The sequence below is a fragment of the Ursus arctos genome, unplaced genomic scaffold, assembly GCF_023065955.2.
Source record: "Ursus arctos isolate Adak ecotype North America unplaced genomic scaffold, UrsArc2.0 scaffold_23, whole genome shotgun sequence".
Classification (NCBI taxonomy): Eukaryota; Metazoa; Chordata; class Mammalia; order Carnivora; family Ursidae; genus Ursus; species Ursus arctos.
Genome location: NW_026622908.1, coordinates 48,339,758 through 48,447,452, shown reverse-complemented (window position 1 = coordinate 48,447,452; position 107,695 = coordinate 48,339,758). Strand labels below are relative to the sequence as shown.

Sequence of the window (107,695 nt, the reverse complement as noted above, 5' to 3'; positions counted from 1 at the left end):
ACAAAAAGCGCTTTGAGATGAGTGAAAACAAAACCCAAATGTATGAACACTTTGGAAGGCAGGGTAAACGGCTCTTGGAGGGAACTCCTCCAGGCAGAGAGTCCTACACAAAGAGGAGAAAGATGTCAAATCGATACACGGCCTTTCACCTCAAGAAACAAGAAAAAACAAGGAGCAAACGAAAATGGAAGCAGAAAGAAGGAAATGATCGAGTTTAGAGCAGGCGTAAAGAACACAGATAAAACCAAAAGTGGATTCTTTGACAAGACCGACAAAATCGACAAACCTTCAGCTAGATGGACTAAGAAGAAAAAAGACTCTGATTTCTAAAATCAGACACGGAAGTGGGGACGTTACAACCAATTTTCAGAAATAACAGAATTATGGGAATACTGTGGACAGTTGTACACCAAGTCACATAATCCCTATGAAACAGACAAAGTCTGACAGACACACAATCCACAAACTGGCTCAAGGGGACACAGAGGGTACAACTACAGGAAAAAGACAAGTGACCTGGTTCAGAGGGGCCAAGGGCTGGAATAGACGCTTCTCCAGGGAAGATGTGCAAGTGTCAGAAAGCACACGAGGAGGTGCTGACCCTCCCCAGTAGGTGGTAACACAAGTAAGCATCGCAGTGAGGTGCCACGTTTCACCGCGATGAGTGCTTGTCTTTGACTTTCGACAGCTTGACTATGATGTGTCTACGTGCACGTCTCTTTGGGGCCATTCTTGGACCTTGTGGAGTTTCTTGGACATGCGGATTAGTGGGGATTTTTTTTCATCAAATTTGGTAAACTTTTGGCCATTCTTTCTTCAAATATTCGTTCTGTGCTTTCTCTCGTCTCTGCCTTGGGGCCCCTCTCACCCATGTTGTGCCGTTGATGGCATCCCACAAGCCCCTGCGGACCGATTCCTCTGTCTTCTTCAGGCAGGATAATCCCAATTACTGACCTTCATGCTTGCTCACTGACTCTTTCTTCTGGTGGGTCAGATATGTTCTCAACCCCACGGCTAACTTCTCATTTCATTAGTGCCCTTTCCAACTTCAGAATCCCTATTTAGTTCTTTCAAAAATGTTTTCTCTCTTTCTTCATAGTCTCCATTTAGTAAAACACTATTCTCGTATTTCCTTTTCACTTGTTAGGCGTGATTCTCTGGGGTTTCTTGATCAGATTTTAAATCTTCATCTAGTGTGTCTGGCCCCTCAAAGACCACTGCTGCTGAATGCATCCCTCCGAGTGTGGGCCGTGTATTCGTGACTCTTTGTCTGAAAATGTTAGTTTGGAAACTGGACGTTTTCAATTACATGAGCTGGCGGCACTGGCAGTCAGGCCCCGCCCGCCAGGCTTTGTCGCCCGCTCTCGCTGTTGCTGTTTGTTTCCTGATGCTCCTGCACTAGGTTCTGTGAGGCATGTGTGCTGGGCGTAGACACTGGGTTTCCGTTCAGTTACGTTTATGGTGAGTTCGTGTGTGCACAGAGATTAAAATGCCTGGGACCAATAAATCACCCAGTCTTTGCCAGCGGGTTTTGGGGGTGGGGAGACACACCTTCAAGTTTCCAGTAATTTGCGTGCCTGCCCTGGTTTTCACTTCCTGCTCATGCAGGGCTTCAAGGTCACCCTGAGGGGAGAGATTGGTAAAATACGTATCTAGTGAGAAATATCTTGTTAATATATTTACACACATTAAAAATATATAATCCTCGTCTTGGCTCTATCAGAGAACGCAGGCACCGTGAGAACAGCAGCCCCCAGACTGGAGGAACAGGAGAGAAGAGGGGCTTGCTTACCAGGAACCCCTGCGGTACTGACTCCCTGGGGGAGCCTTCGGCAGGACCAAGTCCAGGGATAAAGCCCCTGCAGCTCAAGGGGGCCCCACCGCGTTCTCAGAATAAAGAACAGAGAAAACCCCCTATGCTTCTGGCAGGGTTTGAAATATGCCCAGAGCATTCTGTCCTCCTTAGCAAAGACATGGCCTCAGGAAGAGCCTTGCCAGTGTGCGGAAGGGAGATACCCAGTCCAGCCCCATGGGCCTTCCTGTCCACCCTGAGCGGGGAGAGAAGGGTCGCAGGCGGGGGCGGTCTCCTGAAAGACTGAGACCTAACCACAGGGTGACAGAACGCACCCCCTCCCCGGCAGGCACAGGTGGAACCAGGACACTGGAGCTGAGCCCACATCAGAACCCCGGTGCCTGCAGCTGTGACCCACGCAGCCCGCAGGGAAAACACCAGGGCAGTTCTTCAGATAATGAAACACAGAATCCACTACCAGGTACTGAATGGGTGACATACACAACATTACTAATAGTGGCCAAGTAGTGGAAACAGTTTAAATGTCCAGCAAGTTACCACTGGATGAAAAATGTCCTATATCCATATGACAGAGTATTATTTGGCCAGAAAAAGGAAAGAAGTATGAATAGACGCTAAGACAAAATTAAGCTTCGAGACATTATTCGAAGTGAAAGAAACCCCTCACAGAGGGCCGCGTATTCCAAAATTCCATTCCCATGAAACTCCGGATGATACGAATCCAGAGAGGTGCCACCAGGTAAAGTGAATGCCAGGCCTGGGGGGCCCGGAAATTGAGAATGAGTGAGTGATCGTTTTCTGTGTTATAAAAATGATCTGCAGTTAAATGCTAGTTACGGTCGTTGCACGTCAAGAATTTACAAAAAGCACTAAATGATTTTACGGCGGCAAAATGGATAAAACAGCAGGTGTTGTTATGCATGTTACATGGATTAAAAAACAAAGTTCTAGGAAATACGAGGTACATAAATTATAGTAAAAGAAAGTACAGATTAGGGAGACAGCCCTTCGTCCCACCCTGCTCTAGCGGAACCTGACACTCAGTGGTTGACCCACCTAGTGCCAGACAATTCACCCAACCACAAAACACCAGGAAACAGAAACTTCTGAGAAGCCAACCTACCCTAGAGGGGGAGGGCCCCTGAGCACTGTCCTGGCCTCCAGACCACACCTGCTCAGCCTCTGTATCAGGAAGCCACTTCCCAACCCGTCTTCCTCCGGAACACACCTGCTCCTTCCAAAGATGGAGATGGTCAAGGAGAACAAGGTGGACATCCTGGAGCCCCCCCAGAGCTCGGCTCCCGTGGCAACCACCGTGGTCACCATCCAGACTGAGACGGCCGTGCCCGACCACATCGTCTGGTCCCTGTTCAACACCATCTTCATGAACTGGTGCTGCCTGGGCTTCGTGGCCTTTGCCTACTCCGTGAAGGTGGGTGCGTGTGGGGAGGGACTCTCCCAGAAGGTGCAGTGAGCCTGCGGAGGTCCGCCTGCCCAGAGGGCACGTGGGGTGTGGGGAGCCTGCATGTGTGTCTGTGTGGTTGCAGTGAGGCTGCAGGAGGGGGCCTGGGGAGGGCCATGAGCAGCCTTTGTCCCCAGGATTCCAAGGACTTCCCCTACTGACCAATGCTAGAAATTACACCCTCAGATGCACTTGTGGCTCCAAGGTTCTCCCAGAAAGAACAGGAACTCACAGGACACTGACTCCCGGTGGGGTGGGAGGCCAGTGAAGGGGCCAAAGCAGAGGGACGACAAGCCCTGGGGTCTCCAGGAGAGGCTGAGAGTCTGAGGAAGGACACGGAGGCCCCAGGAGAGAGGGGCCCACGGGGCACCGTCCCGCTCAGGCTCCAGGGAATGGGGAGGGTGGGTCCCCAATCTGGGTGAAGGGCAGGTGGAGCCTTCTCTGGGCAGGGACCAGCCGGGGCTGGGCGGGGGGGCCCTGAGTCCCTGGCTCTTACCAGGACCTGGTCCTGATCCCACGCTCTATCTCTTCTCCCCAGTCTAGGGACCGGAAGATGGTGGGTGACATGACTGGGGCCCGGACTTATGCCTCCACCGCCAAGTGCCTGAACGTCTGGGCCCTGGTCCTGGGCCTCGTTCTGACCATTGTATCCATTGTTCTTCTGGTGAATGCCTATGTTGCAGCCTACAGTAGAGTTTTAAAACTTAGTCAGGAAAGCAGTGGCTACCACTAGGTGGTCATGGCAGGAGACCCAAGTCCTCCACCACACACTGCTGGCCCTGCGTCCGTGACTGCTGGCCGTGTCCCTTAGCACCCAGCCCTTTACCTGTCTACAACTGAATTCAATAAAGTACACTTGTGTGTGACGGTGCTGTGATGTCCCCTGGGGGTGGGGGCACTGCTGAAGTGCCTAGCCTGCCCCTGACACTGAGCCCACCTCCCCTCCCTGCCCAGCTGTGCGGCTCTGAGGGGCCAGGGCCTAGCCTCAGGTTGTGCTGGTTTCTGGCCTCTGCTGGGAGCAAGAGCTGGACCAGGGTCCTAGGATGGGGGTCCCCAACCCAAGGACGTCCCGTGTCCAGAACACCCTTGGTCCCGAGGGTAAGGCTCCCTGACTCTCGGGTGTGTGGAGGCAGTGGTGCTGGGGTGAATGGGCAGCTCAGGTCCTCTGGGGAGGCCTTGGGGTTTTTGTATCTGTGAGTGCAGCTGCTGGAGACCCGGACCTCCCAGCCCCTCTGGGCCGATCCAGACATTGCTGTACCCTGCTGCTGCCCCCTCCAGCTCACCAGCTCTGTCCTTCTCCTCTGGGAGTGGGGGTAGGGACAGCCCGTGAGTGGCCCGGAGGAAGGACAGAGTTCTCAACTGTGGACCGACTGCAAAAGCCAATCATCAGACCCGTGGCTAAGCCCCAGTGGACAGAAAGCCTGAGCGGAAGGACTCCCTCCCTCCACCCAAACCGAACTGGCCCTCAGGGTGGAGCAGCCGCCCAGTGCCCCGGGAAGGGTCTGGGTCTCCCAGCCCCTGGGGCCCTTGGGCATTGGGTGTGAGCTTTCGCCAGAGCCTGGGCTGCCCGCGGGCAGTGGGGGCCATCCTCAGCCCCGTGCACGAGGAGCTTGCCCCAGGCCCGTGCTCCTGTCTGGGGCCCCCGGAGGGGGTGGGTGGGGGACACGGTCTACACGGTCACCCTGGAGAGGCTGGAGAAGTCCAGGGGCCCCAGGTGGATGTCAAGGTGGGCACTCTTATCCAGGTGCACCTTGCCTGTGGGGCGTCCAGGCTTGCCTGGGTTCCAGCAGTGGGGCCAGGTCAGTCCCAAGGCTCCCCTTGAAGTCAGCCACTATCACACTGGGTTCCATGTTCAGTCCAGGCACCCTCGAGGGATAGACCGTGCCACATCCACATCCCTCGGGTCAACGCCTGCAGTGTCAGGCCCTTGGGCTGACCGCTGCCTGGGGATCCCCTGGGTGGGCTGTGAAGTGCAGGGGGTGCCCCGGCACCCTGGGTCCCAGGAGTGTGAGCAGCAGCGGGACCGCCCCAGGGAAGGGGGGTGTTAGAGGAGGGGACGCTGGAAGGACTTGCTCCTAGCCACTGAGGGGCCAGTTGGGGTCAGGGGAGGGACGCTGCCGCAGGCCCCAGCCCCCTGCTTGGGGTGGCTCCTATCTTCCTGGACCCACAGTGCTTAGGGAGGGCCGCTGGGATCTGGAGAACTCTCCCACAGCACATTCGCATCCTGGGCCTCGCAGTCAGTCTCCACCACCAGCTCGCAGTTTCAGGTTTCTACCCCACCTAATGGGGTCTCACACCCCGAGTTCCTGGAGCCTCTCCAGAGTGATTGCCCCGTCTCCACTGTCCTGCCAAGGGTCCATCCTGACCTCCAGGATAGAGCGCGGAGAGCTGGAAAACACACCACACAGCTCCGCCAGGCAGGATGGAGGGTGAGGGCCACCCATGTGACTCAGTATGGAGCAGGGTGACCTCCTCTGTCCCAGGACAGGTGGTGGGACAGGCCCGTTGGGAGACAGAGCACTGCTAACGGGGTGTGAAGGTCAGGTGGACTGCTGTAGTCGGAAGAGCTGTGCCACCTGACAGCAGAATTCTAGAGACATTTATAGCCTGTGTTCCAAGAAGCCAAACAGAAGCACGGGCAAATGATGTTCTCAGCTCTTCCCAGCCCAGGAAGCAAGGATGCCGAACCAGAACCCTGAGACAGGATCTCCACGGAAACATGACCCTGAGCTCCACTGTGAACTGGTCTCAGACAAGCTCCAATGACTGAATGAACCCACAGGTGGAAGGAGGCTGCCACCCGAGAGGTTTGTGCAAAATCACATCCCTCCCAATGTCCCCACAGCAGCACATGGCAGGTCCTTTTCCCTAGGCCCTGGAGGACGTGGGAATTATACATCTTAGAATGTGTTGGACTCGGGGCCCAGGTAAATATCTTAACAGGCAAAGCATCATCCTGGACCCTCTTTCAGTTGGGGAACAATGGGTCCAAGGAATCATGGGTCTCCAAGCCCAAGTCAAACCCTCAGTGGAACCCCTTGCCCTCCCAGGAGGCTTTTTCCATTCCTCAGATCAGTAATGGCACCAGAAATAAATGGTGGTTGGCTGGTGGGGCTGGCCAGGTGGAGGTGTCTGCAATTGCTCCCCACCATCCACCCCCAGCTGGGAAAGAAATAAAGAACAATGTCTCATCCTGAGAAGAGTAGCAGAAATCAGAGGCACCCTCAAACCTAATGGGTCAGGGGCACGGGTCCCCACCAAACCTCCATTTCCTTCACCAGTCTGACCCCAGACCCAGACGGACCCTGGCAGACACAGTGGACGGTGCAGACTAACCCGGCGGGAGCCCTGCGTGCGACAGCTGTGCCAGATGTAGACCAAGCTGTCCTCGGGGCTGGGCTGTGTGGACAGTGATCTGTCAAAGTCTTTTCTATCCTATCTCTAAAGACGGACATGGGCCCCCAGGCAACCGTGGGGAAGACCTGCCCACTATGAGCAGGGTTGTACCAGACCCCCAAGTCAGAGCTTCGAGTGGGCCCAGCGCCAATGCACTAGAGGATGGAGGTGGAACATTCCAGATCAAACAGGCAGTTTGCTTTACCCGTGTCATCCATCACTTCTGTCCCACACCGGTCCCTCTGCTCCTGCCTGGGCTGCGGGGACAATGCCTTGGAACCAGACGGTGGAAAAGGAAGCATTCCCAGCCTGGTTCTCCATGGGTCAGCTCAGTGTGAGGCAGAAAGCTGGACAGACATGCGACATCAACCCAGGCCCACTCAAGGGTGCCCCAAAGATCCACGTGAAGGGAACGGTCCCTGTGGGCAGAGCTGCAAGCAGGCACTGGCCGTCCTCTTAGTGTGGGGAGAGGTCGGTGCTCACAGATGGGCATGGAGAAGGCATCCCAGCGCTGCAGGGGCGGCAGGACACGGACAGCGGGAGGGGGGATCCCAGGCTGGACGGAGGCCTGAGGGTGCAGCCATACAACCCCGCACCCAGACGGAGATGGCAGGTCACCTCCAGGACTTTGTGATCCACTCTGAGCGCGGCCAGGATTAAAACGGAGCCCCGTAAACCATGGATCACATCAAGTCCATAGGTCAGAAGTCACCATGTCTCAGAACACATCCCTTGGCGAGGACTGCGGCACACGGTACCGTCACCCGCGCACCCAAGGGGATGCCTCCGTCATCAGCCACGTGGGGGAACGCTGCTCAAGGGCGAGCTCCTGCCCCTCGCTCTCCCCGGCACAAGCGGGGACAGCGCGTCGGTGGTCAAGATGACCCACGGTGGGAGTGGCCCCCCACAGACACTGCCGAGCGCAGCCCATCAGGACTTTGGGGGCAGCGTGGGGCCTGCAGGTGGCCATCCCCGCCCCTCACTGACCTCACCCCACACCGGGCACCAGGGCCAGCTTCTCACCCACGTGTGCACGTCGGCTGGGTCCATCGGGACAGCCTTCTGGGTCACTGCGTCCACAGGACAACAGAACCACACAGGTGCTTCCACGGCAGGATTTAACAGAAGACTGGGGTGACAGGGGACACGTGATTGGGGGGAACCTAGAGGTGGTCACTGCAGGAAGCAGCTGACACCCTGTGACGGGAACCCAGGGAGGGGGCTGGAAAGGTGGGAACCTGGAAACCTGGGCCAGAGACCCAGACCTGAGGCTGGTTTGGGGGCGTTGACTCAACTGGGCCTCCGGGGGGAAGGCAAGAGCTCCTAACAGGCCAGGCCAGGCCTGGGCCATCTGCGCCCCACACCCTGCTCCACGCAGGCCAGGACTGCAGGCAGCAAGAGGATGGATGACTGGAGCCTTGACTCTTAGAAAGAGCTATGTCCTGGCTGCTAAGCTGACCTGACCCTCTCCGGAGAAGGGGGCACAGAAGGAGGAGCCACAGAACCACACCTCTGTGACCTGATGGGGGCAGGAGGGGGCGAGGAAAGGTGGGGTGCACAAACGTGCTGGCCTTGGGCTCCCAGCTGCTGCCACATGGCCTGGAGCCTCCTTCTCCCCCCACAGCTGGCTCCTCACGTCACAGAGCCCCCAGCCTTCTTATTCCCGGGGACCCTTGAGAGATGCTGGAGGCTCCTTCCGGGACAGGCAACACAGGCTGCTGGGTCCTGACCTACAAGCACAAAACACTCCTCCCTCCGCCCCTGCCCCCCCAGCATGGACTTCAGAACCAGGAAAGGTCAACAGATTCCAGAAAGGAGGCCTGTGACCCCTGTGGGCAGTGAGGGCCTGCCGCAGGCTTGGGCCTGGGGTGGGGGCAAGGGTGGGGAGACTCCCGTGCCAGGAAAAGTCCTCAGGGCCCACCCTCACCCATGAAGGAGGAGGTGGAGGAGTTGAGACAGGAAGCCTTGCTGAGACTACAAACCCCCCCCCTCAGCCCGCCCCCCCCCCCCGCCCCACTCTGGTGTAACCTGACACCCAGCAGTTGGTTCCGCCCCCCTAGTCCCCAGCCAATTCCCAATTTCCCCGAACACCAAAAAAGGAATCTTTGGAGAAATCGAAACTACTGGGACAGGGAGGGCCCAGAGCACGGTGGGTCGGTCGGGCATCCACGTCCACACCACAGGTGCTCCGTCTCCCACCATGAGCCGCGGCTGCCAGCCCTTCTTCCCTGGTGCCCACACCGGCGTCCCCCCGACCTACGAGATGCTGAAGGAGGAGCACGAGGTGGCTGTACTCGGGGCGCCCCAGAGCTCGGCTCCCGGGACGACCACCGTGGTCACCATCCGCAGCGAGACGGCCGTGCCCGACCACATCGTCTGGTCCCTGTTCAACACCATCTTCATGAACTGGTGCTGCCTGGGCTTCGTGGCCTTCGCCTACTCCGTGAAGGTGGGTGCGTGTGGGGAGGGACTCTCCCAGAAGGTGCGGTGAGCCTGCGGAGGTCCGCCTGCCCAGAGGGCACGTGGGGTGTGGGGAGCCTGCGTGTGTGTCTGTGTGGTTGCAGTGAGGCTGCAGGAGGGGGCCTGGGGAGGGCCATGAGCAGCCTTTGTCCCCAGGATTCCAAGGACTTCCCCTACTGACCAATGCTAGAAATTACACCCTCAGATGCACTTGTGGCTCCAAGGTTCTCCCAGAAAGAACAGGAACTCACAGGACACTGACTCCCGGTGGGGTGGGAGGCCAGTGAAGGGGCCAAAGCAGAGGGACGACAAGCCCTGGGGTCTCCAGGAGAGGCTGAGAGTCTGAGGAAGGACACGGAGGCCCCAGGAGAGAGGGGCCCACGGGGCACCGTCCCGCTCAGGCTCCAGGGAATGGGGAGGGTGGGTCCCCAATCTGGGTGAAGGGCAGGTGGAGCCTTCTCTGGGCAGGGACCAGCCGGGGCTGGGCGGGGGGGCCCTGAGTCCCTGGCTCTTACCAGGACCTGGTCCTGATCCCACGCTCTATCTCTTCTCCCCAGTCTAGGGACCGGAAGATGGTGGGTGACATGACTGGGGCCCGGACTTATGCCTCCACCGCCAAGTGCCTGAACGTCTGGGCCCTGGTCCTGGGCCTCCTTCTGACCATCACGTTCATCATTTTCTTTGTCGCCGGATCACTGATGATTTCCCAAACAATATCAGAGGTCATTAAACAGTATGGAGGACCCTAGCAGCTGCCCGTGGCCGGAGGCGGTTACCTCTGTCACGGTACTTCATGGACGTGTCAGTCTACCACGGAAGTCAATAAAGCTCTTGTGTGTGAGGGTGCGGCGTTTCACCTGCGGAGGGGCCCTGCTGAGATGCCCCAGCCTGCCCCTGAGCCCATGTCCCCCATTGGCCACCTGTACCCTGCTCTGTGTTACGTGCGTGGTGGGTGGGCTTGCCTGTATCTGGCCTCCAGCTGCGGAAACACGTGGACGAGGGTTTGAGGCAGAGGTCCCTCATTCCCAGAGGTCTGTTGTCCTGTGGACGCACACTGACCCAGAAGGCTGTCCCGATGGACCCAGCCGATGTGCACACGTGGGAGAGAAGCTGGCCCTGGTGCTGGTGTGGGGTGAGGTTAGTGAGGGGCGGGGATGGCCAACAGCAGGCCCCCCCGCTGCCTGGGGCCTGGGTTAGGGTTAGCTCTGGGGCGCCCCAAGTACAGCCACCTCGTGCTCCTCCTTCAGCATCTTGTAGGTCGGGGGGACGCCGGTGTGGGCACCAGGGAAGAAGGGCTGGCAGCTGCGGCTCATGGTGGGAGACGGAGCACCTGTGGTGTGGACGTGGATGCCTGCCCGACCCACCGTGCTCTGGGCCCTCCCTGACCCAGTAGTTTCCACTTCTCCAAAGTTTCTATTTCCTGCTTTTTCTAAAGTGGTAACTGGCTATGTCCCCAGAGGATGGACCAATGACTGAGTGTCAGGTTACACCAGGGTCAGGTGGGAGGAGCCAGAGGGGTTAGGGGAGCTTCCTGTCCCTCACACTCAAGTGAGGCCTTGACAGCTACCCTGCTTTCCTGTTTAGGGGTGTGGGTGGCCCTGGGGTATTTCCTGTAGGCTGGCATCTCCCCACAGTTCTACCTGTTCTCCTCTGGCTCAGCTGATCGATAACCAGTGTGGTGGTTGACCCACCTTGGTGGTTCTTACATTACAAGAAGCCCTTCAGCTACAGCTACCAGCAAACGTGAAAAACTTCTGAATATGAGACCTGGAAACTACACACACAGCTATCCCCACACACAAGTTCTGAGGTGGGGGTTGGAGGAAGTGGGGTAGAGGGAAGGGAGACAGGAAGAGAGAGAGAGAGGAAGTTTGACCAAAGGAGCACCTGACTACAGGGAGCTGAAAACAGAACAGCAGGAAATCTGGGTCCAAACAGTTATCAAAACCAACCAAAATCTTTCCCAGGTGGCCAAGCACGTTACCTTGTCATTAGGCTGGGAATGTGCTTATTTGACATAGCTGTCTCTGAAATGGGTACTTCTGATTAAGTTAGGCACTTAATGCAGGTGCATCACCGGGAAAGGACTGAGGAGGGGAGGGAGGAAAGGAGGGAGGGAGGGAGAAGGGAGGTGGCATGAAGAGCTACGGACTTCAAGGGGAGCCTCGGGACCGACCTGGCCCCACTGCTGGAACCCAGGCAAGCCTGGACGCCCCACAGGCAAGGTGCACCTGGATAAGAGTGCCCACCTTGACATCCGCCTGGGGCCCCTGGACTTCTCCAGCCTCTCCAGGGTGACCGTGTAGACCGTGTCCCCCACCCACCCCCTCCGGGGGCCCCAGACAGGAGCACGGGCCTGGGGCAAGCTCCTCGTGCACGGGGCTGAGGATGGCCCCCACTGCCCGCGGGCAGCCCAGGCTCTGGCGAAAGCTCACACCCAATGCCCAAGGGCCCCAGGGGCTGGGAGACCCAGACCCTTCCCGGGGCACTGGGCGGCTGCTCCACCCTGAGGGCCAGTTCGGTTTGGGTGGAGGGAGGGAGTCCTTCCGCTCAGGCTTTCTGTCCACTGGGGCGTAGCCACGGGTCTGATGATTGGCTTTTGCAGTCGGTCCACAGTTGAGAACTCTGTCCTTCCCCCGGGCCACTCACGGGCTGTCCCTACCCCCACTCCCAGAGGAGAAGGACAGAGCTGGTGAGCTGGAGGGGGCAGCAGCAGGGTACAGCAATGTCTGGATCGGCCCAGAGGGGCTGGGAGGTCCGGGTCTCCAGCAGCTGCACTCACAGATACAAAAACCCCAAGGCCTCCCCAGAGGACCTGAGCTGCCCATTCACCCCAGCACCACTGCCTCCACACACCCGAGAGTCAGGGAGCCTTACCCTCGGGACCAAGGGTGTTCTGGACACGGGACGTCCTTGGGTCGGGGACCCCCATCCTAGGACCCTGGTCCAGCTCTTGCTCCCAGCAGAGGCCAGAAACCAGCACAACCTGAGGCTAGGCCCTGGCCCCTCAGAGCCGCACAGCTGGGCAGGGAGGGGAGGTGGGCTCAGTGTCAGGGGCAGGCTAGGCACTTCAGCAGTGCCCCCACCCCCAGGGGACATCACAGCACCGTCACACACAAGTGTACTTTATTGAATTCAGTTGTAGACACGTAAAGGGCTGGGTGCTAAGGGACACGGCCAGCAGCCACGGACGCGGGGCCAGCAGCGTGTGGTGGAGGACTTGGGGTTCTTGGCCATAGACAGCTAATAGTACCCTCTCTGTTGCCTTATATTCTGTAAAACGCTACGAAGAATATGCGCGAATGATAATGATAACGATGAAAATGATGGTCGTAAGGAGGCCCAGGACCAGGACCAAGACGTTCAGGCACTTAGCGGTGGAGGCATAAGTCCGGGCCCCAGTCATGTCACCCACCATCTTCCGGTCCCTAGACTGGGGAGAAGAGATAGAGCGTGGGATCAGGACCAGGTCCTGGTGAGAGCCAGGGACTCAGGGCCCCCCCGCCCAGCCCCGGCTGGTCCCTGCCCAGAGAAGGCTCCACCTGCCCTTCACCCAGATTGGGGACCCACCCTCCCCATTCCCTGGAGCCTGAGCGGGACGGTGCCCCGTGGGCCCCTCTCTCCTGGGGCCTCCGTGTCCTTCCTCAGACTCTCAGCCTCTCCTGGAGACCCCAGGGCTTGTCCTCCTTCTGCTTTGGCCCCTTCACTCGCCTCCCACCCCATCAGGGGTGAGTAGCCTTTGAGTACCTTTTGGTTCTTTTGGACCAGACTTGAGGTCTGAATCCAAAGTGTGTGGAGGATGTAATTTCCCTAATTAGGCTGGGAGGGAGATCTTCTTGGGGATGGTGGGAACGTAGGCTGACCCTGCCGTCCCATGCCCTCCCATGCAGCCTCAACCTGTGCTCTCCCTGGGAATGGTCTCACACACGCACCCACCTTCACGGAGTAGGCGAAGGCCACGAAGCCCAGGCAGCACCAGTTCATGAAGATGGTGTTGAACAGGGACCAGACGATGTGGTCGCGCACAGGCATCTCTGTCTGGATGGTGACCACGGTGGTCGTCACAGGAAACGAGCCTTGGTGGCCTCCATTACAGGAACCTTATACTCTTGCTAGAACACGTTTAAGTTTAGGGGGCGTCGCTGTGTTCACCAGGGAAGAAGGGCCCGGAAGTGCAATTAGGTTGCCAGAGTTTTGACAATTTGTAGGGTGAGGTCCGGATGCAGGAGGTGGCCCAAGTGGAGGTCAGCCCCACATCAGGGTCCCCTCTCCCCATGTCAGCTTCCTTCCGCTTTCTCTGAAGTTTCTCATCCTGGTGTTTTGTAACGGGGTGATTTGACTGGCTCCAAGAGGTGGGTCAACCCCTGAGTGTCAGGTTCTGAGCGTTTTGTGCTCGTAGGGCAGGACCCAGCAGCCTGTGTTGCCTGTCCCGGAAGGGGCCTCCAGCATCTCAGGGGTCCCCATGACGTGAGGAGCCAGCCGTGGGGGGAGAAGGAGGCTCCAGGCCATGTGGCAGCAGCTGGGAGCCCAAGGCCTGCATGTCTGCGCACCCCACATTTCCTCCCCCCTCCTGCCCCCATCAGGTCACCTACAGCCGAGGATCTTGGGGGGAGGGGTGGAGAGAAAATGTGCACAGAGCCGGCTCTCGAAAGGGGGTTGCCTCACCCCGGTCCTTCTGAACTTACGCTCTTTCCTTTTCCGCCACGGTCCACCCCCACAGAAAGATGGTGTCATCAGAGCAAGAGAAACGTCTCACCTGCGGTAGAGCAGGCCCGGTGTTGGTGCTGCAGCCACGGCTGGGCCCACCCTTCACACAGCAGAAAGAACGCCGACGGAGGCCCGGCTCCTTCTCCAACCCTTGTTCAGGGTCCAGTTCCCTCCAGTCCCTCCTGCTCTGGTCTTGTGGCTCCAGGTTAGGGTCTGCCCCATCTCCCCTGGAGCTTCCAAGGCCCCCAGCGCCTCCTCCCAGTACTTACGTGTGGCCACACCTGCCGGCCCTGTTCTCACTGCCCCTCCAGTGGTCCTCCTGGTTGGCCCCCACTCCTTTGAGGGCTTCCAGGCTGGCGGTGTCTGTGGCCTTACTGTGGCCTTGAGTGAGTCCCAATGGAAAAGTGCATTAAGTATAAAACACCCATCATTTTGAAGGCTTGGTGAGAAAAAAAAATTTTATAAGATATAATGTGTTTCATTGATAATATTTTTAACTGATTATATGTTGAGATATTTTGGATTTATTGGGTCAAATAAAATAGATCATTAAAATAAATCTTACTCGTTTCCTTTTGCTTTTTTACAATGTGGTTCCTGGAATATTTACAATTGGTTTTGTGGAAAATAAATTCAAAATGGGTGAAAGATCTAAATGTGGAACAGGAAACCATCAAAATCCTAGAGGAGAACACAGGCAGCACCCTCTGACCTTGTCGCTAGCAGCTTCTCACTAGACATGTCACCGGAGGCAAGGACAAGACAAACCAAAAAAGGACTGTTGGGACTTCAAGACAAGAAGCTTCTGGACAGTGAAGGAAACAGTCAACAAAACTAAAAGGCAGCGTACGGAATGGGAGAAGATATTCGCAGATGACATACCTGATAAAGGGTTAGTACCTAAAAATCTATAAAGAACTTACCAAACTCACACTGAAAAAACAAATAATCCAGTTAAGAAACAGGCAGAAGACCTGAGTAGACACTTTTGCAGTAAGACATGCAGATGGGCAACAGACAGGAAAAGGTGGTCAACATCACCAAGCAGCAGGGAAATGCAAATCAAAACCACAGGGAGACACCACCTCACTCCGGTCAGAATGGCTAAAACGAACACCGCAGGAAACGACAGGTGTTGGCGAGGATGCGGAGAGAGGGGCACCTTCCTCTTACACTGTGTGGGAACGCAAGCTGGGGCGGCCACTGTGGAGCAGTATGGAGGGTCCTCAGAAAGTTGAAAATAGAGCTACCCTACAACCCAGTGATTGCACTCCTGGGTGTTTACCCCAAAGATACATATATAGTGATCCGAAGGGGTCCCTGCAACCCCAGTGTTCATAGCAGCAATGTCCACAATAGCCAAACTATGGAGACAGTCCAAGTCTGTATCCACCGATGAAGGGATAAAGAAGAGGTGGTGTGTGAGTGTGTGTAATGTCACTCAGCCATCAAAAAGAATGTAATCTCGCCATTTGCAACTACATGAATGGAGCTAGAAAGTACTATTCTAAGCAAAATAAGTCAGTCAAAGATAAATAACCTATGATTTCACTCAGATGTGGAATTTAAGAAAGAAAACAAATGAGCAAAGGGAGGGGGGAGAGAAAGACAAACCAAGAAACAGACTCTTCCTTAACTCTAGAGAGCACACTCATGGTCACCAGAGAGGAGGTGGGCAGGGGTGGGGGAGATAGGTGAAGGGAGTCAGGGAGGGCGCTGGCCGTGATGAGCCCCGGGTGATATATGGAACTCTTGAATCACCATATTGTACACCTGAAGCTCATACCACACCGTATGTTAACTAATTGGAATTTAAATAAAAACTACAAAATAAAATTAAATAAATGAAATAAATAAAATAAAATAGGATTTGTGGCCGACACTCTACTAAAGTGGCGGCTGGGGTGATCTGCAGGCCGCAGCGGCTGTGCCCCACCCATGCACAGCATCAGGAACCTGGTAAGGCGGCATCGAGCCAGGTATCAAGAGGAGGGTGTCTTGGGGAGACCCACTCTTACCAATCCCTATACATCTCGGCCCCTTCACGAATGGAGCAGGGTCTCCCTCCGTGTCTGCCTCTGGCCCTGCTGGGTGTCTGTCCAGGCAGCAGGGGTCACACAGCTGCCTGTGCTGTCCCCCAGCAGCTCTTGGTCAGATCGCCTTGGAAGGTTGCTTACATCAAGACCTGCTCTGTCTATTGAAAGTCTGAGGAGTTTTGCAAGACTTCTTCTAATGAATTTCCAAGGCCAGATAATCGGGGGGAACAAAACACTCGGTAACAGTTGTGAAAACTTACCAAACTTTTTAATTGCACAGGAAAATAAGACTGATATTTCCGTGAACCTACTCAAATCAACACTCTATCAAGCCAGATGTTTCAAACGTCCGGGACATAAGATGTCTCTTCCTCTTGTGAAGCCCACGTGCTGGAACTTGATGAATTAGCAGTTTGAGGAAAAGGGGTCATTAACTGGCCAGACAAGTAGGAAATAGAGTTTCCCTTTACAAAGAAATAAGGAGCAGCTAGCATTCATGTCCCACACGAGGGATCTGAAACAACCCTTGAGTAGGTCCCTCTCTCCCTGGAGGCCCGGGGCGAGCTCAGAGTAAGGTATTTTCCTGGCCATCACCCCTTCCTTCCCCAGCCGCTGCTGCAGGGGTGCTGACTGCGGCTTCACAGGAAGTGCCTTTTTTTTTTAAAACATTTGTTCATTTAAATTCAATTAATTGACATATGATGTATTACTGGTTTCAAAGGTACAGGCCTGTGATTCATCAGTCTCATACAACACCCAGTGCTCATTCCACCGTGTGCCCTCCTCAATGCCCATCACCCAGTTTCCCGTGCCCCCACCCCCTCCCCTCCAGCCACCCTCCGTTTGTTTCCTATGACTTAGAGTCTCTTATGTTTGTCTCCCTCTCTGATTTCGCCTTGTTTTATTTTTCCCTCCCTTCCCCTGTGCTCCTTTGTTTCATTTCTTAAATTCCACAGAGGAGTGAGATCATATGATCATTGTCTTTCTCTCATTGACTTATTTCACTGAGCATAATACCCTCTAGTTCCATCCATGTCATTGCAAATGGTAAGATTTCGTTTTTTGATGGCTGAGTAGTATTCCGTTGTGTATATACACCACATCTTGTCTGTCCACTCATCTCTCGATGGACATCTGGGCTCTTTCCATAGTTTGGCTATTGTGGACATTGCTGCTGTGAACATTGGGGTGCAGGGGCCCCTTCAGATCATTACATTTGTATCTTTGGGGTCAATACCCAGTAGTGCAATTGCTGGGTTATAGGGTAGCTCTATTTTCAACTTTTTGAGGACCCTCCATACTGTTTTCCAGAGTGGCTGCACCAGCTTGCATTCCTACCAAGAGTGTAGGAGTGATCCCCTTTCTTTCTTTTTTTTTTTTTTAATATTTTATTTACTTAAGACAGAGAGAGAGAGAGAACTCGCCTGTGCATGAGCTGGGGGGAGAGGCAGAAGCAGGCTCTCCACTGAGCAGGAGCCCAACGTGGGGCTCGATCCCAGGACCCTGCAATCATGACCTGAGCCGAAGGCAGATGCTTCACCAACTGAGCCCCCCCGTGGCCCTCCAGGGTTCCCTTTTCTCCGCATCCTCGCCACCATCTGTCGTGTCCTGACTTGTTAATTGTAGCCATTCTGACAGGTGGGCGATGGTGTCTCATTGTGATTCGTGTTTCCCTGTTGCTGACTGATGTGGAGTATTCTTTCATGTGTCTGTTGGCCATCTGGATGTCGAGAAGTCCCTTTTGGAGCTGCAGTTGGACAGTATGCCTTAGGAACAGCTGGGGAGCCAGAGCTTAGAGGCCCAGATGACCACAGAAAACTGGGGCAGATGTGAGAGAAGACCTGGAGGGTGGAAAGTGTTCTTCAAGAGCTGCGCGGGGAGGCTCTGTTCTCTTGCACACCCACCACCCAGCCCTGGAGCCTGGAGGTGCGGGAGTACCACCCCCGAGAGCACCCCTCTCTCCTCCATAAACCTGTCGGTTCCCTGGGACTCCATGGACTTGACTCTGCCGGTCGTCCGTGCTGTTGGCCAGGATGCCGGCTCTCTCTGCAGCGCGTGGCCTTAGCGTGCACCTGCCTGAAGCTAGTCGTGACCTGGACCCGCTGCTGCTCACCAGGGTGGCACGTGAAGGGCATCTCTTCCAGGCAACCGAGATCCTGTGATTCACCACTTCCCCTGGGGTGCGCACAGAAGCACATGTTGGGGATCCCGCCCTAGGTCCCTGAGGGCAACTCATGGACCGCACTGCCCGTGTGGACCCACATTGGAGTGGTAGCGTGAGCAGGAAACAAGGCTTTCTTGGAAGTCCTTGAGATTTGGGACTGTTCGTTACCACAGCTCAGTCTCACCGTCCCTGGATGACACAGGGAAGGACTGCCATCACCGAAGACTGAAAGTGTGGCGTTGGCCTCCAGCCGGGTGGCAGACAACAAGGAAACTATTCTTCGGGGCTGGAAAGAGTGACCCATGTAAAGTAGTGTGAGGTAAGGCCTCTGTGCAACTTCACTGGGCCACAGGGCCCAGATGTCAAACATTGTCCTGGATGCGTCGTGAGGGTGTTTCTGGGTGTGACTGACGTGTCAATCGTTGGACTCAGTGAAGCGGGGTGGCCTCCCCAGTGTCACGGGGCCTCGTCCAATCTGTTGGAGGCCTGAATCGAACACAAAGGTGGAGAAAGGGAGAATTCCCTCTGCCCCCCTGTCTTTGAGTTGGGATGTTGGCCTTCTCCTGCCTTAGGACTCAGACTCAGGCTGGAGGACACCCCGAGCCTCCACAACCAGGTGAGCCAACTCTTTGGACTCTGTTCTCTTTGTGTGTGTCCATTGATTCTACTTCTCTGGGGAACCCAGACTAGTACAAGCAGTGAGGAAGCCCAGGAGAAACACCCACCGTGTGGTATGTGGAGGAAGGACCACAGTATCATGATTTATAAGAAGCAGATATTTCTCAGACATATCTGGTCTTCATCCACAGTTCCTGAGAACTCAAGGTGACCCAGGTTCTCATTATAGTGAAGGTGACTCCTGGACCCACCCAAGGGTGTCCAGGAGAACCAACCGTGGGATTGGAGGGGTGGAACCTCCAACCATCCCCAGAGCCTGGATCAGCCAATGGCCAAAGACTTAGTCAATCATGACTATATAATGAAGCCTCCATAAAAACCCAAGAGGACAGTTTTCTGGTCCTTTTTCTTTTCAGAGATCTTCCATGCTTGGGGGACCAGAACACTGCCCTGTGCTACCAGCTCCACGAGCACAGAGGCCACTTTGTGTGAGACCTCGCCAGGTGTGTCTCTTCATCTGGCTGTGGGTCCACGTCCTTTGTCACATCCTTTAACATGCTGATAACCACAGGAAGTGTTTGCCTGAGTTCTGTAAGTCGCTCTAGTAACTTAAAAGAACCTGAGGAGGGGGTCAGAGCCTCCAATTTGTGGTGGTCCCTTAGAATCACCAGTGACAGCCAAGCTCGTGACAGCATCTGAAGTGGGGATGGGGACTGTCTTACAGGACTGAGCACCCCAGCTGTGGGATCCGACACTATCTCTGGGTAGACTCTGCGAGAGTGCAGCAAGGGCGGGATAGAGGTATTTGCGGGATCCGTGTTGCACAGCCTCGTCCAGCCCACCCTAACTGACACACCTGCCCTGTGGCAGTCGTCCGCAGGCCTCTGCCGGCCCTCAGCTTCTCTCCCGCCCCTTGGAGATTTTAACCTTGGTCTCACATGTTCCCCAGATCTTTTCTGGGCAGAACTGGGGGGCTTCAGAAACACAAGTCCTTCCCAGCATTTCTTCCGGTCGTTGCCTGAGATATTCAGAGTCTGGGCTGTTGGGCTCATACTCTGTTCACCTTTCCCTATTGTGACATTTAGCAAATGTTCAGCAAAGTGCATGAAAGGGTGCCCAAGGAGTGGCTAGAATGCAGACACCCTACGACACTACCACCCAACGGGAGCCGTGCGTTGCTGATGCCCCAGGAGGTGCCCGCCAACCCCTTCCAGTAACCACCCTTCCCACCCCACAAAGGCCACTGCTCTCCAACTTCTATGGGGAGCCCATCCTTGCTTTTCAGCCAAGTTTTAACCCCCAAGTGTGGGTTACACTGAACCTAAGTGAGTTCAGGCTAAACCTGAACACTGTGGTTTAATTTTGCGTGTTTGAACTTACGCAAATGAGACCTTGCTGTCTGCGTTCCTTGGTGCACACCTCCCTTCACAGGGTGTCGCATTCACGAGCCTCGCCCGTGTGCGGCTTCAGTCCCTTTATTCTCATTTCCATCCGCCACAGCTCCCCGGTCCTGCTGATGGTCAGTGTGGCCGGCAGTGTCTGGCTGTTGCTCTGGCTGTGAGCAGGCACCCCCTGCCTGTGACTTGGCGTTCCTGTTGCCGCGTGCTAGGTCGAGGGGATGCGCTTTTGGAGTGGCGCTGGGGTCCGGAGCCAAAGGCCAAGAAAGAATTCTTGAGGGGCGCCTGGGTGGCGCAGTCGTTGAGCGTCTGCCTTCGGCTCAGGGCGTGATCCCGGCGTTCTGGGATCGAGCCCCACATCAGGCTCCTCCGCTGGGAGCCTGCTTCTCCCTCTCCCACTCCCCCTGCTTGTGTTCCCTCTCTCGCTGGCTGTCTCTCTCTCTGTCAAATAAATAAATAAAATCTTAAAAAAAAAAAAAAAGAATTCTTGAGACATCTTTGGTGCAAAAAGGTGATTTTATTTAAGCACGGGGACAGGCCTTCTGGGCGGAAAGAGCTGCATTGGGGTTGTGAGGGGGGATTGATTATCTACTTGGGAGTAGGGGGAGGTGAGGACAAGGGAGGTTTCCAAAAGGACCGTCATATGCTAAAGAGGACCCTCAGGGTCCTGGAGGCCGGGCTCTTGTTTAGCTAAAGCTGTTTTCCCTCTGGCAAGGCACTAACAAGAAGACAGTTGGGAGTCTCCTGGAGGAACGCCATACTCTGCCTCTTGTAAAGAAATTTCATTTTATTTACATTGCCTTCTGCCTCTGTTTCCCTCAACACTACGGAGGGGAAGGTGGTGTTAAGGCTCCAGGAAACTGAGTCTGTGGGTCTCTGGAAGTTAGGCTATTGATAGAAATGCTTTTTTCTTGTAAATCGCTGAGACATTTGTAAGCTGAGGGAGACTGCTGTCCTGCAGGGCTGTGATCTCTGTCAGTGAACCGTCTGATTTTTCCTTCCCTTGGGTCCTGGGCGGCCGGAAGTGCCTGAGGACCGGCTCACAGACCCCACCTGGTGGGAGTCAGCCTGTGCTTTGTTCTCAGCTTGCCTTCCGCTCCCTCGTCAAAGGGTGTAAGTTCTCCCGCTTCCGCGGGCCAGCTCGGGCTGTTCCCACAGTGGCTGCTGCGGCACACACCCCCACAGCAGCCCCGGGGGCCCCGGGCTCCGGCAGAGCCACGCCAGGACTGCACGTGCTGTCTCCTCGTGGCTGTAGTTTGTGTGTCCCGGATGACGAATTATGTGCTGTCACAGCAAGGTTGTACAACAAGCAGCCACACACCCTCCGTGGGGCACAGAGATAAGCATCTATTCTTGCTCAAGAATTTGTGAGGCCTCTGGGACCATTAGCTGACCTGCAGTAGCCTCACTTGGCCTGGGCTGGGCTCCTCCATCGCTCTGGTCGGCTGCCCCGAGAGGGGACAGCTCCTCTCTCACAGGCTCTCGGGCATACGCTCTACCAACCGCGCCAGCCAGGCACCCCTGCAGGGGCCTGTTCTTAGAGCCGTGTCAGAGTCTCACGGAGACCACGGTCTTGGAACTGGCCAATGTCACACCCACGGTGTGCTGCTCACCAGAGCGTGTGTGCGAGGCCGTCTGCGGCAATGGCTGCAGTGACCGCCAGCCCCTCGGCCCAGCCCCCTGGTGGGGGTGGGGGATGGACACCTGGGACTAGCCCACGATCCACCGATCCACCGGAGGAGGACACGCGGTCCGTGTGTGCCACAGACACACAAGCAACATTTGTACGTGAACTTTGACCCAGAAACCTCCCCAGACTCTCTTCCTAATTCTAATAGTGTCTCTACTTTGTCTGATCTCTATTATTCTTCATTGTGATTTTACTGCTTTTGGCAGTTGTAGAACTTCTAGCTTGCTCCTTTCCAGATCTGCACTTTCTACGGCTTTCCACGCCCCGCTAGCACGCTTACGTTTATGCCCGTTTGTCTCCAAGACCTTGGGGAGCAGAGCCGGTCTATCATCTGGGGAATCCAGGGCCCAGAGTTTCTGTCGGCCTTTTCCTGCCAACCCTCTGCCACGTTTTCTTGTCTCTTGGGGTCTCTAGCCCAGCTAATTTCAGCCCTGGGATGATATTTCCCCCAGAGAGGGTCCTGATGACCCTGGAATACACCTGAAATTACCTAAATCGAATTTCGGACATTGTAATTTCTCCATATTTCTGGATCTTTTTTTTTTAAAGATTTTATTTATTTATTTATTTATTTATTTATTTGAGAGAGAGAGAGAGAGCGCGTGCACAGTGGGAGGAGGGGCAGAGGAAGAGGGAGACAGGGAATGTCAGGCAGACTCCACGCAGAGCCTGACGCGGGGCTCGACCTCAGAACACCGAGATCATGACCTGAGCCAAAATCAAGAGTTAGACGCTTGACCAACTGAGCCCCAGCTGTCCCTGGATCTTTTCTTAACTTGCATCTCCTGCTGGACCTCTGTCTGTTAGTTCACACTCACTGTGATAATTCTATCAGGAGTTATTTCTGTCATATTTTTCATATTTACTATTTACTTTTTTGGTTTTTTCCCCTTTTTTGCTGATTTTCGTGGGATGAATCATTTTTTATTTTGGAACTTTTATAAGAGGTTCTATTCGGGTCTTTATTCAGCAAGTACTTACTGAGCACCTACTTTGTGCCCAGAGCTGCTGTGAGCAGTGGACACACAGCACATGGTGGCCGAGTCTGTGACGGGTGCCCTCTGGGCCGGTTCGCCACTGCTCATTGCCCGCACTGGGCGAGTGTCGAGGTCCCGGCATCATTCACTCTCATGTCCCAGTTGTTCCCCTCCTACCCAGGGGCATTGCTCAGAATTCTATTTGAGGTTTATATGGTCGACTTTCCTTCACTCTGCTCCCTTGCGCTTACGTTTCTGTGGATGGTTGTTCATCCCTAACACAGACTTTGCAAAGGCATTTGGTCCTCTTACTTCTATGACAGCTCACAGATTTTCCTGAGTTTTTCTTCTCTTTCAGTTCCTCATCCAAGAAAGTTTTCAATGTAGGTGTTCTGCGTATTTCTGGAAATATCTTTCTTATGCTGTTAGAGTGGAATGACAATTTGTCTGGGTGTTAAATTCCAGATTTCTTTCTTTCAATTCTTTAAAATGACACCTTATATGGGGCACCTGGGTGGCTCAGTTGGTTAAGCCTCTGCCTTCAGCTCAGGTCATGATCTCGGGGTCCTGGGTTGCTCAGCGTGGAGTCTGCTTCTCCCTCTCCCTCTGCCACTCCCCCTGCTTGTTCTCACTTGCTCTCTCTTGCTCTCTTGTTCGAATAAAAAAATAAATTAAAATAACACCTTGTAGTCTCCTTATATGATATGCTGAGAAATCTGGTACCTGTGGTTCTTGTTCCCTTGCAGGTGATCTGTTCTTTCTCTCTATGGAACTTCCTTTTTCTGAAAACTTTACTTTTGATGCAGGTTGGCTGATCCGAGGACCCAGACGGGGGAGCCTCACAGGACCAGCCAAGAAGGTCTTCGGCTTCATGCAGGATGGAAATCAAATGAGAACTGCGAGGAAATGACAGCAGAGTTTGTTGAAGACAGAGGATGTAGATAGGACAGAGCGTTCGGGAGACTCTGAAATGAAAGGAGAATAAGTCTCATTTTTGCTTGGGGTCTTGGTTTTTATTGAGGATGGTGGTCTGGTGCACATGTCTTCTCGGGCATCTGGGAACTGGTCAGAGCAAGGACAAGTGCTCCGGTGTCCTCCTTAAATCTTATGCGCTCGAGCCAGGGCTCTTGGCGTCAAAGTGTCTGGAACCGGTGGTCTTGGAAAGCATCCATGAGGACCTCTCCTGGTCAGTCTTTGGATGTCATCTGTTGTGCTGGACGTCTCCGAAGAAATCACTAACCCTTCACATTTACAAGGAGGACATACGTTACCTGTGCGAGAAGGCAGGTATAGGACCAGCGTGCAGGTCCTAGCAAGAACAGAAGTGGGAGAAGGAGGAAAGAAGCAGTTTTTCAGGGCCCCTCAGTTTCCCTGTTGAACAGTCAACACTGAATATAATGCAGACGGACACCTTTCACTGTCCTCGGGCTTATCGGTCAGATAAACGCACGTTACAACATTTGTCAACAAGAAAAATAACTTGGTGTGAGTGAATTTCCATAGGTATCTAGACATGAGTGTTGAGAAGAACAAGTGAATTAAATAGATGGAAGTGGGGTAAAAGGTTCTCGGTGAATCTTTAAGTAATTTCCCCAAACCTGTTCGGTAGCCTGAAGCCTTAAAGTTTTGCTAAGTTGAACGATGGGTGCTCACTGAATATCTAAATCATTTCCAAATGAAATAAAATACTGAAGCGTTGCTTACTGAACATAGGCTTATCCATTTTTGGGTCCCATGTTCCAGAGCAGCCGAAGCTATTGACTGGGGCTGTGCGCGAGCGTGAGCCACGCTGGAAACGGCAGGGAAAGGACAGGGTACTGCGAAGTACGTCCACAAACTCACCGGTCTACAGAATCGTAGTGTCTCAATTGCTCATTCCCAGTTTTCACTAGAAATTAGGGTTTCTAAAGATTAAACATTCTAATTAACATCTAATTAAGACTGCTAGAAATAGAGGAAATATCTCCATATGCAAGGAAAGCGGGATGTGTATTTTTGGTAAAAGAAGGCATTAGGAAATACACTTTGTGGAGGGAAATGAAAGTAATTTTGACCTAAAGTAAAGCTGGTTACTTCAGAAAGGGAAAGAGAACAGGGAACAAACTAACAGAGAAAGTTTTAGAAGGTCTGTGGAGAAGGAATTTTGTGGGAGGAATTTTATGTGTGATGAGCTGGAAGAAACTGAATGAAGTTGTTCTCAGGGTTTGAACACCAAGCTTTCGCATCTGTGGTGTGTGTGCATAAAACCGGGACCTAATTTTCTTCCTTCTGCTGAAAGGACATTGGTCTGCTCCTGGGAAGAGATCGTGAAAGGGTTTCCTTTATTTTTCCAAATGATTTGCCCAGAAAACAAGGAATCTATGCTTTGCCAAAACAATCTCCCACGTCTGTCAGGCCTTTGCTCGCTAAAGGAAAGTTCGTCCTCTCGACAAGAAGAGTTAAGTTTTGCGAAGAACTACGTAACCTTCTGTGCTTGCCTGTGAAGACTTTGTCACTTTGGTTAAAGGGATAACCAAATACTGTTTCACAACAACCTGTGATCCTATTTGACTGAGTATTTGAAAATCTTTTTATCTTTTTGACAAACTTTCCAAAATTCGAATTCTGGGTAAAGTCTTTTTGAACTTAAAATAATTTTGAGTTTTACGGAGGGTCCCTGAAATATCTTAAGATTTGTTCTCTATCCTTATATAAAGGATATTTTAAACTAATTCGGCTTATTTGATATGTTAAATTACACGGGAAGCGTTGTCAAATAAGAAACATGCTAAGCCTTCTTTACTCTATGTCTGTATAGGTATATGCTATCCATGTTCCAGAAATTATGTGAAATTTCTGGAAATCTGACCTGTCCTGATTTAACACCAGTCATAATTTTAAAATGTCTGTCACAGAAATAAGGAAACCCTCTTGTCAACTCCATCACAGTGAGGTCTCATCAGATACATGAAGATGGGCATTTAAGCCTTTTGTCATCTAAAGACCCTAGTGTTTCCCCGTGATGCTTTTGCACATTGCCGCATCTGGAGAGAAATTCCGGAACAGGCCCTGGCAAGTGCTGCGGAGGACAGGTCTCTGAGGGCTCCAGAAGTCCACCGTCGAACCGCATTTAAGGACACTGTTTCTCTAAGCTATCCACGACAAAGAGCCATTCAGTAAAATCTTTGTGAAATATAAAGTGATTACTTTTTCTCCCTACCTGATCCCTCCGGAATTCAGAGACTCTTGAGTACTTTTTCTCGTGGCAATATACTCACTCAGTTGCACACATGCAACAATCTATTGTCCTTGTCAGTGGGCCACTGGCTCCATGGCTAAGGCCCCACGGGAAGGGTCATTCCTACCTGCCACCTCCAACCTTTGAACCTCATGATTCCCGGGGAACACACACACCGGTCAGGCACTTTGACCATCAGTCTAACAACACTTTCCTGTGCGTACCAACCTCAAACCTCAGAGCTAATCAGACACACCAACGGCACCATTTAGACTCAGTTGGCAAAATTCATAGCCTTCACACACCCCGGCCACGGGCACTGTCACAGGTCTGGAATCTCAGGTGTATCCCTTTGGGAGCTCAGAGACTCACCCTTCGAGATACCACAGGAAGCGCAGTGCACCTGACTCCTACTTCTTCCGACTCATAGCTAAGAAAGGGAGACATACTTTTTTTTTTTAAGATTTTATTTATTTATGTGACAGAGAGACAGCCAGGGAGAGAGGGAACACAGCGGGAGTGAGAGAGGAAGAAGCAGGCTCCCAGCAGAGGAACCCGATGTGGGACTCGATCCCAGAACGCCGGGATCACGCCCTGAGCCAAAGGCAGACGCTTTAACGACTGCGCTACCCAGGCGCCCCATGGGAAATATACTTTAATATTGTACGGGCCTCGCTGCTTCTATTCGAAATAACCATGCTTGGGGCACCTCGGTGGCTCAGTCGGTCAAGCGTCTGACTCCTGATTTCGGCTCAGGTCATGATCTCAGGGTCATGAGATCGAGCCCCATGTTGAGCTCTGTGCTCAGTGTGGACTCTGCCTGAGATTCTCTGCCTTTCTCTCTCCCCCGTCCCTCCCCTTGCTCACACCCGTGCACGCTCTCACTCTCTCTCTCTCAAGTAAATAAATAAATAAATTCTTTTTTAAAAAGAAAGAAAGAAAAGAAAAAGGAAAAAGAAATAACCAGGCTTTGAGAAAGTCATCTTTTTTTTTTTTAAAGATTTTATTTATTTATTCGACAGAGATAGAGACAGCCAGCGAGAGAGGGAACACAAGCAGGGGGAGTGGGAGAGGAAGAAGCAGGCTCATAGCGGAGGAGCCTGATGTGGGGCTCGATCCCATAACGCCGGGATCACGCCCTGAGCCGAAGGCAGATGCTTAACCGCTGTGCCACCCAGGCGCCCCGAGAAAGTCATCTTTTCACAGAGATGAAGACCTTAAGCATCACATCTTGAAACCCAGAGATCCGTCTACTGGCAAAGACACCTCCTCGGAGACTCTCTTCACCTCACTGGAAAGGCCCCAGCAGCTGCTGTTAACCAACCGTTGTGCTGCCAGTGGATCTCCAGGGAACAGAGTCTCAGGACCCCATCTGAAGAAACCACCCAGCCCTGCCTGGCCCTGCACCTGACGACCCAAAAGTCAAGACTTCCCAGAACCAAAGCAGAGGACACCTGACAGGACAGCTTCCCTAAGACGACCCAGCCAGGCCCACATGCCCTTTCTTGCTTCGGCTCCTTGTCTTACTTTCTCTCTCTTTTTCTTGAGAAGACAGTGCCCCTACCCTCATTTTCCAATCTATTGCAAAAATGGAAAACCTTTCTTACTGTTGGATCTGTCACCAGAAACTCCGATCTGTTCACAGTGTCTGCAACTAATTTATCTTTGGTTCCAAAGGCCCCTGCTGATTATCCCTGTGAGCCCATGGATGTTACCTAGAGGCGAGGCTATGCCCATGTATTCCCACACCTTGTTCCAGCTTTTCCCCAGTCACACCTGTGCGGCTCAGCCAGCTCCCTCCATCTTTGCCAATCAACAGTCTTCAACCCCCACGTTCTTTCCTTATCTAAATGCGATCTCTCTCTCTCTCAAAAAAAAGAAAAAAAAATGAGATCTCTCTCCCCATGACCAAGAGAAATACAAGTGAGTTTACACCTCTTTGCAAGGTTTTTAGAAAAGACCCCTTGAGGAAGAGATGGCCTCACAGAGTGTCATCGAGACTCCTCTGATCCATGGCTTGAAAGGATCAATCAGGAAATTGTGGCTAATGAATGTATCAATAACCAAATCCTAGCTGGAGTCCTCTAGCCTCCATCTGGCTTTGTTTTGTTTGCGGTGGATGGCATTTCCCTGGGACATATTAATATTTAAATAGCTGGCAAGTCGGAGGTCAATCCCTACTGTGACATTTCACTGTCCCTGTTAACAGCCATAACACATCAGAAGCTTCCCATCGGTTTACCCCAGTGAGCCACCATAACCGCCTCCCTGGAGGCCTACCTGACTCTGGGTTTGCCTCCAGAGGGAGCGTCTTTCTTCTGGGGCTGGAATAAGGCTGAGATGCAGGATCGGAAGTCTCTCCGTGACACTAGGAGCCTCGGCTGGCTCCACAGCCAGAGCCGTGCAGCCCGGCGAACACCAGCAGACCCGCCAGCCACGGTAGTTTGGGACGGCTGCATCGCCTTGATTCTCCACTTGCTGAACCACGAGGGGTTTGTGTGATGGCAACACCACCTGTTGCACATGGATAGATGCCTCTGGAGAAGTAGAAATCCACTCACCCCAGGTCAGGGAAGGAGCACACTGTGATGCCCCCACCTCCGTCTGTTGAGCTGCCTGCCTTCAGGCTGGGGCTCCCACCTCAGAGCGTCCTACCAGCTGGAGTTGTTGCGTGACTCTTAATTCTGCTTTGCATAATTGTTTTTGAACTTTGTACGGGCTGCCTGTTCACTCTGCAACCAGGGCTCTAACAGCGCTCTTACGGGTCTAGGGGCTGACTGGCTTCGAGCTCATGTGCTCCTTCTTGCTGACCGAAGTTCTTAGTCTGTAGCAGAACTACCCTACTTTCCTTGAGATTTGCAGACCACTGGCCTCGCGGAGTGAAGGACCAGACTCCCCCAGAAGACGAGGCCTGACTGCATCTGAAAACAGCTGTCCCAGATGCCAGCAAGTCTGTTCAGGGTCACACCCACATCTGACTCCCCCCCCCCACCTGCTCCTCCTGCAGCCCCCCTCCCCTCTCCCTCCCCCACCTTGCCTTCACCTGGACAAGGAAAAGGGTCTTTGGGACTTGAGTTCACCCTTTTTTCCAGGTTGCCAGCTTCCAGAATAAAGCAACCCTTCCTTTCCCCCATCACTTCTCTCTCCAGTCTTGATTTTCGAGCCACAAGCCACTGAGCCTGACTGAGCTGGGAACCAGTTCTCTGTCTGGTACCAGGGTGATGCTGTCTCTGTGCATGGAGACAATCTCCACGGACAGTAGGTGGGGGTGCCGGAGGGTTCTCCCTCCTGCCCTTCCTCCTTACTCAAATGTGGCCTCCATTTCCAACCTGGGCACTCTCCCTCTGACCTGGGACAAGACGACCAGGAGAGGTCCTTCCTGGCGCAGAAGGACGAACCCACTAAATGTAGACGTGATCAGCAGTGCTTTCAGGAAAGATCTTGATCGAAACGGGGAAATGTGAAAATAAATGAAGGAAACCTCATTTAAAACGGAGACCGGAGAGCCTGGGTGGTGCAGTCGGCGACGCTGGGTCAGGACCTCAGGGTCCCGGAATGGAGTCCTGCCTCAGGCCCCTGCCCCGCGGCCTGCTTCTCCCGCTGCCCCTCCCCCTGCTCGTGCTCTCTGTCAAATACAGAAACAAAATCTTTTTAAAAGATTAGCATGGCACACTGGGTGTTACACGCAACTAATGAATCATCGAACTTTACATCAGAAACCAGGGATGTGCTGTACGGTGACTAACATAATATAATAAAAAAATTTTTTTTAATTTTTTTAATTAAATAAAACAAAACGGAGCCAGGAAGCCCAGGAGGGAGAGCGCTCACGCCCCCCCCCTCACGCTGTGGCCCCACGTGGCGGTCCTGACAAGAGGTCAGCTTTCACACGGACGGCTCCCTCGTTGCCGGTTGGAAAAGGCAAGGTGTCTCTGGCCCAGCAGCCACGCCCGGCCCGGCACCCGTGGCCGCTGAGAAGCCCCCGGCCGGCTCCGGTGCCCCCAACCCGCGGCTCCAACAGCCTCCCCTCTCGGCTCCCCCTGCCTGCGGCCCACCGCGGCTCGCCCGGCCGACTGCCTGCCTCTCCCTAAACAAGCTCGTTCTGCTGGTGAAACAGCCGCCGTTTCAGGGACTGACGTGCACGCGGCTCCTTATCGTCCCTGCTCGGTGCTGGCCTCTCTAACCCTGCCAGCCCTGCTCTTTTCAGAGCTGCGGCCCCTCCGCCCCGATTCCGGTCGGATGCTGTCACCCACCGCTGTCTGTAAGCCCCGTCCACCCCTGCGCGAGGACCTGCGGCGGCCCTGGGGGTCGGCTGGGAGCGGAGGGGAGGCTTTCCTGCGGCCTCCTGGCAACGTCCGCGCAAACCGCGGCGGGGGACAGCCCGGTGGACAGCCCGGGGGACAGCCCGGTGGACAGCCCGTTACACGGCCATGTGGACGGCCCAGGGGACAGCCCGGTGGACAGCCCGTTACACGGCCATGTGGACGGCCCAGGGGACAGCCCGGTGGACAGCCCGGGGGACAGCCCGGTGGACGGTCCGGTACACGGCCATGTGGACGGCCCGGGGGACAGCCCGGTGGACAGCCCGGCGGACGGCCCAGGGGACAGCCCAGTACAGCCCGGTGGACGGCCCAGGGGACAGCCCGGGGGACAGCCCGGTGGACGGCCCGGGGGACGGCCCGGGGGACAGCCCGGTACAGCCCGGTGGACGGCCCAGGGGACAGCCCAGGGGACAGCCCGGTGGACGGCCCCGGGGACGGCCCGGTACAGCCCGGTGGACGGCCCAGGGGACAGCCCGGGGGACAGCCCGGTGGACGGCCCGGGGGACGGCCCGGTACAGCCCGGTGGACGGCCCAGGGGACAGCCCGGTACAGCCCGGTGGACGGCCCAGGGGACAGCCCAGGGGACAGCCCGGTGGACGGCCCCGGGGACGGCCCGGTACAGCCCAGGGGACAGCCCGGGGGACGGCCCGGTGGACGGCCCGGGGGACGGCCCAGTACAGCCCGGTGGACGGCCCGGGGGGCAGCCCGGGGGGCAGCCCGGGGGACAGCCCGGTGGACGGCCGGGGGGACGGCCCGGTACAGCCCGGTGGACCGCCCAGGGGACAGCCCGGGGGACAGCCCGGTGGACGGCCCGGGGGACGGCCCAGTACAGCCCGGTGGACGGCCCGGGGGGCAGCCCGGGGGACAGCCTGGGGCCCGGGCAGGGTCGGTCCTGGCCTCTGCGCGCGGGCGTCCGGGCGCCCAGCCACGCCGCAGGCTCAGCTCTCCAGACGCAGTGCGGGCTCCCCGCGGGGTCCACGCGGTTTGTCACGCGGACGCACACGCGCAGCCACGCCACAGACTAACGCGGGGGTGGGGAGACACCCCAAGCAGAGCGGGTCTGCGGTGGCAGCTGACCCAGGCCTCCGCGGGGTCGCTCGTGTCCGCGCCCTGGACGCCACGAGCTCGGAAACCCTCGGGGGAGCCTTGGCTTTCAGAAGCGCTCAGGGAGTCCCGTCTGAGGGTCCCGGCGGTTCGCTGCACACCCTCTGCTTCTGCCGGTTGTTGCGGAAAAGTAAGAATCAGGCCGGCGACAGACCAAGGGACACTCGGACAAGGAGGAGGGCTCGGGTTTATTTGACGCCGACGGACCCAGATGAGCTCCTGCGCCAATCCTGGGTCCGGGGACCGGGATTGCAGGGCTCTTACAGGGAACGCAGGCGGCCAGGCTCCGAGGGCTGCGCTGACTGCGGTAGGTGGGATGGACCTGGTGGAGCCGGGGCTGCTCTCCGCGGGACCAGCGGTGCAGGGAGCCCGTGGCGGAAAGCCGGTTTACAGGAGCAGAAAAGGCTGTCTGTCTCTTGCTCCCGCTAGGGCTTCTGGTTACCTCTAGCTTATTGTTAGTAACTTTCCCTCTTCTGGGGCCTCCTGGCCTGGGCCTGCTCTGGGCAGTTTACCTCTTCAGGGTATCAGTTCTGGGGGTCGTCTGCGGGCGCTGGTCTCATAGCTGCAGTGAGCCTCTAACTGCTCACAGGTCCCTGCTTGACATGAGTGACTCCATCTTGCTCTCTACAAAGAGTCTCTGCTGTTTCATCACCTGAACCAAGCATGGGGTTTCCTTCTCTGTCCCTGTTCTCCCTGGGATGCCCCCACTCTCTGCTCCTGGAGAGCCCTGGGTTTTCCCCCAAGGAAGACCTCTGGGAAGTGGAGAATGTTTCCTACATTGTGTGGGTGCAGGCCTGGTGATGTGAAAATCCTACTTATCCTTGTACCCTTTGATTTATATTTATTTTTTTTTTAAGATTTGTATTTATTTATTTGTCAGAGAGAGAGAAAGAGAACACAAGTAGGGGGAGCGGCAGGCAGAGAGAGCCCCAGGCTCCTCCATCCCAGGACCCTGGGATCATGAGCTGAGCCACCCCCACGCCCCTCCTTGTGACCTTTTAAAGGAGAGAGAGACTCTGGGTGTGCTGGTTGAAGCTGAATAATGCCATCCCAAGGAGTGCTAAAGGACTCACAGCTACCCTTCCCTTCCTCTCCCCACCATCCCTCCCCTCCCTCTCCTGCCCTCCCTTCCCTTCATCTCCTCTCCCCTCCTCTCCCCTCCCCAGGCCTCAGATGAGCAGAGCCACAGAGACGGGGGAGAAAGATTTAAACTCAAACAGTCCACCGACCTTTGTGATGGTTGAAGCAAAGCCTCAGGCTGGGAGCCAGTACCCAAGGCTCACTGCAGACTTGCAGCTGGAAGCCCGCGGAACAAGGTTTCCAGTGTCTGGGCAGGTTCTCAGGGCAGGAACCCAACCCAGCCGGGAAATCGCTTGGGCTGTTAATCAGAAACAGCAAGGAAACAAAGCAATGGAATCCCTTGTTTTTAGGGACTAAGTTCTGTTTCTCCCTGAGGCTGGGGTTGTTTTCATTCCTAGTACTTGAACCGTTTTGGACTCCAACTTAGGAATTTTAGTTCAATCTCTTTGAGGCTTAGCTTACTGACGGAAAGGATTAATTCCCAAATAATAATTTCTCTTGGATACTGGATATTGGAAATGGGTTTATATTCAATAACATTTTTAAAAAATATTTTATTTTTTTATTTATTTGAGAAACAGCGTGAGCACAAGCAGGGGGAGGGGCAGAGGGAGAAGCAGGCTCCCCGCTGAGCAGGGAGCCCGATGCGGGATTCGATCCCAGGATCATGACCTGAGCTGAAGGCAGACACTTCACCGACGGAGTCCCCCAGGCGTCTCAAAAAGGTTTATATTCAAATTGGGGCATTTCGAATGCTGTTACTATACATCAGAGCTTTTTTATGCTTTCCTTTGATTTAAAAGTTAACTTTTATTTCAGTGTTCTGGATAATGAGAGAAAAAACTCTCTAAAGGCCCGACATACAAGGGAAGCCACTTCAGATTTCTAAGTCAGCAGGACTGTACACAAACTTTGTTCAAACCAAAAGCCTGATTTAGGGCCTGCCCTGCAAGCATGCCTTGGGAATGAGTGGCCTACAGGAAAATCATGTCGACCTTGAGATACCTATTAATGCTGGTACGCCCTGCACTCCTCATTATAACCCTAACCCCAGATGCTAACCTATAATCTTCCTGCATTTTTACAAGATATGAAAGAGCATATAACCCTGTAAAACTGTTCATTCTTCCTTCCCTGTGAAGTCATGTTTCCCAGGCAGTTGTCCTAACTGCGGTTGGAATAACACTTTCTTTCTTGTAGAGATTCTTTTTTTTTAAACACCATTTCTTTGTTTGTTTTTTTTAAGATTTTATTTATTTATTTCAGACAGAGAGAAAAGAGAGAGCTGAGCGAGCACAAGCAGGGGGAGGGGCAGAGGCAGATGGAGAAGCAGGCTCCCCGCTGAGCAGGGAGCCCTACATGGGGCTCAATCCCAGGACCCTGATCCCAGGACCCCGGGATCATGACCCAAGCCAAGGGCAGACACTTCACCGACCGAGCCACCCAGGCACACCTCTCAGAGAGATTCTAAAGGGTTTGTTCACTTTGCATCAACAATAGGATGGTAAAGGATAACACGGGTGGAAAACGGGATGGAAAGGGAACTGGGCCCAGAATACAAGGTAATGTTTTTTTGTTTTTGTTTTTTTAAAGATTTTATTTATTTATTTGACAGAGAGACAGCCAGCGAGAGAGGGAACACAAGCAGGGGGAGTGGGAGAGGAAGAAGCAGGCTCATAGTGGAAGAGCCTGATGTGGGACTCGATCCCAGAATGCCGGGATCACGCCCTGAGCCGAAGGCAGACGCTTAACGACTGCGCTACCCAGGCGCCCCCCAGAATACAAGGTAATGTTAATCTAAGGAACGGACTGTTCTTGCCCACGTCAGGGTGCTAGGAAGCAAAGGCTCCCACCACCAGCAGCCCTAGGAGGGTACCCAAGAGCTGGTTTTGTGAGGAAAGTCTGGCCCCATCTCGAGCAGGGGCAGCCGGTTGTCCATGGAGTTGGCATAAGGTCTGACTGGTTGAAGAGGACAAAGGCTAGCAAGGGGTTGTGGGGAGTGGCTTTTAGGGTGACTGCAGCAAAACTGCAGGAGGAAGGGCTCTGAGTTTACCTCTTTGGAGAATTTGGAGATTTGGAGAATTCTTCCGTGAAGAACTAAAGGGTCTGAGATTTCACCCACTTCCAAGCTGGCCAATGAGCCTGCCGGTGTCAGAAGACGCAGGCGCCTGGGTCAGAGACAAGTCAGTTCACTTCCCATAGCAAGTCAGTTCACTTCCCGTAGCAAGAGCAGCAGCCATATGTCACCGTCCACTGAAGGCCCGTAGAGAGCCAGATGACAGCTGCGCAAACCGAGGGTTCCCAGAGAGGACACCTGGATGGAGAGAACCTGATGTTTCTGTCCTGGGTGCGACCCCTGCCCCCAAAGAGGTATTAGTGTCATTGTACTGGACAAGAGACACACCTACCCTCTGCTCCAGAAAGCGACACTGTCTCCACCCTCCAAGGCTGTTTAGGAAGAAAATGTCCTCAAAAGGGTGGTCTGGAACTAGGGAATGAGCCACGAACAGTTTCTCCAAGTGCTTCTCTCCAGCTGGCGCCTAGAGACTCAGGGTCTCCCGCTCAAGTCTCTCTATAGGGGCGGGTCTAGGGGCCTCTGTCCCGTTGGGCAACTCAGGAGTGTAAGGTGCAGAGCAAGTTTGAGGGAGCTGCCCTCCCACTGCGGACACTCAGGGGACAGTCTACCCGAGGCTCAGACTTGAGAGGGACATATGGGGCCCCCACTATGGCTGCTATTCTAAGCTGGGCTCTCTGCGCCAGCAGCGGTCACAGGCCTCTGCAGAGATGCGTCCCTGTGGACCTGCTTCCCTGCACGCACAAACCCAGACCCCTTGCGTCGCATGGCTTTCAGTTTCTCTCACGTGAAACTCTTCAGACAGCGGGGCTCATCTGACCCCTAAGCCAGCGCCCCTCACACTAGGGCCACATCCTGGGCCTCCTGGGCCAATGATGCCCAGACCCATCCCAAGTGCCCCCACGGGAGTGCACCTGCCACTTCAGGGAAACGGTGAAGTGGGGAATGATCTGGGAAACAAAGGCAGAAGAAAAATTATTAAATTTCCTTACTACCTACAGCCCATTGACAAGACCTTGAAACAGGCAGAGTGACCTTGTCCTAGGGACTCAGCTGCCCGGATGTTAATACTTAGGGCAAAAGGAAATCCTAGCCAGACCCCACCCCTCCACCCCAGTTCCCTATAAGTCTACCTGAAAGTTTAAAAATTCCTTTGAAAACTTCCTTTAGGGCTCCTGGGTGGCTCAGTTGGTTAGGTGTCTGCCTTTGGCTCAGGCTGTGATCTCAGGGTCCTGGGATTGGGCCCCACATCCGGCTCCCTGCTCAGTGGGGCGTCTGCTTCTCCCTCTGCCACCACATCACACACACCCCCCACCCTGCTCACGTGCGCACCACTGCACACTCTATGTCAAATAACGAAATTAAATATTTAAGAAAGAACCCTGCTCTATCTCTACTCCCCCAGATACACGTTAGTGATCATGCCCCAGGGATATGACCCCCCATATACATCTGAAGGGTCATGACTGAGTTTGTCCTGAACAGTAATAAATGAACTTTGCGAACAATAGCTAGCCCCCCAGGATCCTGGGAGACTTTCCCTAACCCTGACCCCCTCCCAACTTGAAGGTATATAATGGTCCCCTCCTCAGGACCTCCCTGCAGCTCTTCTGCCCGTGGGTCCTGTCCCTGTGCCTTAATAAAACCACGTTTTAGCACCAACGACGTCTCAAGAATTCCTTCTTGGCTGTGAGCTTCTAACCCTAACATCTTTCCTACATCAGCGAGGATGGCATGTGGCAACCTCAACACCACCCCAGTCCCCAGGGTCAGTCCTGGCCCTGCCGGCAGGCTCCGGAGCCCACCCCAGCCCCGGGGCCTGCCCCCACCCCAGGGAGTCCCCTCTCGGAGCCCCTTTCGGTTCTCAGCCCCCTCCTGCAGCCTGGAGGGGTCCGGGATGACAGCGCACTTGAGTCTCCCTAGGAGCCCTCTGGACAACCTCACCCCAGCCGGAGCCCCCCACCCCACCCCAGGGTCTTAAGGCGAGCACCGCCCCCAGCGCCCCAAGAAACGTGCTGCCCTCTCCCAACACACCACCGGAGCCACGCACTCCGATGGTGCAGGCCCCCTCGGCTGCCCGCAGGGTGCAGACCCTTATCCTCAGCTGGGCACCCGCCCCTACCCCATCTCGCCCCTTTGAAAAAGGAGGTGCCCCCCCCCCCAGACTCCTCCAGCTACGCATGAACCTGCGACGCCACCTGGTGGCCGCCTGGGCAAAATGCGACCTCCGGGAGGGGTGCCAGAAGGGCAAGGAGCGAGCTGAGAAAGAGGGGGATCCTCCCAGAGGACCTGTCACGGGATTGCTGCCTAATCCCTCGGTCCCTCAACCCCAAAGAGAGCCAAGGATCCCAGGGGTCCCGGCACTGACTTAACCCTAATTCTGATTCTGATGGTCCCCATCGCATTTCATTTTTTAAAAAAGATTTTTATTTATTTATTTATTTACTTATTTAGAGAGACAGGACGCACAGGCAGGGGGAGAGGGAGAAGCACACTCCCCACTGAGCAGGGAGCCCAATGTGGGGCTGGATCCCAGGACCCAGAGATCATCACCTGAGCCTAAGGCAGAAGTTTACCTGATTGAGCCACCCAGGTGCCCCACCCCATCCCCATCGCATTTCTGATTGGACTAAAGCCCAAATTAGGATGTGCTTTAAGGGGGGGGGCAGGAGGGGTGGTTCTGGACCCAAACATGAGGGTTCCCATTTTAACCTCCGGCTGTGGACTGAGTTGCCCCAGAGCAGATGGAGACAGGCTGACAGGGATGGCGGAAGGAACATGTGACTGGGCATGAATTTTTTTTTTTTTTAAGATTGTATTTATTTGACAGAGAGAGAGAGGGAGCAAGTGAGCACAAGCAAGGGGAGCAGCAGAAGGGAGAGTGAGAAGCAGGCTCCCCGCTGAGCCAGGGAGCCTGATGTGGGGCTCCATCCCAGGACCCTGAGATCATGACCTGAGCCAAAGGCAAACACTTAAAACCGACTGGGTCACCCAGGCGCCCCTGGGCATGAATTTTTTTAAAAAGTCCCAAGAGAAATTTTAAAAATAACTTGAACTAAATTAAAATGAAAACACAGCTTACCAAAATCCTGGGGTACAGCAAAAGCAGTGCTTAGAGGGAAATCTATAGAATTAAATATATACTCAAAAAGAGGAAAGACCTAAAATCAATAATCTGAACCTCAATCTTAGGAAACTAGAGAAGGAAGAGGCAATATAAGCCTAGAAACCGAAGAAAATAAATAATAAAAACTAGAGCAGAATCAATGAAATTGAAAACTGCACTCATTAGGGGGAAAAAATCAACAAAACCAAAAGCTGGTTATTTGGGAGACAAAGTCAATAAAATTGATAAAGTGCTAGCCAGGATAACAAAACTAAAAAGAGAAAACAGAGTTTACTACAATGAGAAATGGAAAAGGGGCCATCACTACAGATCTCATGGACATTAAAGGGATAATAAAGGAACACTATGAACAACTCTATGCTCACAAATTTGATAACTTCGATGAAATGGACCAATTCCTTGAAAGACACAGACTATCAAAGCTCACATAAGGAGAAATAGGTAAACTAAATAGGCCTATATTTATTCATGAAATTGGATCAATAATTAATAATATGCCAAACAAGAAAGCACCAGGCACAGATGGCGTCACCAGTGAATTGTACCAAATATTTAAGGGGGAAAAATGATACCAATTCTCTGCAATCTCTTCTGGAAAATAGAAACAAAAAATGCTTCTTAACTCATTCTGAGGCAGCATTACCCCAATAAAACCACAACCAGTTAGACATAAAAAAGAAAATAAAATTGCAGATCAGTGTTTCTCATGAACATAAAAGCAAAAATCCTTAACAAAATATTACCAAGTCCAATCCAACAATGAATTATACACCACAAAATAAGTATATTCTAGTAACCAAGTGGCATGCATTCTAGGTGTGCAAGGCTGGTTCAACATTTCACAAATCAGTTAGTGTAGTCTATCACAAGTATAGGCTAAGTTAGAAAAATAATATAATCTTTTTTTAAAAAAAGATTTCATTTATTTATTTGACAGAGAGAAAGCACAAGCAGGGGGAGCAGCAGAGGGAGAGGGAGAAGCAGGCTCCCTGTCCAGCAGGGACCCTGACATGGGGCTTGATCCCAGGATCCTGGGATCAAAACCTGAGCCGACAGCAGACACTCAACAACTGAGCCACCCAGGCACCCCCAAAATAATATGATCTTATCCACTGATGTTAAAAAAGCATTTGACAAAATCCAATACTCATTCATGATTAAAGCTCTCGACTAACTAGGAATAGAGGGACATTTCTTCAATTCGATTAAGGATCATCTACCAAAAAATGTATAGTTAATACATTTCTTAATTGTAAGGAACTAGATATTTTCCCCTTAGGATCAGAAACAAGGCAGGGCACCTGGATGATCTTGAGACTGAGACTTGAGTCAGGAGACTGAGCACACACACACCCCCCAACACCCCCCAACACCCCTCTCCATGCTCAGCAGGGAATCTGCTTCTCTCCCTTTCCCTCCCCCTCTGCTCCTCTTCCTGTTTGCACACTCGCTCCCTCTTTCTCTCTAAAATAAATAAATAAATCTTTTTTAAAAAAAGATTGGGAACAAGGCAAGGATGTCCCCTCTCACCACTGCCACTGAACATTGTACTGGGAATCTAGGATGTGAAATAAATAAAATATGTACAGATTGGGAAGAAAAAAATAAAACTATCTTTGTTTACAGATGACATAACTGTTCATGTAGAAAACCCAAAGAATTAACAACAACAACAAAATTCCTGGAATTAATAAACAATTATTATGAGGTTGCAGGATACAAGGTTAATATACAAAAGTCAATTGCTTCCCTATACACCAGCAATGAACCATGGAAATTTGACATTTAAAACACAATACTGGGCACCTGGCCTGGCTGGTTCAGTCAGTTAAGCATCTGCCTTCAGCTCAGGTCATGATCCCGGAGTGCATGCTCTGCTCTCCCAGAGTCCCACATAGGGCTCTGTGTTCAGTGGAGAGTCTGCTTCTCCTTCTCCCTCTGCCATTCCACCTGCTTGTACTCTCTCTCTCTGTCAATTAAATAAATAAAATCTAAAATAATAACAATAATTTAAAAAATAAAACACAATACCATTTACATTACGACCATAAAAATGAAATACTTTGGTATAAATCTAACAAAATATGTTCAGGACCTACATGAGGAAAACTATAAAATGTTGATGAAAGAAATTGAAGTTCTAAATAAATGTAGGGGCACCTGGGTGGCTCAGTTAGTTAAGCAGCTGCCTTCAGCTTGGGTCATGATCCCAGGGTCCTGGGATTGAGGCCCACATAGGGCTCCCAGCTCAGCAGCGGGTCTGCTTCTCCCTCTCCTTGTGCTCCCCCCCTCCATGCACTCACTGTCTCTCTCTCTCTCTCTCTCTCTCTCTCTCAAATAAATAAATAAATAAATAAATAAATAAATAGGTATACCATGCTCATTGATAGGAACTCAATATTTTTAGGATGTCAGTTTTTCCCAGCTTGATCTATAGATTCAATGTAATTCCAATTTAAACCCTAGCAAGTTCTTGTGTAGATGTCGGCAAACTGATGGTAAAGCTTGTATGAGAAGGCCAACACACGGACTTGACATCACCATACTGAAAAGAATAACAAGATTGGAGGACTGATACTATATGACTTCCTAGACAGCTACAGTGATCAAGACAGCCTGATGCTGACAAAAGACTAGACAGATAGGTCAATGGAACATAACAGAGAGCCCAGAAATAGATCCATACAATATCTATCTTTGACAAAGGAGCAAAGTCAACACAATGAAGGAGCTAGTCTTTCACAAACAGTGGTGGAACAACTGAACATCCGTAAGCAAAAAATGAGTCTATACACAGACTAGGATTAGCTAAAAAACTGGTCATAGACCTAAATATAAACTGCAAAGTTTAAGACTTCTAGTAGATAACATAGGAGAAAATCTAAGTGAACTTGGATAAGCAAATCCATGAATGAAAAAACTGTTAAGGTGGACTTCATTAAAACTTTAAAATTCTGCTCGGCTAAATATACTGGTAAGACAGTGAAACAGACAAATCACAGATTAGGAGAAAATATTTCTGAAACATAAATCCAGTATAGGGCTGTATCTAAAATACACAAGGAACTCTCAACAATCAACAATACAGGGGCGCCTGGGTGGCGCAGTCATTAAGCATCTGCCTTCGGCTCAGGGCGTGATCCCGGCGTTCTGGGATCGAGCCCCACGTCAGGCTCCTCCGCTGGGAGCCTGCTTCTTCCTCTCCCACTCCCCCTGCTTGTGTTCCCTCTCTCACTGGCTGTCTCTCTCTGTCAAATAAATAAATAAAATCTTTAAAAAAAATCAACAATACAAAAACAATTTAAAAATGGGTAAAAGATCTGAACAGACACCTCACCAAAGAAGATGTACAGATGGCAAATAAGAATTTGAAAAGAGGGGCACCCGGGTGGCTCAGTCTTGGTTAAGTGTCTGCCTTCAGCTCAGGTCATGATCCCAGGGTCCTGGGATCAAGTTCCGCATCAGGCTCCCTGCTCAGTGGGAGCCTGCTTCTCCCTCTCCCTCTGCCCTCCCCCGCCACTTGTGCTCTCTGGCTTTATCTCTCTGTCAAATAAATAAATAAAATCTTTTTTTAAAAAAGAATTTGAAAAGATGTTCAACATCATATATCATTAGGGAGTTACAAATAAATAATGTTTAATAAGAAATAAGATAAATAAAATAATAAGATATCAATACAATGACTAAAATCTGAAAAACTGACAACACCAAATGCCGACAACGATGTGGGGCAATGGGAACTCTCATTCATTGTTGGAGAGAATGCAAATTGATGCAGCTATGTTAGAAGACATTTGGCAGTTTCTTCCAAAGCTAAACAGAGTCTTACTATATGGCCAGTAATTCCACTCTCAGGTAGTTATCCAATTGAATTGAAAACTTATGTCCACACAAAAACCTGCACACAAATATTTGTAGGAGCTTTATTCATGATTGCCAAAAACTAGGAGCAACCAGGATATCTTTCAAAGGTGAATGGATAAACTGTGGCAAATTCATACAAAGGAATATTATTCGGTGATTAAAAACAAAATTGTTGGGACACTTGGGTGGTGCAGTCGGTTAAGTGTCTCACTCTTGGTTTCGACTCAGGTCATGATTTCAGGGTTGTGAGATCAAATCCCGAGTCGGGCCCTACACTCAGCGTGGAGTCTGCTTGAGATTCTCTCTCTCCCTCTCCCTCTGCCCCTTTCCCCACTCACGCTCTCCCTCAAATGAATAAATAAATCTTTAAATTTTTAAAAAAATAAAAATAGTTATTAATCCACAAAAAGACATAGATGAACCATAAACGCATTTGCCAAGTGAAGAGTCCAGCTGGGACAGGCTACCCGTGTATGATTGCAACTGTCTGACATTCTGGAAAAGGGAAAGGTAGGGAGATAGTAAACAGATCAGTGTTTGCAGGGGCACAGAGGAGGCGGAAGGGATGAATGGGTGGACCATGGGGTGTAGACGGTGTTGACACTGCTGTGTATGATACTGTAATGGTAGATTTGTCAATAACCATAGAACTCAACAACACCGGGAGCAAACCTAATGGATGCAAATTAGAGAAAAGGAACTAAGTCAGGACGTCGGGGAACCCAGGGAGCGATGCAGATGGTGCAGGACTCTCTCTGTATGACACACGTTGAAGCCACCTCAGCAGTGGGGCTGGAGTCTGCAAGGCTCAAGGAGAGAGCCCTGGGCTCTCATGGACTCGGGGGCTTCCCGCGGGAGTCCAGCTTAACAGCTCTGACGCTGCTGCACGCACGCACTGGAATGGAGGGACCAAGTCGGTGGCCGGCGGAGGCTGGGAACCTGGGGTGTCACTGTGGAGTGGGGGTGACAGGGAATCAGGGGAGAACGGTCCGTGGGATGATGGACAGGAGTCGGAGGCACCCGCTTCATGCCGACACAGACGGTTACACACAGAAGTATTTACAGGCTTGTATACATACAGCTGGTATACACGTATATTTCTTTGGCTTGTCTGCCGAGAGAACACAAAGAAACAACACTCCAGTAGCCATGAACACACCTATTTCCCAGATCTTGGTTTCTAAGACCATTCTGTAATAAAAGGAGGTGCCAGAGTCCTCGGGAAAATGCCTGATTTTAGGACTGATACAGGAAATATACAGAATGAGCCGGGAGCATCTTGTGGTGCCAGAAATCAAGGTCCTCAACACACACACACACACACGCACACGCACACGCACACACTCTGACGTGAGTGCATCAAAGGAGCACAGACAACTGGAAGCTCTCCCAATGGCCAAAGCTGAAAGTGTGAGCCACAAAAGTAAAGTCACATCACGTTATAAACCGAGGTATGACGTAAACATCCACAAGTCCATGTGGATGTAAATAAATGACTGAATGAATTAAGAAGTGGGAGAGAAGAGACAGATCTCCCATGCAAAAGAATTCTGAATGAAGTATGTATACCCTCCACCATAAAGGGGAGGGGCACTGCCCACCAGCCCTTTAATTTTTTTAAAGATTTTATTTATTTATTTGTCAGAGAATGGACACAAGCAGGGGGAGCAGGAGAGGGAGAAGCAGACTCCCCGCTGAACGGGGAGCCCACCGCGGGACTCGATCCCAGGACCCCAGGATCATGACCTGAACCGAAGGCAGATGCTTAACCAACTGAGCCACCCAGCCGTCCCCCACCAGCCCTTCACTGCGGGACCTCCTTCCACGGAGCGCGGGACGGGGGTGGGGGGACAGGGAGAAACGGCACGGCAGAGACACCTGACAAGCGCCCCACAGCCAGGCAGCCCAGGTCAGCACCACGGGGGTAAGTCATGTCGATGGTGTGTCCCTGACTTGCCGTGATGACAGCGGCACTTTGCCTCCGGGCTCATCCTCCCAAATGTCACAACCCCAGCCTCATTGTGAGAAAAACAGCAGGCAGATTCCAATACTGCGACATCCTACAATATACTGACTGGTCCTCCACCGAGCTGTCAAGGTCATCCAAAACAGAAAGTCTGAGAAACCGTCACAGCCCAGAGGGGCCTCAGGAGAAGTGACGACTGAATGTCATGTGGGGTTCTGGGTGAGGTCCTGGAGCAGGAAAAGGATATCGGGGGCAACGGAGGAAATCTGAATAAAGTGCGGGCTTTAGTTAATAATGACGGATCAATATTGGCTCATGAGTTGTGACAAACGTACCCTAGTCATGCTCAAGGTTAACAGTAGGGAAATTGGGATTGGCAGCCTATGGGAACTCTGTGCTACCTCTCAACGTTTCTATAAAGCTAAAACTGTTTTAAAAAACATTTCTTAATGCTGCATGAATGGTATTTTGTATTTGTTCTCTTCCTCCCTAATTGTGTCCCTAGGGTGGTCCAGAGGACCCTCCTCCTTGACCAGTGCAGGGTGAGGGGAGCCTATCCTCGAGGAGCTCTGTAGACCAGGAAGGACGTTGGGAACTGCTGCCCTGATCGGAGGTTTCTGAGGACACCAGTGTGGCAGGGCCAAGGGCAGCGCCTAAGCACCAGAGACCGGGGATGTGGTTACTGTGGGGCCAAAGCATAACCAGGATACTTTGACCTGCAGAAACCATGGTACCCCTGGGAGTAAAATCATGAGCAGCCTTCCAGAGTCCTACGCGACTTGTATAAGCAGGAGAGCTCTAGGCATGGTGAGTGCAAGTGAACGAAATACCGTGGACTGGGGGCAAGGGGGGGCCTTAAACAACAGAAATTTGCTCACAGTTCTGGAGACTGGAAGTCTCAGACCAGGATGCCAGTGTAGTGGGGTTCTGGTGTGAGCTCTCTGCTGGGTTGCAAGTGGCCACCATCTCAGTGTGCACACGTGGCCTCTCCTTGGTGCGCGTGCACGGAGAAAGAGAGCAAGCTCTCTGGTGTCTCTTCTTATAAGCACACTAATCCCATGAGACCAGGGCCCCACCCTCAGGGCCTCATCTAATCCTAACTACCTCCCCCAAACCCCATCTCCAAATCCCATCACACTGCGGATTAGGGCTTCAACATATGAATTTGGGGGATGAAAACATTCAGTCCACAACAAAAAGTTTTACCTGAATCATTGTAATAGAAAGTCATGGGCCCCTAACCAATTTCCAGGTTTCAGCCAGTCCACAGACCCAAAGACCCCTTGGATGAGGGCAAGGCCAGTGTCTTTGAGGTCCCTAAGGGGCCACTTACCACATGGCTATAATGGGAAAGAAGAAATCTCAGGCTTTTCAGGGACATTGGCTCTGAACTGACATTGATTCCTGGAGACCCAAAATACCACTGTGACCACCAGACAGGGTAGCGGCTTATGGAGGCAGTGGTGTTTTGGTCATGTCCATCTCACCGTGGGTCCAGAGGGTTCCTGAACCTATCTGTGGTGGGTACCCTGTTGCAGAATGCATAATTGGCAGTTAGCAGAATCCCACCTTGGTTTCCTGGTCCCTGGAATGGGGGCTGTTGTGGCGGGAAAGGCCAGGTGGAAGCCCAGAACCACTCCTACCTGGGTTAGTAAACCAAGAGCAGTAAGGTGTCTGTGGAAGGAGCGCAGAGACCAGAGCCACCAAGGGCCTGAAAGATGCGGGGGTGGTAATTCGCACCACATCTGTTTGCCCTTCCTATCCACCCTATGCACAAGACTGTGACCTTGACCAGGCGGTGACCCCAACTGCAGCTGCTGTTTCTGACCAGGTTCTATTACGGAAGCAAGTCCACGGGGACCTGGCTTGCTTTTCCTCTGCGCGGGACCTCACACTGGCCCATTACATTGCTGACATCAGCTGGACTGAAGTGATGAGCGGAAAGCAGCCATTACCCTGAACACCTCGGTGGGACACACGTGCGCCAGGCAGTGAAAAACAAATTCCACAAAACTCCAAGGCTTTCCCCCTCTGAAATGTCTAGGGGCCCGGCAGCCCCATCCATGTCCAGACATCCCTTCCTAAGTGGAAAGCAGGAGGCTGTGTCCAGTCCCTTGTACAAAGAGACAGACACAGTGACCGGTATGTCTCGCTATTTGGGAGACGATTTTACCTCATTCGGTGCGCTACTCCAGCCCCTTAACTGAGCAACCCAGAACAGAAGCAGGCTCTGCAGTCGGCCCAGGCTGCCACGGAAGGTCTCCGCCATCTGGGCCACGTGACTCAGTGGACCCAATAGTCCTGGGTGTATGGAGCCTTTGGCCGGGCCCACAGCGCTCTGCCGAACTCCGAAGAGAGCTGACCTGACTTGTTGGCAGGCACGTGTATGTGCGGCTTGGAGAAAATACAGGAAACATAAGCACACCACTGTTCATGTGTGTAAAACACGCTCTGGCATGTGTGAATGCATGTGCACATCACTCATACGTGGAAGGTGGATTGGAGGGGGAAGGGCAGGAACAGGAGGTTGTGGGTGAGGAGGTCCGAAGATGTAGGCACTGTCCACGGGGTAGGTGACAGAATGCGTAACAGTGGAACGTGGCCTGCGTGGTTCTAGGTCCCACGGCTAAAATGAAAGGATGGAAGGGTGGTGCGACGTGTCACAGCGAGACTGCAACTTCCCACACAACATGTCCAGGATGCCGCGGGGTCCCTATCCCCTGCTGTCAAACCTGGGTGGCCTGTAACAGCATGTGGCAGAACTGGTGTGTGGTGACCTAACGGGCACTTTGCCCCCTTTGCTGGAGCCCCGAGGCACCTCCCAGGAGGGGTCCCACCCGGGTGCTCTGGCTGAGCGTGCTGGCTGGGCACCGACACAGCCGTGCAGCCAACTCTGGCCCAGCCAGCGGGGTCGCCCCAGCCATTCATTCTTCCACCTGAGGCCTGTCCTATCCTGAAGCAGAGAAAAGCTGAATTCCTGACCCACAGAATCCAGGAGCTGTTACACCACTCATGTTGGGATGGTTGTTGCACAGAACGGAACAGGGGGAGGAAGGCACAAAGGGAGAAGGGTCTGGCTGGCCGCTGGGCAGAGGGGGGTTGGAGTGGCCCAGGCAGGAATGGGAACCAGGTGGGGCAAAGTTCATCACCCACCCACACTCCCGACCCGCCAGCAGCGCAGCGAGAGCTGCGCCCCAGACCCCAGCGCTTTGGTCCAAAGCGGAAGTGGAAGAGCTGCGTGGCGCACCCTCCTGCCCCTTCCAGCGCGTCCTGCAACTGCTCTCCACCTTCACTCTGCTTACTGTGTCCCCACTGTCCACCTTCACTCTGCCCTTCCTGTCCCTGCGTCCTCTGCTCCCTGTGTCCCCACTGTTCCCCAACCCGTAGCCTGTGACTTCCATTGGCGCCATCCCTACACACCCTGATCGCCACCCCGGTGCCCCACGTCCACATCCCCCAGGCCTTTGCACCTCCACTTCTCCGGCGTCCCCCTGGCTGGGCAGCCCATCCTCCAAGCAAACGAGTCCCCCAGTCCTCTGCATCTCCCCTGTCTCTGTGCCCACTCCCTCCCCACCCACCAATCCCTCTGCCCCGTCCCCTCCCCACCCCGGTCCTCTGCACCTCCCCATCCCCGTGTTGCTGCGTCCCTCGGGCACCCCCTGACCTCTGTCCCGCATCCCCACGTCCTTCGCACCTCCATACGTTCATTCCCCTGTCCCCACGTCTCCCCATCCTCCGTGAACCCCTTGACCTCCGTCCCTAGTCCTCCGCACCTCCAGGTCCCGCGCCCCCCAGCTGCGCGGGCCGGCGCGCCCAGGTGGATGCGCGCGCGTTGCGTGGAGACGAGCGGCGGGCACACCCTAACTCGCCGGCCCCGCCTCCCGCGCCGCGGATTGGCTCCCCGCGGGCTGGCCGGGCCCCGGTTGGCTCGCGCCGCGCGGCAGCCGGGCCCGTTTCACGGTGGGTAGCACCGCAGCGTGGATGCTGCTCGGTCCCGCCGCGGCCCCCAGGAGCGTGGAGCCGGAGCGGCCGGGCGGGGCCGGGCGGGGGCACCGCCGGGAGCCGCTCCGCCGCCCACCCCGGGCCCGCGGCCGAGGGCAGCCGCGGGTCGCGGCCGCACCCTGTGGCCGCGGGCGGCGGACAAAGGGCCATGCGGGGCCGGGAGATGCGGCGCGGGGCGCGCGGGAACCGGGGGCCGCAGCGGTGCCGCTGAGCACGGCCCGAGGTGGGGCGGGGCCGGCCGCGATGCCGTGGTTCCCGGTGAAGAAGATTCGCAAACAGATCAAGCTGCTGCTTCTGCTGGTGCTGCTGACCTGCGCCGCATGGCTCACGTACGTGCACCTGAACCTGGTGCGCCAGGGCCGCGCGCTGCGCCAGCGACTGGGCTACGGGCGAGGTACGGGAGGGGGCGCGCGCCCTGGGGGCGGGGGGCGGTGAGGGCTAAGAGCAGCGCGGGGTCCGGGTCTTCTCACCGCGCCCGGGGACCCTGGTGGCCCTACCCCGCTCGGCGATATTGGGGCAGGGGGCGCGGTTCGGCCCGGCCCGGAGCCCAATGACGTCAGCAGTGACGTGCGCGACCCTCCTGGGGAGCGTCCCCAAACCTGGGCGGACTCCGGGATCTGACCTGGAGCCGGTAGCGACGGGGTTTACGGTGGGCTCTTGGAGACATCGCCCCCAGGCCCTGGCGTGCTGGGATTTTCAAGAAGGCCTTGCACCTCCACCACGTGCCTCCTTAGCAGAGCCTCAGTTTACCCATCGGCTGGGGAAGAGGGGAGAGACAGATCCAGCCTCCCGACGGGGTGGGGGTGGGGGAAGGGTTTGGAGGGAGCTGACTGGTGCTGTTGGAACGCTTCCTGGAGGGGGTGCCGTAGGTAAACCTGTAACAAGAGACTGAGAGGCTTTTGTGGGGGGGTGATGGAGATCCAGCCTGGGGACCCCTGAACTGCACGGAGTGAACTTCCCCAGGTTCCTCCAGCTCACACTTCAGTGAGGACAGTGAACCCGCAAAGCAAATCAGGTCCTGCTGAGTCTTGTGAGAAAGAGCCAGGGGAAGGGTCATGCCCCTTTAGCTAAGGGGATCCAACCGCCTCTTGAACGTGGAGGCTGCTGAAACACATCTAGGACCTGGTGGGAAGAGGAGAAGCAGAGAGCCTGGGGAAGGGGTGTGGGGATGGGAGAGAGGGCAGCACCTCAGGGCAGGCGTAACCACAACACCCCCACACTGCCTATCCCAAATGTCCCAGCTAGGGCGGGAGCAGAAGCCTCTGCCCAGGCCTGGGAAGACCCCAGCCAGACTGCCCCGGCCCTTCTTAAGGAAACACAGTGCTGGGTGTCCTTAGGATGGGAGGTGGGGAGAGCCTTGCTTCATAAAGATTCATAACAATGACTTTGGCTCCCAACACCCAGGGCCACTCCACCGAGGGGTCCAAACCCCCCTGTTCAGTCCCACTCCTGTCTCCCAGTTGCCAAAGCACTCTGCCTCCCCTGTGTGCCTGGGCACCTGGCTCCACAGAGCTCCCAAGCCAGGGGTCTGGAGCTTGTCCCAACCCCCCAGAGGCTATACCCCTCACAGCCTCTTGAGAGGCCCCCAGCACTGCTCAGTCCCTAAAAGAAGCCCTCCTCCCACAGCTATGAGCCAACAAGGCAGGACCCAGTGCGTGACCCAGTGACACAGAACAAAACCAGACCCCCTTCCCCAGCCACCTCTGTGGCTTTCCAAGCAACCACAGTCCTCCCCAACTTGACTTCCTGAGCAGCTGGGGAGTCTAGCTCAGCAACTGGGGAGGGCGTGGAGGTGTGGGAACCCCATTTCTGAGTCCCTCTCTGCTCTCAGCTATGTCAGCAGAGAAGCTGGGTGACCGGCCAGACTGCCCTCACTACTCCTGGGTGAGCAGGAGCTGTTCAGGGTCCTGGAAGGTCAAACTCTCATGTGGCACCTTCCAGGAACAGCCCCAGCCCACAGGTCTTGCTTGGCTCCAGGCTGCAGCCTCACCTTCTGTCCAGCCACCTGGGCTACCCCCAGGGTAAGGCTTGTGAGAAGCTGAACAGCTGGACGTGCCTGAGGCCTTTTTGAGTGTTGAGTCAGTGCTGTCTTCACTACAACTGGGGTGGCAGCACTGGAGCGGGGCAGGGGGCGACTTTCCTGGTACCCTGCAGGATACCCGTGTGGCAGGAGGCCCCTTTGGACCTCACTGTGCAGGACAGTGGTGGCAGCCTAGGATGGGACCCCACCACAGAAGACTCCTAGTACCCATGGACTTAGCTTGATGGGCAGGGAGTATCAGGGCCAGGCTGTGGGGATTTGGCCAGGAGCCTCTTGGGGGCTCATCTCCTAGCTGGACAGAGGGCAGTGAGGGAGGAACCCAGAAGGAGCAGGTGGGCAGCTACCACAGGAGTCCCACAGGCAGGAGACCAAGAACAGCTCCCCTGTCCTGGAGAAGGGGCCCGGGTCAATTGTGTCCACACAGTAATCTAGCTCCTGGGGTCTGGATGTCAAAACCCAGGCTTGCCCTGGAGCAAAGGCGGGGCTCCTGGATTGGAGATCCCCGGGTGGGAGCGCCAGGAGGGGTAGAGGTGGGTTACAATAAAGCCTCCCTTGCAGAGCCTCAGGTCCCAGGGTGTGGCACTCCCCCCCCTCCACCCCCACCCCCACGGGGGGACAGGGTGGGATGTTCAGGTCCACAGCTTGGACAAGAAGTCTGGGAATTTGAGGGAGTTAGGGGCATGGCCAGGCCCCAGGCTAGGGGATGTGTGTGTGTGTTGGGGGGGCGGTGCTAAGTGCTATAGATGTCCACAGACAGATCAGGAAGGGTTCCTCAGGGGTACAGCCTCTCTCCATGGCTACGTTGGCCCCAGGTCCTCCAGCAGCCAGATCAGCATGTCTATCCCTCTTCTGTCCAGGCTGGTGCCAGGGCTCCTAGGTCCTGAACCCCCACCCTGAGGGCAGCCGGTGGCACGTGTGCCATGAGCTGGGTCTGGCTTAGCCTTAAGACAGAAGCACCAGCTTTCCCAATAACAAGTTCCAGCACTAACCCTTAGCACAGTTTTGATAAGGGAAGGAGACACGAAACACTCAGTTTAAGGGAAACGTGCTGGGGGCACTTCCTGGGGGTCCTCCTGACGGAAGAGCAACTGACCAGGATGGCCAGATAAGTGTGTACATATCAGACACAACTCTGCTCCCTGGCACCAGTCAGGGAGCTCGGAAGAGCCAGGCGGAGGCCTTGGGAGGGGGCTGCCCACCCTCAGAGGCGGGATGCGGGGGCAGCCCAGCAGAGAGCAATTGCATAGCTACAGGTGGGGTGTCAGGGAGCGGACTGAAGGGAGAGGCTTCCGTGGGAGACCCACTGCCCCCCGCTGACCCCAGCAGCAGGGGCCGTGCCATGAAGAGAGCCCGGGCCCCAGTCCTGCCCCACATGCCACCCACAGATGGTGAGAAGCTGAGCGGTGTGACAGAGGGCAGGGGTGTCCGGGCTGCACTGTCCACACAGAGGGCGGAGGACTCCAGCGAGAGCCGTGAGGAGGAGCAGGCGGTGAGCAGGGCTGTGGGAAGGGACACGTGTGTGCGGCACACGCGCTTGGGTGCAGTGGCCTCGGAGCCCGTGGGCTGTGTGGATGGAAGGCTCCGCAGGCTCGTTGGAGCGTGGTCTCACACCAAGCACCGCCCAGACACAGACAGCCCAGACTGGAGTCCAGGTCTGGGTGGACGCAGTGGTGCACGTGTGGGTGGCCCCGTGTCGGCCTGGTCATCTTCCAGAGACGAAGGTCATCTGGACGTGTGGTCAGGGTACAGTGGATTTGCGATTTGTGCCTGGATGTGTGCAGGGGAGTCCTTGCGAGGTTTGTGTCCCACTGCGTGTGGTTGTGGGATCCCTCCCGTCTCTCAGCTTTGACCCGGTGCCTTTTCTGTCCCGTAGCCTGAAGGCCGGGACCCAAACATGCTGTTTCCTGCGGGGGCTGGAAAGCCACCCCCTCTGAACCTCACTCATCAGGTGCCCCCATGGTGGGAAGAGGTGAGCTCCAATCGGCTTGCGATGGGCTTCGGGGAGTGCTGGAGGTGGGGCTTTGCGGAAGGTAAGGCCCCCCTCCCGCCCCCCAGTACAAGGGGCAGGTGAACCTGCACGTGTTTGAGGACTGGTGTGGAGGCGCTGTGGGCCATCTGAGGAGAAACCTGCACTTCCCGCTGTTCCCTCATGTGAGTGCTGGGGGGCAGGGCAGGCCCCAGAGGGCGGGAAAGGGTACGCAGTGGGCTTTGACATCAGAGGCCACTGCCCCCCCAGACACGCACCACCGTGAAGAAGTTGGCCGTGTCCCCCAAGTGGAAGAACTATGGACTACGGATTTTCGGCTTCATCCACCCGGCGAGAGATGGTGCGAGGCGGGGTGACATGCCGGTGTGGGGGGAGATCAGAAGGGGCCCCGCACCCCCCTGAGTCCCTGTCCTGTGGCCTAGGAGACGTCCAGTTCTCTGTGGCTTCAGATGACAACTCTGAGTTCTGGCTGAGCCCAAACGAGAGCCCGGCGAGCGCCCAGCTGGTGGCCTTTGTGGGCAAGGTACCCTCAACCCCACAGCCCTCCTGCCCCAGTCCCTCCACCCACACCCCCGTCTGTCTTCACTGGGCCTCCTGCCGCCTCGGCCACCTGTCTTCTCCAGCTTCTAAGGGACGGGGACTGGATGAGGCTGGTGCCCCCAAAGAGAGGGTGAACCCCCCACACCCCTTCTGTATTGCTTCCCAGACTGGCTCAGAGTGGACAGCACCTGGAGAGTTCACCAAGTTCAGCTCCCAGGTGTCCAAGCCCAAGCGGTGAGTGACTGGGAGTGTGTGTGCATGAGTGTGCACACATTCGCACACTCGTGAAACCACTGCACTTGTGCTGTCCTGGCACACCACCCTGGGCCACCATCCCTGAGCACCCCGTCTTCTCTGTGCTCTTGGTTGGGCTTCCTGCGGGCATCGCAGGGGCCTGTCCCCCTATCCCTTATGTCCCCAGGCTCATGGCCTCCCGGAGGTACTACTTTGAGCTGCTGCACAAGCAGGACGACCGAGGCTCAGACCACGTGGAAGTGGGCGTGAGTGTGGCTTGCCATCCGTGGGCTTCTAGAGAACGCACCTCCCCTCCCCTGCCCTCTCGGCTCGCAACACTCCCTTCAGGGCCCCCACCCCGGGAGTTCCTGTCTAGTTGGCAAAGCAGACGCTCAGGGACGGGGCCCGGGGTCAACTCCGCCTGCTCAGAGAGGCTGCATGGAGGAAGTGACGCTGGAGTAGAGTCCTGAGAGATGAGACGTTCATAGATCCAAAGAGGAGAGTATCTGGGATGGGGGTGCATCAGGTGAATTCCAGATCTCAACAGCAGAGGAATGGGAACACCCAGCATTCTTCCACAACTCCAGGGGGTCCAGTGGCCAGGTAGGGCCTGCAGTGCCAACCCTGGACAGCTCTGGCTTTGTCCTGAGAATGAAGCAATTGGGTTTGCATTTCAGGAAAAACCCTTTGGCCACTGTTGCAGAGAGCCTGGGGAGAGGGTCCTTTTATGTGTGGTCCCTGAACCAGGGAAGTGGGAAAGGAAAAAGTGGCAGGTGCAGGGGGAAGGGGGTTTGCACAAGACAGAGGGCCTGAGCCTGGCTGCGTGTGGGGTGATGACCAGATTGGGATAGGGGGTTCTCAGCCCAGTTCTGTGGGATGTCGCATGTGTCAGGCGTGTGTGACAGGCATCAACCCAGCTCAGCTGGCAGGGAGTCCAGGCTGGAGATGCAGGGTTACGGTGATCTTGTGGAAGACGAGGGGGTGCCAAGAGGCCCCAGAATGAGCTAGGGAGGGAAGAGGGCTTAGAACAGCTCCTGGGAACCCCAGCTTGAGAGGAGGGAGGGAGGGACAGAGCCTGCAAAGGAGACTGAGAAGGAACAGCCATAAGAGGGGGAGAGCTAGTGAGATGAGCTGTGCCAGCCCTTGGAAGATCAGCTGTGACCTCCAGGAGAGCAATGGCTGTAGAATGGGGAAGCAGGCCACAGGAAAGCTGTGACCAGCAGGCAAGGGAGTGCTTAGGATTTCAGGAAAGGCCTGGCGGGAGCATGGGGAGGGGTCCTTACCTGCCGCCAAGAACCCCTCTCTCATCCACCCTCCAAGTTTCCTATATCCTTGAAGGGGCTGCCCCCACTAGTTCCCCATGCCCACATCTGAGAAGACCCATTCCTTTCAAGCTCTGTTCCCATTCTGGTCCTGACCACTCTCTCCCTCCCCCAGTGGCGAGCCTTCTTGCCGGGCCTGAAGTTTGAGGTCATAGGCTCTGCTCACATCTCCCTGTACACAGGTGCGGAGCCCCGTACCTCTCTGGGGAGTGGAGTGGGCTCCTGATGGGTGGTCTCCTTGGGGTGCGGAGCCCCGTACCTCTCTGGGGAGTGGAGTGGGCTCCTGATGGGTGGTCTCCTTGGGGTGGGCTCTGGATGTGGGTGGAGAGGGGTGAGGAGTGGTCTCTGGGTATTCCTGGGGACCCCACACATCCCTCTGCCCCCAGATGAGTCATCCCTGAAGATGGACCATGTGGCCCACGTCCCCCAGTCTCCAGCTAGCCATGTGGGGGGCCAGCCGCCGCAGGAGGAGCCCAGAGCTGACATGCTGCGCCCAGACCCCCGAGACACCTTCTTCCTCAGTGAGAGGGGACCCTGGAGGAGGGGGCGGGGACACCCAGCCTGCCACTCTGTGACCACTCCTCCCACAGCTCCTCGGGTGGAGCCTTCAAGTCTGGAGAGTGTGCTGGAGCCCTGCGCCTATGCCCCCACCTACGTTGTCAAGGACTTTCCCATTGCGAGATACCAGGGGCTGCAGTTTGTAAGTGCCCCTCACCAAGACCTTCCTGAGACCCGGACCTCCCTCCCAGGGTCCTCTGAGCCCTCTGCCCCGCCCGCAGGTGTACCTGTCCTTCGTCTACCCCAACGATCACACGCGCCTCACTCACATGGAGACCGAGAACAAGTGCTTCTACCGGGAGTCACCGCTGTACTTGGAAAGGTGGGGGGAGGGGCGCAGCAGCAAGGAATGAGGGCGGGGCCTCCTCGGGGGCGGGGTGTCCTCGCTGATGCTCCGCCCCCACCCCAGGTTTGGGTTCTATAAGTACATGAAGATGGACAGGGAGGAGGGGCAGGAAGATGAAAAGGAGGAGATGCAGCGCCGAGCCTTCCTCTTTCTCAACCCGGATGGTGAGTGCCCCCCAGGCCCCCCAGCGTGTGCCCACCTGGGCGTGGCAGGCTTAACCATGCTTCCCACAGACTTCCTGGACGATGAGGACGAAGGGGAGCTGCTAGACAGTCTAGAGCCTACGGAGGCGTCCCCCCTGCAGAGCGGCCGACGATTCCCTTCCCCAGTGGCCCCCACCACGCCACCGGGAGCCATGCCTACCCCGCCAGCGCCTCCCAGCACCCGGGACCTGCCAATCCCCAGGCGCTCCCGGGCGCTGAGCTGGGCTGCCCGGGCGGCGCGCCCCCTGCCCCTCTTCTTGGGCCGCGCCCTGCGCCCCCGAGCCGCAGCTGAGCGGACGCCCCCAAAGGTGTATGTGACACGGGTGCGGCCGGGACTACGGGCACCCCCGCGGGCCCTGGCACCTCTCAGCCCACGCGGCCCGCCCTGGCCGCCCTTCCCCGGAGTCTTCCTCCGTCCCAGACCTCTTCCCCGGGTGCAGCTGCGGGCACCCCCACGCCCGCCCCGGTCTCGAGGCCGCAGGACCGGTGGCTCCCAGGCCACAGAGCTGAGGCCCTCTGCCCGGGCGCAGGCCACCCAGGGGAGCCGGGAGGGCCAGCCGCGCACGCTGGGACTCACGGCACCCACCGCGGACTTGAACTTGTCGTCAGAAGCACAGCCTGTGACCTCCTTCCTGAGCTTGTCCCAGGTGTCCAGGCCACAGCTGCCTGGGCAGGACGAGGAGGAGGAGGAGGAGGAAGCAGACGAGGATGGGGCCCAGGGCGAGGAGGACAGCGAGGAGGCAGCGGGGGCCCCCCGCGGCCGCTGGCGCGAGGACGCCATTGACTGGCAGCGCACGTTCAGCGTGGGCGCGATGGACTTCGAGCTGTTGCGCTCCGACTGGAACGACCTGCGCTGCAACGTGTCCGGGAACCTGCAGCTGCCCGAGGCCGAGGCCGTAGACGTGGTGGCTCAGTACATGGAGCGGCTCAACGCCCGCCATGGCGGGTATGGGGGAGGGGCGCACATGGAAGGGGAGGGCCTAGCTTCTGTGGGACCTTCGACCTTCCCTAGGGCCCAGGGTACGGACCTGGGAGTGCACCCACACCCCCTAGGGAAGAGTCTTCTCTGTCTCTTCCGTGTCTTCTGGGGTGTCTTATTGTCCAGGTTCCCTGTCCAGTGTTCGAAGCCTCACCCCCCCACACACACACACAGCCCCAGGTCTGGCTCCCCTGTCCTACACCCCCAGACCCCACCCTGTCACCTTGGGCCTGAACCCAAGAATGAATCTGAGCCAGCCAGCTCTTTCCTCCAAATAGAGACGCATCCAAAAGTCAAGCTGAGTGTCCCTGGAGCCCCCCTGTTCTGCTGGAACAGTGCTACTGGGTCTTCCAAGAGGGCCTTCCTCTGACTTCAGGGGACGGCACAGGGCTCCTGCCCCATGGCTGCCTCTGGTCTTCCCTAGGCCCCGGGAATCTAAGCCTGTCTCCACCCCCACGTAGGTAGTGGTGTGGCAAGTGGGAGGCCTCAACTTGGCCCCACTGAAGGCACCGGTGAGTTCTGAGTTGTGTGAGCCTTGAAGGAGGGGCAGAATGTGCACAGGCGGCAATGGCAAAGGCACTGGGACAGGAGGCCAGGGGCCTGGTGTGCAGAGGATAGAGAAGGGGCCGTTGTGCGCCTTGACCAACCTGCACAGTGCTCGTTTTTCTTACTTTCGATACAAGGTGTTTTTTGTTTTTTTGTTTTTTTTAAGATTTTATTTATTTATTTGACAGAGAGAGAGACAGCCAGCGAGAGAGGGAACACAAGCAGGGGGAGTGGGAGAGGAAGAAGCAGGCTCATAGCGGAAGAGCCTGACGTGGGGCTCGATCCCAGAACTCCGGGATCACGCCCTGAGCCGAAGGCAAACGCTTAACCGCTGTGCCACCCAGGCGCCCCTCGATACAAGGTTTTGAGCAGGACAGGGGTTTGACCTGTTTGGGTGGGAGACAGGCCTGTTGCTGCCTTGGAGAGGAGTAGACAGGATGGGAAGCTCATAGGGGCCATGACTGACAGGCTAGGTCCGGGTCAGTGATGGGATGGCATGGGAGCGGCAGGGATTCGATTCTAGGTGGCTGGGTGTGAGCCTGCCCTTGGCTCTAAGCTTCCTGAGGGCAGGGTATGAATGGCTCCAAGGACTGAGAGTGTAGGTAGACCCAGAGCATTTGGGACAAAAAGTCTGTGACACTTGAGTAGAGCATAGTGGGGACGGCAGGGGTAGACAGGAGGAGTGTGCACCCCTTGCAGGTCACATAGGTAGGCTCCCATGGTGAGGGGTGCTACCTACAAAGAGAGGGCATGCAGCAGAAGGAGGAGGCAACCTTAGCAAGGGCAGGATCCTGTTTTCCCAGAATGAGAAGTCTTTGCTTGAAGGCAGAATGGAGGACGAAAGATACTCGGCAGGGCCAGAACAGGGGGAAGGGGCAGAAGAGGCTCAGGGTAGGCCCAGTGGCATCTTCCCTCAGGGCCTTAGAAAGAGCAGGGGCGGGTTGGGGCAAGCATGCCAGATTGAATACCCCAGAACAAAGACCCTGTAGGAGGAGGAAGTCAGCTTACCCAGCATGAGGGGACACTGAAGGCAAGTTAGAATCTGCCCATGGTCCTAGAATGCCACTTTAAGACATCCGAACCTCATTCTGTGGACAGTGGGTGGCCCTGAAGTTTTGTGAGCATGTCATAAAGATCACTGTGGATGTGAGCGGTGGCAGGAAGACCACAGAGGAGGAAAGGACGGGCCTGGGCCTGGGGGACGCTTCCAAGTGTGCGCTACCGTAGGGAGGGGGAGCCCCACAATGGGGGCCTGTCTTGGAACTCCCGGTGGGGCATGAGGTGTGAGGGGGCTGTGGCAGCCTGGGAGGGAAGAGGATTCACAGCAGCTACCCCAGCCCGTCAGCTGAGTGGCCACCTGGTTTCTGGGGCTGGGGGCGGAGAAGGAGGAACGCAAGGTCGAAGCCCGGGGGTGCTGACCCAGTTCCACTTCCCAGGCGCTACGCGCTTCTGCGCATCGTGAACGTGGAGAAGCGCCGAGACTCCGCGCGCGGAAGCCGCTTCCTCCTGGAGCTGGAGCTGCAGGAGCGCGGGGGTGGCCGCCTGCGCCTGTCAGAGTATGTCTTCCTGAGACTGCCGGGAGCCCACGCGGGAGACACAGACAGGGACGGAGAGAGTCCCGAGCCTGCCCCCGCCGCCTCCACGCGCCCAGACGGCCGCCCCGAGCTCTGCCGGCCACTGCGCCTGGCCTGGCGCCAGGATGTGATGGTACACTTCATCGTGCCAGGTGCGCGGGAGTGCCACGGGCCCAGGCACCCGGGATGGGGGGTGGGGTTCCAGGAGACCTCCTCGCGAGGTGAGGGAGCACCACTGGCTGTGGACAGGGTTCCGCAAAGTCAGCGTGGGATGGACTCAGTGGTACCACCCTTCTCCAGTGAAGAACCAGGCGCGCTGGGTGGCACAGTTCCTGGCGGACATGGCCGCGCTGCACGCCCGCACCGGGGACTCACACTTCAGCGTCACCCTGGTGGACTTTGAGAGCGAGGATATGGATGTGGAGCGGGCCTTGCGCGCGGCTCGGCTGCCCCGGTAACAGCGCCCTCCACCCCCACTGGGGAGGACCGAGTGCATCTTGCCTCCTTGGGGAGGTGGGTTTTCCTACCCTGCCCCCAGGGACCCGTGCCTGTGACTTCCCACCCCCGTTCTCCCTCACCCCCCAGGTACCAGTACCTGAGGCGAACTGGGAACTTCGAGCGCTCGGCGGGCTTGCAAGCCGGAGTGGACGCAGTAGAGGTGCGTGGGAGGGATGCGCGGCTGGGGAGAGCGAGATGGGGGAGCCAAGGGAGGATCAGCTTGGGGAGGAGTGGATGGGGCTCAGACTTCCCTGTGACCTCGACCTCCAGGATGCCAGCAGCATCGTTTTTCTCTGCGATCTGCACATCCATTTCCCCCCCAACATTCTGGATGGCATCCGCAAACACTGTGTGGAGGGCAAGCTGGCCTTTGCGCCTGTGGTCATGCGCCTAGGCTGCGGGAGCTCGCCTGGGGACCCTCACGGTAATGCCCTGGATGCCCCTATCCCAGTAACACTAGGAGTCCCACCAATGCCAGGGTAAAATCTAGGCCCCTGGGGGCCTCTCCCAATCCCTGAGGTAGGCCTAGGGACCCATCAATGCCCCTCTTAGTGCCCGGAACCCCAGGTCCTCCCCCCAGAACCTCCAGGGTCATGCCTGACCCCTAGGGACCTCTCCAGCACCCCAGTCATGTGCAGAGCTCCAGATTATGACCCCCCATAGAAGGGTGACCCCTGAGAGCCCCTCTGATGATGGGCCCCTGTACCAGACCCACACCTGAGGTTGGGGAGGAAGGCTTGCAGGACCTGGTGTCTGACGGGCACCTCCCTGCCCAGGTTACTGGGAGGTGAATGGCTTTGGTCTCTTTGGGATCTACAAGTCAGACTTTGACCGCGTTGGAGGCATGAACACTGAGGAGTTCCGTGACCAGTGGGGGGGCGAGGACTGGGAGCTCCTGGACAGGTGACCACCTCCCCACCCTTCAGGGAGACTAAGGACACTTTCATAGCTTCCTCTGAACGGGGAGGGGGAAGCCCAAGGGGTCCTCACATGCTGCCGGGACTCTGTCCTTCTGCTTCATCTCTCAGGATCTGTGGGCCTAGGGGGAAACCCTTTGACCCCACCCCAACCCCCCAAACCCCTTCTTACCTCCAGGGTCCTGCAGACTCAGGGACAGCCTTTGAACAGACTCTGTCCCCAGATTCCATAGGCCCAGTGGTGGCCCTGAGTCCCCATCTCCCACCAGAGTCCTACAGTAGTGGAATCCCTGACACCCCCAGCCCCTGGCCTGGGTCCTGACCGCTCCCATCCTGCCCACCCCCGGGCTCCAGAAGAATCAGGGCAGCCACAATTATCCCCCTACCACCCAGGTCCTGACCCCCCCCAAGATCCTACAGGCTCAGGGACAGCTCTGCCACCCCTCCCCAGGGTCCTGACACCCCTTTTCTGCCCAGAGTCCTGCAGGCAGGGCTGGAGGTGGAGCGGCTCCGACTGAGGAATTTCTACCACCACTACCACTCCAAGCGGGGAATGTGGGGCACACGCAGCCGGAAAGGCTCCCGCACAGAGGGGCCCTGAAGACAAGGCAACCCTCCCAGCCCCTGGCTGCAGTCCTGTGGTGGTAGCTGGAGGCCGGGCCCTGAGCCTGGTCCCTGGGGACCTGGCAGGGCTCATCCCAGGGGCACAGCCACCACCTGTGCCTGGCCCACAGGGGCCACCTCCCCCTTCGTGCCCCTCCCCAGAGAGGTAGCCTTCACAGCTGGTTGGGGCCTGGGCTTGGTCCCCACACTCTGTGCGATGATTTCTGTGAAATTTTGCCGTAGCGATGACATTGTTTTCAAGATTTCCGAGAGTTCTGTCTGTTCCGTTTTTTATTCAGAATGAAATGAAATATTTTTTTTAGTTCTGACTTGTCCTCTGCCTGGTTCTCTTGGGAGGGCAGGGATGATTCTCTATGATTACCAGAGAGCCTTGGGCACTGCCTCTGCTCCTTCGGCTCCTTCCTGACTCACAGCGGCAGCAGCCCCACTGACCCCCAACCTCTTCCACACTCAGGACCACTCACGGCTTCCTTCCCTCTCCCCTTGAACCTCAGAGGTCGGACCTCGAGGGGAAAGAGCTTCCAACCTCCTCCTTGCCAGTCTGTGCCTGTCTTGCCTGTGGAGTCACGTGGCCGCCCATAACTGACATGGGGCAGGGCCTTCGCACCTTTGAGAAAAGAGCATTCGGCCATTTCACAGCCCTCCCTTTTGAAAACAGAACTTGGATATTAGTCCTACCCCCTCTTCCCAGGAGGTGAAGGTGGGCAGTGTCCTATGACCATGTTGGGGGCAGGGTTCCGCTGCGTTGCCAGAAGCAGAAAACCCAAGGCAAGCTGGTTTTCACCATAATGGGGAGGAAGGGTGCTCATCTGACTTCTGTCATGTACGTGGAAGTTCAGGAGCGGGGGCATGCTGGGAGAGTGCTGACCAGAGGCTGGGTGATGAGCAGGGGCATGCTGGGAGAGTGCTGACCAGAGGCTGGGTGATGCCGTGGAGGCCCAGCTCCTCCCTGGGGGTGTCAGCTGTAGAAGACGGGTCCCAATCCTGGGAGGCAGGCTGGCGCTCTGCCGGTATGAGATCTCTGTGGCTGCCATAACACATTCCCACAGACTATCATCTCACAGTTCTGGGAGTCAGAAGGCCTAAAACCGAGGTTTCTGCGGGCCTGGCCTCCTGCAGGCTTTAGGACTGAATCTGTTTCGTCCTCTCCCCACTTCTAGAGGCTGCTTGGATTCCTTGGCTCAGGGCTTCTTCCTCCACCTTCAAAGCCAGCTGCTTGCCATTTTCATAGCCCTCCCTCCCTGTGTCTGTCATCTGCTTCCATTATCACTTCTCTGTCTGACCCTTCCTGCCTCCCTCTTGTAAGGACACCTGTGATTACACTGTCCCCCTCCATTAACCGGGACAATCTCCCCATCTCAATCGATTTTTTTTTTTTTAAGATTTTATTTGAGAGAGAGAGAGAGAGCACAAGACGTGGAGAGGGAGAAGCAGGCTCCCTATGGAGCAGGGAGCTTGATGCGGGCCTGATCCCAGGACCGTGGGATTATGACCTGAGCCAAAGGCAGCCACTTAACCAACTGAGCCACCCAGGTGCCCCTCAATCAATATTCTTTATGTAATCACATCTGCAAAGTCCTTTTTGCCATGTAAGGTGACAGTCACAGGTTTCATGGAGTAGGGCCTGGATGTTTTGGGGGCCATGGTTCTCTGTACTTATTTACTCACATTCAGTGGGAAGGCAGTACGTGCACCCAGCAGCCCAAACAATCCTCGTGAGATTGGCCCAAGTTGTATCTGATGAGGACACGAATACTCGTGAGGTTCAGTGGGGTGGAGTCCGGAGCCAACGACCAAGAAAGAATTCTTGAGGAGTCTTTGGTGCAAAATTGGTGGTTTATTAAAGCACAGGGACAGGATCCCTGGGCAGAAAGAGCTGCTGCCCCGCGTTGTGAGGGGTGGCTGATTATATACCATGGGGTTGGGGGAGGTGAGGAAAAGGGGAGGTTGAGAAAGTACTTTCATATGTTAAAGAAGATTCACAAGATACCTGTGGCCTTGCCTTAGTCAAGTTAAGGTGGTTTTGCCCTCCAGCAAGGCATTAACACTAAGATGGTTGGGAACTTCCTGGAGGCTGCAGATTATAAGGACATTTAATTATATCTACATTCCCTTCCGGAAGCTAGGTTATTGATAGAAATGCTTCGTTCCTGTAAACTGCTAAGACATTTGTAAACTGAGGGAGACTTAAGTCTTGCAGGATTGTTGTATCTATAGGTTAACTGTTTCTTTGTCCTTCAGGGCAGCCAGGAGTGCCTGAGGAATGTCACGTATGTCCCATGGGGGGGTGCGGGGTGTCAGTTTCTGCTTTGTCCTCAGCTTGCCTTCTGTTCCCTCATCATATCCTTAGGTCATACCTCACCATGAACACAGGGCAGCAGGAAGGATCCCAATGAAAGAAGAACCAGATGGACACCACCATCTGGCCCTGAGAAGATTCTAGAAATGACCCTGCTGGAAGGGACATTCAGCCCTGCCACTGCTGACCAGAGTAACCAGCAGATGTTTGTAGACACTAGTCACCTGTAACACGTGGGCTTCACAAGTCACGCTGGTCCACAGAGCACAGGTGCCTACAGGGCAGAGGACATGGCTTGCCTGCCACATACCTGCCCAGAAGCTACAAGATGCCCTTAGCTCATACTGCCCTCTCCTCCCCAAGTACGTAGTTCACATGGGATTTTTCTCCACTCACAGATGTTTCATAACAAAAAAGAACTAGTGCTGGGTTTAGGAATACATTCTCCAAAAGAGAGGGGGAGAGAAAGGAAATGCAAACAGTAGGCAGGTGAAGCATACACATCGGAAAAATAATTACCTCAGGAAGCAGAGGAAAAGTTCAAGCGAAATCCCATGTAACCTGGACTATATGTATACCATAATTTATTAATCCATTTTAATTACTTTATTGAGAACCCACTACATGTTAGGCACTGAGGTTCAGGTGAAGGGTGAGGAGGAGCAGACAACAGACACAATAAAGAAAACGTCTAGTATGTTAGCTGGCATCAACGGATGTAGAAAAACAATTAAGCCAGGAAAGAGAACAGTAAATTTGAGTGAGCCCACAGTCATAAACAGCAGTCAGAAAAAGCAAGTCTGAGAAGGTGATATCCCAGAAAAGACCCGAAGGCTGGAAAGGTACCGAGGATGCCGCTGGGGTAAGAGAGGTCAGAGGTGACACTTGAGGAAATTTTTTTTTTCTAATTAGCAATAAATGCCTCTCACCACTCCTTTTCAACATCATACTGGAAGTACAGTTGACCCTTGAGCAACACAAGGGTTAGGGGCAACAACCCTGCACAGTCGAAAATCCACATATAATTTTTGACTCCCCCAAAACTTAACTACTAATAGCTCACTGGTGACAGGAAGCCTTACCAATAACGTAAACAGTCAGTTGACACATATTTTGTATGTTATATGTATTATATTCTGTGTTCTTAAAGTAAGCTAGAAAAAAGAAAATGTTATTAAGAAAATCATAAGGAAGAGAAAATACATTTACGGTCTGTACTGTATCCAAAAAAAAAGTCCACAAATAAGTGGCCCTGCACAGTTCAAACACATGCTGTTCAAGGATCAACTGTACTCGCTAATGCAATAAGACAAGAAAAGGAAATAAAAGGGAAATTAGAGGGATGTGTGCATAAATGGCTTTGTTTACAGAGGAAACCTATGTAAAAAACCCAAAAGAATCAGCAGAACAACAACAAACCATCCTGGAACTGATAAGCAACTGTAAGCAAGGTTGCAGGATATAAAGTTAATACACAAGTCACTTGCTTTCCTATATATCAGCGATGAACAATTAGAACTTAAAAATTAAAACACAAGGGGCGCCTGGGTAGCGCAGTCGTTAAGTGTCTACCTTCGCCTCAGGGCGTGATCCCGGCGCTCTGGGATCGAGTCCCACATCGGGCTCCTCCGCTGGGAGTCTGCTTCTTCCTCTCCCACTCCCCTGCTGTGTTCCCTCTCTCGCTGGCTGTCTCTCTGTCACATAAATAAATAAAATCTTTAAAAAAAAATACCATTTGCATTAACACCAAAAAAATTAAATACTCAGGTATAAATGTAACAAAATACACACAAGATCTATATGAGGAAAACTGCAGGAACAGTCTCTCGGTGCTGGTGGGAATGCAGAATGACGCAGGCACTTTGGAGGACACTTGCCAGTTTCTTACAAAACGAAACAACTTCGTACCATACAATCTAGCAATCACACTCCTAGATATTTACCCACATGAGCTGAAAGCTTTTGTTCACACAAAACCTGCAGACAGGTGTTTAGAGCAGCTTTATTCATAATTGCCAAAAACTGGAAGCAACCAGCACGCCCTTCGGTAGGTGAATGGATAAACTGTGGTTACATCCAGACAACGGACTATCATTCAGCATTCAAAACACACACACACACACACACACACACACACACACACACACACACACCAAAACACCAAAAAACTATCAAGCCACGAAAAGACATGGAGGAACATTAAACGCTTATTACTGTGTGGTTCCAATGACACCATATGTGTGTTCCAATGACAGCAATGTCACGTTCTTGGAAAGGCAAGACTACAAGACCAATAACAAGACCAGTGGTTACCAAGGGCTGTGGGAGCAGGGGAGGGACGAACAGGCCCAGGGTTTTAAGGCAGTGAAGCTACTCTGTGGGATGTTATAACGGTGCGTACACATCACTGCATATTTGCCCAAGCCACGCCACCAAGCCTGAACCCTGATTCGGACTATGGACTTCGGGTGACAATGGTGTGTCCATGTAGGTTCATGGATCAAACTGAGTGTCCCACTCTTGTGGGAGATGCTGGTACGCTTGGAGTGTATGCCTGGGCGTGCAGCAGAGGGGGGTGGGGGTGGGGCAAGGAGAGGGGGAGCAGGGAAATCTCTGTACCTTCCTTTTAATTTTGCCGTGAACCTAAAACTACTCTGAAAATTCAGTCTTCTTCAAAAAATCAATGATAAAAACAAAATTAAAATCTGACAACACTTGGGAGGGGAGGAATGGAAGAGAAAAAGAAAACCTTTACAGAAATAAAAGCCACCTTAGGAATTTCCAAACATAAGAATAGCCATCATTGAAAACCCAGTCAGGAACACAGAAGACAAATTTGAGAAAAGTGCACAAAATGGAATAGAAAAGAACAGAGCTAAGCGTGATTGCTGAGAAGACAAGAGATACGGGCACACAGGCAAGCCAGAAGACGAGAGAAGAAAAACACATGATATATAGCAGGAGAAAACTTTTCTGGAATAAATACAAGCCAGAATCTAAAGTTTGAAACACTGATGCCAGAAACTTAGCCAACGCACGTGCACACGAAGTCAGTGGGAGTGGGTGTGGGAGGTTAAAGACCCCTGGGAGCCTGAGGCAGCTCCGGCGGGGAGGTCAGCACGCAGGACCCCTCCGTGGGAAAGGGGCCTGCGTCTGGGTCACACCCGCCTTCCCCAGAACAGTGCCTGGTGTGCAGAAGAGGTCCGGACACGTCTGACCAAACCGACAAGAGATGGATGGACAGACAGAGGGAGGGATGGGAGCAGGGGGGTGGATGGGGGCGATGAAAAGTGCCCCCGGGGCTCCCTGGGCTGCCTGGGGCCCGTATCCGTCAGCTCCTTTCTACACCAAAGGCGCAAGGCAAGAGCTGGGGGCACAGGGGATGCCAGGTCCCAAGTGTCCCAGGATCCTCGGGGATTTGGCGCGAGGGCCACACTACCCACAGGGCCGGGGAGGTGGCGCCCACCGCGCCAATCCAGATAGGCTCCGTGGAGGATGCGGGCCCTGAGCTGGACTTGGCGGGAGTCCAGATCGCGGGAGGTTGGAAGGTTTGAGAGCGTGGGCGCGGGTTCGCTGACGGGAAGCTCCAGGGACGCGACGCGCGCCGGGCCGCGGGGGAGAGGAAGCAAGACCCGCGCCTCTGGGCCCTCCAGCCAGCGAGCTGCGCCCCACATCTGGTTCGATTCACAAGAGGGCTTCACTGATCTACCCCCACCCTTGCAGGCTGTGTAGCCCCAGGCCAACTGCTTAACCTCTCTGTGCCTCTCTGTGCCAGTGTGTGTTCCCAAATTTTGTTTTCAATATTATTTTGCTGTAATATCTCCAAGCTTTTTCCCCATCTTCTGCTCCATAATAACCCCCCCCCACACACACACCCGACTCCCCTCTGTGCCCCTCCCCCAGCTCCAGGTCACTGAAGCCAGCACTAGGGGATCCACCTTCCACCCCCTCCCCCCCAACTCTGGCCCTCCGCCCTGGAGGCCTCCCCATCCGACACCCCCTGGTCTTTGTCCCTAGTTCCTCCTTCAGAGAGTTTTCTAATAGCTACCTGGGGTCCCCACCTCCAGTTGCCCACTCAGCACACCCTCTTTGCCCAGTCAGATGGAGGAGTAGAAATGCTAACTCACCCCCTCAAGCTGTCACTTCACTTCAGACACCCCAGGGCAGAGTCCAGCCTCCCCCAGGAGCTGCCCACCTCCTGAGAAAGAGACTCACTTACTCACCCTTGGAGTCCCCAAGTCCCAGGTTCTCAAACCGGATGGAGCAGCAGCACCCCCAGGGGGTTAAACACAGGTTCCCAGGCCCTGCCACACGGATGGCCCTTCCATCTGTTTTCTAAGTTCCTTGGGTGTATCTTCCATTTGCCAAAGACCCACCTCCTCCAGGAAGCCCACCATCAAGCCTAACCTTGAATCCTCCTGTGCCCCCTCCCCAAGCACTGGCTACAGGGAAAAGGGAACTCTGGGAAGGACAGAACAGAAGGCTGGTTGCAGGGGTCAGATGTGGCTCCTGGCCTGGGGTTGAGAGTGGTGGTAACAGGTCTGGGCCATGACTAGTCCCCCTGGCCGTGCAGTGGTTAGAGAAAGTACACCCAAGATCCCAGGCTTTCCAGGAACACTGAGCCAAAGAGGTAAGAGGTCATGGTGGGGGAGGGGTCCACATGTCCTTAGGGAGGCTCAGGGCAGCTCTGGGGCACTGGAAGCTCTCCTGGCCGAGCCACCCCGCCAAAGCCCCCTCCATCCCTCTGCAGCTCTGGCCTACCCCTTGGGGCCACCCCACAAGCCCTTTGAACCCCCACCTGCAGCCTTGAGTCTGGCTTCCCTAGGCAGGCTGCCAGGCCAGGCCTCCGCAGGCCCCAGGTGGGCCCAGGTAGACCCCGAATGGAGGGCGGGCCTTAGGCCCGTGCCAGGCGTGTGCCTCCAGGTGCACTCAGTGCCGCACCAACTTGTCTCCCAGGATTTTTCCACACAAAACACGTCTCCCAGGGAAGCAACCGGTCTGATGAGCTGGGCGTGCGGGCGTTCCCACCCCGCCCTCCCGGTGCCCCCACAGTCCCAAAATGCAGTGAGAGGCTGCCCCGGACGGACGCGCGGGCCTGGGATGGAGCCCGGGACCCCTTGGCCTGCACCATTGGCCCCCGGGATGAGCCATGGGGCCGGCGGTATCCAGACCACCAGCACGGTAGGTCTCCCACCTGAGCACCCACCCTGGCCCGGCAGCCCCACCCCAGGCTTCACCTTGAACTTTTTGGGGACCCTCCGCTCCCCCTTTGAAGCTACCCCCAACCCCACCCCTTCCTCTCCAGCACTGACCTCACTCCTAGGCCTGCCTTCTGGCCCAGACCCTCCTCCTCACCCCCAGGCCCCCCCAACCACCATCCCCACCTGGGACCACATCCGCTGAAAAGACTGATTACAGATTAAGGCCAATGTCTTCAGGAGAGCAGGGTAAGGGCCTCCCGTAGGAGAGAGGAGGCTGTTAGAGTGGGCCCTGCAGTGGCTTCTCAAGAGGGGTGCCCAGGAAGTACCTGAGGCCACTCAGCTCCCACCCCTCCAGCCCTGGGCAGCTCACCCTTTGCCCCTACTCAGTCCATCAGGGGCCTATCCTGGATTCAAACGAGGCCTACCCAGGAGGCCTTGCAACATGCTGGTCCAGCTGGATGGGAGCACCCCAGGGAAACCTTCTGGGGGCAAGCCCTGCTAAGCCTGGGCCCCGCTCCCCACCCCTGCTGCTGACCCCTCCTCATCACTGTTCTGTCAGACTCCTGGTTTCTTCCTCCCCCAACACACACCCCAGCTCCTGCACCCCCAGCCTAGGCAGGAGGCCCCTCTGAGTCAATGCCCTGCAGCAGTCCTGCCTACCCTGCCCTGTCAGAGCTCTGTTGAGCTGAGCCCTGACTCACATGTAGGGAATGGCCTTCTACCTCATGGCCTGGGGGGCCAGAGCCCAGGAGGGGTGCCAGAGGGGGCCAAGCCAACCCTTTGGAGGTCTCTGCAGAAATGGGGGGAGGGGGGCAACTTCCACGGTCTACAGGACAGAGATCGGAAGGGTCATGAGCCTCGGGGGTGGGCCAGTCTATCCATTTGCTTCTGGGATCTCTTGGGGACCAAGGATCAAGGTCCACAGGGCCCTCTTCTACCCTAAAACTCCTCCCAAGCCCTTTATCCCCAAGCCTCACTCGTAGCGCTGACCCCCGACTAGCTCAGGCTTGGCTGCCTTCTTCGAGGGGCTACCTGCAGCCCCCAGTCACCCAGGGAGAGAAAACTCCTGGAGGTGGCTGGCCTGAGGCTCCCCAGTGGCCTACTCTGGCCCTTCCCTGACACTCAGGACAGTAGGCCCACTGTGGCTTAGGAACAAAAGCTGGGAGCTAAGATGGGCCCAGATGCCTGCTGCTCTGTCCTGGGAGGTGTGGAAGGAACAGGGAGGCCAGGCTGGGATGTCCGCCTGTTCTTCCGCCCAAATTCCACCTTAAGCCGGTGGTGGCCCCTCCCTCTTACCTGGCCCAGGTGTCCCCGCCCCCAGCCAAGCTCAGGGCTGGGCCGCGTCTGTCTCCAGGCCGGCTCTGGGCGAGGCCAGTGGGGAGGGGACCTCAGGGACAGGACGGTGAAGACAGTTCAGGCCGGAGGAGGCCCCGGTGGCCCAGGCCAGGCGCGAACCCAGCCCGGCGCATCTGCCGCCATGCAGGACGGTAACTTCCTGCTGTCGGCCCTGCAGCCCGAGGCCGGTGTGTGCTCCCTGGCGCTGCCCTCTGACCTGCAGCTGGACCGCCGGGCCACAGAGGGGCCGGACGCTGAGCGGCTGCGAGCAGCCCGCGTCCAGGAGCAGGTCCGCGCCCGCCTCCTGCAGCTAGGCCAGCAGGCTCGGCACAATGGGGCAGCTGAGCCTGAGGGGGCCACCGAGGCAGCCAGAGGTAAGCGGATGCCCGCGGGGTGAGTGCCGGGCAGTGGGAACGGGGGGCCCTGGGTAGAGGTGGCCTCGGTGGGTGTGGTGGTACGAGGGCTAGAGGCCGTGGTAGGGCTGGTGCTGGGGTTCAGCGCCCTGACTCACCGAGGCCTTGCACTGAGTCACCTGCCCCGCCCCACCAGGTGTGGGAGAAGCCATGGGTGCGGCCTCCCACCACCCAGCAGGGACCCCGGGGTCCTCGTGCTCCAGCCTGGCTGGGCCCCACCTGCCCCCTCAGTCCAGAGCGCCATGGGCACATGGCAGGATCGGCACATGGCAGGCCAGGCAGGGCCTGTCTCTGTCAGCAAACCCGGAACATGCCTACGTCCGGTCCCACGTAACACAGGCTCACACACGATCTCAGATGAGCAGACACACACGTCAGTCCCACAGGGACACAAACACACTGAGACACAGACACCCAGACTCCAGCGTCCCTCCCCGCCACCCCCCCCAGGCCCCGAGGGAATGAGCAGACAGAAACGTGAGGGGGTGGGTCTGGGAAACCTGGACCAGAGCCAACTGCCTGTCTGGACCAGGGTCTCCCTGTGGAATTGCAGGGGAGGGCACCGGAGGCCTGACCCAGTTATTCTTCATGAGAACAGCAAGCGGCGGAGTGCCCCTCAGTGCCAGGCAGACCCCAGCACGTGTGTGTGCCTGCAAATGTACGTGCAAATGTGCGTGTGCTGGTATGGACGCGTGTGTGCCTGTGTGTGCGAGTGTGCACGTGACTACGTGTGCTGGTGTGGACGTGTGTGCGCCTGTGTGTGCGAGTGTGCGTGTGACTGCGTGTGCTGGTGTGGACGCATGTGTGCCTGTGTGTGCGAGTGTGCGTGTGACTGCATGTGCTGGTGTGGACGCGTGTGCGACTGTGCATGTGACTGTGTGTGCTGGTGTGGACGCGTGTGCGCCTGTGTGTGCGAGTGTGCGTGTGACTGCGTGTGCTGGTGTGGACGCGTGTGCGACTGTGCGTGTGACTGTGTGTGCTGGTGTGGACGCGTGTGCGCCTGTGTGTGCAAGTGTGCGTGTGACTGCGTGTGCTGGTGTGGACGCGTGTGCGCCTGTGTGTGCGAGTGTGCGTGTGACTGCGTGTGCTGGTGTGGACGCGTGTGTGCCTGTGTGCGAGTGTGCGAGTGACTGCGTGTGCTGGTGTGGACGCGTGTGCGCCTGTGTGTGCGAGTGTACACGTGACTACGTGTGCTGGTATGGATGCGTGTGCGCCTGTGTGTGCGAATGTGCGTGTGACTTGCGTGTGTGGAGGTGCGTGTGCCTGTGCACGTGCCTCTGTGTGCAGGTGTGGACGTGCGTGTGACTGCGTGTGCGCGTGTGAATATGCCTGTGACTGTGCATGTGAATGTGCGTGTGCCTGTGCGGGCGCACGTGTTAAAGGGTCTCACACACAGTGAGTTCCGGGCATTTGTTCTGGAAATGCCATTTCCTCCCTTGCCAGACTGCAACAACAGGGATCGAGGTTAGATAGTTAGACGGACTTCCCAGGATGTCAGGAGCCCAGACACCAGTTCTCACAGTGGTTCACACAACCTTTAGAGGGCCCTTTCCCCAGACAGGTCTCCAGATGCTGGCCACCTGGGGGGAAGAGGGTCAGCCAGAGCAGCCTGGGTGCCTGAGTCCTCCCTGCCTGGGCCGCAGCCTTGATGGTGGCTAAGTAGTTGGGTGCCCAGGGGTCATGGGGTGGAGGAGGGAGCAGGGAGGGGTTAATTACCACCCCGGCTACCCTGCCAATTAGGGGAAGGAGTATAATTTAGGGGTGGGAGTAGGGTCCCCAGGCTGGAGGTGTGTCCCCCCAGGCTGAGCCTCACTAGCGTCAAAGGGTTAATAGCCCCTGCCTAGAAGCCTCATTAACCAGGGCGGGTCTGGAGAGTGTGCTGGGAGGGGAGTCCCGAGACTCTCCAGCTCACAGAGGCTGGGGGAGAGGCTGAGGCCCCCTCCCTTCTCCCTCACCATGAGTCCCTCCAGCTGGTCACCTGCCGAGGCTCTCTGGGGACATGTGACTTTTCTCCCCTAGAAGGTGACCCCAGCAGGGACCCTAGCAGAGGCTGATCCCCCCCTGCCCCCATCCAGAGCCCACGGAGCCCACCTACCCATCCATTCCCCTGCTCTGTCTCCATCTGACTTACACCCAGCTGTTGTCTATCCAAGCAACCACCCATCTGTCCATCCTCACATCCATCCTCCCAACCTTCCAACGGTCCCACCAGCCCTCTCTCCTCCTCCCCCCTCTCTCCACCCTCCAGCCACCCACCTGTCTGTCCACTCACCACAGAATCAGGCTGGCGTCAGCACCCTGTTTCTGTGTGGCTGGATGGGCGGGTGTGGCTCTTCCGGATGGCACAGGGGCCTGTGTGTCCTTGGCAAGGGCGGCATCACTCCTGTGTGACCACAGCATAGGACTGGCTCACAGGAGGTCAGTGTTGCTTCCTGGAGGAGGGGGCCAGGCATGCGCCCTGGCAGGGATTGGAAAGCTGATGGAGTCCCTGGCACATTTCCCAGGTGACCAGGAGGTCAGGGGGGTGAGCGTGCCTGTCCCCCAGCACAGCTGGAGGGGCAGGGGGCTGTGGGAGGGATCCAACCAGGGCTGATGTTGGAGGAGACCCACGAGCCATCTCACCCAGCCAAGGCTACCACTGTCCCTGTCGGCAGGCTCCCGCGGTCAGTACCACACCCTGCAGGCTGGCTTCAGTTCCCGCTCCCAGGGCCTCGGTGGGGACAACACTTCTGTGAGTGACACTCTCTCCATCCCCTGGAGAGTCTCATGGGGGAAGCTGGGGGGAAGCTGGAAGCTCAGGGTGAGGGAGAGGGACCGGTGGGCCCCCGACACCCCCTCACTGCTCTCCTCGCTGCCCTACAGACCTTCCGGCCCATTGCCAAGCCCGCCTACAGCCCTGCCTCCTGGTCCTCTCGCTCAGCTGTGGACCTGAGCTCCAGTCGGAGACTGAGCTCTGCCCACAACGGGGGCAGCACCTTTGGGGTTGCAGGGTACGGGGGAGCCCAGCCCGCTGCACCCATGCCTACCCGGCCCATATCCTTCCATGAGCGTGGTGGGGTGGGGAGCCGGGTGGACTATGACACCTTGTCCCTGCGCTCGCTGAGGCTAGGGGCTGGAGGCCTGGATGACCGCTACAGCGTAGTGTCCGAGCAGCTGGAGCCCCCGGCTGCCTCCGCCTACAGGGCCTTCGCCTATGAGCGCCAGGCCAGCTCCAGCCGGGCAGGGGGTCTGGACTGGCCAGAGGCTACCGAGGGGCCGCCCAGCCGGACCATCCGCGCACCGGCCATGCGGACCCTGCAGCGATTCCAGAGCAGCCACCGCAGCCGTGTCGGGGCCGGGGTGGTGCCAGGGGGTGTCCTGGAGCCTGTGGCCCGGGCTCCGTCTGTGCGCAGCCTCAGCCTGAGCCTGGCCGACGCCAGCCCCCTGCCGGACGTGCGTGGGCTGGACAGCTACAGTGGCCACCGCACCCTGCAGAGGCTCAGCAGCGGGTGAGCTGGGCCCGGCCTGGGGAGGGGACTTCCGCCATGGCGCTGGCCCGACCCCGGGGTCAGACTGACCCCTGACCCCTGTCTTTACAGATTTGATGACATTGACCTGCCCTCAGCAGTCAAGTACCTCATGGCCTCAGACCCCAACCTGCAGGTGCTGGGAGCAGCCTACATCCAGCACAAGTGCTACAGTGATCCAGCAGCCAAGAAGCAGGTGACCGACTGCCCCCGCTGCTATGCTGGTGGCCCACTGGTCCCCGAATACCCCTGCTGACACCCGCATGATCCCCCCCTCTCACTGATCCCCGGTCCCGGACCACCTCTCGCTGACCCCCACACTGACCGGACAGACCCCATCTGGCCCAGCGCCTCCCCAGCAGAGAAGGGGGAGGAGCAAGTGATTTGCGTTCGGACAAATACACCTGCACACCTCCGCACACCTCCCCGTACACGCCGGTACCCGTGCGCACAGGCCTGCACACATCTCCGGTCGTCTACTCGCACACATCTGTGCACACCTATGCCGCATGCACACGTGCGCTAACGCCCACATGCCCGCGCGCAGGCCCGCAGCCTCCAGGCTGTGCCCAGGCTGGTGAAGCTCTTCAACCATGCCAACCAGGAGGTGCAGCGCCACGCCACGGGCGCCATGCGCAACCTCGTCTACGACAGCGCGGACAACAAGCTGGCCCTGGTGGAGGAGAACGGCATCTTCGAGCTGCTGCGGACGCTGCGTGAGCACGACGATGAGCTGCGCAAGAACGTCACAGGTGGGCCTGGGCTCGCCCACGGGGCTACACCAGCGCCTCTCCGTCCCTCTGCCCTCTGTCCCCCCCCCTCGGCCCCCACGGCTCTTCTGCTGGCACATCTCTGCAGCTGGCCTCCAGACCCCTGTCCCCACGCGTTGTCCCCCGTGCTGTGTCACACCCCGTGACCTGCAGCTCACACGCAGGCTCTCTAGGGCGCTCTTGGGGGAGGCTCCACATGCCACCCGGAGGGGCCGGAGGGGACCAGCAGGCTGTCGCTGACCACGGCCGCGGCCCCGCCCGCCCCAGGGATCCTGTGGAACCTGTCCTCCAGCGACCACCTGAAGGACCGCCTGGCCCGAGACACACTGGAGCAGCTCACGGACCTGGTGCTGAGCCCCCTCTCGGGCGCCGGGGGACCCCCCCTCATCCAGCAGAATGCCTCCGAGGCTGAAATCTTCTATAATGCCACGGGGTTCCTCAGGTGCGCCGGCAGGGGGCAGTCAGCTGCGAGAGGCCAAGAGGGTGGCCATGGGGAGAGAGCCGGGTGCCTAGAAGGGGGCAGGGGAGGCCTGGAGAAGGGGCCTTTGACTCAGGTCTGAGTGGCAAGGCGGAGCCGGCCAGGGGGGCTGGCCAAGCAAGGCACAGGTGCTGACGCAGAAATGGGACAGGAAACTGGGTGTGGCTGACACGTCAGATGTCATAGGCCCTGGGGGCCACAGGCACAGATGTCATTAAATCACGGACTTCATCTGACACCCATAACCCCCACTCTGGACACTTGGAGGGGTCCATGGGGGATGGGCATGCAGCGGAACCAGGGCCAGTAGGGGCTAAGGGGCAGGGCCCAGCTCAGGGGAAGGAGGGGGCTGGGGCTCAGGGTCTCAGCCCTTGGGTTTGGTTCCCACTAGGGATCTCTGATCTGCCTCCGCCCGTAGGAACCTCAGCTCAGCCTCCCAGGCCACTCGCCAGAAGATGCGTGAGTGCCATGGGCTGGTGGATGCCCTGGTCACCTATATCAACCATGCCCTGGACGTGGGCAAGTGCGAGGACAAGGTGAGGGGCGGCCGTTGCCTCAGGGCCCTGGGGGTTTCCAGCCCACTCTGACCACGGTCTGCCCTCTGCAGAGCGTGGAGAACGCTGTGTGCGTGCTGAGGAACCTGTCCTACCGCCTGTATGACGAGATGCCGCCATCAGCCCTACAGCGGCTCGAGGGCAGGGGCCGCAGGGACATGGCTGGGGCACCACCCGGCGAGGTGGTGGGCTGCTTCACGCCTCAGAGCCGGCGGCTTCGAGAGGTGGGCACAGGCCTGGGCAGCTGGGAGCAGGGGCCCCAGTCTGAGCCTGGCTGACCCTCCCCGCCTCCTACCCAGCTGCCCCTCACGGCCGACGCACTCACCTTTGCCGAAGTCTCTAAGGACCCCAAGGGTCTCGAGTGGCTGTGGAGCCCCCAGATCGTGGGGCTGTACAATCGGCTGTTGCAGCGCTGTGAGCTCAACCCGCACACGACCGAGGCAGCTGCTGGGGCGCTGCAGAACGTCACCGCGGGCGACCGCAGGGTGAGGACCCGTGCCTGGCCTTGCACTGGGGACAGGAGGGGGGAACAGGGAGGGCACAGGAGGTCCCTAGGAGTTTATCCTGCTGGGGCAGGGTGGCGGGACGAACGCAAATATGCGGGTGAGCCAAAACATCAGAGGGAGGGACACCTGAGGGGTAGCGAGGACGCGAGGCCGGCACCCGGACCGGACGGGCCCCAGAGGCCCCTGGGGATTAAGTTCTATGCTGGCTTTAAGGAGAGGTTTGAGCCGAGGAGGGGCCAACCCAGGTCACACTTGGTGAGGCTCCTGGCTGGGGTGTGAAGGCGGAAGCAGGAAGACCTCTTAGGAGACGGTGCACTGAGCAGGTGAGAGACCATGAGGGGCCACTCCCGCCTCAGAATTCCCCAGATTGGCTGGGGAGCTAGAGAGATGGAGAGAGAGACAGAGAGAAGAGCCAGCCGGGAGTGCAGGCCACGGGGCTGGGGCTTCACCTGCGCTCACCAGCTCCTCTCCCACCTGCAGTGGGCGGGCGTGCTGAGCCGCCTGGCTCTGGAGCAGGAGCGTATCCTGAACCCGCTGCTGGACCGGGTTCGGACCGCTGACCACCACCAGCTGCGCTCGCTCACTGGCCTCATCCGAAACCTGTCTCGGAATGCCAGAAACAAGGATGAGATGTGTGAGTCAGGCCACCCTGAAGCCTGGGTTCTGCCCTCACCCTGCCTAGCTGGGCTCACACCTGGATCTTCTTTTCTGCTGTCCATTTGGGCTGGCCTCTGGCAAGCTAGAGCTGGGCAAATAGACGGGAGGTGGGGGGGACCACAAGTGCTACGGCGGCTGGGAGTGGAGGTGGAGGCGAGCTGCCCGCCCCCCTGACCTCCTGGCCTCCCGGCAGCCACCAAGGTGGTGAGTCACTTGATTGAGAAGCTTCCTGGAAGCGTGGGTGAGAAGTGTCCCCCAGCCGACGTGCTGGTCAACATCATAGCTGTGCTCAACAACCTGGTGGTGGCCAGTCCCATTGCCGCCCGAGACTTGCTCTACTTTGACGGGCTCCGAAAGCTGGTCTTCATCAAGAAGAAGCGGGACAGGTGAGTCCCTCCCCCCAGCACCCCTCCCCATGGCCCAGCCTGTCACTCTGCTGACTGCTGCTCCCTGCCAGCCCCGACAGTGAGAAGTCCTCCCGAGCGGCCTCCAGCCTCTTAGCCAACCTGTGGCAGTACAACAAGCTCCACCGAGACTTCCGGGCGGTATGTTCTGGTGATCCAGGGCAGGCAGGGCCACCGGTGTTCACCTGGGTGCAGGACATCGGGGTGGCAGCGGGGGGGGGGGGGGTAGTGGGTGGGGGGACGGACCCAGGAACCCCTGTGGGGCACGAGACTCAGGAAGTGGGAAACACAAGAGAGGAGACCAGAGACCCAGAGAGAGGGGTCTAGGCCCAGACCAGGAAGGGTGGGACCTGGGGAGAGCAGGGCCCAGAAGGCAGGCACCCTAACTCTAGGCCCCCTCTCCACTGCAGAAGGGCTATCGAAAGGAGGACTTCCTGGGCCCATAGGTGAGGCCTTCCTGGAGGAGGAAGATGCAACGTGGCCCAGCCTCCAAGGGACAGGTTCAGCTCTGCGCTGCTCACTGGCCAGCCCGGCGGGAGAAGGCTGATGGCCTGGGGCCTCTCTCTGGAGCCCGTGTGCGACTTTGAAGGGCCTAGGGCACCAGGGAGGGGACGGGGGGCTGGTTGCAGGGACTTGGCTTCTATAGGGCAGGGGTAGGGCAGGGCTTGAGGCTCTCTGGTGTGTGGGTTGGTGACCAGGTCACATGGGCAGAGCTGGCAACTGCCAGTGCTGGGAATAAAGGTGGCCATGAACACAGCCCTGCAATTTTCATCGGCTGCCCCAACCTGGGGGTCCAAGCCAGGGACTCAGCAGAATCCCTGAGCACAACCACGCCTGCCCCTGAGGATACTCACACCCTGAGCACACCCAGAGGCTTCTCCAGGTCAGAAGGCCCAGAACAAGGAAGAGAGGGTATCCCTCAGGGAGAGCTGGCGAGAGTGGAGGGAACAGGGCAGACAGCAGAGTCAGCCTTGATGCCAGCTGACGCCCAGACACAGCAGAGCTGGGGGCCTTGTACACAGAGAAGTGACCACTCCTGGGAGAGCTGCGATCTCTCCTGGCTTCGGTGCTGCCCTGCTGGACTGTCCTCATGCAGCAAACGCGCCCAACACCTCTCTCTGCCCTTCCTCGCTGGGCCTGGGGTGTCCTGACCATGGACTCACACTATCCGACTGAGTCCTGAAATCCCATGTCGCCAAACCAGGCCCACTCATATTTTTTTTACAACAAAAGACTTCTTCCTTAAAATCTCAGAACAGGAAGACTAAGGGGCCTGCCCCCTCCCCCAGGACCTGGCTGGATCAGAATAGGGCTGGGGACAGTCATGTCCCCAAGTAGACAGACCTAAAGAGGCTACTACAGGAGATGTCTCTGAGCTGGCTCAGGATGGAGAATGGAGGTCAGGACGGCAGGGACAGCCAGATTTATGACCCAGTGGATGTGGCAATGAGAAAGGGGCGGGCTGAGGGCCATGGACAGGCCGAGACGGAAGTGAGGAGGCTGAGAGGTTGAGGCCCAGGCAGGATCTAAAAGGACTTTATTTTCTGGTACAAGGAGGCACATTGGAGCAACTCCCCTTCTCTGAGGGTCTCAGGGCTGGTAGTCCTGCTAAGAGGAGAAAGACCCCACCCCACCCTGCACCCGGCTATCCTTGAAGATCCTGCTGTTCTGGTGGGTGGGGGCTACACGTCATCCTCGGACACCAGGCAGTAGAAGTCCGTGCGGGCGCTGTAGTTGCGGGAGCCGAGGTCTGAGACATCCACCTCACTGCCCCGGCCCTCTCCAAGTGACACCCCGCTTGCATGTGGTGGAGCTAATGGCTCCCCAAAGATTGGCCCTCGGACACCTGGGAAGAGGGTACCACCAGGCCTAAAGCTGGGCTGCCCACAGGCTGACTTCTGCCGGGGGTCACTCCCTGCTCACCCTCCTGCATGGTGGCATCTGAGGTCCTGGAGGTTCCCAGGCAGGCCTTGGGCCCAAGTGCCCCCAGGAAAGAGGCAATGAGGGTGTGCTGGGGGGTCAAGGCAATCTATGGCCTGCAGGGAGGAGTCCTATCCACCCGGACCCCTTTCTGGGCTCCTCATCCCTGTGGACACCCCCCACACACACTGCTCCAGCCCAGGCCAAGGTTCTCAGGGTCAGGGGTGGGGCCAGGTGAGCATACCCAGGTCCCCCTCGGGGTCAGGGTCCAGCTCCAGGTTCAGGGTCCTACCCTCCCGGACGTGGCCTTGTACAACAAGCATGGGGTCTTTGTCATCCTGCAGCCGGGTCTGGGGGTCGCCCTCCATTGCTCGGTACTGCACCTTCCGTGGCAGGGCCAGCTGCAGCTCTTTCCAAAAATCTGAAGAAGGTGCCTGGGGGCCAGGACGGGGCCGTCAGCCTAGTCACCTTGGCTCCAAAGAGCACACCTGGAAAGGTGCTTTCACCTGGCTCCAGGGATCTCAAAGGAAGCCCCTCTTCTGGGCAGCAGGCCACAGAGCCCTCACCCACGGGGTCCCATGCACAAACCCCGTACCATACAGATGCCCACGGAAGAGCCCCTCTCTGCAGCCCTGTACCACCCAGCCCTATTTCCGGGCCCCTCCCCACTCCCCTCTCCGCACCACGGAGCCGGGCCTCCAGAGCAGCAGGGTCACCAGGTGGCGGTGCTGGCGCAGCAGGCGGAGCGCGGGGTGCACGGGGTCGCGCCTCTGCCCCTCGAAGGTGATGAAGATGGGTCTGCGCGTGAGCTCCAGTAGCCGGCACAGGCCCTCCCTGCGGGGGCGGGACCGTTAGGGCGGACGCGCCTGGGGGCCCACCCAACCCCGCGCGGGACCCACCGGAAGCTGTGGCTGCACCAGGCCCGGCCCAGGAAGGCGTCCGACAGCACCACGATGAGGCGCCGGCAGCGGCTCAGATTCACCAGGAGGTCCGCCGAGGGCTCTGCGGGAACCGGGCGTCGGCTGGGCCGAGGAGGGGCGGGGCCGAGGGGCGGGGGCGGGGCCAGAACGGGGCGGGTCCGTGGGAGGGCGGGGCCCGGTCTCGGGACGGGGGCGGGGCCCTGGGCGGGGGAGGGCGGGGCTCGGGCCCAGAACGGGGCGGGACCCGGAGCGAGACGGGGCGGGGCCGGGGGCGGGGCCCGCGGGGGCCGGGGGCGGGGCCCGCGGTACCCGCGCGCGGCAGGAGATCGCGGTCGTCCAGGCACAGCTTGTAGCCTCGACGCCTCTCTAGCTGTGGCTTCAGGATGAAGTTCACGAACTTCCGGTCCTCGGGGCTGTCGCTGTAGGAGACGTAGGCGTCGTAGAGCTTCCCGTCTGCGGACGGCGGCGGGTCAGCGCTCCGCCTTCTAGGCCCGGGCCCACCGCCCCTCGGCCGCCGCCCTACCCCCCCGCCCCGGGTCTTCTAATCTCTCCCCACGCGCTTGCGGGAACCAGGCCCGTCCGCCACATCCCGACTCCGCAGATCCCGCACACACGCCCGCAACCCCGCCCCAGGCCGCGCCTAGACCCTCTCCATGGCTGGATTTGGGTCGCCTGCCCCGCTTCTGCCCACCTCGCCCCCTGCCCTCTTTCCTGGACTGTGTGACGCCTCCCTGCTGCAGACATCCACCCCCCCCACCCCCACCCCACTTGCCCGGGAAAACCCGCCCACCCAGAACTGAGCTCAGGGAGGCCCCATCGCTGATTCGTCCTCCTTGTCCATCCTGGCCCCACGCACCGTTCATCTCCACCTCCCCGTAGGCGTCTTGGTACCAGAGCAGCACATTGAGTCGACACTTCACATAGAGCAGGGCCGCCAGGAGCAGGGCCAGCAGGACCAGGAGTGAGGCCAGCACCGCGGCCACGTGGCCTGCTGGGCCTGGGGAGAGAGCTACAGCCTGAGCCACTGCCACCCCCACCCAGGGTTCTCCGAGCCGGGCCCCTAGGCTTCCCTTCTACCTTCTGCCCAGTGTACCCCACTCACCAGCTCTCCAGAGAGTGACGGAGGAGGAGCTGACATTGCGGATGGAGCAGGTAAAGACCCCATAGTCCTCAGCGCGGGTCAGGTTGACCCCCAGAACACTGGACACAAGCACCTCCGATAGGTTGTCCTTGACCCTGGGGAGATCAGGCCCGGCCTCTCACCTGGGGCCTAGAGCATCCGTGGATGTCCCTGGGCCCCACCTGTCAGACTGAACCACAAGGGCTGCAGATGTGGGCTTGCTGAGCGGTCCTTGCCCCACTAGCTAAGAGAAGTGGCCAGAACCTGGTGGGGGTGTGGATCTGTTTGGGGATAGTCACTCTGATCCTGGGTCTGGGTTTGGGGGCTCAATGCCTAATTCAGGCCCTAGGATTGTGCTGGCACCCATGGCCCTGGGCCATCTACAAGGTACATGTCCGCAGCAGCCCTCCGTCCCTGCAGTCACTAACCCTCAGTCTGTGTCAAGAGTGGCATTCTGCCCATGTCCAGGTGGTTATAGACCAGGGTATGGGTGGCCATGGGTACAACCAGGGTAGTCACCTGACCCTGGACACTTCCGTCTCTTACCAGGAGTCTTCATGGAGGTCATAGTGGCTCCCATCGCCCAGCGGCAGCCTGTCTTTCAGCCACTGGACTGAGGGCAGGGGACAGTGGGGCCCAGAGACCACCCAGGCTGTGCAGTTCAGAGCCACTACACTGCCCAGGGTGGGCCCCAGGGCCTGGTTTCCAGTTGGGGAGAGGAAGTCAGGGGCCCTGTCACAGATACCTACAGAGAGAGGACCCAGTGGTTAGCCATGCCTGGGATGCTGGGGTCCCACCAACCACAGATGGTCTGTGAGCCAGGAAAAAAAACAAGATGGTTAGTGGCCTGCGTTGCTTGATGGCCACACCATGTCCAAGCACAAGTCCCACAGGGGACAGGGCTTGGCACTTGGCATGTCTTCCCCCAGTAGCAGCTGAGTCTTGGGTGTTCTGCCTGACCTTGATGTCGCTGCTCTGTCCTCAGAGAGGACGCTGGAAGGAGTGGCCAGAGGCACAGCTGAGCTGACCCACCCTGGCCCAGTGGGGGCGCATCTGGCTGCCCACCCACCCAGGACATGAGCCCCGCTCCCACATTTTGCTGTGTACACCTCTTGCCCACGGCTGCAATGCCCACCCCAGGTGCGCAGCCAGGCACTACACCCCTCACCCCGCCACCGCTGCTAGGGGAGCTGCAGCAAGTGTGAGCACTGGTGCTGAGCATGCCAGCACCTTCCATCTGGGATGGGAACATGGGATTCCAGGACCCTCTAACTCCTGGTCATGGGCAAGCTTTCCCAGCTCCCTGAGACCTAAATTCTCTGATTTTCAAATCAGGGTGAAGAGTCCTAGTGGGACCTGAGAGGAGACCACCATCATCTTGATGGGGTGGTCTCTCAGTAGCGCACATCTACCCACCCTACCCCTGGGGGCCCCTCCACCAGCTCCCACTCCCAGTGTCTCTGAGCTTTGCTGACCCCCACGGCGTGGTCTGGAGGCTTTGGGCAGGAGAAGGCTCTGGGCCTGTCCTAATCGTGGGGTCAGGACCTTGGGCTATGTGGGAGGAGCAAGCATCACCCTTTGTACCCCTGGCTAGAGGCCAAGCTGAGAGCCCAGACAACATCACAGCGTGCGGCCGGCCTGAGGCACAGGAGGTGGGAGTGGGGCCCGTGCCTGTCCCTCTCTGACCCGTCTACCTGCCATGGTCTGGCCGGGGCCTCCTCGAGGCAGGCTGGGCACTGGTGCTACCCCCCGGTTCCACGGGGCTCCTTGGCTGAGCAGACTGGTCCCCCAGGGGGTGGGCAAGACTCACTCTCTGTCTTTGTGGCCGGTCAGTCAGGGCACCAGGACGGGTCAGAGGCTGCTGCCATCCCAAAGGAGAAAGTTAAACAAGAACAGGATGAGTTAACATGTAACTGCACCAGCTGCTCTTGGATGCGGGGGATGCCAGCACAGTGTCGTGTCATTTGGGGCACATTACATGTGGCTGGAGTGGGCATGGCCCAGGTGGCTGGGAGGGGCCCTCAGACTGAACCTCACCTGTCCCAGGGTCACCGTGATGGCCGAGGGAGGGACCATGGATGCACACGTCCGGCATCCCTCATGAGGCTGGGAGGTGGCTGTTTCCACTGTCCCCTGGGATAGGGGTGCCACATACAAGGAGGGGTGCGGGGCAGTCCGCGCTCACCCAGGTCCTGGGGGCGGACATGTGAAACTGCCCGTCTCCACGTGGGAAGTATGGGCTGCCGGACTCTGGACCACACTCCCACCGTAGGGTTCTGTTCTGCACATGGCACGTGTGCACGTGCATGGATGGACACAGCAGCACTCGAGGCTGAGCCAGGCCGCAGTCATGGCGGCAGAAGGGGGCAATGGGGGCCTGGCTGGACTGAGTCTGTTCCAACACACCTCATGGGTCCCACCTCCTTCTGGGTCCCCACCAGCATTCCCCCACCCATTTGTCATTTCCAAAACCAACGACTTTGGTCCACATTGTCTAGGTCTCATGGGAAGCCCCCACTCCACCCATAGGTGAGTCTTCTCTCCTGAGCAGGGGCTGGGACCACTCCCAGCTCAGACTGGCAGCAGCCACACATGCCTCCGGACACAAAAAGCTCTACAGTGACCTAGGCTGAAAGGAGGGGCCAAAACCCCCAGCATCGGAGCCTTCACTGAGGGCCTCCTTGACAGCCAGAGTCTTGGGGCCACCTCCTCCCTGGCACCCAGGTTCACCCAAGTGACCCAGCGGGTACTCATTGAGCACTGACTCCACTCCTGCCCCAGGCCATCCTCCCCACCCTTCGTGCCCCTGAGGCCTTGCAGGGACAAGTCTCAGCCTCCCCACCATTCCTGCTGCGTGGTGATGCCACTGTGGACCATGGCCACAGAAGCCCTGGGTTTGGCTGGGATGGGATTTCCTCGGGAATTGGTGGCGCATCAGGCAGGGAACTGGTGAGGAGTTTCCTTCCAGAAGCCCTCTGGTGGAGGGCAATCTTGAAGGTCCTTGAAGCAGGAGAACCAGTCCGCTGGGAGGCTGTGGAAGACTGGGCAGCTCACATCCACTACCCCAGGCTGCCCAGAAGGACATGTCCCCAGCTCAGTGGACCCCAAGGAAACTCCTGCAGGGGCCCTCCCACGGTTTTAAGCTCAGAGAGCTTTCACCCCTGGAAAGGCAGCCTGAACCTTCCTAGAAGTTAAGGCCAAACTACACATCCAGAGACAGGTGCCCTCCCCCTGCACAGCCTCCCCTGTGCCGTCTGTTCTGCACCCCCCATGCACTCACAGCCCTCTCCCCACACACACCTGCACTAAACTCACACTCCCCACACCCCCAGCACTCTGGCCACACACACACAGCACGTACAGACTTGCAACAGCTCCCGGAGGGCGCGTAGCCAGGAGCATCTGTGCAAACCCCACACCACACACACTGTTCCTCGCGCCTACCCTTGCTGCCCCACACCCCCTGCTCTTACGGACACACACGTACCGTGCCCACACATGCTGCAGGCCTCCCCTCAGCCAGGCCTGACTCGGAGGACCAGCCTCAGGTTGGAATGGTGTCCAAGGATGAGGACACAGGCTCACGCAGAGCGGCAGGGCTGTCGTGGGAGTACGCAAAGTCACCTGGTTCCGGCTCTTTCCTCCTGGGGGGGAATGTGGCTCATTGAGGTCACTGACGTGTGCTTGGGAGCAAACTCTCTGCTCAGCTGGACCCCCAGTCCGGTCCGCGGCACCACAGCACCCGGACACATCACCAAGCACAGTGAGGACCTGTCTTTTGTTTGTGTGTGTGTGTTAATCAGAACTCTCCCTGTAGCTTCCTGGCTTTGCAGTCACATCCTCTCCTAGACCTAAACCCCACCCAGGCAGCCACCCCCATCCCAGGCAGGCGGGCAGTTGTCGGTTCTCGCCCCGCCTGCCCCGCCTGCATTGCTTCTTCCTGTAACTCTGAGTCAAGCGGCTCCTTCCTCTGGGGCCCACCCCAGCCCACCCAGGCATCATACTTCCCGAGGCCAAGCCCAGGGGGTGGGGGGGAGCTTGCAGAGGGGCTGGAGCCCAGGGTGATGTTGGGGGGGGGGCTCCTAAGAAGACTCCCATTTGGGGCCATGTTGCACACACACACACACACACACACAAGGACACCCAGCTGGGCAGTGTGGCCTGCTTCCCGGACACCGCCTACGATGGATGGTGGGGGCCTTCAGGTTGCTCCCCCTGGCCCAAGGAAGCAGCCCCAATGTGTATCTGACCTGTGACCTGCTGGGGTAAGGAGGGTCCTGTGGAAATTCCTGCCAATAATGGGGCCTTGAGCAGAGCTTTTGGGCCCCCTCCCTATTCAATTCCCCCATATAGTCTGCAAATGGTGAGCAGTTAACGGGGATGTGGTATCCCATGGACCTTAGTTTCAGGCTGGGATGGGAGGACAGTCCCCTGCCCCTTTTCCAGATAAAGAAGCAAAGAAAGGCCCTCGAGAGAGGCTCCTGGGCTCTGAGCCCAGGTGGGGGGCAGCCAGCCTCTCCTTTTGTCACCGCTGACTTCCCCACCCAGACTGACCTGGGACTCAAGGCCCAAGGTGGCTGGCATCACTACCCATAGAAATCAGTTAAGGGTCCCCTTCAGGCCCTGTTCGTGTTCTCACCTGCCCAGGGTCAGAGGCCCACCAGTGGAGGATCTTCAATATTGGCTTTCCTATGTCCTTAATCTGACCCAGTCCCAGGCCTGCTCTTCACCCCCTCCTTTCCCCCCTGAGCCTCAGCTTCCTGGAAGCACATTAGCACTGGTCCCAGGCCCTCCTCGAAGGCGCGTCAGTGGGCCTGATGCCCAAATTACCTCCGACAGTAGTCAGTGACCTGCACAGGAGCACGCGGGCAGGAAGCAAAGAGCCCCAACCAGCCTTGCTGCCCCTCAAAGCTCCGGCCACACTGCCTTTGCTCGGTGTGCCCCCCTGCGTCACCCTCTCACAGCCGCCACGACAGGACACTTCCCTTCTGCTGCTAAAGTACAGCCTCGCCCCCAGGCCCAGTCTCCAAGGTTAGCTCAAAGAAGCCCACACGCCCCTTGGAACCCAAGCTCACCTGCCCCCCCCCCCCCCCCCCCCGCCCCACACCCTGCGGTTCCTAGAAAGCTGCAGCTCCTGAGCTTCTGCTCCGGCTTGAGCTCTGGCTCCCTCGGCTCACGCGGCGGGAGGCGACCCCCGTTCCCCACCCCTCCGCCGTCTGGTTTGCTGCCCAGCACCCATAGTCTCTAGCGTCTCCTGCTCATCGCGGACGCGCTGCCCCCTCCGCGCCGCACGCTTGCTGCGCCCTGACGTGTCTCCAGAAGGAAGCACGAAAGGCTGTGGCCCCGCAGGCGACGGGTCCGTCCTGCTCCCCCGGGTCCGCAACGCCCGGTTCTCCGCCACTCCCCATCCCACTGCCGGCGGTCTGTCTTTCCGCGGGGAGGACCAGACCCAGTAGTCCCCCACCCTCCAGGCGCGGTGAGCGGGCTGGTCGGGGGCGGCCGCAGAGGGTGGGGACTCGGGTGTCGCGCACGGAGGCTGAGGCGCTCACAGAGAGCGGAGGGCCGATTGGGGCGCGCACGAGGGGGACGTGGATGACAGGTCGGGGTGCGCATGGGGGCGGCGCGGGGGGCCGGCAGGCCTAGCGCAGCAGGTCGGGGACGCAGACGGAGAGCGGGAGCGCGCACGGAGGGCAGGGGCGCGCGCATGACGGTAGCTCCGCCCGGCGCCCAGCGCCGTGCCGGGCCCTCGGTACACCCCCGGAGCTCTGCGAGGCCTCAGGCCTGGGATCCGAGCTCCCCGCAGAGGCGAGGGTCCCCGCGCGCCTCGGCGCTCCTCCTCCCTCTCCTGGGCAAAGGTCACGAGGAAGCCACTGCCCACGTCGGGAGGAGCGGATAAAGGGGCCCTTGCCGGCCCCCCCAACCCCCGCCCCGCCGCCAGGCCCAAGGGGCAGGGACGCGGACAAACTCAGGCTTCCGGGCGACGGGGGCAGCCGGCCCGACTCCGAGCCACTTCCTGCGGGACCGCACCCGCCGCCGCCCAGAGGCTCTTCTGGGTAAGGGGGCCCCCCGGCCGCCAAGCTCCAAGCCTAGTCCCGGCTCCAGGCAGCCAGCGACCTCCACTCACTCCCGTGGGTCCGAGCCACTCACCTGCTGCGGAGACCTGGAGCTCGCGCGGCCGCGGGGGCGGAACGTCTCACCTGGGCCAGGTGCGCAGCGGCGAAGAGCCCGGCGGCGGCGGCAGGTGCAGCCCCGCCCAGCAGCCAGGGCCGGAGGGCGGACCCAAGAGTCCCGCTTTGCGCTCAAGTCTGGCGCTTACGACTGTCCTGCTCTCAGACGCCATGAAACCTCGGAGCTGCAACCACCCACCCTGGGGGCAGAGGGCAAACCGGCCCAACCAGCCCAGAGAGTTTTGGACCTGGGGGACTTGTCAGAGTTTCCACTGTCCCCAGGGGCACCTTTGTTGGTTCCTCCCCTCCTCCCCAGCTCTTCCTCCAGGAAGCCTGCCTTGACTCCTGCCTAAACGCCAAGTGCGGGGAGCGCCCGTCACTTGGAAGCCCAGGGAATGTGAGAGGGGGGACCAGGAGGTTACCACATTCCAGACCTTTCCCCATCTGCGCTTCAGTTTCCCGTCTAGCCCTAAAGACAGACACAATCCACCAGAGGCCCAGAATCGACACAAAAAGGTTTCATTTTATTATAGAAAGCTCTGCAGGCTGAGAGGAGCCAGAGGGGTGGAGGAGTCAGGGCCCCCTGACCAGCCAGGACGGCGGTGGGGCAGGATCTGGGTCCCACCAGTCGGAGGGAGGCTCAGGAAACGGGGCTGGTTTTCCTGTGCTGTGACTGCTGAGAGGCATCCCCACCCCGGTTCTGTGGGTGGCAGAGGTCAGTCAGAGTTCAAGTCAGGGCTGTACCAAGTCTGAGCCCTGAGACGGAACAGGCCTCGGACCACAGTGTGCTGCTCACGGACACCTCACACACATGGGCCCTCCAAAACCCCATATATACTGAGACTTCCTGACATGCACACCGGCCTCCTGGGACCCGACAGGCGCCGTGGGAGGGAGGGGAGGTGGTGGGAGTGCTTCTGAGTCTCGGCTTCTGGGCACCGGTGCCTCTGGACTGGCTCTGGGTCTCCTACACCTCTGTGCTCTTGGGGCTGGAGCTAGAGGCAGGAATGGCATTGTTGGGGATCGGGCCTGGGCCTGGCCCCACCCCAGCCCGGCCTCAGCCTCCCGTACCGCATCTTCTCCCGGAGTGCCTGGTACTTCTCCTCCAGAACCTTGTTCTTCACCGACTGAGGAACGTCCGGCACGAACCAGGCAGCGATAAGCTTGATGCACAAAGCCACGTGCTGGGGGGCAGGGCGCGAGGGGGCTGGTCGGAGAGGTCAAGACAGACCCAGCAGGGACCAGAGGGGTTGGGGGCCAGGGAGGAGGGCCAGCGAGAGCTGCCCCCGCCTTGGGGCCCATCCCCCAGTTCCGGCCCACCTCGAAGAGTATCAGGAAGACCAGGCGGATGGCCAGGAGGACCCAGAACTGCTCGGATAAGCTGTAGTCCTGAGCACTGCGGTAGTCCCGGTACCTGGGGTGGGGAAGTGCCTGAGGTCAGGGGTCAGGAGGTCAGAGGGTGCTCATGGGGCATCAGGGGATCCAAACCTGCACTCGGTCACATTCTCTGAGCCTTCTATCTGGACGGGGTCCTGGAAGTCCTTGGTGTAGAACACAGACAGACTGTGGTTGATGTAGCCTGTGAGGCAGCTGGGGGAAGGGAGAGAAGGCCCCGGGCAGGTGAGGGCTGCAGGGTGTGGCCCCTTCAGGCTCCCGGGTACTTTCCTGGAGCTAATCCCTGCGTGCTGGGGGCTATTAGGGTGGGGCATACCACAAAAACGCCTCCTTCATTTCTCTGCATGGGAGAGGGGCCACGGGGTGGGGAGGGCGGCAGTGACTGAAGAGACTCGGGGTGCCACCGTCTGCCTTCCCTCCAGGAATTTGGGGGAGCCATCCAGGGGGAGACCCCTGGACACCCAGTCCGTAGGTACAGTGGTGCCTTGGAGGGCTGGAGGCGCTGGGTAAGGGAACTGTTCTGCCCTCTCCTGTGGAGCAGCCCCAAGGGTCTGACTTTGGGAGGGAGTGTTCTGGTGGTGGCTGCTCAGAGAACAGCCGGCTCTGGGGCCTTAATCCCCCGCTGGGTTCCCAGCACGCCTGTGGTCTGCAAGTTGGTATGGGGGGGCATGGCCACTCCCACGCCCAAACTCATGACAACCACAGACAGTACTGGCAGCATCAAGCCCTTTCCCTGGGCTCCCCTAGCGCTGGGCTGTGGTTGGGCTAGTTTTCCCAGGGGTCTCTGGACAGTTTGAGGCTCCCCCAGTGCCCGCTTACTCAACTGCAGGCCGGGCCCCCTGTCGGCACGGGCCATAGTGGTACTTGTACACCACGCGGGGGATGAACTCCGACGTGAAGGCGATGACCATTCCATTGGCAATGACGGCCAGCACGCCAATGGTCTCCAGCACCTGCAGCCAGGTTCCTGGGCCACAACAGTGGGATGAGGCACCTGGTTCGTCAAGCCTCGATCCACTGGCACTGCCTACCCCACCTCCAGCCACCTCCCCAAGGCTGGGAGCTTGGTCATGGGTCTGGTCACCTCTGCCCATGCCACTGCTCATAGCAGCCGTCGGCAGGCTTCACTGATGACGAGGAGGGGCTCAGGTCTCCCCTGACCCCCACCTTCTGCCTGAACCCCTCAGCTGCCCCCAACCTGCTCCACTCTGGGGTCAGAACCCCTTAACCTGGCCCAAGACTGGGGCCTCCCTCCTACTCATACTTACCTCTCCCTCTGCCCACATCCAGCACCCCATCCCCTGTTCTTCCCTGACCCCTGGCCATCTCAGCGAGGAGAGTCTGGGTGACAGAGGCCATGTCATAGTCCTGTTCTTAGTCCCTGCCCCCAGCTGCCGGACCCCTCCCTCCTTCAGCCCCCTGCTCTCAGAGCCCAGCTCTTCTGCCTGGGCCCCCCAAGGGGGCCACAGTTCCTTCAGCTGGATCCTGCAAGATGCGCACCAGCCCTGCCTCTTCCTGCCCGAGCACCACCCCCGAAGGCCAGCTCCCGTCCTAGGCAGAGCCTGAGGAAGGGCTGGGGCTGTCTGTGGAGTGAGGGGGCTTGTCTTGGAGTGATTATTTCAAGGCAACTGTCATGATCTGGTCCCAGCACCCCTCACCGCCCCACCCCTGGCTGGAGTGCCTGTGCGCCTCGCCACCCAGTCGGGGCCCTGACCGATGTCCTTGGCCTTGCGGGGCACCAGGCGCCGCTGCAGCCTGACCATCTTGATGGCGTCCAGGCGGATCTCCACAAGGTTGCTGAAGAGCGCGAGCAGCGGGGCGAGCGGGAAGGCGGCCACAAAGATGGTGGTGAAGCCGTACTGGATCACTGGGAGAAGGTGTGCGGTTGACTGTGGGGGTTGCCACACGCCAGCGTCCCCGCCCCCTCCCCCCACCAGCCCCCCAGGGCCTGCCCACAAACTGGCTGCCGTCAGGCCTGTGCCCCTAACCGCCCCACGTACTCATCTCCATGAACTCATCAAAGAGGCTGAAGGTGTTGACTGGGTTCAGCAGGTAGTTGCGCTGCAGGTCCCGGAGCTCGGGGTCCCTGGACGCAGGGCTCAGCTTGGACCGCATCAGGCGACATTTGTGAGAAAGCCACCTGAGGGGTGACGAGGGCTAGTGTGGAACAGGGAGGGGTGCTGGGGGCGGAGGGGCCCTTCAGAACCGGGTCTGGGAGATGTGGAGACGCGGCGGGAGGGGGGTCCTGTGGGTTCGAGGGCTCCCTGGGGTGAGGGGGCACCAGGAAGGCCCTGGGGAAGGAGGACGGTCCTCACGGGCCCAGGTACTCCGCGCAGTTGCTCAGCGTCTGTTTCAGACCCATGATGATGGCCATCTGCAGGAACAGGTCCATCATGCAGCCGCTGAGATGGCACTGCAGGGGCCAAGGGGGGGAGGTCAGGCGCAGGAGGCAGGGCTGTGGGATGGGGAGGCCTGGGAGGGAGGGAGGGAGGGAGGGAGTTGAGGGGCGGAACGACAATGTGTCCAGGACGGACTGACCTCCTCCAGTTTCCACAGCCCCGCCAGGCGCACAGAGTTCCCGGGGTGACCGTTGATCCTAGGAAGGACAGTTAGGCTGGAGGAGGGGGGTGGGACCTTGCTTCTGACTGGGCGGGGGTGGAGCAGAAGGACAGAAGTGGGAGTGGGGGAGTAGAAGGATGAGAAAAGGGAAGAAGAGAAAGCCTCACTGCGCTGTGGGGGCACAGAGCCCGGGCACTGAATGCTCGGCCTACAACCAGACACACCTCTGCACAGATGAGAGCCCAGCCATCCAGAGGCTCAGACAGGTTCTAGACAAGGCCCATTAGGAGTGGTCTCAGTTCCCCCCATTGAAACTATGCACATAGTTTAAAATTACCTGCTTGTCATTACATGATAAAAAAATACAAACGACATGAACCCAAAAGTCAGGCTTGTGGTCAATGGTCAGGAAGACAGAGGCTCACTTCTAGGGGGTTGGACCGTCAAAGAGTCGGATTGCAGGGTTGGGCCAGTGGATCCTGAGACCCCGCACTGTCCCTTCCCCAGCTGAGCTCCGACCAACAGCGACAAGTGTCCTTCTGCCTCCAGGTGGAAGTCCTCACGGGAGAGATGTGACCCAGAGCAAAAGCACTGGCACACGCCTTTCTCGATTATGAACAGGTGACGTCGAGGGAAAGCCTCTAACACAAAGTCAGAGACCAATTAAAGAAGGAGCATAAAAGGGACCCTGCGGGAATGTATGCAATACCGGAAGAGAAGAAGAAAAGGAGGCAAGATCCTCAGACTCCTGGCAGCATGAGAAAGAGGCTGTGAAGGAACCGTGCAAAGGCGTGAACTGAAATGAAGAGCAAGACCAGAAGTAAAACATTCAATCAAAGGGTGCAAAACAGAGTTGAGAAAAACACCAGAATCTGGAACAAAAATGGGAGGGGAAAAGCAGAGAAAGCTAGATGGTTAATTCAGAAAGTCCAGTTTCCAAACAAAAAGAATTCCAGAGAGGGGGGCAGAGGGAGCTGAAGACACGGGATGTGACAATCACTCAGAACTGCAGGACCCAAGGCTCCCGGCCCAGCGAGCACCTGGGAATTTCTTTCCACGTGGCTGATAGGATTCCACGCACCAGGCCTGCTGCAGGCGCTAACTCAGCAACGTTGAGCACCCACGCTCCCGCCGTGGAGACAGGGAGCAAACAAGCGCATTGTGCCAGAGGGGAAGCGGGGGGTCTGGGGACCCAGGTTCTGGGCTGAACGACGGGAAGCTGGAGCTGCCATGTGGGGGAGGGAGACCATGGACGAGCTTGTGGGCATGGTAGGGTTGGGGTGCCCATAGGGCATCTGAGGGGAAATGAGAGACAGCTGGACCTGGGAGTCTGGACTCCCGGGAGAGGTCTGGGGCTGGAGACAGGAGTGTGGGCCTGACTGGTGTGTCTCGATGGTGTTTGAGATGGCACCTGAAGTCATGGGAACAGACAGAAGGGTGTTGTGACATTTAGAGCTCGGGAGGAGAGGAGAAGCCAGCATCCAGGAAGGGGCAAGCAGGACCAGGGAGGGGAGACGCAGGAGCAGGGAGGACCAGCCATTGGGCGTGGTGGGGAGAACATGCCTTGAAAGGAATGGGACAGGATACTTGTGTGGGGGTGGAGATAATTGGGGACCAAGATAAGGTTGATGACACAGAGGAGTGAGAGGTGAATTGCTCAAGCAATTCCAATGAAAAGGACCCAGACACCCCGCGGAGAGATTTCAGAGGACGAGCTTGGTGAGATTAGAGTCGGAAGAAGGCTACCTCCAGCAAGCACTACATCAGGCCTTCGGTGAGGGCATCTGATTTCCTCTGGACCCTTTCTCAGGAAGCCCCTGAAGAACCTGGGGTCTCCTACACAGCAGAGAGCGAAGGGCTCCCAGAATGAGCAGGTGCGCACAGCCCCGAGGGGAGGGGTGGACACGGGGAGGGCATCTCCAAGGACGGCCGGGGTCTAGGGACTGCTTCATGTCTTTGAACATACTTGGAGGACTTGGGTTTTTTTTAATTCCGCTGGAGTTTGGGATAAATTGGCAATATGTATGTGTCTTATGCAATTTAAACAAATACACAGAACAAATGGAGCAATTATTTTCTTCAGAACAAAATTCAGTACATTGCTTGAACCAAAAAAAAAATGTTAATTTCACTAATAAAGAAGAGGGGAAGTCCATGCGTGTTCTACGAAACACTCACTGAAGCTTTATAAAGCTCAACCCTGGAAATTACCCAAACGTCAGCACAAACTAAGGCTCCTGGTGTGGTTCTGTAAATGAGGCCTCACCATCCGTCATATATGGGAGATGCCCGCAGTACATTTCAGCACAAGGAGAAGATAAAATGATTTACAGGACGAAACCACGTAGAGGGGTATATGCATGTGTACTTGACTGTGTGAAAAACTCTGGGAAGACCCGCGCGATGGTCATGGGTCACCTCTGGGGATGGGGAGTAGAGAGCTGGGGGTTCACCGTGGGCTTCCGCCACCCATTTTTATATTGGGTATCCAATTGTTCTGGGCATGAATTATTTTAAAAATGAAGGCAAGCAGGTACCTCCACTTCAGAGGGGGGCCTAGATGGTGGACAAAGCAGTGGGAGCGGGCCGCCCTCACCTGCCCAGGATGAAGGCAATGTAGACCAGGGACGAGAAGTGAGCAAAGAACTGCAGAGTGAAGAACTTGACGGTGAACTTGCTCTCGCGCTCTGAGAAGGTCCTGGGTTTCTCTAGAATGAGACGTGGGGCCGTGGCCGTCCCTCACCCACCCCTGACCTGTCCCTATCCTGACAACTCAGGGACACCTGCGACCCTCACCTGTCTGCCAGGTGGGAGAGGCAGTAGAGCCAGCAGGAAGGGCTCCCTTCCGTGTCTGGGATCCAAGACCCCAGCCCTGAACCCTCCTGTCCCTTTTCCACGCCCCCCCCCCCCGAGGTCCCTCCTCTCACCAAAGTCACAAAGCTTCAGGGCCACAAACTTGTTGATCTGCAGGAGGGGAGACCAGAGAGCTTACTTTGGGCCTCAGTGGAGACCCTCCCCCTGCCCCCCCATCCCCACCCACCCACCTTGGTCATGATGAGGATGGCCACATAGTGGACCAGGGCCCCGGTCACCACCACGGCTGTGGTCACCTGCTCTTCTCGGAAGAGCAAGGCGGAGTTGAAGTAGGCTGCGGCCAGGACACGGTAGACCACCAGGAGGTGGGCGATGCCGATCATAAGGCAGATCTGTGGAGGCGCGGCCAGGACAGGGCTCCTCGGTACGGCGGTCCCCAGCCCGCGGCTCCGGCCCCAACTACAGGTGCCCCAGGAGTACCATGAGCAGAGACAGGATGAGGATGACGGTGCTTCTCAGGTAGGAGTGCTGGTATGGCCGGAGCTCGTACTCAGGGCAGTTAATGAGCTCAAGCGCCATTTCCTCCTGTGGAGGGCACCGGACGCAGCTCAGACGCCGGGACACCGCCGGGGACGCGCAGACGCAGGTGTGGAGCCGCGCAAGGTGCAGCAGACAGCCCCTGGATCGCCAGCCACCTCACCTGGTCCTCGTCCCACCCGTACAGGTCCCAGTGCAGGACCACGCGGGCCCGCTGCCGCTTCCAGATCTCCAGGAACACCGTGGCTGCAGACCAGAGCGAAGAAGCGACACCATGTGTTCCTGGGGGAGCGGGGGCTGGGCCTGGAGCCACGGGTGCAGGGGGCAGGAGTGGCCCCGGAGCTCAGGCTCCCCCCAAGTGCCCACGGCGACTCACCCCACAGAGCCATGAAGATAGCAAAGAGCACGGTGCCCTCGTTGTCGAAGAGGTGCGTGAGCTGGGGAGAGGGGTGCACGGGGCTGGGGGCGGCCTTTCGCTGCCCGCCATGCCCCCAGCGGGGAAGGGTGAGCCCAGCTCTGCAGGGCAGACCCTCAGCTTCCCCTCCTCCAGGAAGACAGGCTGCAGGGAGCAAAGGTGCGGCAAACCTTGGCAAAGGTGCAGGTGTCCGAGAGCTGCTGGTACCTACGGCTATGGTCGCCGCGCGGGCACAGAAGGATGTCGTGGGCCTCACAGATCTCCTTGCTGAGTGAGGGGCAACGACCGGGCTGGGGGCGGCTCTCCCCGGACCGCCGCATCGGGCCCGGCCCCCCTTCCCCCACCCGACCTGATCTGGCTGGCATTGAACAGCGAGAAGCGCGCAGGAAGACGATGAGGCCCGCCCCCGGCACACCCCCCCCCCCCCGGGCCCGCCCCGCTCGCCCCGGCCGCGCCCCCATCCCGACCTGATCTGGCTGGCGTTGAACAGGGAGAAGCCGCTCAGGAAGATGATGAGACCCGCCACCGCGGCGGGTACCAGCATGTAGGTGTACCAGCCGAGCCAGGCGAAGTACAGGGCCACCTTCTCGCCAAAGTAGTCCCTGCGGGCACAGTTGCCCCATCAGGGCCACCCCCACCCAGGTGCCCAGCCGGCCAGCGCGTGGGGCGTGGGGCGTGCGGCACGCGGGGGCAAGGAGTGTCCAGCACCGGTGTGTCCAGCCCAGGAGCAGACACCGCTGTTTGCTGGGGGCACGGGTGTGTCTGCGGGGGCACCGGTGATTTGTTTGGGGCAGTTTCACCTGATATCATCAATCGGCTGGGTGTGGACCATGTTTCTCCACTGGGCCCATTTCTTCTTCAGGTCTTCCTCCCCCTGAGCACAAGGGACAGACAGTGAGAGGTTCCTGCCTCTGGTCCCGCCCTAGGGCCTCTCCCAGCTGGCCCACCCCTCACCTTGTGCAGGGCGAATCTGGTCTCAAAGATCCCCCTCTTCACCAAATCCTCTAATGTGTCTGGTGGTCACAGGGAGTCGGGTCAGAGGGGAGTTGGGGTGAGGGGAGCCCTGCCCTGCTCTCCCCATGTCAACACCCCTTCTGGTGGGCCGCTGCATGGGCCACCTGCCCATCCTGTCCTTACCACCAGCTGCCGTCTTGCTGTTTAGGACAAAGTTGACAATTCGGATTCTGGAACACAAGAGCTGGTTCAGGATGACTCCGCCTGACCTGGGTGGCCCCACCCTCTGTCTGGCCAGGTCCCAGGCTCCTCTGTGTCCTGGTGGAGCCCCCAGCCTGCCTGCCTTGACCGCCTGACCAGAGCCCAGAATCTAGGACTCATCTGGGAGCCCATCCCCCACCCCTTTAAGTCCTCCTGTGACCTAGCTGCCCATGGCTCCAGGATGGGGCTCCCCTGGGGGTAGGCCCCCCCAGTGCTCAGTCCCGCACCATCCCCTCCCAGATACTGGGCCTAGACCCCCCACCTATCACACCTCCCACTTGGAGCCCCCACACATCCAGAGCACACCCTATGCTTTTTTGTGCACAAATCCTTATACCCTGTGAGCTATTTTGCCTATGGGGAGATGGAGGCTCAGAGAGGTTGAGTAACCTGCCCAAGGCCACAGAGCTGGGAAGTGGCACAGCCAGACATCTGACTGTAGAGCCATGCTCCTCCAGAATATCTTCCTGTAAGGCATGGCCCCTCTGAGGTCCCAGGGCACTCCCCCAGCATGCTCCTCCCAGGCCCCGTCAAGGTGTCTCTACTCAACTACCATCCCCTTGCACCTCCTGGAGACCAGCCAGTTCTCCTGCATTCACAAGAGACCCCCTCTGTTGCTCACATCCATATTCCAGGAGCACCTTCTGGCTGAGCTCAGAGGGGCCTGGGCCAAGGAGAGGCAGGTGATAGAGGAGGGATGTGGGGGGGTGTGGAGCAGCGTGGAACGCTGGAGGATCAACGGGGAGAAGGACGTGCTTGGAGAGAAGAGGCTTGCGTGCCTGGGAGGCTGGAGACAGATGTCCGCGGAGGGGCATTTGGTCTAGAGAAGGGAGGTCGGGACCTACATCCCAGGTCTTGGGGAGATGACCCCAAAGCTAGGAGGGATGGCTGGGAGGTCCTCCTGGCCTGTCCCAAATCCTGCCCACCCTTTAGGGAACATAGTCACATGTAACCTTCAGAACACTCCAAGAAGCGAGAACTGTCTTTGTCCCGTACCACAGACAGACAGGGGCACTGAGGCACAAAGCTCTGCCCCGGGACCTCTGACCTAACAACATGCCTGCAAGCCTGACTGGACCAGAAACATGCTGGGCAGTGGTCCTCCTGGCCCCAGTTCTTGGCCAGCCTCTCACCTGGTGGTGGCTGGGACGGGGGTTGGCCTGGTAGGCTGCACTCTGGCGGCAGGACCCTCAGGCTCCATGAGGAGTGTGCGGTACAGGTCAAACACCCTGCTGTCCGCCCGGATCCCAAAGAACACCTTCTCGTGGTCCTCTATCATCTGGGGGGGGGAGGGCGCTTGGGGACCTCCACTCCACTGTGGAAGCTCCTCCTTTGTCCACAGCCACTGGCCTGTCCCTTCTGCTTCAGGCACAAGGCCACTGCCATGCCTCCAGACCCCTCCCCAGGACACACTTGTCCCCCATGACCCAAGCAGCCCTGGCCCCCGTGCTCCACACCAAGCCAGGCCCTCAGCCAGCCCACCTTGTAATGGAAGCCTTTTCTCTTGAGCTCCTCCAGGAACTGCTGCTGCTGCTGGGCCTGCCTGGTGTTTCTCTGGGTGCGGTGGTCAGCCACAAGGACATAGTCCCACTGCTCCGAGGCCTCGGTCTGGAGGAAGGAGGTGTGGGGCTGGGCTGGGGCTGGCACAGGGCACAGGCCAAGGGTGGGACCTAGTCTGGCAGGGGCCCGGGTGGGGACTCACCTCACCAGTGTTGATCTCCATCAGAGGGAAGCTGTCCCCCTCAGTCCCTGCCGGGATCTGGAAGCTATCCTCACCCTGGGGGTTAGAGGGTAAACGGAAGGATAGAGCTCATTCCTGCACAACGTCTCCTGGGCCAGGTGCTCCGGCACCGAGGGGGCAGTTCCAGGTGGGGCTCAGTGCTAGGACCACAATGAGCAGGGCGATGGGTGGGGAGGCACTGGGTGACTCCAGCAAAGGTCTGCTTAGAAATATAAGCAAAGAGCTTCTGAAATCCTTCAGAAAAGACAAGCAGCAAATAGGGGTTTCACAGAAGAGGAGCACGGAAGAGCAGGAACTGCGGTCAGGCGGCCAGAGGCATCACCTTCTGCGCTTTGGTCACAGGCATTTAATGGCCTGACAGCATCGAAGGCGGCAGATCCCCTGTCACGCACAAACTTGGGAAACAAAATTAAACACCCTAGACCACCCAGCCCGGCCCATCCAGCCCTGAGCACAAGTAAGAGGGTGCTCTCAGCAGCTTATTTCATAGAAAAATCGTGCAAACCCTCCAAGTTCCCAGCAGCACCTGGATGGATGGAGACCCCAGCCACCCACACGGTGGACGACCACGCGGCGGGAAGGGGGATGGGCTGCTGCCACACATGGGCCCCTGGGGACCAACGTGACATGGTAAGTCCAGTGAGAGTCCTGCAGGAGTAAGCGCTGCAGGCACGTCTGGGACAGACGGACGGACGGACGCTGAAATAGGGGCAGAGCCGTAAGAGGAGCGAGCTGTGTACACAGCCCTCAAGCCTCTGCCGACCATCTGTCGGCATCAGGATCGTAGCAGCATTAATGGCTATTACGCGTTCTCTCTTCCTCCCTCCAGACCCTCCCTTCCGGACTTCATGACTAATGAAGAACGTGTGGGAAGGGGAAAGAGAACCCAGCAGATGGCCCCCACGCCAGGTGATGAAGGCCGAGGTCCCAGTGATAGCATTTAGCTGTTAGGGTCCCCCCCAACCCCGCTGATAGGGTGTGATGGGGTAGTATGTGGCCCCTTCCCTAAAACATATAGTCCTGTCTCAGCCTGAGAAAACATCAGACTCAGGAGTCAGACGGCCAAGTACAAGGAGGAACAGAGGGACCGTCACAGACGGGAAGGGGCCAAGGAGACGTGCCATTAAATGCCATGCGGGACCCTGCACAGACCTGGGCGCAGGAAAAGGACACAAGTCCAGGCAGCTGTGTGGGCTCTTTGTTTGGACCTGAGCCCCAGGGGATGGGCAAGCGGGGCAGAGGGTGTAGGGACGCCTCCCACCACCTTCTTTCTCTTCAAGCATCTTTACAGATGTGCTGAAACTGCACATGTGGGGAAAGGGTGCTCAGGCTTCACCCACTCTTGACGGGTAGATAGACAGCAGGCTGCGAGGCTGACCCAGGGTGCCCCGGGCTCTGTCACGGGGCAGCTGGGCAGCTGAGGGGGTGGGGGTGCAGGAGGTGGGGGACAAGGGCAGACAGTCAGAGCAGGTCACAGCAGGGAGCTCCAGGCTGAAGTGGATCCCCTAGCCTAGAGACCGGGTTGCCAACACTGTGTGCTCTCAGGCAAGACTGCCCACCTCTTTCTGCCTGGCTGCAAGAAGCATCCTGAAGCTGGGCATGCTGTGGGCACCAGGGAGAGGGTCCCCAGCGTGCTCTCCGGCTGGCAGCTCTCCTGGGAGGCACAGGGATCCTGCAATGTCCTAGGGATAAGGGTGCGGGTGACACCCTGGGGGGCGGGTCAGTCAGAGGAACCCACCTCATGCCTACTGGGCTGGCAATTTCGGGCACTGACCACCCCCCGGCCCTGGGCTCTTGCCATGGCCTTCTGCCAGCCCACCACCCCCTACCGCCCCAGGGTGACCCCAGCCCTTCTCCAGGCTTAGGAGCTCAGGGCAGCCCATGGCTGTGTCTCCAGACAACCTGCCTACCGCCAGGCCTTCACCTCTGTTGCCCCCCCCCCCCCCGCCGCTACCCCACATTCCGCCAAGCTCAAGACCTGCCCCCTTCAGAAAGCCTCACTGGACCGCTCCAGCCAGTCTGCCCTGGAGGGCTGCCAGGTGAAATGCAGGCTGCCCTGTCACATTTGAATTTGAGATAAACAGCAGATACTTTTCAGTATAAGTATGTCCCAATTATTGCGTGGGACACACTCATACTAAAAAGGAAATTTTTAATGTAAAATTCAATCTAACTGGGTATGTTTTTTATTTGCTTCAAACCTGCAACCCTGGTCCAACTCCCCCGTCGCACCCACGGACACCAGGAGCTCCTGCCCCAGGACGGGACCTGGGTCTGCCCCACTCTCCCTCTGTCCCAATCACAGAAGCCGGAGAAGGGCATCACATGCAACCACAGCACGTCAGGGTCTGAGGCAGGGGGTGCAGGGTCTCACGAAGGCTGGGCTACTGCAGACAGCAGCTCTGTGCCCCAAAGCCCCTGGCACTCAGGTGTGGCTTATCGTATCTAGAACTGCTGCCCCATCTTGGGCCAGAGGAGAACTCTGCTGTTGACAGGTTTGCGGCACAGGGAGAGCCCGAGGGTCCTCTGTCTCAACTGCATGGGAAGAGGGGCATTCGGGCCACCGGCATCTGGTTCTGTGACTGCCCACCACAGGGCTCAGTAAGTGTTGTGCTGGAGGAACTGGTGAGTGCGATTGATCCTGCGTCAGCAGGAAGGGCCTCACGTGTTCCTCTTTGGACCCTGGAGGAGGCTCTCCCTGTCTACCTGCCCCCGACCCGAACTGAGCTCCTCTGGCGGACACTGCAAGGAGAGATCCAACATTAGTGTGGGCCTGGCTGCAGAACAGGCAGGACAACCAGGAGTGAGAGAGGGGACCCCAGGGTGTGAAGGAATGGCACAGGGAAGCCAGACTGGGCAGAACACTGGGGTCCACGCAGGAGGGAGCCTGGGAAGAAGGGACTCTCCCAGAGGGACCCTCAAAGTTCTGGCAGTAAGGCGGAGACAGGCCCTTACTGGGTCACAGAAATGAGGTTGCTGGACCCGGTGAGCTCCTGATTCAGACAACCCCTTTCTCCACCAGAGACACTGCACAGCTTTGGGGCAGTTTCCCAGAGCCTCTTGGGAAGGGCTGACTGGACCTCCTCTAAGGGCTGGCACGTGATCCGGACAGCGGAGAGTGATGCCACCCAAGGTATCTGATGGGCACTGATCACAGATCCCAGCCACTGGACAGAGAGACCAGGGCCACGTTACATGTACACCTGGTCAATGCCAGGTCAGCCCTCGGCAATGGACAGGCAGCCACAGGAGCAGCCAGGTCAGAGTCCCCCCCGACCTAGCTCCAGTCCAGCCATCCCCCCCCCCCCACAGCCAGACTGGGCCCAGGTTCTGAGAATCTGCTTCCCATATACTCTGGGCTCACCCCTGAGATCACGTGCTGCACGCAAGTCCCCCTGTGGGCCATGGCCACAGCCACAGCCTCCAGGATCAGGCTGTCCATCAGTCCATCTGTCCTCCAGGGTGAGAGGCCTTCACAGATGGGGACTGGCTCATATGAAGTCATCCCCACTCCAGACAAGCAGACTGCTCCGTGTTCCCTGGAGCAAGGCTCTGGGGCCCCTGTGTCTCCATCCCTCAGGCCCCACCTCCAGGAAGCGGTGTGTCCCCATCAGGCTCCCAGGCCCCCAGGGCAGGGACAGGGGCTGTCCCGACATAGTTAGCCTTGGAGATCCCAGCCCTCCCTGCCCTGCGCAGACCCCAGGCAAGCTCCTGCACAGATGAGGGGTGCAGGCTGGGAGATCCCTGTTGTTCTCCCTTTAGTCCTTCCAGTGTCCACGCCCTGCAGGCCATTCACCTAGGGGGCCAAAGCCCAGGGCTTAACACAGGCCAGAGTCCCAGGGGGCTCACCCACTAGTTCCAAAGGAGGGGACTTATGGAGACACTGCAGGTCCCAGGAGATGCTCGCCCCCCTACAGCACAGAACACGGAAGGGTCAGAGCTGGGGGAGTCCTGCCCCTGTCCATCCCTTCCCAGTTTGGCCCCCAGGTCCCCAGTGGGGCTGAGGACACTGCTGGGCAGACGTGACTGTCACCCAGGTCCTGACCATGTGGGCTACATGGAACACACACGTGTGACATCACCCCAGCGGCAAAAGGAACACATTCAGACCTCCCCTCATTACCCGTGGCACATCTCACCTGAGGTCTCATCACACCCTCTGGCTGGGCCTCAAGAGCACCCTGCACTTTCATCATCCAAGGGGACCCCCCTGCCCCCACCAAAGTGTACAAACACAGAGAACCCACCCTTGCTCACTCAGCCCAGACGCCCTGAGCCAGTCTCCCCGCACCTGGTTCTGCCTCTTCAACTTCTGAAGCCAGCCATCTGCCCCTCCCTCCTGTCTGCCCCTCCTTGCCTCCATCCCCCCTCCATCCCTCCACCTCTTTAGCTGTCCGTCTGTCTTCTGTCAGTTCATGGTTTCATGTGTCCATCTGTTCATCCATCCCCAGACCCTCACTGATGATGCAGCCTGCTCTGTGTGCAGCCCTCATGGGCAGTGCGTGGTGTAAGGAGACACAGGGGCCTGGGGAGGCATGCGCCCACTCGACAGGGGAGGTAGCCTGCAGCCTGAGGTTGGCAGGAGGCCATAAAGTTGGGGCAGCATTCCTGGGAGAGGAAAATATGTATGGACAGGCCCAGAGGGGCAGCATGCAGTCAGTGTCCAGGGACTTGGTACTCAGGACCTCCCAGAGACTCAGGACTCAGCACCTCCAAGGACTTGGTAGTTAGTACACCCAGGGACTCAGGACTCAGAATTTGCACTTGGCAGAAGCATAAAGAGCTAGAAGGGAGCTGCCAGGAGATGAGGCTGGGGGTTGGCAGAAGCCGGATCGTGGAGGGTCCTCAGGCAGCTGGGGCACTTAGTCACCTGGGGGCCATGGGGAGCCATGGAAGGGCCTGGAGCAGGGAAGTGCACCCTCAGACCCAGCTGGGGGCTGGGGCCGCCAAGTCCTCCCTTCTGTCTGCACCTACATCTGCATACGTCCCTTTCTTTTCCTTCTTTTTTAAGATTTTATTTATTTATTTGAGAGAGAGAAGGAGAGAGCGAGCAAGAGACCACAAGCAGGGGGAGCGGCAGAGAGAGAGGGTGAAGCGGGCTCCCCGCCGAGCAGGGAGCCTGAGATCATGACCTGAGCCTAAGGCAGATGCCTAACCCCAGGCGCCCTTGCATATGTCCCTTTCAAAGCATTGATTTCCTTGCCTCAGCCAAACCAGGTGCTTCCCCTCCAGGCAGCCCTAAGTCTCTCCTTTGCCCCAGCTCAGGACTGGCATGGAAGGAAGGGGCTGACAGGGCTAAGGCTGAGGTGTGCCCATATGCTAGCCTGAGCAGCCAGGTACCAGAGCTGGCTCTGGAAGGGCTGAGGAGGCCCTGGGCAAAGGTGGAGCAAGAGGCCACCTGCTTGGCCCACACCTGGGAGGGCCCCAGGGAGGCTGAGTGGGAGGCTGGTTTCGCTCTCCACCTTGGCACGGGTCTCCTCCCTGGGCCACCCAGGCACTGGCCCCAGTCTGAATGACCTCTTCCCTGGCAGAGGGGAAAAAGGATGTCTTCCCAGGATATTTTCCTGCCCACCTCCCTGGGGCTCCATGGCCTCCTGGTCTGCCCCCCAGAATCAGAATCCATCCGCCCCCAGCCAGCCCCCAACTTGTGCCTAGGGTAGGACTTCCAGGGAGCAGAGGGCTCAGCTGGCTACCCTCGGCCTCCCCAACCCCAGGTCAGCCATCCTGGAGCCAGAGCCCCCTTTCCCTTTGCAGGGCAGAGCAGCAAGTTCTGGGGATGGACATGCTCTCCTCATCTAGGTCTCACACGGGCTCTAAGGACCTGGCCCCGGGGTCTGCAGTATCCCTGACTGGGCAGGAGGAAAGCTGCCGTCCGTCTTCCTCCACCCCCAGCCAGCCCAGGGGCTCTGTCTGGGCTCTGGCGACCCTCACCTCAGCCTGGAGGACTGCAGGGAACCCCCGCAGGTACTTTCCAAGTGAGCTGGCAGGGCTCCACAGGCACGGATCCTCCTCTGGAGGGGGGGCGTGTCCTGGCTACAGGTGTGGACCCCCGCACAGCTGGACTCACCTGCATCCTGGCCCCGGAGTCTGGCTAGGGGCTGGCATTCGTGGTGCTGGCAGGACCAGAGTACGGCAGCAAGGCCCACGGGCGAGTCCTACCTGACTTCCGCCTGGGACTCACCCCTCCCTCCTTCCTCTCTCCCGCCTCCCACCTCTTCCTCCTCCTCCTGCTCCCTGTGACCCTTCTGCAGCCACGCCCCAGGCTGGAAGGAACACCCCTCCCTGTTCCCAGGGGCCTCTGACACATTCCTGGGGACCCAGTCAGGTGGGGACCCCTCCCCACACCTGAAGGCATCGCCCTCACCTGCGGGAGGGGATCCCCTGTAAGATGGAGGGAGATTGGCATCTCCCTCCTAGGGGGAAGCACCACGGGTTGGGCACATGAGCACTCCCCAATATCCCCTGTTCCCTGCTCCCCTTCAGTCTTCCAGACCCCAGGACACACTCTCCCCAGGGCCCCTCCAGAGCATCCAGCCCTTGACTCCTACCCCCCGAGTCCAGTGTTGATTCCCTTAGAGGAGAAACTGGGGCAGGGAGGATTGAGGATGAGACAGACCCCAAGAAGAAACTCCCACCCTGAGCCCCTGCTTTGTGGACCCCACCTGGGGGAGGAGAGAGCTGGCCCTAGGCTGCGTGGACCCTGTGCTCTAGCCAGCAGCTGGGGAAGGCCCTGGGCCACCAGAGCGCAGAATGCCCCCAACAGTGATGTGGGGTACCCAGGCTCTGGGAGCTGCTGTGAAGCTGAGGACCCAGGGCACATGGAAACATGGAACAGTCTGAGGGGACACCCCTGATGTCATGGGGGCAGGGAGCGCCCCCCAGTGTCAGGGTACAGCATCACGCAGCCCATGCAAGCCTGTGATTCAGACCCAGCATTGGTATATATTTGCTCTGTGATAATGTGGCCCCACCCCACCCACATTTCTGCCTGGGGGACCCCACGGCAGCCTGTGACAACAGCAGGGACCAGGACTGAACTACAAGGTGGCAAAGACAAGAGAGGGATCAGCACAGGACCCGTGTGACTCTGATGGAGCAAATCTGGACGAATACATTAAGATGGGTATCATGGAAACCCCAATGCTAGTGAATTCATATATATATAGCAACATATATATTGCTTTTCCCATAAATGAAGTCTGTGGTGGGCCAGTCCAGGACTAGCATTAACTTGACTTGTTGCTCTGCCACCTTATACACTTGGTCCCACCACATGCTTCAAAATGGCTGCTCAAGCTCCAGGCATCACACCCACTTTCAAGCCAGCAAGAAGAGGAAGAAGGAGGGGTGTTCTAGGCAGCACACGGTCACATGACCACAACTTCCTGCACAGAAGCCTGGGAAGTATGATCACTTTTCCTAAGGAGGAAGGTCACCCAGCTATCTGCACAGGCCAAAGGGCCTCAGATGCCCTATTCCAGTTCAGGACAACAGTCATCCAGGGCTTCTGAGCATGAGTAATGCGAACTCAAGGTCTAGGTTGCCAGCCAGGTCCTGGCCTCTGTGTCTCCTCCTGGTCTCCAACTCCACCTGTTCAGTATGTCTGCGTCCGCACTTGCATTGTGTTAAAACAGCCCACTAAAGGGTTTCCCCTGACACAGGCACCGCTGCAGGTGTCGACAAAGCTGTGGGGTCTCCATGCCTCTACTTGGCATTCCTGTTTGTCCTGCCGCAGAAACACTGCTTGTCGCTTCCACCTTCCAAGGGCCCGAAGGAAGTCAAGTTATATCCAGATCCTTGCAGCTCCAGAGCCAGCGCCGGGGGCCCCTTGGGGCAAAGACAGCGTCTGCAGCCTGGGTAGGGGAGCACTGGCCTGGCCCCAAAGGAGAAGGTGCCCTACGCTCAGTGCAGATCCCATCTGGTCCCATCTGCAGAGAAAACAGGGACAGCCTTTTGGGAAAGCAATTCGGCAAAAGAATCAGAAGCCTAAAAATTGTTTATGCTTTGGTCCATTAATTTAACTTTTTATAAACTATCCTAAGGAAAAAAATAATGAAAATGTGTATAAATATATCCTTTGAGGCAAAAATGATAAACCACTTAGACGCTTAACAACAGGGAAATGTCAGCAAACACGATATACCCATACGCCGACAGAGCACTCATAAAATATGCTTTCCAAGAGCGATGAGAATAAAGGAAAGTGCTTATGTTGTACTGTGAAGTGAAGAAACACAGATCGCAAACACGTACACATTTTGTTGTCTCAACTAAGATCAAATGCATTAAAATGCTGAGGAGTGGATTTAATATTTATGCTCGTATCTGCTTAATGACGGGAGCTGTGGAGGGTGAGATGATGCTTCTCTTCCTTCCGTTTGCTTTCTTCAAATTGTCTACAACACACACCACTTTTATGAACTTAATTATTAAACTTACTTTATGATGATACATGTGGACTTAATTTCCCCAGACTCAGCCTTCCTCTTGGCCTTGGTCTTGAATGCACCCTCTGAAAAAGCCGCATGGCAGGGGATCAGCCCCTTGCAGGCGGTGTGGCCACCCCAGCTGCTGGCAGAGCTGACCCTGCCCTGTTTTGGGGAGACAACATGGCCTGCATGGGCCTCCTACTCTTGCCCTGTGGACCCTGGACCCAGCTCCCTTTCCTTCCCCCTCCGAGCTCCAGAGCACCCTGCCCACCTGTTGTCTTCCTTCTGAGGGCCAAAGTGCAGCAGGAGACAGCCCCCCATTCCTGCTGTCTCCAAGGTGGCCTCAGACTTCTAACTGGGGGGCTGGTGGCCACCCTGCGAGGGAGGTCAGGATGACAAAGCCACCAGGAGTACCCCAGGTGAAATCCTGCAAGCAGGAACGATGACTGCTTGTCCTCACCTTGGGAATCTGTCCTCCCAACCCCAACGGCCTGGGCGTGATGTAGTTTTGAGATGTTGTTAGTGGGCTCGGGAGCCAACGGACAGTCCCCTGGGCGGGAGAGGCGCCGCTGCAGCAGTTCCCTGCTGCCCTGGAAGCGTGAGGAGCAAGTGGTTATATACCTTGGGGCTGGAGGAAGGACAGATAAGGGACGTCCCCAAAGGACTTTCATATGTTAAAGGAGACTCTTGAGGAATGTTACATTCTGCCTGTCTCAAATATCTGTCAGTGGGCATCAGGTTTAATTTTATCTACATTCCCTCTGCCTTTGTTTTCCATATCAGGTGTGGCCCAAAGACACTCAAAGTCTCCTGAGGATACTTCTCGGAGGCTCACAGCCAGGTCAGCCTCCCATGTTCTCTCTGGGCTGGTCCCAGATACCCCCAGCCCCCTCTGGCCTCTCTGGCTGACAGCCCCTGTCTGGGCAGCGGACCTCCCTGTGCTCAGGGCCCTACAGGGAAGCCTTTTTCCCAGGCTGGGCCTCCGCTCCTGGGGTCTGCCAGATGTTGGTCCTTGCCTGTCACACCAGGGCTTCAGGGTGGGGACCCCAGCCCCTGATGTCCTCACCCCACGGACAATTCTGTCTCCCAAATGTTGGCCCCCAACACCTCTGGGCCTTAAATTCCCACCGGTTCCTGTTTTCTGTCTTAAGGAGCAGAGAGCCGTTCTCACGTGAGCTGACAGCACAGCGGCCCCCAGCCCCTCCACCAGTCCTGGGAAAACCGCAGGTGGCAGGGATCTCCGGAGCTCGCTCACCTTGACAGACCCAGTGGCAGAAACAACAGTGGTTCCTTTAGGAACCCGGAGCTTTCTCTCCCTTCCCTGGAAGGACGTTTTGAGAAAGCACGTCTGCCAATATCTTCAGTGTTTGTCACCATGAGTGTGAGTCCCGCAGGCTGGGGAAGTCTTGGGGTCTGAGGCTAGGACAACCCAGATCTGTGGTTCTCGGGTGTGCTCACAGACCCGCTATTCCTGAGAAAGGCCAGAACTGGCCTCCTTTACAGCCCCTGGTGCCCTGGTGCCAATCACGTCTGTGGCTGAGGAAGGTCAGAGCCTCTGCAGCCTTCCCCAGGCAGGGCAAGTCCCAGACACGAGCGGATGGACAATGTCCCCAAGTCCTGCGGCATACCCTGCGGAGCCACACCTGTCTGAAGGGAGTGGCTGAGCAAGGCTGCAGCCGGAGGGAGGGGTGGTGGTCGAGACAGGGACCTGGTGGAGCTGAGACCGTATTATCAGGTCCTAGGTACAAAGCTGCAGGTGGAACGCTCCTTGCAGAGTATGGGGGGGCAGGGATCAAGGGGAAAAGCTCTAGGTTCCGGTGGGGTAGAAGGAGCCGAGAGTTGGGGGGGGGGGAATGTCACCAACCATTCTGTGTCTCAGTGTCTTAGTTTCTCAGCCAGAGATTAAAAATAGAACCCAAGGGAGTGTGAAGGTCACAATTGTTAGCATTTGTAAAGCGTTGGGAACTCTCAATGGCATGTGGCCAGAGCTTGGCAGCAATCGTTAACTAACATGTGGTCTGCGTGCAGGGCAGAGGGCACCCCATGGGGATCCGGCCCAGCCCCTGCCCGGTTCCACTCTGGCTCCACCCATAATGGGCCCTATCCCAGCTCCACTCCCCAACTCCTGGGGCAGGCTCATGGGATCTGGCCCCGCCCCTGGCCAGCCCTGTCCTGTCCAGCTTCTATGCCCTGAAGAGGCGGTGGCCCTCTCCATGCAGGAAGGGGGTGGCTCCCGGCACAGTCTGGGAGAAACACCCATATCCAGGAAGCAACAGCGGCAGGACAGCGCTGGGAATTTGAGTGCCACCAACTGGGGTGGAGAAGAGAGGTCCTGAAGGATGGCCCTGGGCCCCCAGGGTAGGATCCAGGAACCAGTCTACGGGGTGCTTGCTGGAAAGAAGGGGTGGGCAGGAGCTGGCCTGCTCTAGGCACTTGGGTCCAGCATCACTTCCCTGGACAAAGCAAGTCCCAATGTGTCAGCCGTGAAGGCCAGT

The 107,695-nt window shown here is 57.4% G+C and overlaps 7 protein-coding genes and 2 long non-coding RNA genes across 23 annotated transcripts; 5 read left to right on the top strand and 4 right to left on the bottom strand.

Annotated features, from left to right (window-relative positions):
* The first annotated feature begins 2,972 nt into the window (after positions 1–2,972).
* On the top strand, positions 2,973–4,164 carry LOC130541842 (interferon-induced transmembrane protein 1-like). The gene is made up of 2 exons (XM_057317338.1): positions 2,973–3,245; positions 3,814–4,164. The coding sequence occupies exons 1-2, from the start codon at positions 3,057–3,059 to the stop codon at positions 4,006–4,008; spliced, it is 384 nt and encodes a 127-aa protein (XP_057173321.1). The 5' UTR covers positions 2,973–3,056; the 3' UTR covers positions 4,009–4,164.
* A 4,343-nt stretch (positions 4,165–8,507) lies between these two features.
* LOC113250100 (interferon-induced transmembrane protein 3-like) lies at positions 8,508–9,972 on the top strand. The gene is made up of 2 exons (XM_048216586.2): positions 8,508–9,120; positions 9,689–9,972. The coding sequence occupies exons 1-2, from the start codon at positions 8,872–8,874 to the stop codon at positions 9,878–9,880; spliced, it is 441 nt and encodes a 146-aa protein (XP_048072543.1). The 5' UTR covers positions 8,508–8,871; the 3' UTR covers positions 9,881–9,972.
* Positions 9,973–12,245: 2,273 nt separating this feature from the next.
* LOC125282055 (interferon-induced transmembrane protein 1-like) lies at positions 12,246–14,265 on the bottom strand. Its single transcript, XM_048216252.2, has 2 exons — positions 13,068–14,265; positions 12,246–12,564 (listed from the first exon to the last, which is right to left on the bottom strand). The coding sequence occupies exons 1-2, from the start codon at positions 13,161–13,163 to the stop codon at positions 12,415–12,417; spliced, it is 246 nt and encodes an 81-aa protein (XP_048072209.1). The 5' UTR covers positions 13,164–14,265; the 3' UTR covers positions 12,246–12,414.
* A 9,446-nt stretch (positions 14,266–23,711) lies between these two features.
* Positions 23,712–28,602, bottom strand: LOC130544673 (uncharacterized). The gene is made up of 2 exons (XR_008961138.1): positions 28,218–28,602; positions 23,712–24,029 (listed from the first exon to the last, which is right to left on the bottom strand). It is a non-coding gene; the product is annotated as an uncharacterized LOC130544673 (long non-coding RNA).
* A 19,117-nt stretch (positions 28,603–47,719) lies between these two features.
* B4GALNT4 (beta-1,4-N-acetyl-galactosaminyltransferase 4) lies at positions 47,720–60,096 on the top strand. The gene is made up of 20 exons (XM_026490359.4): positions 47,720–47,870; positions 50,903–51,006; positions 51,391–51,486; positions 51,573–51,668; positions 51,754–51,844; positions 51,927–52,027; positions 52,211–52,278; positions 52,466–52,544; positions 53,716–53,782; positions 53,987–54,121; positions 54,191–54,300; positions 54,380–54,480; positions 54,568–54,668; positions 54,738–55,653; positions 57,669–57,958; positions 58,107–58,260; positions 58,392–58,464; positions 58,575–58,728; positions 59,081–59,207; positions 59,699–60,096. Exons 1-20 carry the CDS (start codon positions 47,720–47,722, stop codon positions 59,820–59,822), a joined length of 3,138 nt encoding a protein of 1,045 aa, XP_026346144.1. The 3' UTR covers positions 59,823–60,096.
* Positions 60,097–67,216: 7,120 nt separating this feature from the next.
* Positions 67,217–77,495, top strand: PKP3 (plakophilin 3). The gene is made up of 14 exons (XM_026490391.3): positions 67,217–67,325; positions 68,859–69,054; positions 71,748–71,824; positions 71,956–72,581; positions 72,672–72,795; positions 73,147–73,351; positions 73,637–73,811; positions 74,266–74,383; positions 74,455–74,625; positions 74,701–74,886; positions 75,388–75,541; positions 75,758–75,950; positions 76,022–76,109; positions 76,379–77,495. The coding sequence occupies exons 1-14, from the start codon at positions 67,245–67,247 to the stop codon at positions 76,412–76,414; spliced, it is 2,430 nt and encodes an 809-aa protein (XP_026346176.2). The 5' UTR covers positions 67,217–67,244; the 3' UTR covers positions 76,415–77,495.
* On the bottom strand, positions 77,489–86,254 carry SIGIRR (single Ig and TIR domain containing). 10 transcript variants are annotated; one of them, XM_048217601.2, is made up of 10 exons: positions 86,076–86,254; positions 81,623–81,789; positions 80,475–80,673; positions 79,911–80,044; positions 79,665–79,805; positions 79,118–79,261; positions 78,788–78,890; positions 78,572–78,722; positions 78,133–78,322; positions 77,489–77,814 (listed from the first exon to the last, which is right to left on the bottom strand). In XM_048217601.2, exons 2-10 carry the CDS (start codon positions 81,627–81,629, stop codon positions 77,651–77,653), a joined length of 1,233 nt encoding a protein of 410 aa, XP_048073558.1. In that variant the 5' UTR covers positions 81,630–81,789; positions 86,076–86,254; the 3' UTR covers positions 77,489–77,650. The 10 variants fall into 10 exon arrangements, with proteins under 10 accessions (XP_048073558.1, XP_057173404.1, XP_057173402.1 ...); XM_057317421.1 differs by lacking the exon at positions 80,475–80,673 and adding an exon at positions 80,678–80,739 and having other exon boundaries at positions 81,739–81,789; positions 86,076–86,252; XM_057317419.1 differs by lacking the exon at positions 86,076–86,254 and adding an exon at positions 81,966–83,856.
* Positions 85,235–92,111, top strand: LOC130544660 (uncharacterized). Its single transcript, XR_008961104.1, has 2 exons — positions 85,235–85,404; positions 90,599–92,111. It is a non-coding gene; the product is annotated as an uncharacterized LOC130544660 (long non-coding RNA).
* ANO9 (anoctamin 9) lies at positions 86,599–102,927 on the bottom strand. 6 transcript variants are annotated; one of them, XM_057317416.1, is made up of 24 exons: positions 102,839–102,927; positions 96,733–96,807; positions 96,513–96,659; positions 96,164–96,309; positions 94,953–94,999; positions 94,770–94,828; positions 94,616–94,689; positions 94,283–94,417; positions 93,986–94,082; positions 93,777–93,837; positions 93,564–93,646; positions 93,344–93,448; positions 93,094–93,255; positions 92,977–93,013; positions 92,646–92,757; positions 90,029–90,086; positions 89,806–89,903; positions 89,491–89,630; positions 89,205–89,357; positions 88,310–88,457; positions 87,584–87,685; positions 87,416–87,509; positions 87,167–87,279; positions 86,599–87,090 (listed from the first exon to the last, which is right to left on the bottom strand). In XM_057317416.1, exons 1-24 carry the CDS (start codon positions 102,842–102,844, stop codon positions 87,063–87,065), a joined length of 2,280 nt encoding a protein of 759 aa, XP_057173399.1. In that variant the 5' UTR covers positions 102,845–102,927; the 3' UTR covers positions 86,599–87,062. The 6 variants fall into 6 exon arrangements, with proteins under 6 accessions (XP_057173399.1, XP_057173395.1, XP_057173396.1 ...); XM_057317412.1 differs by having other exon boundaries at positions 87,167–87,509; XM_057317413.1 differs by having other exon boundaries at positions 87,167–87,509; positions 96,513–96,638.
* Between the last annotated feature and the right edge of the window lie 4,768 nt (positions 102,928–107,695).

Coding starts and splice junctions, on each gene's coding strand:
- LOC130541842 (XM_057317338.1), top strand. CDS start 3,057: ATGGAGATGGTCAAGGAGAACAAGGTGGACATCCTGGAGCCCCCCCAG. Junction 3,246..3,813: donor CCTTTGCCTACTCCGTGAAG/GTGGGTGCGTGT, acceptor TCTTCTCCCCAG/TCTAGGGACCGGAAGATGGT.
- LOC113250100 (XM_048216586.2), top strand. CDS start 8,872: ATGAGCCGCGGCTGCCAGCCCTTCTTCCCTGGTGCCCACACCGGCGTC. Junction 9,121..9,688: donor CCTTCGCCTACTCCGTGAAG/GTGGGTGCGTGT, acceptor TCTTCTCCCCAG/TCTAGGGACCGGAAGATGGT.
- LOC125282055 (XM_048216252.2), bottom strand. CDS start 13,163: ATGCCTGTGCGCGACCACATCGTCTGGTCCCTGTTCAACACCATCTTC. Junction 12,565..13,067: donor CCTTCGCCTACTCCGTGAAG/GTGGGTGCGTGT, acceptor TCTTCTCCCCAG/TCTAGGGACCGGAAGATGGT.
- B4GALNT4 (XM_026490359.4), top strand. CDS start 47,720: ATGCCGTGGTTCCCGGTGAAGAAGATTCGCAAACAGATCAAGCTGCTG. Junction 51,487..51,572: donor TGCCCCCATGGTGGGAAGAG/GTGAGCTCCAAT, acceptor CCCGCCCCCCAG/TACAAGGGGCAGGTGAACCT. Junction 57,959..58,106: donor GGTACACTTCATCGTGCCAG/GTGCGCGGGAGT, acceptor ACCCTTCTCCAG/TGAAGAACCAGGCGCGCTGG.
- PKP3 (XM_026490391.3), top strand. CDS start 67,245: ATGGAGCCCGGGACCCCTTGGCCTGCACCATTGGCCCCCGGGATGAGC. Junction 67,326..68,858: donor GTATCCAGACCACCAGCACG/GTAGGTCTCCCA, acceptor TCGGCCCTGCAG/CCCGAGGCCGGTGTGTGCTC. Junction 71,825..71,955: donor TCGGTGGGGACAACACTTCT/GTGAGTGACACT, acceptor GCTGCCCTACAG/ACCTTCCGGCCCATTGCCAA.
- SIGIRR (XM_057317418.1), bottom strand. CDS start 81,180: ATGTTCCCATCCCAGATGGAAGGTGCTGGCATGCTCAGCACCAGTGCT. Junction 79,262..79,664: donor CGGGGAGGTGGAGATGAACG/GTGCGTGGGGCC, acceptor CGCCGTCCGCAG/ACGGGAAGCTCTACGACGCC. Junction 77,815..78,132: donor TGACCCCGAGGGGGACCTGG/GTATGCTCACCT, acceptor CCCTCTTCCCAG/GTGTCCGAGGGCCAATCTTT.
- ANO9 (XM_057317412.1), bottom strand. Junction 94,829..94,952: donor CAGCAAGACGGCAGCTGGTG/GTAAGGACAGGA, acceptor TGTGACCACCAG/ACACATTAGAGGATTTGGTG. Junction 92,758..92,976: donor CCTGAAGCTTTGTGACTTTG/GTGAGAGGAGGG, acceptor GTCTCATTCTAG/AGAAACCCAGGACCTTCTCA.